The following is a 121,896-nucleotide window of genomic DNA, read 5'->3' on the forward strand; positions in this document are numbered from 1 at the left end:
GGAGTTCATTTGCAGTGGCTACAGGCCCTGGCATGCCCATTCTCCCTCCCTCTTTCTGTCTCTAATAAATAAATAAAAATAAAACCTTTTTTTTAAAAAAAAAAAAAGCTCCCATTTAAAATAAATATCAAGTAAAAAAAATAAAATAAAATATATATCAAGTAAAGCAAGTCACACAGAAATCATGGTTTTCTGTTGCATATAGAAGTCATTCCTACATTACAATATGCTATTAAATGCGCAAAAGCATTATGTCTTTAAAATCCAGTGCACAGGGGATAGGAGGATGGTTCAGTTGGCAAACTGCATAAACAAGAGGATCCAAGGTCCAATCCCCTGCGCCCATTCCACATGCATGTGTACGTGGTAGTGCTGGGAGATGACTCAGTGGTTAAAGGACTTGCCACACAGCTCGGTACCTAAGCTGAGATCCCTCGACGCAAGGTGAAAGCTGTGGTGGGCTTCTGTAATCCCAGCAGTGCACCTACAAAGAGAAGGAAGGTGGAGACAGAATTTCCTGGAAGCTCACTGAAAAAGTGGAGCACTTGGGAGGCAGGGGTAGGATGACCTCCGTGAGTTCGAGACCAACCTGGGACTACAGAGTGAATCCCAGGTCAGTTTGGGCTAGACTGAGATGGCTACCTTAGAAAATAAAAAATAAGGGCTGGAGAGATGGCTTAGTGGTTAAAGCGTTTGCCTGCAAAGCCAGAGGATCCCAGTTCGACTCTCCAGGAGCCATGTAAGCCAGATGCACAAGGGGGGGAATGCATCTGGAGTTTGTTTACAGTGGCTGGAGGCCCTGATGTGCCCATTCTCTCTCTCTCTTTCTTTCTCAAATAAATAAATAAAATATTTTTTAAAAATTAAAAATTATAAATAAATAATAAACTGGGCATGGTAGCACATGCCTTTAATTCCAGTGCTCAGGAGGTTAGAGATAGGAGGATCGCCATGAGTTCAAGGCCACCCTGAGAATTCCAGGTCATGCTGGGCTAGAGAGAGACCATACCTCGAAAAACAAAAATATAAAAATAAATAAATAATGAGGTAGAGGGTCAGGACCAACCGAACAGTTGTCCTTTGGTCTCCACACGTGGACCATGACATGCAGTGCCCACACTCACATACACACGAACTATATATGACTTAATGATGCATTATTGCCAAAGATCAGATTAGACCTTCTCATGCAGGGATGCCACATACTCTCAGTGTCTAAACAATACCTGCAATACACAATTAAGTGGAGTGTGACAAAATAAAACATGTTTGCCTGTGCGTGTGTTTCCTTATGTTGTGGGAGGGAAGAGTCTCGCTGTTTCAGTTTGCTAGACATATTTTTCACATGTTAGTTGGCATTTGCCTTTCTCCCTTTGTGGCCTGGGCACTCCTACCTTGTGGGATCTGTTTCAAGGGAAACGAGTATTGAGAAATAGGAAGACATGGTGCCTCCCTCGACACCACGGAGGGCACGCTTGCCCACAGAATGAGGGGCTCTGAAATAGTTCCTTGAGCAGAGGGCTTCCAGGAGATTTTATCCTTTCCATTCGTAAATCTTTGAGATAATTGGTGCCAGAAAGCTTCTTGGGGGCTTTCCAGCCCCTACATCTAAAATAACAAAAAGAAGGCAAGGTATTTGGCAGTGGAAACACAAATTTGCATTCCCACAGGCAACTGAAGTAAAAGTTAGCATCACATTGTCCCCAGCACCAAGCGAACTGTGTGCAGACTGGAGGTCACCAAGATCCCTGGGACAGACTTCTTTTTCTTCCACTCTTGAGTCCCTGTGCTTCAACAAAGAAAGCCAGGAGTGGACCATCCCCTGTACACAATGAGCCTCAGAAGCGTTCATCCCCCAAAGGTCATTTGATCATTTAAGTGACACTTAGAAAGTAAAGTGTTCCTTCATTTCCTTGGGGGTTTTTGTTGTTGTTTCTATGACTAAAGAGGAGAAATAATCCCATTTGCCTTCATTTTGTTGATGTTTTTGGTTTTTCAAGGTAGGGTCTTTCTCTAGCCCAGGCTGACCTGGAATTCACTCTGTAGTCTCAGAGTGGCCTTGAACTCATGGCGTTCCTCCTACCTCTCCATTCCAAGTTGCTGGAACTAAAGGCATGCGCCACCACTCCTGGCCCATTTGCCTTCATATTATCAGCTCTTGCTGCCCCTAATCCCCCAAAAGAAAACATGTTCATGGAAGACGAGGGATTTGAGCATCAGAACATTATGGACTGCAAGTAACAGAAACTCAACAGAACATGGCTGCAGGACCCAGGACTGGTTAGTGTACACACAAAGGTTCAAACAGGAACACCCTGTGACTTGGTTGCAACATGGTGTGGTTTGGGTCCCTCATCCCAGCCTTTCTTTGGGCGAAACATCTCCAATCGCGTGGCAGAAAACATGGCACTCACCACCACCTCCATCTTCCTCTCCCAGCACCTACACACCAGCTGCCCAAATTCCAAATTCTATGATTGGCCTAGCCCAGCCTGGAGGTTTTCTGTGTGGGTCAGGGATTCAACTTTGATTAAGGACTTGAGTGTCTGACAACCTTGAAGCCTGTGAATCGGCATCAAATAGAAGCCATTCTTAGATGCCCTTGTAGAATGTCCAGTAACTTTGGAGGTAGTTACATGTTGACTAATAAAACTAGACACTAAGCTGGATGTGGTGGTTCATGACTTTAATCCCAGCAATTGAGAGGCAGAGGTAGGAGGATCACTGACTACAAAAATTGTTGGTGGGAAACAGGCAGCTGGTAAGAAATGAGGTGTTGAAATCAGTGGAACATGCGTGTCAGGATGTCTTCCTGGACTCCACAATGGTCTATTGGTCTATTTATCTCATCACCGTATCATGTTGTTTTGATCAAAAATATCCCTCTCAGGCTGGAGAGATGGCTTAGCAGTTAAGACACTTGCCTGCAAAGAAAAAAGGACCCAGGTTCACCTCCCCAGGACCCACATAAGCCAAATGAACAAGGTAGCCCAGGTGTCTGGAGTTTGTTTGCAGTGGCTGGAGGCCTTGGTGTGCCCATTCTCTTTGTCTCTGCTTCTCTCTCTCAAATAAATAAATTAAATAGTTAAAATATCCCACTCTTTTTTAGATGGGTTTTGTTATGTATCCAGGCTGACCTCAATTTTTTCTTAGCCTTTTTATTTAGTGTGCCTATTTTGTTTGTGTGTGTGTTTGTGTGTGTATGTGTGTGTGTGTGTATGTGTGTGTGTGGTCACCCATGCATCTGTGAGCACATGTATCAGGGCCTCTTGCCACTGAAAACAGATGCCAGATGCTTGCACTACCTTTTGCATCTGGCTTTCCATGGGCATTGGGGAATTAAAAACCAGGCTGGCAGGCTTTACAAGCAAACACCTAAAACCTCTGAGTCCTCTCTCCAGCCCTGGCCTCAATTTTTATCTTCCTGCCACAGCCCTGGACTGCTGGGATTGTAGACATGTACCAGAAAGCCAGCTTATGATCCATTTTTTGTGGTATAAACCCATAATTGACTGATTCTTTTCAGAATTGTTTTGTTTATTCTAAGGTCCTCTGCACTGACACACACAGCATTTGTGCTCAGCCTTACTTGTGAACAGCCTAGATCTAAACTTTACCCCTGATGTGTGTGTGTGTGTGCGTGTGTGTATACAAATCTACACATAAGTTTGATTGTTGAATATTTCAAACATACAAAAAGGTTATTAAATAATGAATACTTCATTATTCTGTTATTGACTGCTACAAAAAAAATTACCTAAAGCTATCGATTTATGGCAAGGTTCATTTAGCTCACAGGTTGGGAAGCCGGAAGCCCCAAATGGGTTGCCGCCATTGATTCAGCCTTTGTTGGGGTTTTGGGGCACATGGTATCATGACAGTAGGGGTGCATGCAGAGGAGGGTGCCAGGGGGCATGGAAAGAGGGGAAGCCAGAGACATGGAGGAGCTGGGCTCATTAAAGACTCGCTCTTGCAGGAACTACCACGGTGCTCAAGACCAGTGAGAAACCTTTCAAGGGCAGCACCTCCTGTGATGTGACCCCCTCAAGGCCCCCGTGCATTGAAGCTCAGATGTAGTAGCCACCTTCGCATTGCTGGGACAAAGCACCCAGTCAAAAGCAGCTGGGTGTGGTGGTGCACATCTTTAATCCCTGAGGTAGGAGGCTCTCTGTGAGACTGAGGCCACCCTGAGACTACATAGTGAATTCCAGTCAGCCTGGGCTAGAGCCAGACTCTACTTCAAAAGAACATCAACAGGGGCTGGAGAGATGGCTTAGCAGTTAAGGCACTTGCCTGAAAAGCCAAAGGATCCCAGTTCGACCCTTCAGGACCCACATAAGCCAGATGTTCAAGGGGGCGCATGCATCTGGCGTTTGCAGTGGTTGGAGGCCCTGGCACGCCCATTCTCTCTCTGTCTCTCTCCCTCTTTCTCTCAAATAAATAAATAAATAAATAAAATTATATATTTTTAAAAAATCAACAAAAAAGCAGCTGATGGAAATACTTTTAATTTTGGTTTACAGCCTCGAGAGGAAGCAGGGGAAAGCATGGCACGAGCAGAGAGCAGGCCTCACTTCTGCCACAGCAGGTAGAAAACAGCAGCAGGAGAGCGAGTTCAACTCTGGAGAGGGGGAGCTGGCTGTGACACCCCAAAGCCTGCCCCCAGCAATACACTAGAAAGGCCACACCTGCCAAACTGCCACCGGCTGGGGACCATGCATTCAAAACCCACGCATTTATGCAGGTCATCTGATTCAAACCACCACCCCAAGTTTCCGGGAGACACTATGACCAAACGACCGCAAACACCAGGACCTTGAAAACATGATCAGAGTTTCTTGAATAATCTTCCCCCACCCATCCTGCAAGCCTCCCCGAACTTAGCCTTCATTGTCCCCACATGTCCCTTCATGATGCGTGGAAGCAGTTCTAGACAGCAGGCACTCGCGCTGCACGTTTTTGGACAACGTGTAAATTGCGTCCTGCGTGCATCCTTCCACCAGGCACTTGTACCGTTCGGTGAAGTTTGGGGTGAAATTTGTCCATGTCAACTACATTGTTTATTTATGGGAGCTGGTATAGAGAGCCGGGCATGGCAGCATATGCCTTTCATCCCAGGGATGCTGAGATAAGAGGATCACTGTGAGTTCGAGGCCAGCCTGGGACTATAGATCCAGGTGGGTCTGGGCTAGAGTGAGATCCTGGAACCAAAAAAAATAAAAAGAGTAAACGTGTGTGAAGTATTCCATTGTATGAATGGACCAATGTTTATTTACTTTTGTTCTGACTGTATCTGATGTTTAAAATTTTATCCTTGCTTACATTTGTTACTTATTTCTGGACGTGCGCACGTGTTTGCGTACACATGTCAGGGTCTCTTGCTCTTGCCCAAAAAAATGTCAGATACTTGTGCCACTTTTGGTATCTGATTTACATAGGAGCTGAGGAATTGAACCGCAGGCTGGCAGGACCTGCAAGCAAGTGCCTGGAACCCTGAGCCATGTGCCCAGCCCAGTGTCTGGCCTGCTTTTTGTTTGTTCATTTTTGTTTTTCGAGGGAGGGTCTCACTCTAGCCCCGACTGTCCTGGAATTCACTATGTAGTCTCAGGGTGGCCTCAAACTCACGGCAATCCTCCTACCTCTGCCTCCCAAGTGCTGAAATAAAAGGCGTGCGCTGCCATGCCCGGCCCCAAGGTCTGACTTTGGATGGTCCAGATCACGCTGCTGAAAATGCACATCACTTCCCTCTTTGTGGGCTTGGGATGCTCGGCCAGGGTCACTGTGCCTGGGCAACCCTGCCCAACCACTGCCTCTGCCAGTGGTGGGAAGAATTCACACAACACCCAGCAGGGCATAAGACTGATTGCTCACCAGCGCCTGGCATGGAGGCTGAGGCAGGAAGGCAGAGAGCTCCAGGGCCGCCTGGGCTACAGAGCTACGACTTGTCTCACAAAGGAATGAAGTAGGAGCTGGAGAGATGGCTCGGCTGCTGGAGGTGCTTGCTTGCAAAGCTTGTTAGGCTGGGTTCAATTCCCTAGTCCCCACATAGCACATAAGACAGCACATGCAAATGGAGTTCATTTGCAGGAGGTAGAATCCATGCTGTGCCCACTCCCTCTCTCTCTGCTTGCAAATAAATAAAAATAGTGTTCAAGGGGCTGGAGAGATTGCTTAGTGGTTAAGGTGCTTGCCTGCCAACCCCAAGGACCCAGGCTCGATTCTCCAGTACCCACATAAGCCAGATGCACAAGGGGGCGCATGCATCTGGAGTACATTTACAGTGACTGGAGGCTCTGGCACACCCATTCTCCCCCCCCCTTCAAATAAATAAATAAATAAAATATTTTAAAAATACATTGTTCAAGCCGGGTGTGGTGACATTTATATATTGTTCAAAAAATAGAAAAATCCTTATTAAATATAATCTCTTTTTTTTGCTTCAGATTATCACCAATACTTAGTCCAACAGCCTCCATCATCTTAAGAATAAGAAATAGGGACTGAAGAAATGGCTTAGTAGTTAAGGTGCTAAGCCTAAGGGCCATGGTTCAATTCCCTAGGACCCACCTAAGCCAGATGCACAAGAGGGTGATGCGTCTGGAGTTTTTTTGCAGTGGCTAGAGGCCCTGGCATGCCTATTCTCTTTCTCTATCTGCCTCTTCCCCTCTCTCTCTAACAAATAAATAAAATATTTTTTAAAATAATAAATGGGGGCTGGAGAGATTGCTTAGTGGTTAAGGCGCATGCCTGCTCAGCCTAAAGACCCCAGTTCAATTCTCCAGGTCCCATGTAAGCCAGATGCACATGGTAGTGCATGCGTCTGGAGTTGGTTTGCAGTAGCTAGAGGTCCTGGAGTGTCCATTCTCACCCTCTCTCTCCCCATCTGTCTCTAATATATAAATAAATAAAAATAAAATAAAATCTTTTAAAAAATAAGAAATGTTATCTCATTGTGGTTGTATTTACTGCTTCCAAGTACTAGTGATGTAGAGCATATTCTCATTTATGTATTGGGCCTTTCACATGTTTGTGAGTGACATGTTCCTATGATTCATATACTTTTATTGGTTTCTTCAAGAAATTCTTCCCTAGTGAATGACATAGATATTTTCTTCCATACATTTTAAAATTGTGATTTGTACAGTTAGCATTTTAATTTACCTATATTTGAGTTTCCAGGATATGACATGAAGTTGAGATATAATCACTGGGCCCACTGCTGAAAGATTTGCAAAAAGAGATCTCAAAAGCACAGTTAAGCTGTGCGTGGGTGGTAATGCACGCCTTTAATCCTAGCACTTGGGAGGCTGAGGCTTAAAAACAGTAAGTTCAAAGCTAGATCCTGTCCCAAAACACATACAATTAAAAAGAAACAGGGGGCTGGAGAGATGGTTTAGCGGTTAAGCGCTTGCCTGTGGAGCCTAAGGACCCCGGTTCGAGGCTCGGTTCCCCAGGTCCCACGTTAGCCAGATGCACAAGGGGGCGCATGCGTCTGGAGTTCGTTTGCAGAGGCTGGAAGCCCTGGCGCGCCCATTCTCTCTCTCCCTCTATCTGTCTTTCTCTCTGTGTCTGTCACTCTCAAATAAATAAATAAAAAATTAAAAAAAAAAAAAAAAAAAAAAAAAAAAAAAAAGAAACAGGAAGGGCTGGAGAGATGGCTTAGCGGTTAAGCGCTTGTCTGTGAAGCCTAAAGACCCCGGTTCAAGGCTCAATTCCCCAGGACCCACATTAGCCAGATCCGCAAGAGGGCATATGCATCTGGGGTCCATTTGCAGTGGCTGGAGACCCTGGCGTCCATTCTCTCTCTCTCTGCCTCTTTCTTTCTCTATCTGTCGCTCTCAAATAAATAAATAAAAATGAACAAAAAAAAAAAAGAAAGGAAACACCAAGAACAGTACACATAACCCAAATGAAGGCAGGAAAAAAAAAAAAGAAATTTGAGAAACCAAAAACAGCTGGCATATACAGGAAATAATAAAAGGTGGGCCTAAATCCAATTGTATTTATAAATTACATTACATGCAAGTGGTCCAAGCACCATTAACAAAAGACAGATTCCCAAAACGTTTCCTTTTTGTTATTTTAAGACAAAGTCTCACTGGGTGTGGTGGCGCATGCCTTTAATTCCAACACTCCCGTAGGCAGAGGTAGGAGGATGGCTGTCAGCTGGAGGCCAGCCTGAGACTACACAGTGAATCCGGGGTCAGCCTGGGCTAGAGGGAGACCCTGCCTAGAAAAACCTCAGGCACTTTCTGCAGCACATCAGGCCGTCTGTTGAGTTTTGATTTACGTGAAACCCCAGGAACTTTCCTTAAAACTCCACAGCCTGATGCACTTAGCTGCTTCTTGTACAGCCTGCCGGATGTGGACATGTGCTCACCTATGGAGACATCACAGCCCAAAGGACAAGCATCTCCATCACAGCCCATCATCCCAGCATGCCCCATTTCTCCCTCTCTCATCCCTCCGCCCTCAGGCAAGTTTCTTTTATCAGTACAGATTTGTTTTCTATCAGTGAGATTGTGGTGGTTCATATAGTCAACTGGACCTAGAATCCCTGTGAGGGATTATAGATTAGGTTAGCCTCTGGGGGAGGGATTAATTAAGGTGGAAAGACACTTTGGGGCTGCAGCAGCAGCCATCATCACTCTCTGCTTCCTCACTGTGGACTGAGGGTGACCAGCTGGCTATGCTTTCCCTGCCCTGAAATTAATCTTTCCTCCCTTAAACTGAGTTTTTTTTAAAAGATTTTATTTTTACTTATTAGAGACAGTGAGAGGGAGAGAGAGTGTATGTGTGAGAGAGAGCGAGAGAGAAATTTATTGCAAATTTGCCACTGCAATTGAACCCTAGACACATGCACCACCATGTGCATTTGGCTTATGTGGGACCTGGAGAATGGAACCAGGGTGCTTAGGTTTCACAGACAAGTGCCTTAACCTCTAGGCTATTTATCCAGCTCTAATCGTCCCCCCCACCCCAAATTAGGGTCTCACTCTAGTCCAGGCCGACCTGGAATTCACTCTGCAGTGCCAGGCCTCCTACCTCTGCCTTCTGCGTGCTGGGATTAAAGGTGGGCGCCACCACTAACAGCTCTTTAAAGACATTTTGTCCCATTCCATGACAGTGTGACTAATACAGGGATCATACAGTGAGTACGCTTCCTTTTTGGGCTTTTACATAATTATTTTGAGATTTCGCTATGTCTTTTTTATTACTTAGTCCTCTGATATTTTGTTGTTGCTTTTTGTAATTTATTTCTGTTTGATTTCCTTAATATATATATTTGAGAAAGACAGGGGAAGAGGCAGAGAGAAAGAGGGCATGGGCAAGCCTGGGTCTCCACCCACTGCAAATGAACTCCAGACGCATGCACCCCCTTGTGGGTCTTACGTGGGTCCTGGGGAATTGAACTAAGGTCCTTAGACTTTGCAGACAAACGCCTTAACCACTAAGCCATTTCCCCAGCCCTTCTTTTGTTGCCCCAAGGGCCATACTCTTTTTTTTTTTAATTTATTTGAAAGCGACAGACACAGAGAGAAAGACATATAGAGGGAGAGAGAGAGAATGGGCGCGCCAGGGCTTCCAGCCTCTGCAAACGAACTCCAGACACGTGCGCCCCCTTGTGCATCTGGCTAACGTGGGACATGGGGAACCGAGCCTCGAACCGGGGTCCTTAGGCTTCACAGGCAAGCGCTTAACCGCTAAGCCATCTCTCCAGCTCTCTTTTTGTTTTTTTAATAATGGCTTGTTTAATAACTGGTAGGAAAATTTTCTGACATTATATAATAATCAGCACTTTCAAAAAAAAAAATTAATCCTACAGCCTGTCCCAACCCCCAAAGCCTTGACTGAATTTGAGTTAGAGTAGATCCCCATGGATCTGTGGGATCCCAGCAATTAACATACACAGCCAGGCCTTGCAGTTTCCGTCTCACCCTAGGGCTTTGAGTGACATTTGATCCAACCGCAGTTCTCATGCATTCTGCAAACGGATGGTCACTGCGGTCGGATTCGAACCTGCGGCCTTCTCCTTTGGGTCGCGCTTGACGTGGCCAAGTCGGCCTCCAGTGCGCAGAGCGCTGGTACCCATTGCGTGGTGGAAACAGTCGGTCCTTTGGAAAGCTTGGCGAAGCTAAGAGACTCGCCACGCGTGGGAGACTCGACAGGCCGAGGTGAGAGAGGGGGACCCACGAGCTGAGAGCAGCACTGACGACACGCGTCCGACGCACGCGCGCTCCTGGCTCCGCCCCGCCCCAGCCGCGGCTAAAATGCCTTCTCGGGGGGGGGGCTCATCCTCACACCCCCAAAGACCGGAACGGGGTCAGCTGCAGAGCAAAAGCAAGCAGAGACGAAAACGGAAAGAGCCACAGACGCTCGGTTGAGGCACCGCTGGGATTCGAACCCAGGATCTCCTGTTTACTAGACAGGCGCTTTAACCAACTAAGCCACGGCGCCGCCCGCACGAGTGCGGCGAGAAACCCGTCCCCATCTCTAGCCGCCTCGCGAGCCGCGCGCGTGCGCACATCCTCCCCGCGCCCGCCGCGGGCGCATGCGCGCTGCCGGCCCTCGCTCGGGCGTGCCCCCGGCGTGGGCGGGATGTGGGCCCGGGCGGTCGCGCCCCCGCGAGCCCGTGACTTCCAGAGGCCTTCGGAATCGCGGGGCGCCCCGGCGCGGCCCGGCTGCACCCCGGAGATCGCGAGCGCCGCCCGGTTTCTGCGTCCTGAGCCCGGCAGCCCTCTCCGGCGGGCTCCCCCGGTCGCTCTGGGGCGCTCACTGCGGCTGCGTCGACGGAGCGCATCGGGGGTTCTAGCCCCCCGACCCTGTTCCCGTGGGAGACCCAGGCTGTGCAAAACTATCTACGCGGGAGCCGGGCGTGGTGGCGCGCGCCTTTAATCCCATCACTGCGGAGGCAGAGGTAGGAGGGTCGCCACGAGTTCGAGGCCACCCTGAGATCGCCACGAGTTCGAGGCCACCCTGAGACTACCAGGTCAGCCTGGGCCATAGAGTGATGCCGTCTAGCCGTCTTCCAAAGCTGTGGGGATGAGGCCTCAAAACCACCTGGTGGTGGGGTTTTGATAAAATAGAGCAGCCCGCTTGAATCCCAGCAGTTATCTGAGCTGGTGACTGACAGGGACAACTTAGGCATGCCCACTGGTTACCCCAAGTTATGGTGCTCGTCTTCCCCTAATGTGGCCAGGTGGTTGTGTGTTGCTATAAACAAAATACCAGAGACTGGGTACTTTATTGAGGAAAAAAAAAAAGAAAAAAGCAGAAGGGTTATTAAGCTCCTAGCTCTGTGGGCAGGCAAATGCAGTATCAGATGGCCACATACTGCATCTCACCATGGCAGATGTCACTGCGTGTTGGAGACACAGGTGACACAGAAGAAACCCGGGTGGCCTAACATTTTTAGAACAATCCCCTTGAAGTAGCTAATCTGGCCCCTGGCACCTCCAGAGTCGGCCATTACTGCTGCCCATGACATTTATCTTCCACTGGGCTCCACTTCCGCTCAGTGTGGCTTCCTTCCACACGTGAACTGTTAGGGGACAATGCACAGCCAGGCCATAGCAATCACAATGCCTTGCCACCCTCGCCCACAGAGTGGGCCCCGCGCTTGAAAACCCTGTTCTCAACAAGGGAAGGCACCAGCCCCTGAGGGCCACGGTCCTGGGACAATCCAGAATATGAACCTGTGGTGTGTTCCAAACATACGACAGACGAGGTAGCAATACTGCTCTAATTTGCACGCACACTTGTTTTCCAAAGGACTCTAGATTTATTCTGCATGGAAACTAAGTGCTCCCCCGACCAAAGGGTGCTGAGGCTGAAGGGGCTGCCTGTGCCGACAGCCCAGCCAGGCCTGGCCCCTGCCTCAGTCTGATGGCTCCACGCAGCTGGGGAAGCAACCTGGAGAAGGGTCTGCAGGACCCGCGAGCCTGCGTGATGTGGCCCGTGCTTGCCACTCACACGCCCGCGGCCATCAGCCCTCTGAGGACGATGAGCCGTCTTCTGGAATGTCCTTGCCTTCTCTCCGGCAGAACACGCACCGGGTGAAGATTTCAGACGGGCTGTCGCTACCAAAGCTGGAGAAAGGCCGGTCACACCCCTTACACTGACGTGAACCGGTTTCAAAGAACGGAAAGGCAGTGCTGGTTAGAGGGGATCGGGCATGGAGCTCCACACAACCACATCAAGCTATCTAAGCTATCAAGACAAGGCTCCCCTCTCTGGAGTCGCTAACCCCACAGAATGCATATGGCAGGCTCAGAGAACAAGACTGGGCTCAGGCTTCTTCTCCCTCCCTCTTCCTCCCCAGGGGTAAGTGGGTCCTGAGGGCTGGACGTGGAGCAGCCGCGTGTTGCGGACAAGGACGGGTGGGAGGGCCCCGGTTCCTTGATATGCTGGGGACACCTGACTTCTAGAACCAAGGGAGGCAAATAGTACCTCATAAAAACTCTACCATTGGGCTACATCACCAACTTTTCTGTATGCAGGGTTTTTGTTTGTTTGTTTGTTTGTTTGTTTTTAGGTAGGATCTCCCTCTAGCCAAGTGTAGTCTCAGGCTAGCCTCAAACTCACCGAGATCCTCCTATCTCTGCCTCCCCGAGTGTGGGGATTAAAGCTAATTTTTTCCCCTTTGCTTTTCCTTTTTTTTTTTGGTTTTTCAAGATAGGGTCTCACTCTAGCTCAGGCTGACTTGGGATTCACTGTGGAGTCTCAGGGTGGCCTTGAACTCACGGCGATCCTCCTACCATGCCTGGCTTTTCTTTTCCTTATTTTTTTAAATTTTATTTATTTGAGAGAGAGAAAAAAAAATGAGAAAATAGATGCACCAGGGCATCCAGACAGAGGCATGTGCCACCATGTGCACCTGTCATACCTGGGCCCTGAGGAATTGAACCTGGGTCCTTAACCTGAGCAGGCAAGCACTTTAGCTGTTCAACCACCTCTCCAGCCCCACTGTATGAGTTTTTATTTTGGGACAGGGTCTCACTATGTAACTATGTAAAAGTCTTGAATTTACAGTCCTCCTGCATAAGTTTCCCAGTAGCTGTGATGAGCAGTGTACACCACCACACCTGACTAGCCCACAGATTTCTGAACCAAAAAGGAATTTTATTTACTTTTCAGATTTTGGACACAGATTGGCACCATTAACCTAGGCTAGCATCTAATTCACAATCATGCAGTTCTAGCCTCCTGGAGGAGCAACCATGTCTCCTCACCAACAGGGCTTTCAAATAGACTCTGAGCATCAGGAGACTCTGTGCTGACCTCTGATCACCTCCTCATGCTGACCTCTGACCACCTCCTCATGCTGACCTCTGATCACCTCTTCACGCTGACTTCTGAGCATCTCTTCATCTGACCTCTGATCACCTCCTCATGCTGACCTCTGATCACCTCCTCATGCTGACCTCTGACCACTTCCTCATGCTGACCTCTGATCACCTCTTCACGCTGACTTCTGAGCATCTCTTCATCTGACCTCTGATCACCTCCTCATGCTGACCTCTGATCACCTCCTCATGCTGACCTCTGACCACTTCCTCATGCTGACCTCTGATCACCTCTTCACGCTGACTTCTGAGCATCTCTTCATCTGACCTCTGATCACCTCCTCATGCTGACCTCTGATCACCTCCTCACGCTGACCTCTGAGCATCTCCTCATGCTGACCTCTGGGCATCTCTTCATCTGACCTCTGATCATCTCCTCATGCTGACCTCTGATCACCTCCTCATGCTGACCTCTGGGCATCTCTTCATCTGACCTCTGACCACCTCCTCATGCTGACCTCTGAGCATCTCTTCATCTGACCTCTGACCACCTCCTCATGCTGACCTCTGATCATCTCCTCATGCTGACCTCTGAGCATCTCCTCATGCTGACCTCTGATCACCTCCTCATGCTGACCTCTGACCACCTCCTCATGCTGACCTCTGAGCATCTCTTCATCTGACCTCTGATCACCTCCTCATGCTGACCTCTGATCACCTCCTCACGCTGACCTCAGAGCAGCTCCTCATGCTGACCTCTGATCACCTCCTCATGCTGACCTCTGATCACCTCCTCACGCTGACCTCTGATCACCTCCTCATGCTGACCTCTGATCACCTCTTCACGCTGACCTCTGATCACCTCCTCATGCTGACCTCTGACCACCTCCTCATGCTGACCTCTGATCACCTCCTCATGCTGACCTCTGATCACCTCCTCATGCTGACCTCTGATCACCTCCTCATGCTGACCTCTGACCACCTCCTCATGCTGAGCTCTGATCACCTCCTCATGCAGACCTCTGGGCATCTCTTCATCTGACCTCTGATCACCTCCTCATGCTGACCTCTGATCACCTCCTCACGCTGACCTCTGATCACCTCCTCATGCTGACCTCTGATCACCTCCTCACGCTGACCTCTGATCACCTCCTCATGCTGACCTCAGAGCAGCTCCTCATGCTGACCTCTGATCACCTCCTCATGCTGACCTCTGAGCATCTCCTCATGCTGACCTCTGATCACCTCCTCATGCTGAGCTCTGATCACCTCCTCATGCTGACCTCTGGGCATCTCTTCATCTGACCTCTGATCACCTCCTCATGCTGACCTCTGACCACCTCCTCATGCTGACTTCTGAGCATCTCTTCATCTGACCTCTGATCACCTCCTCATGCTGACCTCTGATCACCTCCTCATGCTGACCTCAGAGCAGCTCCTCATGCTGACCTCTGACCACCTCCTCATCCTGACCTCTGGGCATCTCTTCATCTGACCTCTGATCACCTCCTCATGCTGACCTCTGTGTGTCTCCTCCATGGAAAGTTTGTTTCTGGCTGAAACCCATAGCACAGTAGATATGGATGGCACAGCTCACCTCCTTCCTCTGCCAGCCAGTATCAAGCCAGTCTCTCCAGAGGGAACATTTAGACCATTACAGAGTCCTCTCATGGGATCCCACTGAGATGTACCCTCAAGGTAACAAGACCTGTCCTGGCACCCAGTGTCCCTTGCTTTGCTCCCACATGAGCGCAGGACACTCCAGCCTGGTATAAGAAAACACAGCTCCTTTACCTGCTGTCTTCTGTAGCCTGTTTCCCATGGCCTAACTCCAGGGCAAGAGGACTCACAGTGGAGGCAGCGCCCAGGCCTGTCTTGGTCACTGCTCTATAGCAGCTGGCTTCCAGGGTCTATAGACTAACATGGCCACAAGAGCCATAAGGACCAGCAGGCCATAAACACAAGGTCTTGGGCTAGAGGGATGCCTCAGTGGTTAAGGCACTTGCCTGCAGAGCCTAAGGACCCAGGTTTGATTCCCTAGTACTCATGTAAGCTAGATGCACGCTTCGAGGTCTTAGTGGGGCCTACCCTTCCCTGCCCTCACATCAGTCTTTCCCAGAAGCAGCAATTTCCAGCCAGAGCTCCTGAGACCTTGTGAGGAGAGGGAGTACACCTTTTCCTGAGTCCAGCAAGAGTGGAACTGACCGTGTCCCCCCTCCCAGGCGCAGGACGTGGCTGTTCCTCTACTCATCACTGCTTGCTCAGGTCTTATCCCGCCACAGGCCTCCTCATGAGCCCCACTGCTCAGACACAGCAGGCTTGCTGCTGCCCCAGGGCCCTGCACTGGCAGTTTCCGATACTGGCAAGTTCCTCCCCTAAGTATCTGTACAACTCAGCCCCTCACTAACTTCATGTTTAGGTACCTGTCAACTTACCAATAAGGCCTGTCCAGACCCTTTTACAATATTACAGAGTCTGGTAGAGAGTTTGCCTAGCATGCACAAGGCCTTTAAACAATCTAATAAAGCAGGTGCAAACCTGTGATTCTAGCATTTGGGAGGCCAAAGTGGGGGACTGAGTGTTCTAGGCCAGCCTGATGAGACTGGAGAGATGGCTCAGCAGTTAAAGTGCTTGCTTGCAATTCTGACATCCCAGGTTGGATTCCCAACTACACACATAAAGCCAGATACACAAAGTGATGCATACATCTGAAGTTCATTTGCAGAAGGAAGAGGCCTTGGCCTGCTATATGCTCTCTTTTTCAAGGCTGGGGTATAACTCAGTGATAGAGCACTTGACTTACATGTACAAAGCCCTATGTCCCATCCCTTAGCACTGAAAAAATTATAAATAAGTAAGCAAGTTGGGTGTACATCTCTAATGCCAGCATTTGGGAGGTCAGTGCAGAAGAATCAAGAGTTTAAGACAGCCTGGACTCCATTGTAAGACCCTGTTTCAAAAAGAAGTAAGTAGGGGCTGGAGAGATGGCTTAGCGGTTAAGCGCTTGCTTGTGAAGCCTAAGGACCTTGGTTCAAGGCTCGATTCCCCAGGACCCACGTTAGCCAGATGCACAAGGGAACACACGCCGTTTGCAGTGGATGGAGGCCCTGGCGCGCCCATTTTTTTTTTTCTCTCTCTCTCCATATATATACCTCTTTCCCTCTGTCATAGGGCTGGAGAGATGGCTTAGCAGTTAAAGCACTTGCCTACAAAGCCTAAGAACCCATGTTCAACTCTCCAGATTCCACATTAGCCAGGCACACAAAAGTGAGGCAAGCACAAGGTTGCACATGCCCACTAGGTGGCACAAGCATCTGGAATTGATTGCAGTGGCTGAGACCCTGGCATGCCAATTCGCATACCAATTCATTCTCCCTCCCTCCCTCTCTCTCTCTCTCTCTCTCTCTCTCTCTCAAATTAAAAATAAAAGTAAAAGTTTTTAAATAAAAGTAAATAAGGCTGGAGAGATGGCTTAGTGGTTAAGGCACTTGCCTGAGAAGCCTGAGGACCCAGGTTCAATTCCCCAGAACCCACATAAGCCAGATGCACAAGGTACTGCATGCGTCTGGAGTTGTGTTTGCAGTGGCTGGAGGCTCTGGTGTGCCTATTCTGTGTGTGTCGCATGTGTGCACACAAACATTCATGCACGCATGTGTCTCTGCCTCTTTCTCAAATAAATAAATTAAATTAAAAATTTAAAGTAAATAAATATAACAACCTCTAGTACACTTCTCTCCCTTGTTATTTTTCTTCAAATTGTTGGTAACCATGTAACTCACCATGTATATTTTTATGTTTTTTTTATGAGAGAGAATTGGCACACCACTGCAAATGAACTCCAGATGTGTGCATCACCTGTGGGCATGTGTCACCTTGAGCATCTGGCTTATGTGGGTTCTGGAGAGTCAAGCCTGGGTCCTCACACTTGGCAGACAAGAGCCTTGACTCCTAAGCCGTCTCTCCAGCCCTGTCATGTGCTAAATACCTTATTTGCTTCACCTCTTAGAATTCAAACTCCCACAAGGCAGTGATTTCACTGTTCGTAGTTGTATTTACAATGGCCCAACAAATGTTTTCTCAAGGAATAATAAATCAGTGAGTCTTTTACCCAATACCAACCTGCTTCACCTTTAAACCCATGGACTTTTTGTACTCGATTACCAAAGGAATTTTGTCGATTTGCTCAATATTCCACAGTCTCATCGTCTTGTCCTAAAACAAGTTAAAAAGGAAGCCAGCGGTCAAAAACAGGGGGTAAATGTCCCCCCACAGGTTCACGTGTTTGAGCACTTGGTTCCCAGAGGGTGGCGCTGTTTGGGAAGGTGGTGGAACCTTTAGGAAGTGGAGCCTCAGTGGGGGAAAGTAAGTCACTGTAGGAGGGCCGTGGAGTTTTATAGCCCTGCCTGACTTCCTGTTGTCTTTCTCTGACTCCTGACTATGGATGCAGTGAGGCCAGCTGCCTCTTGCTCCTGCCACCATGCCTTCCTTGCCATGATGGACACTGTAAGCCCCCTAGAACTGTGAGCCAAAATAAACTCATCCTTCTGCCATCCCGTTTGTTTGTTTGTTTTGGTTTAGGTTTTGGAGGCAGGGTGTCACTTTGGCCCAGGCTGACCTGGAATTAACTAGGTAGTCTCAGGGTGGCCTTGAACTCATGGTGATCCTCCTACCTCTGCCTCCCAAGTGCTGGGATTAAAGGTGGGTGCCACCATGCCCAGCTGATTTCTTAAGTTCCTTCTTATCAGGCACTTGCTTACAGCGACAATGAGAAAAACAGGGGTAACCAACATAGCCATGTACAGCAAGAGCAGGACAGCATTCCACTGCAGAAGAAATGAGCTGTCCAGCCACAAAAAGACGTGGGGAAACCATAAATGTACATTTTTCAGGTGAACGAGGCAGGTCTAAAAATGTATAGTTCCAATTATAAGACATTTTGGTTCTGCCAACCCTTTAGAGACAGCAAAAAAAGATCATTCAGTGGGGGTTCTGGGGAAGAGGAGGAAGGATGACCAAACAGAGAACAAGGAGTTTTCCAGACAGTGACATTATTCCGTTGGATGCTGTCATGGTGAATGCATGGCACACTTGGCCAAGCTCACAGGGCACACAATATGAAGAACAGAACAATGGCCACTCTGTGGTGGCTGCCTGGGAGCGAGCAAACTGGGGGGAGATAAGCAAAGGCAGAGAACACAGGAGAACCATGGTCCATCGATGAGACACACGCACACAAAAACACCCGACTGCTCACCACAAGACGAGCCAGCTCTACCACGCTGCTGCGAAAAGCGCCCCTCCAGAAATCAACCCCAAACTGGGTTGAAAAGAGGATATCTCCTGAAAGTCTCCGGTCCGGAGTGCTGTGTGTCCTTCCAGTTTATAGTTTCAGTAACAAGTGGAGCCAAGCAAGCAAGTGGGCATTGCAGAAGCAGATACATGATGGTTAGCGGCTGTAACTCGCTCAAGGAGATGGGGAGAGGGTGTACAAGGGAGAAAATTCCAAAACTGAATATGTGCAGTTCTTATCTTCAGCAAGCGGGACTGGCCAGTCTCGTGTCCTTGGGCAAGAATGGGGTTTCCATAACAGCCTCGGGCCTTCTTTCCTAGCAACTCTGTAACGTGCCCTCGTTCTGCGCAACATCTGCCAGGGCCCAAGAGAAACTGCAGAGGAAGCAGCACCGTGAACACTGCTCTTACTGCTAGCCTGACAACCAGCTCCAGGGTGATGGTGACAGACACGCTGATCAATCAAAGCAGAAATCCAGAGGCTCCAGAGAAGTTGACACTAAATCAGACTGCCAGCAGGACTGCCATGGCTCAGGAAACATTGCAAAAGACAGGGCGAAAAGATTGTAAGAGCCACAGAGTGGGTAAAAGTACCCTGAGGCACAGGCCCCCTCCGTTACCCCACAGGGACTGACTGAGTTCCTCATGATCCACAGTGAACACCACAGCCCCCCCCCCAAGGAGACCCCTAGGGAGATGGGAGCAGAGGAACGGGGATAAAAAGAGTATAACCTGTTATAAAATACATAAAATTGAATTTAAAATAAATGCCGGATGTAATGGTGCACGCCTTTAATTTCAGCACTTGGGAGTCAGAGGTAGGAGGATCACTGTGAGTTCAAGGCCACCCTGAGACTACATAGTGAATTCCAGGTCAGCCTGAGCTAGAGTGAGGCCCTACTTCAAAAAACAAAAACAAAAACAAAAACAAAAACAAAAACAAAAACAAAAAAAAAAAAAAAACAGGACTGGAGGTATAGCTTAGAGGTTAAGGTATTTGCCTGCAAAGCCAAAAGACCCAGGTTCAATTCCCCAGGACACCCACGTAAACCAGATGCACAAGGGGGTGAACATGTCTGGAGTTCATTTGCAGTGGCTGGAGGCCCTGGTACATCCATTCTCTCCTTTCCTCTCTCTTTCTCTCTCCCTCCCTCCCTCCCTCCCTCTTTCCCTGTCAAATAAATAAATAAATAAAATATTTAAAAAAAAAAACAGTTACGGTGGCATGCATCTATAATCCCAGCACACAAGAAGTTAAATAGGAAGGCTCACTATGTAGGAAGATGGGCAGGAGGTAAGGACAGAGGACAGAAGAAGGACAAGGGAAGGGAAGATGAATCTAAGCCAAAGATTTTCCATAATGCCTCCATAAAGAAATGCACATACACACTTTAATCCCATCATTTGGGACACAGAGGTAGGAGGATCTCTGTGAGTTCGAGGCCAGTCTGGAACTACAGAGTAAGTTTCAGGTCAGCTTGGGCTAGAATGAGACCCTACCTCAAAAAAATAAATAAATAAAAATAATTTTTTAAATGATGTTTTCTTGTCATCTTGCTTGTAAACCAGTGAGACTATTGGTTTTCCATTCTATGGGATTGTAAGATATTAAATTTGTGTTGTTTGGTGTTTAAACAGTACAGTCTGTAATAATTACAGCAGCAATAAAAAAAAAAAATCTCATGCACTGAGTCATGTTCCATTTCCTAATTCTTAGCAGTTGCAACAAATATCTTGTGGAGAGACAAAAGCAGAAATGTGTGATCAGATTACTGGCCCCTGCAGGTTAAAAACGGGCCAGATGCACAAAGTGGCTCATGTATCTGGAGTTTGTCTGAGATGGCAATTGGCCCTACTGCACCCACTCTCATTCACTCTGTCTGTCATAAATAAATAAAATATTTAATAAATAATACATATTAACTAACAAACAGAGAGCGTGTTGGGTGACATCAGGTAGAAGCTTGTCCCGGACGCAGTGGTGTGGAGAGGGAGGGAAGGTCCACCTGGGACCTCAGGTAGTCTCTGCTGCTTGCTGGCCACTTACCTGTCAGCAGGTCATCTCTCCAGCAGAGCACACGTGTCAATGGTGCTGGACAAACACCCAGCCGTCCCCACGCTCACAGAGGGAAGGCCTGCTTTCCACACTCCAGGAAGCTCCCGGGTGTAGATATCAAACTGAGCCTACTTGGGAATTTACAGCTTTGTTTTTTGTTTTATGAGACAGGGTCTCAATATATCGCGCAGGCTGGCCTCAGACTCCCAATCCTAACTGTCACAGCCTCCCAACGCTGCGTCTGCACACTTGCTCCACCACACCTGGCCAGGATTTTCATACCCAGATATGGGATTGACACTTCCACCGTCATCGATCCTGACAAGTATGACAGACACTTTAAGTCTCTCGCCACTTGGCCCCTTTTACCTTGGAAGCCGAGAGGATCCATTTCTTGTTGTTGCTAACAGCAACATTCATCACCCAATCATCATGTCCCTGAAGAAAAACAAGTTAACAAGGACCTGATGTTGCTTGCTAATTGCACCCCCCATTCTATCAACATGTAATGTGGAATATAAATGACGAAAATGGGTGGTGTGTGTGGCACGGTGCCGCACCATGGGGCTGGGCGGGGTGTTTCCACCTGGCCTAGGTCTTCACTCGTATGCTTGTCTCCTAGGAAACCCCCTCCCAGAGGCCCTACCAAGGCTTTTGGCTTCAAGTAACCGGTTTTTTTTGGGGGGTGGGGGTGAGGTGAGGTAGGGTCTCACTCTAGTCCAGGCTGACCTGGAATTCACTATGGAGTCTCAGGGTGGCCTCGAACTCAGGCGATCCTCCTACCTCTGCCTCCCAAGTGCTGGGATTAAAGGCATGCACCACCACGCCCAGCTAAGTAACTGGTTTTTTAAAAATATTTTTTATATATTTATTTGCAAGCAGAGAGAGAAGAGAGACAAATAGAGAGAATGGTCACATCAGGGCATCTAGCCACTGCAAACAAATTCCAGATGCATGTGCCACCTTGTGCATCTGGCTTACATGGATACTGGGGAATCGAGCCTCGAACTGGGGTCCTTAGGCTTCACAGGCTAGGGCTTAACCACTAAGCCATCTCTCCAGCCCTGTCCTTTTACTTATGGAAAGTGAGGCAACACCATGGGCTAGGAAGACTGGGAGCAAAAGGAGCTAGATTGCTATATATAGCAAAAGGACAGAAATTCGAGGGTGTGGGACTGGGAAGATGGCTCAGCAGTTAAAGGTGCTTGCTTGTAAAGTCTGCCTGCTCAGGTTCAATTTCCAAGCCACCTACATAAGCCGGATACAAAAAGTGGTGCGAGAACTGGAGAGATGGCTTAGTGGTTAAGGCTTTTGCCTGTGAAGCCTGAGGACCCGTGTTCAACTCTCCAGACCCCACATAAGTCAGACACACAGGGTGACAAGCACACAAGGTCACACATGTGCCATGTGTCTGGAATTTGATTACAATGGCTGGAGGCCCTGGCACACCAATTCTCCCTCTCTCTCTCTCTTCACAGTAACTCCAGATGCATGTTCCACTTTGTGCACCTGGCCCTCTACAGGTGCTGGGGAATTGAATCCAGGCCACTCAGCTTGTGAGCAAGCACCTTAACCCCCAGTCACCTCCCCGGCCTTAGCGTCCCTTTTAAATCACATCACCCTGTGTTTTTTCCCTTCTACTAATCCCTGTTGTGACTTATGTGGGTGTCTTTCCAGTCCTTCTGCATGGAATGACAGCACCCTTGGGAGGTATCTTGGGGGGGGTCTATCCCATTGCCTGTGACTCAGTACGGCGCCCTGCATACACAGAAGCCCGGCCAGCAGTGGTGGGGCACACCAGTCATGCCAGCACTCGGGTGGCTTGAGACAGAAGGATCACAAGCACGAGGTCAACCTGAACTACATAATATAACCTCATCGAAAGAAAGAAAGAAAGAAAGAGCCGGGCATGGTGGCACTTGCCTTTAATCCCAGCTCTTGGGAAGCAGAGGTAGGAGGACTGCCAAGAGTTCAAGGCCACCCTGAGACTACATAGTGAAGTCCAGGTCAGCCTGAGATAGAGTGAGACCCTAACTCAAAAAAAAAAAAAAAAAAAGAGTTCTGGAGAGATCGCTTAGTGGTTAAGGCACTTGCCTGCAAAGCCAAAGCCAAAGGACCCAGGTTTGATTCCTCAGGACCCACATAAACCAGATGCAAAAGATGGTACATGTATCTGGAGTTTGTTTGCAGTGGCTGGAGGCCCAGTCATGCCCATTCTCCCTCCCTCCCTCCCCCTCCCTCCCTCCCTCCCTCCCTTCCTCTCTTTCTCAACCTCTTTCAAATAAATAAATAAAAATTAATTATTTTTTTTAAAAAAGTAAAGAAAGGGAAGGGAAGGGAAGGAAAGGAAAGGAAGAACCTCTTAAGTTCTCTATGCGATGTTGGCACTTGTACCTTCAGGGACAGCTTCCGGTATCCTTCTCCTACGTCCCAGATGGCCACTGTCTTGTCATACCCTCCAGAGATTAGAAAAGAGCCTGCAACACATGAAGGGTCTGGGTGGGGAGACGTCTTCCCCGCTCTGGCGAGGGAGCGGCTTGACGCACCACTGTCGCTGTTGTAGGTAGGCAGGCATCAGCCAGCTTGGAGGTCCCGAAACAAGGGACCCCACTGCTGTCTCCCTGGTACGAAAGGGAGCGATGTGAATGCATCAGAGCTATGGTCCCTCCCTTAAGAGTTAATCCAACAAAGCCTGTCAGCCAGTCACCTGCTCAAGAGACCACTCCTCACCTAAAGACATGCTGAAGCGGAGGGCAGAATAGTCACCCACTAATGAAATAATGTGCTGTATACCCAGGAGTCCCTTCCCCTTCCCCAGGCGGTTGCCCTGAGGACCTCAGTGCTGAGCCTCCATGCTAGAGTTCTCTTTTTTCCTGTGGAGATAAACCACACACACACACACTTCTAATTTTATTTTCATTAGTTATAGATATACTCAGTATGGAAACAACACACGTTGGTAGTACCATCCTTTCCCTCATCCCTGCCCCTTTTCCAAAGGGGTCCTCCCCGTTGGGGACACAGGTCATCCCCATGGGGATTGTGGGTTGTGGGTTGTGGGGGCAGCAGTCAGTTATTGGGGGAGGCAGTGCCTCTGGGCATGACGTCTCAACTTGTGTCTCGAACAATCTTTCCACCCCCTCTTCCCCAGAATTCCCTGAGCTGCGGAGGGTTTGTCTTAAGTCTCCTTCAGTGATGGGCTCCCAGGAGCCTCTGGGCCTCTGCTTCGGTGGGTGTTGAGTGTCTTCCACGTCCATCTCCTTCACCCTGCTGCTGACATCAGGGTCTCCAAGAAAGCGGCACTTTTGCTCATCCCCCAATCCCTGTGGAGTTCTGACTCTTTCCTACCTTCTTGTCTGCCCTCGCACTCAGGGGCTGGCTTGTCTTTTTCTCATGGAATCTCCTTGGCACTACCCACTCCTCATTACCCATGCGCCTAACTTTATTCATGGTTGTGAGATAAAGGCCTCGGCAGCATGAAAATCTGCAGCAGCCCTGTGGCTCTGAGCACGCGGAAGCCCTTGTCTGTGCCACTCAATGACCAGTCACTGGATTCGTGGTGTTCAAGGTAGCGATGGGCCAGACGTTGTGGAAGACAGCTTGTCAGCAACTGCTGAACTAACTGTTGCTCCTAGGAGAAATGGTTCTTGCGAGTCTCCGGTCGCATCAGGCTTGATGATTGTAATTCGAGCACTAGGGAGCCAGAGGCAGCAGGATTGAAAAATTGAGGTCACAGGCTGGAGAGATGGCTTAGTGGTTAAAGTACTTGCCTGCGAAGTCTAAGGACCCAGGTTCAATTCCCCAGTACCCACATAAGCCAGATCGATGCACAAGATAGCGCAAGTATCTGGAACTCATTTGCAGTGGCTGGCCCATTCTCTCTCTCTATCTGCTCCTCTCTCAAATAAACACATTTTTTAAAATTTTTTATTTATTTATTTATTTGAGAGTGACAGACATAGAGAGAAAGACAGATAGAGGGAGAGAGAGAGAATGGGCGCGCCAGGGCTTCCAGCCTCTGCAAATGAACTCCAGACGCGTGCACCCCCTTGTGCATCTGGCTAACGTGGGACCTGGGGAACCAAGCCTTGAACCGGGGTCCTTAGGCTTCACAGGCAAGCGCTTAACCGCTAAGCCATCTCTCCAGCCCTAAACACATTTTTTAAAAAATTTTATTTTTTGTTGTTTTTTGAGATAGGGTCTGACTGTACCCCAGGATGACCTGGAATTCACTCTGTAGTTTCAAAGTGGCCTTGAACTCACAGTGACCCTCTTACCTCTGCCTCCCAAGTGCTGGGATTAAAGTCATGAGCCACCAAACTTGGCTGTAAATACATTTTTAAAAAAGAAAATTTGAGGTCAGGGCTAGAGAGCAAGACTGTTTAAAATGAAAATAATAAGAAGAAGAGTGGGAGAGATGGCTCAGCGGTTAAGGGCTGCAAAACCCTGATGGCCCAGGTGTGATTCCCCAGTACCCACATGAAGGCAGATGCACAAGGTGGCACATGCATCTGGAGTTCCTTTGCAGCATAAGCAGGCACTGGTGTGCCATGCTCTGTTGTGTCTCTCCTTCTCAAATAAACACATAAAATATTTTTTAAAAAGCCCTGGAGAGCTGGTTTAGCAGTCAAGGCACTTGCCTGCAAAGCCTAAAGACACAGGTTTGATTGCCCAGTACCCACATAATCCAGATGCACAAAGAGGCACATGCATCTGCATTTGCAGTGTCTGGAAGCCCTGGTATGCCCATTCTTTCTCTCTATCTGCCTCTTTCTCTCTCACTCCTCTCTCAAATAATAAAAATATTAAAAAAAACAAAGGCCCTTAAATCTCTGGTGGCAACAGTTTCATAAATCAAGATATTCATTTGTATTTAAAGACATTTGTATTCAATATGTATGGGTGACTGACCAGCACTGAACTTGGCCAGCAGCCGTGAAACTCATGGTTAAATGAAGCACGCTGCACAAGTATTTCCACCCTAAGACATATGGCAGTGTTCTTATTGTGAGAAACATTAGCCAGGGGTCTGCGACCATGACTCAGTGGCTAAAGGTGTTTGCTTGCAAATCCTGCCGGCCAGCGTTCAAATCCCCAGCAACCCTGTAAAGTCAGATGTAAAAAGTGACATAAGGGCTGGAGGGATGGCTTAGTGGTTAAGGCGTTTGCCTGCAAAGCTAAAGGACCCAGGTTCGATTGCCCAGGACCCACGTTAGCCAGATGCACAAGGAGGCACATGCGTCTGGAATCCGTTTGCAGTGGCTGGAGGCCCTGGTGTGCCCATTCTCTTCCTCTCTCTCTCCCTCTCCCTCTCTCCCTCTTTCTCTGTTAAATAAATAAATAAATAAAAACAAAAAAAGTGACATAAGCATTTGGTGTTCGTTTGCAGTGACAAGAGACCCTGGCGCACCCATTCTCTCCCTCCCTCTCGCTCTCCCCCTCCCTCTTCTTCACACACATGCAAAATGACTAAAACTTGACATTAAAGTTTTAACCGGACAAACAGCCATGCAGTTGGGGACGATTTTAAACAGCAAGAGTACCAACAAAGGCACCGCGCACACGAGCGACACTAAACGGATCACCGTCGGGACTTCCTGCGAACTGAGACCAGAGGCCAAGGGACACGGTGTCCGCCCTCGGCAGAGAGGTGACGGCTCAGTTTGCCACGCTCTGCACGTGTGACCTTTAGATGGCCATGAATTTTGATCTTAGGGCTGCAGATAAACTTTTGGCAAGGAGGTGAATTTGCCGGCACACCATCTGGAAAGAAATGGTTGATGGTATGAGATCCTGAGCCCCCAAAAGGCCCAGGACAGGACTCGACGGGGCGCCCCTGGTGGTGTCTGACCGACGCAGGCCGTGTCTGCGCTGGCTTCCGCAGGCAGCGCCCATTCTAGCGTCCTAACAGGTACAAAGGAAATCAGCACGTCCCGGTACAAGGGAGACATACAAATTGGCCAAGTATCTCATATTTTTAAAAAACTTTTAAAATAGCGCAGAATGCTTCTAAAGAGGAAAAGATGCTCAGGGAGGCCCAACTGCCCACTTCTCACCAGACCTGGGCTGCACGCTTCGCCCTCAGGCCCTAGAACGGCCACTTAGCTGCACCTTCCTGGCCCGGGACAGCCTCCTGCCCCTGCCCCATGCGCCTGACAGCGCACCGGCTTCCTGCAGGGAAGCCCTCCTCCCTTGCCTGGTCAGTCCTGGCCCATGGGCCGCTCAGGTCTGCTCTGTGATTGGCTCAGAGAAGGCAAGGGTCCCAATCCCCAGGATTTGTGTGGGCACCGGGAGACAGCGGTCACTCTTCCCAGCACTGCCGGTGGCCAGCGCCAGGTTAGGCGCAGGAGGCACCTGCTGGAGAGGCCGCAGAGGGCTGGGTGTGGCCCCGCGGCGCCCCACGTGCCTAGCTGCCCAAGACCGCAGGAATGCAGGAGCCCACGTAAGCAGCCTTTCTGTTAAGGGCATTTGGTGTCCAGGATCACAAACTTACACAATTGCAAAGCTGGAGACGTGTTTCCTTTAAGATAGTGACCCTTAAGTTGTTGGGGCTGTTTGGTTTTGTTTTTTTCCCAAGTTCGGGTCTCACTTTAGGCCCTAGAACTCATTCTGTAGAACAACCAGGCTGGTCTTGAACTCATGGTGATCCTCCTACCTTAGCTTCCAGAGCCCTGGGATTAAAGCTGTGCGCCAATAAGTTTATGTCAGGTTGTTTGATATATATCCGGGAAGTTACTAAAATGCAGAATACTCAGCCCTTCCTACACAGAATCTGATGCCAAGGTCTTACGTGAGATTCATAAAACTATTTTTAACAAGACCACACTGTGAGAAATATCATCCCAAATAAAATTTCATACAAACTCAAAAAAAAAAAAAAAGTTTTCCTTACTTAAGCCACCAGCTGAATTTCTGCCACTAGTAAGCCTGTGCCCATGAATTCCTTCTTGGCATCATCATCATCATCATCATCACTATTATTATTATTATTTGTCCTTGAGGGAGAAAAGAACAAAAAAAAAAATCCCATCTCACTGCTGAAAAGCCTGGAAGTGGCGTCTTGGTCTGCACTTAGGAAGGACCATGAGGAAGCGTGTCTAGCAATCGTCTGAAAACTCAGTCTGGGGCAAGGGAGATGGCTTGTGTGTAAAGTGCTCAAAACACAAGCATGAGGACCTGAATGCCGAGCCCCAGCACCCACATAAATGCTGGGTGTGGCCGTGAGCACCTGGAATTCCAGCCCTGGAGAGGTGGAGACAGGGAATTCTTGACACTCATGGCTCACTGGTCAGATCTAGCTAGGTTCAGCAAAAGACGCTGCTTCAGGGAATGAGGAGGAAAATAACAGAGTAAGACACTCAGTCCCCCTTTGGCCTCCACATTCACACACACACATGTGCACATATGCCTGCACACACATGCATTTTTTTTCACTTATATATGTGGTGTACATGCAGGCATGTTTGCATGTGTGTGCAGGCATTCATTGAAGCAGTGTCTCTTGCTGAACCTAGCTAGGTCTTACCAGGGGTCTGGGGTTTAGCTCACTGGCAGAGCAGTTTCCTGTCACCAGAGTGCAGAAGGAACGTGGGAAGGAAGAGGCCGTCTCCACTTTGTTGCTCTGCATCTGTAGCCCCAGCAGCACTCAAGAAGCTGAGGGAGGAGGATTTCAAGTTCGAAGCCAGCCTAGGCTAGACAGCCACATGGGAAGGAAAGGGGCAGCAGAAGGGGAGAGGAGAGGCCCGCGCACACGTGAGTTACTCACTGTCTCTGGCAAAGGAGCAGGAGCTCACACAGCCTTCGTGACCCCGCATCAGAGTCACGCAGGCCCCACGGTTCCGAAATTCTCCTGTGTGGACGTTCCATATTTTCAGGGTTTTATCCCAGGAGCTGGTGCACAGGAAGTGGCCGCTGAAGGTGAAGCAGCAGTCTGAGATGGCATTGGAGTGTGCCCTGAAACACACACAGGGGGTCACACAGTGGCACGGTGTCCTGGGCAGACCTGAGAGCACGCCTGAGCGGCCCAGGTGTGGGCAGGGTCGGAGCCCTCCCCTGCACCCCTGCTTGCCGTGGTCCAGATGGGAGCTGCTCACACTGCGCATGTTACCGTGGCATTCCCACCTCGCTCACGTCAACACGCGTGCTGCGTGGCTTTCTGTGGTCCAGGCCCAGCTTACGAAGTACAGGACGTTCAGCAGGACCCTTGGCTTCTGCCCCATAAATGCCAGCAGCTCCTATGCCCACTTGAAACAACCACGAGTGTCTCCAAATACTGCCAATTGTGCATTGGGGAGAAAACTCTCTCCCAGCTAAGAAGCACAGGATTATCACCACCGGCTTGGGAGCCAGCCGTGGTGGCACATGCCTGTAATGCCAGGGCTTGGGAGGTCGAGACAAGAGGATTAGGAGTCCCATGCCAGCATGGGCTACATAATGAAACCTTATGGAAGAGATGGAGAAAGAGGGAAGGGAAGGAGGGAATAAGAAGAACCAAACAGAAATTTTAGAACTGAAAAATACAATAACTGAAATAAAAATTCACATAGCTTCACAATTGAATGGAAAAGACAGGGGAAAGAATTAGTGAATATGAGGACAGAACAATAAAAATCTGAACAAGAGAGAAGAACAAACTGAAGAAAGTTCAAGGCCACCCTGAGATTACATAGTAAATTCCAGGCCAGCCTATGCTAGAGTGAGACCCTACCTCAAAAAAAAAAAAAAAAGAAAAGAAAAGAAAAGAAAAGATACCCACAGGACTACGACAAAAGAGCTAACATTTGTGTCATTAAAGTACCACAAGGGGGCCAGACATGGTGGCGCACGCCTTTAGTCCCAGCACTCGGGAGGCAGAGGTAGGAGGATCTCCATGAGTTTGAGGCCACCCTGAGACTACATAGTGAATTCCAGATCAGCCTGGGCTAGAGTGAGACCCTATCTTGAAAAAAAAGAAAAAAAAGTGGGGGATGGGGGGAGAAGAATGAAAAAGCACCACAAAGGGAAGAGAAAGAAGGCCACAGCTGATATGAACTTGAAGAAATAGGTTGAAAGTTTATCAAACTGGGCAAAAGATATAAGCCTCCATAGTCAAGATTCTGAGTAAATCACAACCAAACACAGCAGATTTAAAGAAGTGTATCCCGGGCTGGAGAGATGGCTTAGCGGTTAAGCTCTTGCCCGTGAAGCCTAAGGACCCCGGCTCAAGGCTCGGTTCCCCAGATCCCACCTTAGCCAGATGCACAAGGGGGCGCACGCGTTTGGAGTTCGTTTGCAGAGGCTGGAAGCCCTGGCGCGCCCATTCTCTCTCTCTCTCCCTCTATCTGTCTTTCTCTCTGTGTCTGTCGCTCTCAAATAAATAAACAAATAATTTTAAAAAAAAGAAGTGTATCCCCAGACACATCATAACAAAACTTCAGAAACAAAGAAAAGGATCTGGAAAACATCAAGAGAGAAATGATATCTAACCTACACAAGGATAACAATTTAGATGATAGTGGATTTTCTCATCAGTAATCCCCGAAGCCAGAACAAAGCGACTGGCCAGTGAAAGGCAGCTGGGGAGACACACGGCTGCAACCAGAGCACAGAGAGGCAGAGGCAGGAGGACAGCTGCAAGTGTGAGACCAGCATGGCCTGCGTAGTGAGGTTCTTGTCTCAAAAAGAAAGAGCACAGGGAAATAGAAGGGAAGGAGGGGATGGGGGCGGGGGATATGTGTTAGCCAAGGGTTTGATATCTGGAGCTGGAGAGATGGCTCAGAGGGAAAGGTGCTTGCTTGCAAAGCCTGTGGCCTAGGATTGATTCCCCAGGACCCACATACAGCCAGATGCAGAAAGTGGTGCATGCATCTGGAGTCTGTCAGCGCTGGCCTGAGGACTTGGAGCACCCATTTGCTCCCTCTTTCTAGATTTCTCTCCCTCTTACTAGCAAATAAGTAAATAAGAATATTTTTACAAAGAGTTCTAGCTGGGCCTGGTGGTTCATGTCTTTAATCCCAGCACTCGGGAGGCAGAGGTAGGAGGATCACCCTGAGACTACATAGTGAATTCCAAGTCAGCCAGGGCTAGAGTGAGGCCTTACCTTGAAAAAAAAGAAAGAAGATATCCTTCAGGAACTAAAGGGAAATGAAGACATTTTTCAGATGAACAAAAAATTGAAGAATTTGTTGTCCACAGAGCTACTAAAAGAGTGGCTTTTTCTAAACCAGAAAAGAATGATAAAGAAAGGGAATTTGACAAGAAACATATAAGTAGAATTTCCTTTTTGTTTTTTTTTTTTTTTTGTTGTTTTGTTTTTAATTTATTTATTTGAGAGCGACAGACACAGAGAGAAAGACAGATAGAGGGAGAGAGAGAGAATGGGCACGCCAGGGCTTCCAGCCTCTGCAAACGAACTCCAGACGCGTGCGCCCCCTTGTGCATCTGGCTAATGTGGGATCTGGGGTCCTTAGGCTTCACAGGCAAGCGCTTAACTGCTAAGCTATCTCTCCAGCCCCCTTTTTGTTTTTTTAAAGATATTTCCTTGCTGGGTTTTCTATCTAAATTATGTTTAATAGTTTGGACAAAAAATTATGGAAGGTTCTTATGTTTACTCTTTTCAAGCTTTAAAATAGTCGAAGGGGGGCTGGAGTTCGTTTGCAGAGGCTGGAAGCCCTGGCGCGCCCATTCTCTCTCTCTCCATCTATCTGTCTTTCTCTCTGTGTCTGTCGCTCTCAAATAAATAAATAAATAATTTTTAAAAATATATAAAAAATAAAAAATAGTCGAAGGGGTTGGGAAAATGGTTTAGCAGTCCTTTATCTTTGCTTTCAAACCCTGATGACCTGAGTTCTCAGTACCCACATAAGCGCCATATATATATGCAAATAAATAAACAAATGTCTAAAAGATGCTTGCAAAAAATTTTTCTCAGGGCTGGAGCCATAACTTAACAGTTGAGGCACTTGCCTGCAAAGCCTAAGGGCCCAGGTTCGATTCCCCAGGACCCACATAGGCCAAATGCACACAGTAGCTCACACTTCTTCATCTGTGCTGGCCAGAGGCCTGGTGCACCCATTCTCTCCCTCTCATCCTCACTCTAGCTCACAAATAAATAAATAAAAATAAAATATTAAAAAATAAGGAATATTGTTGAACTGCACATAAAAATTTGACAGATAACAATTTTTTTTTAAATTGTCTGCAAGCAAGACAAGCTAGGCTCAGGGAAAAATTAAAATGCAGGGTCTCAATTCTTCAAAAAGCTAACTATAGTATTAGTGTATGATGTAACATTTCAACTGTTAAGAATATGCCAGAATTGAATGCAGGACTCATTGCTTGTAAGAATAACTCAAGTGCCCACCAAGAGATGAATAAACAAAATATTGTGTATATGTGTGTGTGAGTATGTGGTGTGTGTGTGTGTGTGTGTGTGTTCTGTTCACTTATAAAAAGGAAGGGAGTACCGATGCTGTAGGCTACAACATGAGTGGGCCTTGGCGAAGTCATCTATAGAGAAGCACGTCTGTCACCAGAGGACAAGGCTTGTGTGATCCCACTTACGTAAAATCTCTGGAACAGGCAGAAAGTGGAATCAGGCTCCCAAGGGTCGGGGGTGGGAAATTACTGCTTCCCGGATGCAGATTTCTATTCAGGGTGATGAAATGGTTTTGGAAACAGGGGTGGTGGTTGCACAATATTGAAAATGTAATTCACCCAGTGAACTGTGCACTGAAAAATGGTTAAAATGGAAAGTTGTTTTAATGGAAAGTTTTATGCCACATGTATTTCACCATAATTACTGAAAATGATATCTTCCAAAGACTACTGAATTCATTTTTAAATGGGTGAATTGTATAGTATCTGTTAAAAATGAAAGGAAGTGGGCTGGAGAGATGGCTTAGTGGTTAAGGCATTTGCCTGCAAAACCAAAGGACCTCGGTTTGAGTCCCCAGTACCATGTAAGCCAGATGTACAAGGTGGCACATGTATCTGGAGTTCATTTGCAGGTGGTGCATGCATTTGGAGTTAGTTTGCAGTGGCTAGAGGTCCTGGTGCACCCATTCTCTCTATATATCTAGATAAAACATTTTTTTATTCATTTCTTTTTTCCTTGTTTTTTGTTTGTTTGTTTGTCAAGGTAAAGTCTCACTACTCACACTACTCCCTCTAGCCCAGGCTAGCCCAGAATTCACTATGTGGTCTCAGGGTGGTCTCAAACTCATGGTGATCCTCTTACCTCTGCCTCCCAAGTGCTGGGACTAAAAGTGTGTGTCACAATGCCCAGCTAGTTCTTATCTTTTAAATGTTTTTATTTTTATTTATAAGAGAGAGAGAGAATGGACACCCAAATAAATAAAACATTTTTAAAATAAAACATTTTTTTAAATGAAAGCTCAAATGCTGGAAAAATGGCTCAGCAGCTAAAGGTACTTGCTTGCAAAGCCTGATAGCTTGGGTTTGATCCCCCAGCACCCACGTAAAGTCAGATACACAAAATGGTGCATGCATCTGGAGTTTGTTTACACAGTAGGAGACCCTGGAATTCTCTTGTTCTCTTACTTTTTCTCAAATAAGAAATGAGGTGGGGGGCTGGAGGGATGGCTCGGCAGTTAAAGGTGCTTTCTTACAAAGCCTGACAGCCTGGGCTCAATTCCCCGGTATCCACATACAGCCAGATGCACAAAGTGGCGCATGCATCTGGAGTTCATCTGCAAAGGCAAGAAGGGCCTCCCTGGTGTGCCCGTTTTCTCTGTCTCTCCTTACAAATAAATGAAAAAGGAATGAAGAGGGAGGGAGAGGGTGAAAAAGTCGCTGTTCAGAGGGAAACTGAGTGGCTGCAAGACAGACATGCTAAAAATGCTGCCCTCCTTGTCCCTTTTGTGCTGTGTGACATGCTTTATATTCACCTGTTGTATTTTATCTAAATATTTTATTATGCTGAGCATGGTGCCGCATGCCTTTGATTCCAGCACTTGGGAGGCAGAGGTAGGAGGATCAGCATGAGTTCAAGGCCAGCCTGGGACTGCAGAGTGAGTTCCAAGTCAGCCTGGGCTAGGGCGAGACCCTACCTTGAAAAAAAACAAAACCAATAAATAAGAGGCAGATACAGTGGGTGCCCTAGGGCCTGTAGCTGCTGCAAACAAACTTCAGACACAGGTGCTACCTTGTGCATCTAGCTACATGGGTACTGGGGAATCGACCTTGACCGCTGAGCCATCTCTCCTATTTTTTTTTATTTATTTATTTGAGAGCGAAACACAGAGAGAAAGACAGATAGAGGGAGAGAGAGAGAGAGAATGGGCGCGCCAGGGCTTCCAGCCTCTGCAAACGAACTCCAGACGCGTGCGCCCCCTTGGGTACCTGGCTAACGTGGGACCTGGGGAACCGAGCCTCAAACCGGGGTCCTTAGGCTTCACAGGCAAGCGCTTAACCGCTAAGCCATCTCTCCAGCCCCTATTTTATTTTTATGAGTGTGTGTGTGCATGTTCCTGTGAGTGTGTAAATGTGGGCCATGCATGTGCCAGTGTCCAGGTGTGGAGGTCAGAGGACAACCTTAGGGTCAGCCCTCCCACGTCCGCCACACTTGAGCCAGGGTTTCTCCCTCTGTTTCTCTCTGCTGCGCTTGCTGTGGACTTGCAGGGGATTCTGTCTCTGCTCCTGTTTCCCTCAGCCTCAATGTGCTGGGATGCCAGAGGCCTGACACAGCCTCCAGGTTTTGTTTTTTTTTTTTTAAGTTCTATTTATTTAGTTATTTATTTCGGGAGGGAGGGAGGAGGAGGGCAGAGAATGGGTGTGTCAAGGCCTCCAGCCACCACAAACAAACTCCAGATGCATGCACCACCTTGTATATCTGGCTTACATGGGTCCTGGGGAATCAAACCTGTGTCCTTAAGCTTTGCAGGCAAGTGCTTTAACCACTAAGCCATCTCTCCAGCCCCAATTTCCAGCTTTTCACTTGGGGTCTGAACATTGAACTTGGTGCTCTGAGCCATCTCTCCAACCCCCTTCCACCTTTTTGTTTTTTGAGGTAGGGTCTCACTCTAGCCCAAGCTGACCTGGAATCCATGATGTAGTCTCAGGCTGGCCTTGAACTCACGGTGACCCTCATATCTCTGCCTCTCAAGCGCTGGGGTTAAAGGTGTGCACTAGCATGCCGAGCTTTTTTGTTTATTTTTTGAGATTGAGTCTTACTTACTTACATAAGCCTCCTGCCTCTGCCTCTCCTGTAGTGGAATTACAGGCATGTGCCATCAAGCCTGGCTACAACCCACTTCTTTCTGAGGACTCCGCAGGTTCTTAGAGTGTCGGCTCACGGCAACACAAGGGTACTTGAGGTCCTGTCCAACTCAAAGACATCAGGATACTCCCAGCGGCTTCTCTCTGGCCTGTCTTCAGCCTCCTTGGACCACCCCCACCATGACCACACTGAATAAGCCTCCAGGGGGACACTGGCTTGTATATGGGATCCAGGAGGGTCTGAAGGGAGGTGCCACACCCACCTCCCCGATGCAGGGTGCCGCCAGCCTCCAGGGACCCTTCTCACTTGGGGATGGTGAGCAGTGTGGCCTGGGATGTAATATCCCAGATCTTGATGGACTTGTCCAGGGAGACGGAAGCCACCCTCAGGCTGTCGGAGTCAAAGCAGCATGACGTGATGGACCTCTTGTGATGATCTGCAGGAGCGAAAGTGACTGGTTACCGCAGGGCCCACGTGTGGGGGCCACAGGGAGACGTCCAGGTCTCCACCAGCCAGTAGTGCCATGGCAACATCATTCCAATTTCCACAAGGGACCATTCACCTGCACAAACACTTCCTGAGTGTTTACCATGTGCCTGGCTCTGAAGCCAACCGACCTGAAAGACAGTGCAAGCACATGACCCCCTGGGGTACAGAAAGGACCCTAAAAGACATCAAGGGAAACAGGAAGGAGGAGTGCTTCAGGAAAAGGGAACAGCCCCTGGGGGGCTGGAGGCAGGACGGAGCATGGAGGGGGTGTGCAGTAGTTCCTGGGAGTGTGAGCAGAGGTGAAATGCTAATGGCCCGTTAAGGAAAGACGTGAGGTGCCAGGTGGTGCACACGTTGTGGTGTGGGCTGCGTGGGAAGCAGTCACACAAACACAGAGCCCCAAAGGCCACCTAGCAATAGAAACCCCACCCAGAAAAAACATTCAGCTATGCTCACCTAATTTTTTTTGTTTGTTTGTTTTTGTTTTTGTTTTTGTTTTTCAAGGTAGGGTCTCACTCTAGCCCAGGCTGACGTGGAATTCACTATGGAGTCTCAGGGTGGCCTTGAACTCACGGTGATCCTCCTACCTCTGCCTCCCGAGTGCTGGGATTAAAGGCGTGCACCACCACACCTGGCTGTTCACTTAATTTTTAAAAAAATATATTTTATTTATTTATTTATTTGAGAGTGTGAAAGAGGCAGATAGAGAAAGAGAGAGAGAGAATGGGCGCGCCAGGGCCTCCAGCCACTGCAAATGAACTCCAGTTGCATGCGCCCCCTTGTGCATCTGGATTACGTGGGTCCTGGAGAGTGGAACCAGGATCCTTTGGATTTGTAGGCAAACGCCTTAACCGCTAAGCCATCTCCCCAGCCCCAGTTTACCTAATTATTTTTATTTTTTTGGAAAAACGCGCACCAGAAAAAAAAGGCAGGGTAGTCAATAAATGGTGCTGGCAAAACAGGATATTCCTCCTGCACAAGAATGAAATATCTCTCACCACGCATAAAGATCAATTCACGATGAATCAACGGCTTTACTTAATTTAAACGCAGAAATGCTAAAACTACTAGAGGGAACCAAAAGGAATCTGCTGGCAGTTACAGGTACAGGTAAGCACTCTCTGAAGAGGGAGCCAGGAGCCCAGGACACAGTCCCAAGAGTCCAACAACTGGAACTACATGAGATTAAAGTTTCTGCCTAGAAAGGGAAACTGTTGGCAGAGAGGATAGCACTCCTACAGAATGGGGAGGAAATATCCAACAGCCATACCTCAGACGGGCTTGAGTTAAAACTATATAAAGAGGGGCTGGGTCGGTGGCTCAGCAGTTGAAGGTGCTCGCTTGAAAAGCCTGACAGCCCAGGTTTGATTCCCCAGGACCCACATGAAGCCAGATGCACAAATTGGCACATGTGTCTGAAGTTCGTTTGCAGTGGTAAGAAGCCCTGCCATGCCCATTCTCCTCCCCTCTCTCTCCCATTGCAAATAAAGAGAACATATTTTAAAAGAACATATAAAAGGGCTGGAGAGATGGCTTAGCGGTTAAGCGCTTGCCTGTGAAGCCTAAGCACCTCATTTCGAGGGTCCATTCCCCAAGACCCACGTTAGCCAGATGCACGAGGGGGTGCACGCGTCCGCAGTTTGCCTGCAGTGGCTGGAGGCCCTGGCACACCCATTCTCTCTCTCTCTTTCTGTCACTCTCAAATAAATAAATAAAAATGAACAAAAAAAAATTTTTTTAAGAATATATAAACAACTGGCCAGGCGTGGTGGCGCATGCCTTTAATCCCAGCACTTGGAAGGCAGAGGTAGGAGGATTGCATAAGTTCGAGGCCACCCTGAGACTACATAGTGAAGTCCAGGTCAGCCTGGGCTAGAGTGAGAGACTACCTCAAAAAAAAAAAAAAAAAAAATATAAAACACTGAAAAAATTAAACCTCAGACAAAAGCAAAATGGACAATCATCAGTAGGCTAATGAAATGGACAGTTCAAAAGAAGAAGCACAAACAGCCCACAGACTTTTATTTATTTATTTTTTATTTTTTGGGTTTTCGAGGTAGGGTCTTGCTCTAGCCCAGGCTGACCTGGAATTCACTATATAATCTCAGGCTGGCCCTGAACTCACAGTGATCCTCCTACCTCTGTCTCCCAAGTGCTGGGACTAAAGGCTTTCCCACACATTTTTAAAAATATATATTAAAGAAAGAGGCAGGGCTGGAGAGATGGCTTAGCGGTTAAGCGCTTGCCTATGAAGCCTAAGGACCCTGGTTCGAGGCTCGGTTCCCCAGGTCCCACGTTAGCCAGATGCACAAGGGGGCGCACGTCTGGAGTTCGTTTGCAGAGGCTGGAAGCCCTGGCGCGCCCATTCTCTCTCTCTCCCTCTATCTGTCTTTCTCTCTGTGTCTGTCGCTCTCAAATAAATAAATAAATAATTTTTTTAAAAAAAGAAAGAGGCAGAGAGGGAGGGAGAGAATGGGCGTGCCAGGGCCTCCAACCACTACAAATGAACTCTAGATACATGCGCCACCTTGTGCATCTGGCTTATGTGAGTCCTAGAGAATCAAACCGGGATACTTTGGCTTTGTAGGCAAATGCCTTAACCACTAAACCATCTCTCCAGACCCCCACAGATATTTTTAAAAAGTGTTCAACATCCTCAGCCAACAGGGAAATTCAAATTAAAACCACTTAAGCCAGGAGTGGTGGCGCACACCTTTAATCCCAGCACGTGGAAGGCAGAGGTAGGAGGATCACCATGAGTTCAAGGCCACCCTGAGATGACATAGTGAATTCCAGGTCAGCCTGGGCTAGAGTGAGACCCTACTTAAAACAAAACAAAACAGACAAAACTCACATGTTCTCATTCATACGTGGCTCCCAACTTTGGAGGCTTGTGCACATGTACATAAGGGGGGGAGAGAAAGGACGGGCTATGGAGCTGGAGAGGAGGCCATGCAGGAGAAGGGATGTGAGGACACAGGAAAGGAAAAACGGTATCTGTCATGAGAGGAGGAGATGAGAGGGAAGGTTCAAGGGACCGGAGAAGAAGGGGAGAAGGGAAACAAAAGAAATATCTGGAAAATGTCACAATGAGAGCTGTCTCCAGCTCAGTACTCAAAGGCACTTGCCTGTAAAGCAGAGCAACTTGGGGTTGACTCCCCAGTTCCCATGTTGCGCGCATCTGGAGTTCATCTGCCGTGGCTGGAGGCCCTGGTACACCCATGCGCTCGCTCACTCACTCGCTCTCTCTCTCTATCTCTATGCTTGCTAATAAATAACATACATTTTTTTAATGTTATAATGAAATTTTATCTGCATGTCTGTGTGCTGAAAAAAACTTTTTTGTTGTTTTTGTTTTTCGAGGTAGGGTCTCACTCTAGCTCAGGCTGACCTGAAACTCACTATATAGTCTCAGGGTGGCCTCAAACTCATGGTGATCCTCCTACCTCTGCCTGCCGAGTGCTGGGATTAAAGGCGTGCGCCACCACACCCAGCAAAAATAAATTAAAAGAAAAAGCTGGGCGTGGATGTCTACCTGAGGGAGGAGAACATTTGTTTCAAGCAAACACTGAAAGAAAAGACATTTGCCGACAAGGGTCAGCCTTTGCTTTAACCATCTGTGTTTTCCCAGCACGTCAGCTTCCGTGATAGTGTCACCCAATAAAGTGGTCAAAAGTCCTGACTGGCTCAGGGACAAGGTGCTGCGTGGTCACTCAGCGCAGAGGGGAGCTCCGACGGCCTCACCTTTGACCTGAATCACAGTGGTGATGTTTTCTGCATCCACTACGCAGAGTCCACGATCCACATCCAAGGCTGAGACCACGAATTTTCCATTGGGAGAAAACTTACAGGAGACTGCGAACGTGTCGTGCCTGATCTTCCACTGAAATGAGGTGACAATCAAAAGGTTTTTTCCAGCTGGGCATGGTGGCACACACCACCTTTCATTCTGGCACTTGGGAATCAGAGATGAGAAGATCCCTGTGAGTCTGAGGGCAGCCTGAGGCTACATGGTGAACTCCAGATCAACCTGGGCTGAAGCGAGACCCCACCTCAAAAAAACAAACAAAAAAAAAGGTTTGTTTTCCCGACTGGGTGTGAACTCCATGCATGCTTGTCACCCCAGCACTCAGAACCAGTGCGTCCAAAATCACCACAGCTTTGAGGCCAGCCTGGACTACATACCATCCAATCTGGTGACTGCTGGTCACATGTGGTCACTGTGAACTTGCAATATGTGAAAAAAAAAAAAGGAACTGACTGCTTAAATTAACTTAATGTAAATTAATTTAACTGATGTAATGAATTATCTGTGACCAGGACAACAGACAGAGCCCCAGTGACAAGGACCAAGCAGTGACCAACCTGAGTCCTTGTTCCTGAAGACACAAGTGCTAACGAATATTGGGCTTGTGCCAGGCACTGTGGACACGTCACAAGTGTCCCATCCCCTCAGAATCCCTGGGCACAAGAAGGGCACCGGGTACTGCTTGATAATCAACAGCTTAAAAGTATGTCCTCAAATTCTTTGACAGACCTGTCTTTGCCTTACCATGTGGCCAAGCTTAGTGACTTGCTTCTAATGGACATAATACAGGCCAAAGGGACAGTGCAGGACTGAGTCACAGAAGAAAACACAGACACCAAGTGTGGCGGCACACATGTGTAACGCTGACACTTGGGGTGCTGAGGCAGGAGGGTGGCACGTTCAAGACCATGCGAGGCTACACAGCAAGACCCCGTCCCAAAAACAAAAAGAGGAGGTTGGGGAAATGGGTTGGTGGTTAAAAGCACTTGTTGCAAAAACAAATAATAATAATAAAGGCTGGAGAGATGGCTTACTGGTCAAGGCATTTGTCTGCAAAGCCAAAGGATCCAGATTTGATTCCCCAGGACCCACGTAAGCCAGATGGACAAGGGGGCGCGTGTGTCTGGAGTTTGCAGTGGCTGAGGCCCTGGCGTGTCAGTTCTCTCTCTCCCACTGCCCTTTATCTCTTTCAAATAAATAAATGCGTTTTTAAAAAGCACTGCTGAGGGCTAGAGAGATGGCTTAGCAGTTAAGCGCTTGCCTGTGAAGTCTAAGGACCCTGGTTCAAGGCTTGATTCCCCAGGACCCATGTTAGCCAGATGCACAAGGGCGTGCATGCATCTGGAGTTTGTTTGCAGTGGCTGGAGGCCCTGGTGTGCCCATTCTCTCTCTCTCTCTGCCTCTTTCTCTCTCTGTCTGTCACTCTCAAATAAATAAAAAAATAAGCAAAAAATATTTTTTTTCTTTAAAAGCACTGCTGAATCAAGCTAGTGACCAGAGTTCAGATCCCCAGAGCCCACGTAAAGCCCAGATGTGAGCAGCAGCCACATCTGGTATCCCAACGCACCCGTGGCAATGGGAGGCAGCAGGAAGAACACCCTGGTGCCTGAGGGCCAGCTGGTTGGGCATGCACAGTGGCAAACAGCAAGAGAGACCCTGTGTCACACAGGTAGAAAGCAAGGAATGACCCCCAAGGGTGTCCCCTGACCTCCGCACATGTGCTGTGGCACACACACGCACCATGCATGTACACTATACACACACACACACGCATACACACACATACACAAAAGAGAAAGGCAGACTTAAAAAGAACACAGAGAATTAGAGGCATACTTTAAATCCCCAGCACTCAAAAGGAGAAAGAGTAAAGAAAAAAGAACAGCGCAGCTTGCTCCTTGTCCTTGCTTGGACCACACGCTCTGTGAGAGTTGACTGTCGTAGCCTGAGGACATCCATGCGGCCCTCTGCCTCCCCAAGGACACACATGGACATGAACGCAGGCCTCCAGCCAGCAGCCACGGAGCGAGCCATCTTGGAAGGGGGTCCTTTGCCCAAGTGGAGCCTCCACATGACTGAAGCCCCTGGTGACACGCTCACTGTGACCTCACCGGGGACCTGAGCCAGAACCGCCCCATTCTGCTGCTTCTACTTTCCAACTCCTGGGCTCTGCGGGAGATGAAAAGTGTCTGTTTGCAGCGGCTGAGTTTGGGACTCATTTGTCACGTGGCCCGAGACCAGTGTCAGCCCTATCGTGGGCAAAGGGCATGGGTAACTTGTGCAATGAAAATAAAGAAAAGCTTTTTCAAAAAGTACTTGAAATTGGAAAACTGGCTAGAGGCAATAAGGGGGAAATTACAATAGAAGAAATAAACATTTGGAATTGGTGCCAGTTTCACTTTTTACCGCATCTTTAAATCCTGGTACCCATCCAGCATGTGAGGGTGGGAGATGGCACATTCTCCTTGAATGCCTAGGCTATGAGTTGGCACAATTTTCTGCCAAGCTTTTGTAAAAGCTCTGTGTTTCCATACTGCTTATGTTAGCAATGAAACCTTGTTATGTGCCTTAGAAATACTGGAGGTCATTGACAGGAAATATACGCAAGCTTCCTATCACAGCTTCACTTACAGCAGACTAAAATGAAACTGGCCTCAATGGCCGCTGGCAGGGAGCAGGGAGCAGGGAGGACAGACCTAGTCTATCCACTGCATGAAATCACATTTAAGCAGATGACGCATATCAGACAGGGTGCCAAAACAGCTCTCAGGAGGCTGAGGCAGGAGGATCAGGAGTTCTAGGCCAGCCTGGCCTGCCTAGAACCCTATCTGGAGAAAAAAAAAAAAACAGCCTTTATTCATAAGCAAGCATGTCCAGGAAGAGACCACCGAGATGCGAACTATAATCTATGAAGAGCAAGTTTAAAGGCTTGCTTGCTTGCTTTAAACTTCTTCCTAAAAATGTTTACCATGCCGGGTGTGGTGGCACACGCCTTTAATCCCAGCACTCGGGGGGCAGAGGTAGGAGGATTAGCGTGAGTTCTAGGCCACCCTGAGACTACATAGTTAATTCCAGGTCAGCCTGGGCCAGAGTGAAACCCTACCTCCAAAAAACAAAACAAAACAAAAAAAGTTTACCATAAGTATAACTGGCTTTTGCACTAAGAAGAAAGGTTGGGGAATGGAGGGGGGTTGTTATTGTTTCTGTGGGTTTTCAGACAAGGCATCCTCCTTCTGGCAGCTGGGGTTCCACATGTGTGCCATGCACCTGGCTTAGGAGGGCTGCTCTTAGGAACAGAAAGGACAGGGGCAGAAAGAATACAGGGGAGATGAGGGAAGGAGAGCAAGAGAGAGGAGAGAGGAGGAAGGAGAGGGAAGAGGAGGAAGAAAAAGAGGAAGGAGAGGAGGAGGAGAGGAAAGAGGAGGAAGAAAAGAGAGGAGAGGAGGAAGAGGAGGAGAAGAGGAAGGAGAGGAGGAAGAGGAGGAAGAAAAAGAGGAAGGAGAGGAGGAAGGAGAGGAAAGAGGAGGAAGAAAAAGAGGAAGGAGAGGAGGAAGGAGAGTCTGGAGCGGCAGGGGAGAACCCAGCCTGTGTGAAGGGCGGTGTGTGGCCTCCTGCAAGCTGGACAGAGAACAGAATGGGAAAGGCCCAGATCTCAGGTTCTTTGCTTACTACCCTGTTCCATAGCCTTGGCCCACGTGCTTCCTCATCAAATCCAAGGGGCTCACAGGGGCGCCTGACGTGCCACGCCCACCCCCATCCCACCCCCGCTGCCTGTGACCACAAGCAGGCGTCCTCCGTGTGCCCACATTGGGGAGCCTGTGCCCGGTGCCCGCCCGCCGCCAGCCGCGCCCTCCAGACTCCACGGACAGCAGCCACTGTGGTCTGCTGTTCACAGCCACCATCGTGGCTCCGGAGGAAACTCCTCTTGCTGACGACTGGGACCGTATCGTTGCCCCCAACCCCGGGTCCAACCCAGAGCTGCCAAGGCGCAGTCCACACCCTGGGCGGGACGCCCTTCCTGGGACAGGGCATACATACCAGCATCTGGCCTGTCTCGAGGTCCCAAACCCTCACTGTCTTGTCATAGGACGACGCAACGACTCTGGAAATAAATTGACAAACACAGGTCTTAATGACAAAAATGCACAGGCCTGTGGTTTCTACGAGGACTTTCCCTTCTTTTTATGATTTAGGGCCACGATTGCAAATAATACAATACCTTAATCTTTCAGAAGGGGCTCTCTGTGCCCCATTGGGGAACATGTGTGTGCCCGTGGAACCCACTGACAGCGCCATTATCGTCCTTACCCCTTCAGACACTCAAAATATAGCCTATTCTGCAACTTACTGTCTTTTTCTATTTTTATATATTTATTTGAGAAAGAGAGAGAGAAATGAATGGGCATGCCACGGCCTCCTGCCACTGCAAACAAACTCCACTTTGTGAATCTTTTCATGGGTACTGAGGAATCAAGCCCTGGCTGTCAGACTTGGCAAGCAAGCGCCTTTAACCACTGAGCTATCTCTTCAGCTCTATAATCTTTTTTGTACTTTTTTTTTTTAAACGGGAGAGAGAGAGAGAGAGAGAATTGACATGCCAGGGCTCCAGCCACTGCCCTGGAACTCCAGACACATGTGCCACCTTGTGTGCACGTACATGACCTTGCGGCTTGCATCACCTTGTGCATCTGGCTTATGTGGGACCTAGAGAGTAAAATATGGATCCTTAGGTTCCCGGACAAGGGCCTTAACCACTGAGCCATCTCTCCAGCCCAGCCCTACTGTTATTTATTTATTTATTTATTTATTTATTTATTTATTTATTTTTAAGGTGATCATGAGTCTCTACAACTCACAGGATTGCTCGTTTCCCTGTCTGCTCATACAGCTTTCTTTTTTACGAGGAAAAAAAAATGCTTTCATAAATGGCTCATTTCGTTTGAAACAGTTTCTCATGCACTTATGCCTAAATGCATGCGATGGTTTGGCTCACGCGGCGCAGGCGCGGCCTGTCCCAGATGGCGGTGGGGGAGAGGTCTGGTCCAGGTCTGGCCCAGGCGCTGTTGGAGGTGGGAGCAGCCGCAGGCAGCCGGGAGAGGAGGCCTTGCCCCTTTCCTCTTCCTGTTTCTCTGCCCCTCCCTCTTTCTCTGTGGCAGCCGTGAGGTGAGCAGCTTTGGACCCCCGCGTCTTTCCAAGGTGGTGCTGAGCCGAGGCGGTGGGCCAACCATGGATGGGAACCGCGCAGGCGCGAGCCATCGCGCCTTCCTCCCTTGCGGGCTCCAGGACCCTGGTGCTGAGCAGCGCCTTAGGCGCATCGCACTTGGACCTCTGCATAAAATAAGCCCTGTGACGGCTGGAGAGATGGCTTAGCGGTTAAGCGCTTGCCTGTGAAACCGAGTGGAGCCTGGTTCAAGGCTCGGTTCCCCAGAACCCCCGTTAGCCAGATGCACAAGGGGGCGCACACGTCTGGAATTCGTCTGCAGTGCCTGGAAGCCCTGGCGCGCTCATTCTCTCTCCCTATCGCCCTATCTTTCTTGCTCTATTGTTCTCAAATAAATAATTAAAAAATAACCCCCCAAAAAAGTTTAAAAAATAAACCCAGTGAAACTTAAACCCCGCACTTTTTTTTTTTTTTTTTTTGGCTTTTTTGAGGTATGGTTTCAGTCTAGCTCAGGCTGACCTGGAATTCTCTCAGGGTTGCCTTCAACTCATGGAGATCCCCCTACCTCTGCCTTCCGAGAGCTGGGATCAAAGGCCTGCACCACCACGCCCGGCTCTCTCCTTTTTTCTTTTTTTTTTTTTTCCCACTTGTATTACTGCACTGGGTCAAAGAAAATGCATTTTAGAGCAAATTCCTTCATCCGCTGAAGGTCCGTCTCCCAGATGCGTGAGAAGAATTCAGCAAACGCATCCCAAAGGCCCTTCCCTTGCATGCTCTGCCGCAAAACCCCGGGCCTTCCCAGGAGGCACCTTGAGCACCCTCATGCTTCCCTGCGCCTCGGTTTCCTCTGGAAAATGAAGGCCCAGGCCACAGCCCCAAGGCCCCTGCAGCTGCTACAGACCTCATGTGACGACAAAGAAGACATTTCATGAAGTCTGAGCGACAGAGATGACTTAGGGGCTTAGCGGTTAAGCGCTTGCCTGCGAAGCCTAAGGACCCCGTTTGAGGCTCGATTCCCCAGGACCCACAAAGGGGCCCACGCATCTGGAGTTCGTTTGCAGTGGCTGGAGGCCCTGGTGCGTCCATTCTCTCTCTTTCTCTCTTTCTCCCCCTCTTTCTCTCTGTCTGTAGCTCTCAAATAAAGAAAAAGAAAATTCATGCCTTTATTCAAGCCTTTAATCCCAGTACTCTGGAGGCAAAGGTAGGAGGATCACCTTGAGTTCAAGGCCACAATGAGACTATACGGTGAATTCCAGGTCAGCCTAGGCTGGAGGGAGACCCTACCTCAGAAAAACAAAACAAAGAAAGAAAAAGAAAGAGAGGAAAGAAGAAAGGAAAATTCAAGCCAGGCGGATATGGTGGCTCACACCTGAAATTGGTGCAAGTTCTAAGCCAGTTGGGCTGCACAAAGTAAAAAGAAAAACAATTCAGACTGGCCAAATAATGTTCTTCTTGGAAGCACTTTAAGTTTTCAAATCTTTTTTGTTTGTTTGTTTATTTTTATTTATTTATTTGAGAATGACGGAGAGAAAGACACAGATAGATAGAGATAGAGAATGGGCTCACCAGGGCCTCCAGCCACTGCAAACAAACTCCAGATGCATGCGCTCCCTTGTGCATCTGGCTTATGTGGGTCCTGGAACCGGGGTCCTTAGGCTTCACAGGCAAGTGCTTAACCGCTAAGCCATCTCTCCAGCCCAAGTTTTCAAATCTCTGTTGAATCTCACGGCCAGTGGTAATGCTGGGGCCTACTGGGAGGAATATTTTGGCACACCTGCTAAAATTCTGTCCCTGCCATCCACGTACAGGCTGTGCCTGCTGACCTTCCCTTTCCCTCCCACCCAGTGTAAAATAGGAAATTCACCTTGTGCTGTCAGCCGTGACACTGCACCCCAAAACTGGAGCCTTGGGCCTTGGCTCAAATTCCCGAATCACAGTTCCATCGAAAACATCCTCAAATCAACAGGAGAGAGGGGAAAGAGAGCGGTCATGGCTACTTGCTGGTCAGGAGCAGAGTGTTGTGAGTTCGAGGCTCATCTGCGCCACACAGCAAGTCCTTGTCTCATAAAACCAAGGGCTGAGGATGTAGCTCAGTGGTAGTTTGCCTAGCATGTGCAAGTCCCTGGGTTCAGTTCCCAGCCCTCTCCCAAATTCATCCTGTATTTCAGGGGAGACATGATTTTTCTTTTTTGTTTATTTTTAGGTAGGGTTCCATTCTATCTCAGGCTGTCCTGGAATTCACTCTGTAGTCTCAGGGTGGCCTCGACTCGTGGTGATCCTCCTACCTCTGCCTCCCAAGTGCTGGGATCAAAAACGTGTGAAACGTGTGCCACCACACCCGGCTGGGAGACGTGATTAAAAAAAACAAAAAACAAAAAACAAAAAAACCACCAGCATCCATCTAGGCATGTATGAAGAGGAAAGGTTAAAACAAGTTGCAGCATCCTCATGGCCACCGCGCAAGTTAACATCAGATATGCTGAAAACAAACTGAGATGTCCAAGCAGAGGTTGTCCATGGCAGAAAAGACAAAATACTTTAAAAAATTGCTTTTCAGCAGCAGGGGAACGTCCCCTTGACATGAAAGTTACTGCTAAGACCTTGAAGACCTACTAGGAAGGTTCTGACATGGCTGTGTAACACAAGGTGCAGATGCAATGCTTTGGATGTGAAGTGTCTCCCAAATGGGAAAGGCTTTGCCTCCAGCTGGTGGATCTAATCATTAAGAGGAGATTGGGCCAGGCATGGTGGCGCACGCCTTTAATCCCAGCACTCGGGAAGCAGAGGTAGGAGGATCACCATGAGTTCAAGGCCACCCTGAGACTACAGAGTGAATTCCAGGTCAGCCTGAGCTAGAGCAAAACCCTATCTCCAAAACAAAAAAAAGAGAGAGAGAGAGAGAGGAGATTGGATCTCGAGAGCTCTGACCTAATCAGTAGATTATTAATTCTTTGGTGAATTCATCACTGAATGGACGACGGGGCTGGAAACTGTGAGGGTGGGAGCCGATCGCAGGAGAGGTTCCCGGAGGACAGGCTTGTAGCCCCCTCATCAGGGGGCCTGCCTGTAACTGCCTGCCACGAGGTGAGCTCACAGCTCCAGCCGTCTTTCCACCGCATCTCTGCTGTGCCCACATCTCAAAGCAATGGGGCCAGTCAGCCATGAACTCTGGGAAGCCATCAGCCTGTATACATCACCCTTCCTTTAAGCTGTTCTTCTCAGAAGGTTTGTCAGCAGGGCTGAGAACATGGGAAGGGTGAGGGAACTTTTCAGCCTGATTGAGGGCAAGTCTGTAACACCACCTCCTAGCAGTCAAGGAACCCAAGACCTTCTGGGAGACAAAGGACTCTGTCAGGAGTCCCCAAGTCAGCCCTCAGGTTTGGTGGCTCCCTGAGCTTGCCTGCAGGGGTAGCCACTGCTAAGAGCTACCACAAAGACAAACACAGGACAGGTGCTGCGGGGGTGGAGGGCCAAGTCCAGAGGAAGTCCTGGAGGAGCTGGGAACTGCGAAATTCCTCTACCACAACGGTGCTGTGTGTCTGAGCCTAGGAGCTGAGGGTTTTGGGGAGAGGGCACAGCCCGGTACACACCCATCTCCAGACTTGCAGAGGAAAGCAGTTAGCAGCCGCAGCAGCAGCAGCAGCGAGCCCCGCTCAGCACGCCAGGCTGGAGGGCTGGTCCCAAGCTCCGGAGAGCAGCAGCGCTTCCAATCCTGGCGGCCCTGGATCTGATCTGCGAATGCTGCTCTGCACAGACCAGCACCCTGTCCCTGTTCCATAAGACACGAGGCCACGTCCAGGAGATCCCTGAAGGCCCTCCTCACAGTAAAGACAGTAAAGACAGCCAGGGACCCCCAAGTGGAACTTGGCAGCGCAGGTCACACCCAGAACGGTGACTAATGCAGTCTAATGGCTTGGAGACACAGGATGGTGCTTGGGTTCCGGCGTACGTGGCTGGCGCGCTGCTCTAGGGGAAAACCATATGACTGTAAGCTCAACTGACCACCTTGGGGCCTAGAAATGGGGCCCAGGTCGTCTGGGTCCCACACCAGCTAAAGGCAGCGGTAGAGCGAGACAGTGAGGCGGGATGAGCAGATTCAGTATTCAAGAGCGACACCACATGGCCAAGAGTAGGAACAGCAGCCAAGGGCAAAGCAGCCAGCTCCCTCTGCTGGGCATGTGGAAGCAGTACCACACCTGTGCGCTCAGATTTTAAAGGGGAAAATACTGGTAAGGTTCCAACTAATATTTTATTATTTATTTATTTATGAGACAGTGAAAGAGGCAGAGAGAACTGGTGAGTTCCAGGGCCTCTAGCCACTGCAAACGAACTCTATAGACACATGTGACACCTGGTGCATCTGGCTTTACATGTGTACTGGGGAATCAAACCTGGGTACTTAGGCTTTGCAGGCAAATGCCTTAACCACTAAGTCATCACTCCAGCCCCTATTTTTCTGAAGAATCTCTTATTTTTAGGACTGTGTCTGGAACCTAGAACTTCACTCATTCTCGGCAAGCACTCTGCAATAATTACGTCATCAGCCTTGTTGCTCAGATTTTGAATGAGGAGTCAGGGGCTCTAATAAATAGTTATAAAACATCAAGGAAATTTGATAATAGATGAAGTCCAAATGTATCTTGGTTACATCTTCAGTACTTCTGTGTGGTCCTAATTTTGTAAACATAAATACATGTGCATGTTCAAGTATAAATCAAAAAACAAAAAAAGTCACTTCCACAATAGTTAGCTCTAGGGTAATGGAATCATAGTTTATTTATTTATCTAGGGTTTTTATTTTCCTTCTGGTTTTTCGGGTTAGGGTCTCATTCTGGTCCAAGCTGGCCTGGAATTCACTGTGTAGTTTCAGGCTGGCCTTGAACTCACAGCAATCCATCCTCCTACTTCTACCTCCTGAGTGCTGTGATTAAAGACATGAGCCACCATGCCCAGCTATTACCTAGATATTTTTGAGGCATAGTCTCACTTTAGCCAAGGCTTACCTCAAAGTCACTCTGTAGTTCCAGACTGCCCTTGAATTCACAGTGACCTTCCTGCCTCTGCCTCCCAAGTGCTGGGATTACCGGCATGCACCAACACACCCAGCTGGTTTTCTTTAATTATTTTTAGTTTGAGACAAAGAGAAAGAGACAGAGAGGGAAAGAATGGGTGTATCAGAACCTTCTGCCTGGGGCAAACAAACTCCAGGCACGTGTGACCCTCTTGCATATGTGCCACATTGTGAGCTTGTGTCGCTGTGTACCTGGCTTACGTGGGACCTGGAGAGTCAAACATGAGTCCTTAGGCTTCACAGGAAAGCACCTCAACCACTAAACCATCTCTCAGCCTTGGATTTTTTTTTTAATATTTTTTTATTTGTGTGTTTGAGAGAGTGGGGCAGAGGGCATTGTGGTAGTTTGAATGGATGTTCCACAAAGACTCAGATGTTTTATTAAAACTTGTAACTTGGGTCTCCAGCCACCTGACCAGAGGAGTTATCACTGGGGGCAGACCTGAATTCCAGCCCAAAGGTGTGGAGAGAGGTTTGAGCTTGTCAGGGGTCTGAAATAAACCCTTCCCTCCTACAAACTGTGCATGGTTTGGATGTTCATCCCAGCAATGTGAAACTGACTACAATGGAAATTTGGCACCAGAAGAGTGGGGTGTTGCTGAGATGAATTTGACCATGTGGATTTTGGTATTTGTGTTGGAAGCATGAAAAATGTGTGGAAGTGGGTCATGCAGTGCACATGGTTCTGTCGAGATGTGTCATATGGAGCAGGGTGTGATGTCCCTGGTAGAGAGTCCGAGGAGGCCATTGTAGGATAGACCGTGTAGACCCAAAGTGTTTTAGATATACCAGGACTGTGCAAGGGCTACAGTGAAGTGTCGTTGGCTTGGGACAGAAGTTTCCCTGACTACTCAGCCCAGCTGTAGGGATGGAAATTAGAAATCCAGAGACTGTCATCACTGTTTATGGATGATGGACTTGAACTACAGGTGTTTGATGTTTATCAGATGGTTATTGATTTTGCATTGGTCCAGTCTTTTCTTGCTAGGCCTCATTGCAATGGAAATGTTTACTCTGTGCCATTATAAGTTAGAAGTATGTAACTTGTTTTGATTTTACAGGACTCACAGTTAAGAGACAGTCTTAAATCTCAGATGAGACTTGGGACTTTGGAGCAATCCTAAAGTTTAGAAAGACTATGGGGATCTTTGGAGTTGGACTGAGTACAATGTGAGATGGTCATGAGTGTATTGGGGGCCATGGGCAGAATTTCATAATTTGAATGTATGCCCCCCCCATAGACTCAGATGTTTTATTAAAGCTTGAAATATAGGTCTCTAGACCCCTGGCTTGAGGAGGTGTCACTGGGGGCAGTGCACATAGTTCTGCTGAAATGTAGCATATGAGACAGGGTGTGATGTCCGTGGTAGAGAAACCAGTGAGGCCATTGTAAGAAAGTCCCTAACTTAACTTCACAACCAAAGTACAAGCAGGCACATATCCAAACCTGTGGAGACAGGCAGAGCCCGTAGGACTCCTGCTGAGTCCAAGGTGAAAAGAACAGAAGAAGCAGAGGACAGCAAAGCAAGATACACACATGGACAGTTGCCGCCCTGTCCCCTGGGAGATGATAAGGGCAGAGATCCCTTGCTTTGAAGGGTTTCTCAGTCACCCCAGAGGGTTAGGAAAGGTTCTTCTGTTCTCAGAGAAAGCAGCAGCTTTCTCAACGAGAGCCTGGGCTCAGGGGCGTGAGTACCTGAAGGAGAGGCAGCAAAGGGAGGGAGGGAATGGGAAGTCATTTGGAGGCTGGGGTAGGACAGGCAAACTTTGGGGATCACTGGCATACCAGAGGCTGACAGAAGCCCAGGATGTCATAGAACCACTCCAGGGTCTCAGGTAGGACCCAAATATGAGGACTGAACCAATATGGAGCATTCCCCAAATCCTCCTGCCTGGTTGGCCTGGCCTTGGCACACACTAATGACAGGTGTTGCCCTGAGGTCATCTTCAGGGTCAAGGGCTATACTCATCCCACTTACCCAAATCAGAACCAAGGAACCAGCCCTGACCGTCTTTACCCTGTCCACTTCCCACCTTTGCAGCCAGAGGACAGCAGAACTCTTGGCGGTCCTCCCCCATGGCCCAAAGTCCCAGCTGCACAGACTCTGTCATCTTCCACCCCTGCTCCCACCTCATCTTCTTTCATCAGCAACGACTCCAAACGGACCCACAGGACCTGCTGGCCATGTCCACAAAGCACTAGAAGGGTTCCAGTGGCCTTGTCTGAACATCATACCCCATTCCTGCTGCCCCTGTTTCCTGGACAAATCTGTACTCAGACCTTCCTCCCTCATTCATCCGTGATGGACAGGTTCCAAGCCTGGCCACCTCTCAGTTCCCTGAAATCACCCAGTCTCTATGGATGAAACTGAGTTTTCCAAATGGACAACAGACCCAGAGAAATATCAGCTCAGCTTTGGTGTAATGACTGTGCCTAGAACCCCAGTACTTGGGAACATGAAATAGCAGGATCACAAGTTCAAGAGAAGCCTAGGCTACATAGAGAATTCCATGGCAACCTGAACATTATCGACAAGACCATGTCTTTTTTTTTTAAGATTTATTTTATCTATTTATTTATTTATGACAGAGAAAGAGAAAAAGAGAGAGAGAGAATGGGTGCACCAGGGCCTCTAGTCACTTCAAACTAACTCCAGATGCATGTGCTACCATGTGTATCTGGCTTATGTGGGACCTGGAGAATTGAACATGGGTTCTTGGGCTTCACAACCAAGTGCCTTGACCACTAAGCCATCTTTCCAGCCCAAGACCCCGTCTTTTAAAAAAGTAAAATAAGCACTTGGGAGGCAGAGGTAGGAGGATCACTGTGAGTTCAAGACCAGCCTGATAGTACAGAGTAAATTCCAGGTCAGCCTGGGCTAAAGTAAAACCCTACCACAACTATCCCCCCCCATAAAAATAAAATAACAGCTCAGATACCTCCAGGTAGGGTCCAGAAAAACTAGGACTACCCCCCTAAAAGCTAGTGACTCTCAGTCTCGGGGTCTCCATCCCCAGCTACCACTGCTTCCAGATCCTCAGAATGACTGCTTCTACACTAACGTCTCTGTGGTAAATTGCACCTGGAGTGCTCTCCTGTTTCTAGTACTTTACAAACCTCTGGATCCTTGCGAGTCAGGGTGGGTCAGTGCTGGGGAAGTCCCCACAATTGATGCCTAAGCTCATGAGATGTTATAGTTTGCCGGGCATGGTGGCACACGCCTTTAATCCCAGCACTCGGGAGGCAGAGGTAGGAGGATCACCTTGAGTTCGAAGCCACCCTGAGACTCCATAGTGAATTCCAGGTCAGCCTGGGCTAGAGTGAGACCCTACCTAGAAAAACAACAAAACAACAACAACAAAAAGGTGTTCTCACTCCAGGGAAACCCATGGACAGGCCACCTACCCACAATCTCACAGTGCAGTCATAGGAGCCACTGAGGAGCTTGGCATCACTCACACAGAAGTGGCAGGAGGTGACACTCTGCTCATGCCCACTCAGAATTTTATATGGGATCTAAAAAAAAACAAAAAGAACAGACAAAACAAACTCAGGGTTGCAGAATACAAGAACAATACACAAAAATCAATTGTATTTTAAAGCCCTTGCCCTGAGTATCCTGGAAAAATTAAGAAAATCATTTCATTATGAAAAGATTATGCATGCCAGGCATGGTGACACACCCCTTTAATCCCAGCACCTGGGAGGCAGAGGTAGGAGGATGGCCGAGAGTTCAAAACCACCCTGAGACTACATAATGAATTCCAGGTCAGCCTGGGCCAGAGTGAGACCCTACCTCAAAACCCCCACCCGTTACACAAGGTAGCGCATGTGTCTGGAGTTCATTTGCAGTGGCTGCAGGCTCTGGCTCACCCATTCTCCCTCTCTCTATCTGCCTCTTTCTCAAATAAATAAATAAATATATTTATTAGAAAAAAAAACCCACCCCAAAAAAGACTATGTAGGAACTAATTGTATAAAACTTACATCGGGGCTGGAGAGATGGCTTAACAGTTAAGGCACTTGACTCAAGTTCAGCTCTCCAGGTCCCACGTAAGCCAGATGCACAAAGTGACACAAGTGTATAAGGTCGCACATGTGCGTTAGGGGGCGCACACGTCTGGAGTTCGAATGCAGAGGCTGGAGTCTCTGGAGTGCTAATTCTCGCTCTCTAACATTTAAAACAAACAAGCTTACATCCTCCCCCAGTGACTGACTGCTGTCCTCACAGCTTACGACTCATAACCCACAGCCCATGGTGAACACCAGCAATCCCACGGAGGAGGACCCTCACTGGAATGGGGGTAGGGAGGAGGAAAATGATGGTTCTAACATATGATGTGTCCGTACAAAGTTTCTACTTAAAAAAAAAAAGAAAAACCTAAAAACTAACATTTTAACCTAGGCATGGTGGCACACACCTTTAGTCCCAGCACTGGAGAGACTGAAGTAGGAGGATCAACATGAGTTCAAGGCCAGCCTGGAGCTACAGAGTGACTTCCAGGTCAATCTGGGCTACAATGAGACCCTGCCTTAAAAGTAATAAATAAATAAAACTTAAATTAAAAAAAAATTTTGAAAATTACAAAACATTGTTGAAAGAAATGAAAAAAAAAGACAACCCATGTTTATGGATGAGTGGGTGTAATATCGTTAAAACTGCAAAACTCTCCAAAATTATGTACAAATTCAACACCATCTTGTCAAATTCTAAGATGACTTCTTTGTGAAAATTGACAACCAATGTGGAAATTCAAGAAAAATCCAATTGCCAAAACATTCTTCAAAAAGATCAAAGGTAGCCAGGTATGGTGGCGCACTCCTTTAATCCCAGTACTAGGGAGGCAGAAGTAGCAGGATCACTGTGTATTGGAGGCCACCCTGAGACTCCATAGTGAATTCCAGGTCAGCCTAGGCTAGAGCAAGACCATATTTAAAAAAAAAAAAAAAAAAGGCCAGAAAGTTGGCTTAGCAGTTAAGGCATTTGCCTACAAAGCCAAAGAACCCAGGTTTGACGCCCTGGGACCTATGCAAGGCAGAAGAGTTTGCAGTGGCTGGAGGCCCTAGTGTGCCCATTCTTTCCCTCTCTCTTTCTCTCTCCCTGCCTACCTGCCTATTTCGCTCTCGCTCTCTCAGGTAAGTAAACAAATATATATATATATAGATAGATAGATAATTTTGTTTTTTTAAGGGCTGGGGCCAGGCATAGTGGCGCATGTCTTTAATCCCAGCACTCAGGAAGCAGAGGTAGAAAGGTCACTGTGAGTTTGAAGCCACCCTGAGACTACAGAGTGAATTCCAGGTCAGCCTGAGCTAGAGTGAGACCCTACCTTGAAAAACAAAAATAAAAAATAAAAAAATAAATGTAAAAACCTGCCCCCTTCGCCCTCCTCCCCATAGCCATGTGTCATGGGGTGGGGGAGTGGGCACATGTGCCAGGATGTGTGGAGGCTGAGTTGAGGGGCGCGAGGAATCATAGGGAGGGGAAGGAGCGTGTCTCAGCTTCCAGGAGCGAGGGGTGCACGGGCCTAGTCAGATGTGCAGGAGTGCAGGTTTGCGGGTGTCTCCGGGATAATATAGAGGTGCACGGGGCTGGGGAGTGTGGAAGGTAAGCCTCCGGCCCCTTTAGGCAAGTGAGGACCTGGTGACTCCCCCAAGGGCTCCACTGCCAGAGGGTGGAGGCAAAACCTGGTGACAGGTGAGGGCGCCTGGTGGTCCTGGACCTGGAGAGGAGTGGGGGCGAAGCGAGGACGGGGGAGCCTTAGCATCCTGGTGGAGCCACAGACTGGGAAGCCCGGGAGGGGCCCCCAGACTTGTCTGAGTGGCCAGCAGGCAGGGTGGACCCCAGCCACAAGCCCCTCCCCGCCCGCGTGGGGCGGCTCTGACCTTGGAGAGAGGCTCATGGTCGCCCCAGACCTTCACTTCTGGCGGCGAAATCGTGCTGTCGTACGGCTCTAGGTCCTTGTCCAGGGCCAGAGGGTCATAGGCGGCCAGCATCCTGTCCCGGCGGATTTCCGGGAGGGACGACTTGAACCCGCCCAAGGCTTTCACCAGGGTGGCCCAGGGCATCCTGTGGGGCCCGTGCACGCTGGCCTCGGTGGAGGAGCTGCTCTCTCTCCGGCTCTCTTGCAGGGACTTGATGGAGCCCTTCCTTCCGGCTGCATCGGAACCCCTCCTGGCATCGGTGGAGCCCCTCCTGGAATCGGTGGAGCCCCTCCTGGCATCGGTGGAGCCCCTCCTGGAATCGGTGGAGCCCCTCCTGGAATCGGTGGAGCCCCTCCTTATGTCGGTGGAGCCCCTCCTGACATCAACGGAGCCTTTCCTGGCATCAGTGGAGCCCTTCCTGGCATCAACGGAGCCCTTTCTGGCATCAACGGAGCCCTTCCTGGCATCCGCAGCGGAACCTCTGCGGGATCCACCAGAACCCCTCCTGGCCTCGCCCGAGGCCATCCGGGAGCCTGGCGGTGGCGGCGAGGCCATGTTGGGACCTGACCTACCAGAGGCCACCACAGGCCAGCCTGGGAACGGTGGCCCCGCGTGCCCACGTGGGCCCGCGCCTGGCCCTTCCAGTCCACGTGCCTCCACCCTCCTCCCGGACTGCTCATCTGAAAATGTTGCCTTTCTTCACGCCTGTAATGTCCACCCTGGGAGGAGTAATGGCTGAGGCAGGAAGATTCCCACTTTTGAGCTGGTCTGGACCACATAGTAAGACCCTGTCTGGGAAGAAGGGGGAAAAAAGGAGTGCCTCCCAAGGCAGAGTTGTATCCTTGAAAAATGGGCTCTTGGGCTGAAGAGATAGACCAGCGGTTAAAGGTGCTGGCTCACAAAGCCTGAAGGCTCGGATCGATTCCCCAGTAACCACCTAAAGCCAGGTGCACAAGTGGCATGTGCATCTGGAGTTCACTGGCAGCAGCAAGAGGCCGTGGCACACCCATTTTCCCTTTCCGTCCTTCATTCACTCGATTTCTTATTTTCTCTGCTTGCAAAAAAATTAAAATTAAAAAGAAAAAGAAAAAAGGGCTCTTGTATTTTGGACGCAAAGGGGAGGAAGACAGGCACAAAGCTAGCGGGCCTCCTCCGTATGTCCTCCTCTGGCTCTTCCGGGCTGCTTAGATTCTGTGTCTTTGCCTAGGTAGGAGCTCAAGGCACATCCACCTCAGTGGACAGATGGTCGCTAAGATAAGGGACCCTAGTGGAATATAATAAAGCCGGTACAGACCACGCCACACTGCTGACGAGAGCAGGACAAAGTGCCACTGTGCCTATCAGTTACAGAGCAAAAGTCTGGGTTGGCTTGGTTAGTTTAAAAGAACTGTTCTGAAACAGTGAGGGTCCTCACGTCTGGGTGGTGTGATGGAACACGGTGCTCTGTCTGTGGCTTGGGTGTCTCATGACGCCCTCTGTGCTTTGCACCCTCTCTGTCCCCTCCCCCACACTCCCCAGGCACCGGGATGAAATTCAGTCTTGCTCATGCCCAGCAGGCACTCTGCCTGAGCCCCAGTCCTGCGCTTGCTTTCAGGGACCCAGGCTGTGGGTGCCTGTCTCCCACTCAGACTGCCCACCAGGCCACCACTAAAGTCCTCATACCCAGCTCCAAAGAGTCCCAGCTACCCTTACTGGACTCAGCTTATAACAAAGCCAGGGGAATGCCTCACTTGGCAGTTCCTTTTCACATTTCCAGGAAATAAAATTAAAAAAAAAAAAAAAGACATACACAAGAAGAAAATAGAAAAATGTCACTTTAATTAAACTGTTCAGTGAAATTTTTTCCCTCTGACATGCGCTGAAGTTAAAAATAGAAATTAATTTCTGCACTTTTCAGGGCAGCCTTTGAAATGTCAAGTTTTAAAAATGATATTACAGAAGAAATTTACATATAAATACAATCTGCATACTGCATGAACTAAGCAATCAGTGGACATCCATCATGGGGGGGGGGGGGATTCGGTACCCAGACAGGCCAGGTTAGGATTCAATCACTACCTCCTTAGTGGGAGGCGTTTCAGCCTGCAAAGAAAAGAAAGAAGAGAAAGGAAGTTAGATACGAACTGCACACCCTCCCTAGCCCTTAATCCATGTCTCTTTTATGTTTGAAACATTTCACACTTTAGTCTAGATTGTTCTGCAACTCACTATGTAGCCCAGGCTAACCCAGAGCTCAACCAAATCCTCTTGCCTCGGCCTCTCAAATACTATTCTTATAGGTGTCAGCTACCACTCCTGGCTTTAATCCTTATTTTTTAATATTTTTATTTATTTATTTGTGAGCTGCGAGGGAGAAAGAGTCAGGCTGGACAAGCCAGTCCTCTTGCTGCTGCAAATGAACTGCAGGTATATGTAGCACTCTATGCATCTGGCTTACACGGCACTGAGGAGCCACACCCAGGCTGACAGGCTTTGTAAGCAAGTGCCTTTAGCCACTGAGCATCTCTCCAGCTCTTAATCCTTATTTTAAACTGTTTCTCCCTTTATCTTCAAGGTTAGACCTGCTAACTCACAACTCACATTAGATTCAATTTCTTTTCTTTTTGTTTTTTTCCTTTTATTTTTTCTTTTCTTTTGTTTTTTCAAGGTAAGGTTTCACTCTAGTCCAGGCTGACCTGGAATTCACTATGTAGTCTCAGGGTGGCCTTGAACTCACAGCAATCCTACCACTTCTGCCTCCTCAGTGCTGGGATTAAAGGCGTGAGCCACCACACCCTTTGTTTTTCGTTTTTCTTTTTTATTAATATTTCATTAACTTATTTGAGAGAGAGAAAAAAAATGAGAATGAATATGAGCACACCACTTTGCCACTGCAAAGAACTCCAAAGGATCGTGCCACTTCATGCGTCTGGTTTTACGTGGGCACTGGGGAATCAAACCTGGGCCATCAGACTTTGCAAGCAAGCGCCTTTAACCTCTGAGCCTTCTCTCAGCCCATTATGCTCAATTTCTTTATATTTATATATATATATATATAATTTATTTACTTATTTGAGAGAGGGAGAGGAAGAGGGAGAGGAAGAGGGAGAGGGAAAGGGGGAGGGGAGGGGAGGGGAGGGGAGGGAGAGAGAATGGGCAGATGCACACGTCGGTGTAGCATGATTCCATCAGGGCTAGGAATGTAACAGCAGGAAAGTAGGAGCACAGACGATGCCCTGGGTTTAATCCTCAGTATTGAAAAATCAACAAGAAAAAATAAAAACAAAAAATCAACTAAACAAAACACAATTCCTTTAATAAAATTAAAAATGTGTAGGAAGCCAGGTGTGGTGGCGCATGCCTTTAATCCCAGCACTTACGAGGCAGAGGTAGGAAGATCACCATGAGTTCGAGGCTACTCTGAGATTACATAGTGACTTCCAGGTCAGCCTGGGCTAGAGGGAGACCCTACCTGGAAAAACCAAAAGAAAAAAAGGTGGGGAGAGGGCTGGAAAGATGGCTTAGCAATCAAGGTGTGTGCCTGCAGAGCCAAAGGATGCAGAATCTACTCCCCAGGACCCATGTAAGCCAGAAGCACAAGGAGGTGCATGTGTCTGGAGCTCCTTTGCAGCAGCTGGAGGTCCTGGTGCACCCATTCTCTCTCAGTAAATAAGTACATAAATAAATAAAACATGTATGAGCTGAGCATGTGATCCACTTATAATCCCAGCATACAGGGCTGATGGGAAAGCACTGAGTTTGAGGTCAGCCTGTGAGACAGCGTCTCTAAGTGACGGACAGGTGAGGAGCGGGCTCAGCGGGAAGTGCTTGCAGCGTGAGCATGAGAGCCTGAGTTCCGGTCCCAGCAGCCCATAAAGCCAGGCACAGAGGTGCCTGTCTACAGCACCAGCCCCGGGCAGGCAGAGCCAGGAACCCTGGGGCTTGATCTGCCAGTCAGCCTAGCAGAACTGGCGAGTTCCAGTTCAGTAAGAGATCCTGTCTCAGGCCCTCACGCTTTTGTGGGAAGCACTTATAACCGCTGAGCCATCACCCTAGCCCTGACCCTGTCTCCAACACTAGGTGGAAAGTGATTAAGGAGCACACTCAGCATTGAGCTCTGGCCTCCACAGGTATTTGTGAGCACACACACATGCACACACAAACAGGTATATGCATGTATGACACACACACACAAAACTGGCAAGGGTGACCCAAGGTGCCAGGTGCCAGAGAAATGGTGACTCTGGGTCAGGTGGTGCCGGTGTGGCTGACTCCTGCGACAGTACTGTCTCCATGGCAGAGTCAGGCAGCGGAATGTATGGAGTCATGAAATTACCACCTCTGAGTGCTCTTGCACACACACCCAGCGAAGGCTGTGCAAGGGTGAGAGTATTTCCATGCATTCTGCACTGGCAAATGACGACAGGGGCAGACCAGTGCCTCCTGGACAGAGATGGCGGACGCGGCGCAGTGCCAGCCTGATCAGGTCGTGCTGCCACGGGAGAAAAGCAGCAGAGGTCACGCCCAGCAGGAGACCCCATGCTAGGGACCGGGGATGCAGGTGAGACCCATGAGGCAGTGACCCTAAGTACTTTTCCCTAGAGACAGGCACACGTGGGTGGCCTCCCTGGGGAGGCCCTGGAGACCTGGAACCCCACACATGCCAACACAGGGGTACACTTAAACACCTCACACTTCCGACCCTCCCTTCCGCCTACTCCAGGTCCCACCTTGATCTTCCTACACAAGGCAGCACAGGCTACTGGGAGTGTTGGCACACACCTGTAATCCTAGCGCTTGGGGGAGGAGGCCCGAGGAAAAGGAGTTCAAGGTCATTTTTAGCTATGCAGTGAGTTTAAGGCCAAGTCTGGGCCACATGATGCCCAGTCTCAAGATAACAGCAATAGGGCTGGAGAGATGGCTTAGCGGTTCAGGCGCTTTCCTGCAAAGACTAAGGACCCAGTTTTGAGTCTCCAGGACCCACATAAGCCACTAACGGTGAGGGAAGCACAAGGTCACACATGCCCACTAGGTGGCGCAAACATATGGCATTTGATTGCAATAGCTGAAGCCCTGGCATGCCAATTCTCTCTCTCTCTCTCTAATAAAAATAGCAACAAAAAAGGTACAGATCAGGTAAGTGTCCTCCAAGGCCCATAGAGCAGCTGTGACACAGGAGCACCTGTGATAGAAGGGGCAGCTGTGACAGAAGGGACAAGTGTGGCAGAGGAAACTGGCTAATGACGTCTCAAGCTGGCACCGACCCAGGCAGTGTTGTCCACAAGGTGCTGGTGATGCAGGCAGGCATAATATGAGGGTTGAGAGAGTGGTGGAGGCTTGCACCAAGCTCAGTGTGAGCCCCAGTCAAGGCGGCAGGGTCAGTCTCTCCCAGGAGACCCGGAGAGGCTACTGTTTGAAGCTGTGAAGGTGAGGCCCAAGTTGCAACAGAGAGGCCAGGATGCTGGAGAGGCCAGGACAACAGACATCTGTGGAGGAAAGCTGAGGCCACAGAGTGGAGCCGGCTCACCAGGCAGGTGACATGTGCTGTCGGTGGCTGGCCTGGGAAGCAGGGCTAACAGCCTCTGGAGCCCGGCTGACACCATCACACGCCCCCGAAGGCAGAGGTGGAGCTGCGGGTCTCGTGCCTGCCCTCCTGGGATTTGCCTGTCTTAGTGTCACGTGGCCTAGCTGTGGACCTATTCCTCCCTTTTGGGTGAGTGACCGCTGACCAGATGACTCATTTCTGACTTATGTCTCTAAGAAAACACACCAAGTATTCAACACGTCTCTGAGAGGTTCCCACGAAGCCTCCCTCTCCCAGGCCTACCGTCTCAGCAGCTCCTGGGGTGACAAGTCCAGCACGCCCTCGTCACTCTGGCTGTCACTGCTCTCCGTACTCTCAGAACTGCTACTTTTTTCAGATTTTTTACTCTTTTGCTTACTTTTGTGTGTGTGCTTCTTGTGTTTCTTTTTCTGGAGGGGGAAAAGGTGAGAACAGGGTTGGAGAGATGGTTCAGCAGTTAAGGTGCTTGCCTGCAAAACCTAACGCCCCCAGAAGGCGTTAAGTGTGTCTGCACTTCATTTGTTGAGTGGCTGGAGGCCCTGGTGCGCCCAGTCTCTCTATAGCTGCTTCCTTCTTTCTCAAGTAAATGCAGTATTTTTTAAAGGTGAAAACAAAAGGGTGTTTTCCTCCTTAATTCAGTGAGGAAAGCTAACCCATGTGCTGGCTGGCGGTGGGGAGGCAGAGGTCAGTAGCAGAGCCCTCTCCCAGAATCCACCAATGAGGGGCTGGGAACGTGGCCCAGCGGCAGAGCCCTCTCCCAGAATCCACCAATGAGGGGCTGGGAACGTGGCCCAGCGGCAGAGCCCTCTCCCAGAATCCACCAATGAGGGGCTGGGGGCGTGGCTCAGTGGCAGAGCCCTCTCCCAGAATCCACCAATGAGGGGCTGGGGGCATGGGTCAGGGGCACAGCCCTTGTTTGGCTTACCAAAGTTATTTAAAAACAAAATTTTAGGGGCTGGAGAGATAGCTTAACAGTTAAGGTATTTGCCTTTAAAGCCACATGTACCCAGGCTCTAGTCCCCAGGACCCACGTAAGCCAGCTGCACATGGTGGCGCATGCGTTTGGAGTTAATTTGCAGTGGCTGGAGGCCCTGGTGTGCCCATTCTCTCTCTCTACCTCTTTCTCCGCCACTCACAAATAAATAAAAACAATTTTTTAAATAAAAATTTAAAATTACAAATAAAAAATAAAAAACATTTAAAGAAAAATCAAAAACCCTTATTTTCGGGGGTAACCTTATTTGGGGGACTGGGGAGCTGGCTCAGCAGTTAAAGGCACTTCTTTGCAAAAGCCTGACTGCCTAAGTTCAGTTCCCCAGCCATCCGCATAAAACTAGATGGGCATTTGCAGAGGCAAGAGACCCTGGTGTGCATGTGCACACAGACATGCACACATGCATGCAAATAAGTAAATTAAAAAGAAAACCTTTATTTGGAGAAAGCTTTAGCCTAACCCACTCAGCAGTCAGCGGCTGTGCACACACCTTGTGCACATGACCTTATAGCTGCTCCCTAGTGACAGTCACAGCAAGAGCTACAGATGTAGGCAGGAAGGACCCTGTGACACTCAGTTCCCATCTTATTAGTGGTGACCTCTGCCACCTCCTGTGAGCCTGAGGGGTTGTCAAGGCACCTAAACTGCAAAGCAGGATGGTGAGCAGCTGGAAAGAGCTTAGGAGGTCGTCAGCGGGTCGGTCACAGGGTGCACTGAAAGACCACACAGGTTTGCTCTCCAATATGCCCGCATGGGCTTTTAATTTTCACTCCCTGAAAGACAGCTGCTGAGCTCAGACCTCTTTCCCGCCTGCAGCCGTCAGCGGAGGTGCTTGTCAGCTGTTCTGCTCCTGGACCAGGCCACTCTGGATGTCCAACACTAACCTTAGCCAGGTCACACACCTTAAAGAAGACAAGGGTGATGCCACAGGAGATGCCCATGGTTACATGGATGCTACTGCTCCTTCATGCAGAACGGCAAACTACAAATGATCTTAACTTACAACAGTAACGAAGCAGTTAAGCTGTGTGCAGCCCAGTGGGAGAGCGCTTGCCTAGTAAAGCCTACATTTAAGCCCCAGTGACATTGAAGAAAACAGTTGAGAAGTGTTCAAAGTAATACTTTCATCTAACATGGAATAATCAATAAATGAAGTTTTTAAAAATATTTTTAAAGCTGGGCTTGCTGGTACATACCTTTAATTCCAGCACTTGGGAGGCAGAGGTAGGAAGACAGCCGTGAGTTCGAGGCCACCCTGAGACTACATAGTGAATTCCAGGTCAGCGTGGGCTAGAGTGAGACCCTACCTCAAAAAAACAAAAACAAAAAACAAATTATTTGTAAGCAGAGAAAGAGAGGGAGAGAATGGGTGTACCAGGTCATATACTACCCTGTGAATCTGGCTTCACATGGACATGGGGGAATCTTACCTAAGGCTGGCAGGCTTTATACCAAGTACCTTCACCTGTTAAGCCATCTCCTCAGCTCAATAAAGTTTTATTTATTTTTATTTTTTTTTAATTTTTTTGGTTTATTTTTATTTATTTATTTGAGAGCGACAGAGAGAGAAAGAGGCAGAGAGAGAGAATGGGCACGCCAGGGCTTCCAACCGCTGCAGACGAATTCCAGATGCGTGCGCCCCCTTGTGCATCTGGCTAACGTGGGTCCTGGGGAATCAAGCCTCGAACCGGGGTCCTTAGGCTTCACAGGAAAGCGCTTAACCGCTAAGCCATCTCTCCAGCCCTAAAGTTTTATTTTTTAACAATCAACCTTCAAGGTGCATTAAATACCTTTCTTCATACTTTTTAAACCTTCACCAAAATTTTTATTTAATTTAATTAATTTATTTAAGAGAGAAAATGAGAGATGGAAAGAGAGTATGGGCATGCCAGGGCCTCCAGCCACTGGTAAACAAACTCTAGCTGCATGTGCCCCCTTGTGCATTTGGCTCATGTGGGTCCTGGGGAATTGAACCAAGGTACTTAGGCTTCTCAGGCAAACGCCTTAACCTCTAAGCCATCTCTCCAGCCTTGTTATTTTATTTTAGTTTTTGAGACAGACAGCATCTTGCTATGTAGCCCAGGCTAGCCTCAAAGTCTCCATCCTCTTGCCTCAGCCTCCTGAGTGTTAGGATTGCAGGCATATGTTACCCAACCTGGTTGAACACAAGTATCTTTTTTTAAGTACAAATATATATATATATATAGGCTTTATAAAAGAAAACAAAGTTTTGAAGGTAAAGGGAAGGGATTATGATCAAAATACATTTCATATACATGTATAAAACTTGTCAATAAAAATGCATTAAAAAAGAAAACAAAGTTTCTGAAAAAAATTACAAGCTCCACTGAAAGTTAACACTTCTCTTAACCACTGAGACTTGTGTCCCCACCCTGGCTAGAGAATTCCCTTTGACTGGCTTATCTGCGCACAGAAACAGACCCCCAGACCCCATGCTGACCGCAGAACACAGGCGGCCTCACCTTCTCTCTCTTTCGGCGGTGCTCTTTCTTGGTCTTGTGCTTCTCTTTGCTTTTTTTGTGTTTCTCCTTGTGAGGTGTCTCAAGCTTCTGACGAGCATCTGGAAAAAATGTAATCAACACATGAACTACAGGGGGAAATATAGACCATTATAACAGTAAGTCTATAAATGACTAATTTGGAGACCTGGGGAGACTGAATGTTTGCCACTGAGGCCACTTTGCTGATAAGCAAATAGATTAGCAGATAAACGTCAGAGCTGTACGTAAGGACTGGCAGACCCCTCAACCTAAGACCTGAAGAGTTCCAGCTGACCCTGACCATAGCCTCATCTGCCCTATGAAGACAGATGAAGTCTCGCCAGAGTGACCTCAAGCCTGCTGTCATCTGTCAAGATCAGAGACGGACAGAAGCCGACTCCTGGCTCCATGGCCAGCTCTGTGACCCCTGGCACACTGCTGACCTCTGCAAGCTCCACGTCCTCAACTACACTGGGTTAATAACCATCCTCGTGCTCCTGAGACACTGAGGATCAGCAAGGAGCAGGCACATGGCTCCCATAGGCCAGAACAGGAGCATCAACTCCAGCTCTTCATAGACCATGCTCTCTGCAAAGCACATTATACAAGAACTTGCTTGTGAACAAGAATATTAAAAAAAAAAAACTAAAATTAGCCAGACATGGTGGTGCACGCCTTTAATCCCAGCGCTCGGGAGGCAGAGGTAGGAGGATCACTGTGAGTTCGAAGCCACCCTGAGAATACAGAGTGAATTCCAGGTCAGCCTGGGCTAGAGCGAGACCCTACCTAGAAAAAAAAAAGTCACCACATTTATTTCAGGGGAGGCACATGGTGGCGCCTGGGCACGTGAACTAAGGGGGCTCTTGACTCACAGGGGCAGAAGACAGGAGGCAGCCGTGGACCGAACTCTTCTCGTTCGTCAATCTGCATCTTCTGAATGGGGAAGGGAGCCGCAGGCTCGGCAGGCGCAGGCTCGGCACCTGGAAAGCATCCGCATGACAAGTTCACCCCAGCAACAATGTGCCTCAGTCCTTAGCTGTGTCTTTGAACAGCAGCCACTGTGCTTTCTGCACTTTGCTGAAGTGGCTCAGTCAGTGCTGAGCACAGTGGGGAACATGGCAGAGTTGGGAGACTAAACAAGGCCACTTACTGCCAAGTGCATGAGCAGCAGCCACTCGGGAAGCAAGTCCTTACCACGGACACACTCCACATGGCCTCAGTGAGGGCTGACGGGCAGCCTGGGGGGAAGTCCATCTGAGAAGAGACGAACCTACCAAGGCTGGGGAGATGGCTCAGCGGCTAAAGGCTCTTGCTTGCAAAGGCCAGGGTTTGAGTCCTCAATACCCACATGAAGCCAGATGCACAAAGTACAGCACACATCTGGAGTTTGTTTATAGCAGCAAGAGGCCCTGATGCACCCATTCTCTCTTTCTCTCTCTCATAAAGAAGTAAAATAAAATAAAAAACTACCAAAGGGATAGGAGACTCTGTCCCATCCCAGACGCCTGGGGCATATTAATTTAACTCAGTGAGCTATCACCAGAAGAAAAAGTAAAAGTGAATGGTCATGGGGGCTGGGGAGATAGCTCAGTGGTTAAAGGTCCTAGCTTGCAAAGCCTGCCAGCCCAGGTTCAATTTCCCAGTCACCCATGTAAAGCCAGACTGGCATTTGTTTGCAGTGGCAGGAAACCCTGGAATACACACACACACCACACACTCAAATAACCAAATAAAAATATTTCTAAAGATTAAGAAATGATCTTGTCCATGTTGCTAATCACCCTGTTCAAGCACGTTAGCCGCTGGGCGGCGGCGGCTCAGTGGCCGAGTGCTTGCACCCCTAGGTTTCCTTCCCAACACCACAAACAAACAAGTAGGTTACTATATTCTCTGGTGGAAGAATATAAAAACGGAAGATGTGAGTTTCTAGGAAGTGGATTACAAGAGAGTTGCTACATTTCTACACTTTTTGAGGGTGGGGTCTTGAGATTTTTGAAACACGGACTTGCTGGCATGGAACGCAGTGTGTGGGCCAGACTGGCCTGGAACTCAGGAGCTTGCTTCTGTCTCCCAGGTGCTGGGAAAACAGGTGTGGGCCACCACAATGCCTTCTGTTTAACAGCTGTGTCTTCAGACAGTGTCTCGTGCATCCCAGGCTGGCCTCAAACTTTCTGTGTAGCTGAGGATGACCTTGAATTTCTAACCCTCCTGCCACTGTGCCCAGTGTATGAGGTGTCAGTACTGTACCCAAGGCCCTGTGCACGATAGGCGGGCACTGTACCACTGCGTTATATCCCCAGCCACTGTACTTTTAAAATTCAGGTATATATGACCTTGTAATTTAAAACATGAGCCAGGTGTGGTAGCACACGCCTTTAATCCCAGTACTCAGGAGGCAGAGGTAGGAGGAGTTTGAGTTTGAGGCGACTCTAAGACTACATAGTGAATCAGGATCAGGAATTCAATGCCAACCCAGGCTTCATGAGACCCTATCTCAAAGCAAACAGACTGAAAACTAAACACCATTGTTTCTCCTTTGATTCCCACATCTGGGAAGTTAATTTACCCTGGGTCACAGAGGCCTCCCCCAGGGCAGCCTCCTGGGCACTTTTGGGGCTGGCCTCCTCCGTCTCCTCCCGATCACTCTCGCTTGCATCATGCTCATCTTCTGAGGACGAGGACTGCTCATCGGAGGAGTTGGCGAAGATGGCCTTGAATAAGTCCATGGATGGGCGGCTAGCTTCTCCCTCAGTCTGTGAATCCACACCTTGGCTTACTGTCTGCATTACAGAGAAATGAGTCAGGAATGAAGGTGTAAGGCGAGGGGCTTTAGAGCACACTTAGGATAATATCTAGGGTAGGCACAGCCACATTCTGCCCAGCTAGGCAACGACATCCAGCACTTAGGATCGCAGGTGTCTGAGAACATGCAGGCAAGGCGGGAACAGCTGAGGACATCCTGAAGACCACTCACTGCGGGAACTGCAGAGGAACGAAGCAGGGTACAGGGTCTATGTCCTCTTTCAAATCTACCCAGGCCTTCAGGCTCCAAGAGTCAATAATGAAGACGGCAGGTTTGGGCTGAGAGCTGGCTTAGCTGATAAGGCACTAGCTTGTGAAGCCTAAGGACCCAGGTTCGATTCCCAAGTACCCATGTGAAGCCGGTGGTATATATGCCTGGAGTTCATTCATAGTGGCTGGAGCCCTGGTGTGTGTCCATTCTTTATCTAACCCTTTCTTTCTCTCAAATAAATAAATTAAAAAAAAAAAAAAAGAGACCACCCTGAGACTACATAGTGAATTCCAGGTCAGCTTGAGCTAGTGTGAGACCCTACCTCCAAAAACCAAATAAATAAATATATATATATAAATACACACACACACATGTTTTTGTTTGTTTGTTTGTTTGTTTTGTTTTGTTTTGGTTTGGTTTTTCATGGTAGGGTCTCACTCTGGTCCAGGCTGACCTGGAATTAACTCTGTCATCTCAGGGTGACCTTGAACTCATGGCAATCCTCCTACCTCTGCCTCCCGAGTGCTGGGATTAAAGGACACACACGTTTTTTTAAGGCTATGCAGGTCATACATTTAGATACCACCACATAGTGAATTCCAGGTCAGCCTGAGCTAGTGTGAGACCCTACCTCAGAAAACCAAAAAAAAAAAAGATGTCAGTCAGGCTCACCAGGCGTGGTGGCACACACCTTTAACCCCAGCACGCGGGAGGCAGAGGATTATCATGAGTTCAAGTCCACCCTGAGACTACATAGTGGATTCCAGGTCAGCCTGGACTAGAGTGAGACCCCACCTTGGAAAAAGTAAACATACAAAGGTGTCCGGCTAGAGGGGCCAGGCTGCAATGTCAGCCCTTGGGAGACAGACAAAAGGCTCATGGTCTGAGACCAGCCTAGGCCACAGAGTGGGACACTGTTTCAGAGAAAAGCACACAAGCAACAGCGAAAGGAAGGGTGCCCGCAGGAAGTGACGGGGAGAAAGTTGTGCACCCTGGACACAGTGGGACAGAGCCAGGAGCAACAAGCGCTTGCCAGGGACTTCCTTGGCACTAGCAGGCTATTCTTCCTAAGATAGTGGTGGATGTCCAGATGGACAAAAGAGAAGGCAGGAACTTCATACAAACCAAGTTCAGTAAACAAAGAGCAAACACACAAAGGAGACGCACCGCCAAGCAGCTTCCACCCGCCAGGGCTCCTGGGGTGACCCGAGAGCCAGCAGAGCAGTGGAGATGGGGACCAGGCCCAGGACCTGCCTCCAGCTGGGCTGGGGGATCTGCTCTAGCTCTTCCAGCCCTCAGCCAGTAGCCACCCCCATGCCACACCACCCTGACTGCTGGAGCAGAGACAAACGCACACCCAAGGAAAATGACACAAGACAGTGGAATTTGTTGTTTCAAGGTAAACTCTTTTTCATAGAAAAAAATTTAGAAAAGCCAGGTGTGATGACACATATCTATAACCCTAGCATGTGGAAGGCTGAGGCAGGAAAATTGCAACTTTGAGGCCAGCCTGGACTACACAGTCATAGGCTGCAGCCTATCTCAAAGATGAATGAATGGGAGCTGGAGAGATGGCCCAGTGGCTAGGTGTGTTTCCCGTACAAGCACGAAAACCTGAGAGGTCCTGAGACTACCTGAGTTCAAATCTCCAGATCCCATGTAAAATACCTGGGCATGGCCACACATGCTTGTAACCCCCATTCTACAGGGAAGCAGAGACCCACACATGCTTATAACCCCAGTTTTACAGGGGAATACAGACCCAAGAATTGACTGAGCCTGGCAAGCTCCAGCAACAGTGTAAGACAGAGAGAGAGAGAGAAAGAGAGAGAGAGACTCCAGCTCACAGAGCAGGCCATGCAATGCTCCACAGGCTCGTGGCCCCTGGCACAGGTAAGCATAAGCAGTACAGCAAGGGCACACGCATGTGCACATGCCTACACCCCGACACACATATACACAAGCAAAAACCAAACAGTAGTAATAAGACTAAAATGAAAGAGAAAAGTAATGACAAAACCTTCAAGAGTTCGCCCAGATCTTGTTGTTTATATACTATTCCTCACCAGAGTTCTCCAGGACACTGAGTAATATGGGCTGATTCTCCAGTTGGCCCTGGGAAAGGAGAAGCTCTTCCTGTGCCAACAGCAAGCCTATGCTCTGAGACTAGCTGGATTAGATTAAGGACACAAGCTAGTCTACAGGGACCAACTAGTGTGAGCCTTGAAAGTAATGATGGCTCTAGACCCATCTTTCAGATAAAACAGGAATATGCACCCCTAGTGGGGTAAATTTGTGACAGGGCATTTATGTCATCTTTTTGTTTTTAATTTAATTTCAAAGAGAGAGAATTGGTGTGCCAGAGCCTCAGCCACTGAAATCGAACTCCAGAAACTTGTACCACCTAGTGGGAATGTGAAACCTTGCGCTTGCCTTACCTTTGTGTGTCTGGCTTACGTGGGATCTAGAGAGTCGAACATGGGTCCTTGGGCTTCGGGGCAAGCACCTTAACCACTAAGCCATCTCTCTAGTCCCCTTTTATATATCTTAATGTTCCTAAATTCTCATTTAAATAATTAGGTAAAAAATTAGGGGTTGGAGAGATGGCTTAGCAGTTAAGGTGTCTGCCCACAAAGCCAAAGGATCCCAGTTCAATTCTCCAGGACCAAGTAAGCCAGATGTACAAGAAGGCACATGCATCTGGAGTTCATTTACAGTGGCTGGAGGCCCTCGTGTGCCCATCTCTCTTTCTCTCTCTCTCTCTCTCAAATAAACATATATGTTTAGGGCTGGAGGGATGGCTTAGCGGTTAAGGTGTTTTCTGCAAAGCCAAAGGACCTCGGTTTGATTCCCCAGGACCCACATTAGCCAGATGCACAAGGGGGCATACACATTGGAGTTTGTTTGCAGTGGCTGGGGGCCCTCGTGTGCCCATTCTCTCATTCTCTCTCCCTTTCTCTGTCAAATAAATAAAATTAATAAAAATAAAATATTTTAATATATATATGTGTTTAAATAATAATAATAATAATTAGGTAAAAATTAAAATAGAGATGGGAAGATGGCTCAGCAGTTAACGATGCTTGCTTGCAAAATCTGCCAGCCCAAGTTAAATTCCCCAGCATCCATGAAAAGCCAGACACAAAAAGTGGCACGTGTCTGCCAACAGGAAAACCCTTTCACAAACCCCCACACACACCCACAAATGCACACTGAAAAAGTTTTAAGTGAAAAAGAGAAGGGAGAACCTGAAGAGAAGGTTCTGTGGTTAACAATGCTTGCTGGCAAAGCCTGCTGGCCAAGGTTCAGTTCCCCGGCCACCCACATAAGCTGGATGTAAAAAGTGACACACAAGTGTCTGGTGTTCATTCGCAGTGGTGAAAAAGGTTCTAATGCCCACCCATGTACACATTTAAACAAATAAATGGACAGTAAAATAACAGTTGAGGGTATAGTTCAATGCATGAGGCCCTAATTTAATCCCCAAGAGCACACATGAATAAATACGCACATAGACACATGTATACTCCCATGCACCTGTATGTACATGCAAGAAAATAGTCTCACGACCGTGGAAGTCAAGGGAAGACAAAGGATTGCTCCTGGGCTAAGGATCCTGAGGAGACACATGAAAGCAACAGCCACAAGTGAAGCTGAGCTGTCTCCTTGCTACAGGAAAGGACAGTACGCAGACAGCAGCTGCAACCTGCATGCCGCTGAGAATGGACAGCAAATATGTAACGTGGCGGCACTGCGTTCCCCATCCCGATGGGTGAACTGTGGTTACAGAGAACATCCTTCCTTGGAGGAAGCACAGGGGAGATGGGACAGCTACTCTGCAACTGATACTCAAGTGGCTCAGGAGCAAAGTTATCTGCTGCAATCTTTCCCAAAGTTTTAAAAAGTACACAAAAAATCAGGAGAGCTGGCCATGAAGTACACACAATGATTTTAACAGCTCCCAATTAAAGTAACAACTCTAATGCCTCCATGGCAAGCCACAAGCACCATGTCTACGCCACATGCAAGGTCAGAAATGGCATGCTACCTAGCTCCCGCCTACGTTCAGACACTTCCAGCCTCTGATGATGTCCATAACAGTAAATGTGCAGCGGAACGTTACGGTGTTCCTGTGATAGTCAAGTCTCAGACAGCTCCAGGAGCTGACTTCCCCTCTGGGAAATAAAAGAGCTGTAGTAACAAGTGACAACAATGTCTACTTGTAAATCTTCCTCATACAGCCCAGGATGGTTCAACAAGCAACCACTATAACCATAATTGTAAGAATAAAGAAAAAAGACAATTGTAAAAATGAGGCAAATAAACAGAACTTTTGTAATCTCAGCAAAGAAATAAGATATTAAGAAAAGCCAAGGGGCTGAAACTGGTAAAATGGCTCAATGGTTGTAGGCACTTGCTTGCAAAGCCTGCTGGCCTGTGTTTGGTTCCCCAGTACCCATGTAAAGCCAGGTGCAAAGTGGTGTATCAGTCTGGGATTTAGGTGCAACAGCAAGAAACCCTGGTGTGCCCAGATGTGTATACACACACACAAAAAAAAAAAAACAATAAGAAAAAACAGATGGGTATTTTAGAAGTGAAAAATATGGTAATCATTTTTTAATTCACTGCTAAGGCTGGGCGCAGTGGTGTGTCCTACAGTCCCATCGACTCTGGAAGATGAGGCTGGTGAAGCCCACAGGAGCCCAGGAGCTGAAAAACAGCCGGGACAGAAAACAGGACCCTAAGATCCTAAAACAAGCAAGGAAAGAAAGAAAAAAAAAACCCTTCATTGCCTGGATGAATGAGCAGAGTGGAAAGGATACTGGACAAAGTCTGTAAAGTTGAAAATGGAAAACAGATCAATAGAAATTAACTGCTTTGAACAAAAGAAGAAACTGACTAAGATGAACAGAACTTGTCAGAGGCTATCAAGGGGTCTACTGATGACATCACGAGTCTCCCAGCGCCTGGGTAGAGAATGCTGCACAGGTGTTAAGTGGGTGGGAGGCGTAGAAACTTCAGGAGGTGGGGCCTAGGTGGAGGAAGTAGATCCCAGGAGATTATATGTGGTTCTGGTCCATCTCTCTTTCTGCTTCCTGGCTACTGTGAGATGAGGTGAGCAGCCTCTGCCACCAGCTCTCACTGTCGCCATGTTAATTCCAGACACCCGGTGCCAGGTGAACGTGACCTGAAACTGAACCAGAACAAACAGTTCCTCCCCTACTCGGGTCTCTCAAGTATTTTGTCACTTCAATGCAGAGATAATTAGAGATGGGAATATGAGTGTGAAGTGGAAAAGGAATCAGAAAAAAAGTAGTCATGACGTGGTGGCACACTCCTTTAATCCCAGTACTTGGGAGGCAGTGGTAGGAGGACTGCCAAGAGTTCAAGGCAGCCTGGGACTGAGTGAACTCCTGGTCAGCCTAAGTTAGAGCAAGACTTCACCTCGAAAAACTAAAAATAAATAAATAAATAAATAAATGAAAATGTCTCATGTTTGGTTAAAAAAGAAAAAAACTCAAGAGATACAAACAGTCCCACAAACCCCAAACTCAAAACAAAAATACCTGCCTGCACTGAGGCACATCATAATCAAACTACTAAAAAATAAATTAAGAAACTACAGATCTCTCATCAAAATCATGAAGGCCAGAATGAAGTGGGAAAAAACCTGGGAAAGGTCAAGATAAATTCTGTGTCTGGGGACACAGGTCAGGGGTAGAATGCATGTTTGGCATGAAATCCCCAACTCTGCAAAATTAGCAGGTGGAAGCCACAACCTCATCCTCCCAAGCTTTTTCATTAAAAATAAATGTCCAGAATTCTGTATTTAGCAAAAGCATCCTCAGGAATACAGACAAAACATAAGCCATGCTCAGATGAAGGAAATGTAATCACTGAGACTGTTCTAAAAGAAATGCACAAGCAAGTTCCTGAGAAGGAAGCGAGGGAGGCGACAGACGTGGAACTTCAGGAATGAAGAAAGAACCACACAAACAGCAAACAGCTGAGTAAACAGAGCTGACGGTCACCTCCACATCAGCTCTTTTAAAATCTGCATGATGTCAACAGCAAAAATATCATCACTGGTTACAGTTTTCATTGTATGGACATAAAAAACACCATACACATAAACTGGGCGTGGTGGCGCATGCCTTTAATCCCAGCACTCGGGAGGCAGAAGTAGGAGGATCTCCAAGAGTTTGAGGCCACCCTGAGACTAGTCAATTCCAGGTCAGCCTGGGCTACAGTGTGACCCTACCTCGAAATCCCCCCCACAAGAAAAGAATACCATACACATAAAAGGGGACTGGGGACTAGAGAGTATAATGTTCCCACACCTACCTAAGTGACAAGGAGTAATTCTTTTTTATTGTTTACCTTTTTAATTATTATTTTATTTTTGAAAGAGAGACAGAGAGAAGGCATGCCAGGGCTTTTTAGCTGCTGTGAGCAAACTCTAGATGTGTGTACCTCCTTGTGCGCATGTGCAAAATTACATGATTGCGTCACTGTGTGTCTGGCTAGGTGAGACCTGGAGATTCAAACAAGTGTTCTTAAGCTTTACAGGCAAGCATCTTAACTGCTAAGCTATCTCTCCAGCCTGAGTAATTCTTTTTTTTTTAATATATATTTTTATTTGTTTAAGAGAGTGAAAAAGAGGCAGAGAAAAGAAAGGAAGGAAGGAAGGAAAGAAAGAAGGACAGTATGGGTGTACCAGAGCCTCTAGCCACTGCAAACAAACTCCTGACATGTGCCACGTTATGCATCTGGCTTTACATGGGTCCTGGGAAATTGAACCTGGGTCTTTTGGTCTTTTGGTCTTTTGTAGGCGAGTGCCTTAACCACTAAGCCATCTCTCCACCCAATAAAAAGTAATTCTAAGCAAGACTGAAAAGGTAAGTACGTACATGGTATTCCCTAGAGCAACTGCTAAGACATATACTGAGATCCAGTAAAAATAAATAATAAATTCAAGTAAAATGCTAAAAAAAAATAAACAAATAAGTTAAAAGAACACAGGAGAGGAGGAATAAAGGAACAAAATGAGTGAAGACCAGCCAGGTGTGGGAGCACACACCAGTAATCCCAGCATTTGAGAAGTGGAGGCAAGTGAGCCGGGCGTGGTGGCGCACGCCTTTAATCCCAGCCCATCGGGAGGCAGAAATAGGAGGATCGTCGTGAGTTCGAGGCCACCCTGAGACTACACAGTGAATTCCAGGTCAGCCTGAGCTACAGTGAGACCCTACCTCAGAAAAAAAAAGAAAAAAGAGAAGTGGAGGCAAGAGAGTCAACTGTTTAAGGCCAGCCTCGTGGAAAGTTCAAGACCAGCCTGGGCTATATCTGTAACAAGACTCTGTGTCAATGGAAAAAAAGAAAGAAAAGAAAAGCCAAAGCGCCCCAATGCATATTTTCTCTATTCTCTCCACAAAAATTACATTTATTATTTGGAAAATTAAATCTAATATGGGGCTGGAGAAATGACTCAGTGGTTAAGGTGCTTGCTTGCGGAGCCTAAGAACCCAGGTTTGATTCCCCAGTACCCACATAAAGCAGATGCACATGGTGGTGCATGCATCTGGAGTTCGTTCATAGTGTCTAGAGTTCATAGTGTCTGGTGAACACACTCTCTCTCTCCCTCTCAAATAAATAAATAAAGATAAACTACATTGGAAATCTAATATGAATACACTGAGTTTTGCTTCAGTGACTTATGCTAAGTGAAAGCCAATCTAAACAGGAGTCTATGACCTTTCCTCCGTAACGGAAGCCAGGCCTTCATTTCTGGATCCAGTTACTTCCACTGAAATGATGGATGCCGACAGGCATCGGCCTACAGCCTGCAGGCCGAATCCACCTGCATTCTGTTCCCAGAAGTAAGTCCTTACTGGAGCACAGGCATACTCACTCACTCACACGTTGCCTAGGAGTTCCTTCATACGCAGCAGCAGAACTCAGCAGCCACACAGACTGCAGGAGGAATGCGGAGCCCAAGGCTGCACATGGGGAACATTTGCAGCATGGTGACTGAGCAGGGAGACACATCACCACAGAGAATGGCCAACAGGGAGACAACCTACACCCCATACCTTGTCTGAGAGCGCAGCCGGGCCCTGCTCATCCTCTTTGTTTCCTGAAGGACTGGAGTCTGGTTTTGGTGGGCCAACTTTTGACCTAGCCAAACTTAAAAATTCACTAATGGAATCTTCCTTCTTCTCTTGGTCGGATGTATCCCATCGGGATGGCTTCCTGGATTCTAAGAGGCAGATCGAGGACATAACAATGGAGTCAGAAAAGCAAATTCTTCATGACTGGTCTTTCAACCAGTATACCTGTGTGGGCCAGCAAGGCACTGGGGAACAGCAGGGGCAAAGTCCCAGCCCCAGAGTCGTTCTCTTAATCAGGAAGGCACTTAGCCCCAGACCACCCTCTCTGTCTGTCACCCAGCAGATGAGGGGTTGAGACCCTGCTCAGCACCCAGACCCCAAGACGCCTACTCACTGTCTGCCCCTTGGAGCTGCGGTGCTTTTGCCCTTGGTGCTGGAGCTGAGGGCACAGAGGTTGTCTCTGGGACTGTCAGAAAGTTGAAGACTGAATATTTATCTCGCTTTACTCGTGGCAAGCCAACTAAAGTTGAGCTGCGAGTAGAAAAGAAGAGATATTTAGTAACAGCCGTTATGATAAAGTCCACTTGGTATGAAGCCTGCTTTCTCACACTTTCCATCCACTCTCCTAGTAGAGTAACAGATCCCTGAGGTGTTTCCACCTCTCAGAGCAGCTCAGGAAGTATGAGTGCCTGACGTTTTTGAGACAGGGTCTCCTGTATTACAGACTATTAAAGGCTGGACTCAAACTTGCCATGGAGTCAAGGACATCCTGGACTTTTGATTCCCCTCCTCTGTTCCACCGCTCCTGACACATGTGGTACTAAGGACTGCTAGGCAAGCCTGTCTCGGAGCGCTGTCCCCAGCCCAGAGTGCCTGATTTTAGGCCCTGGGACTTTTTCTCACAAGAGTTAGGGCCAGAAGTGGTTTCGGTGGCTGTTGTTATGTTCTTTTTGTTTGTTTTGTGGGTCTTTTTTTTTTTTTTTTTTGAGTTAGGGTCTCATTCTAGCCCAGGCTGACCTGGAATTCACTATGTAGTCTCAGGCTAGCCTCGAACTCATGGTGATCCTCCTACCTCTGCCTCCCGAGTGCAGGGATTAAAGGCATGGGCCACCACGCATGGCTCAGGACCAGAAATTTTTGTTTGTTTGTTTTGGGTTTTTGAGGTAAGGTCTCACTAGCTCAGGCTGACCTGGAATTCACTATGTAGTCTCAGGGTGGCCTCGAACTCATGGTGATCCTCCTACCTCTGCCTCCTAAGTGCTGGGATTAAAGGTGTGTACCACCACACCTGGCAGGACCAGAAGTTTTAACTTCAAAAATAGATTTGCAGGCTGGGGAGATGGCTCAGCAGTTAAGGTGCTTTCCTACAAAGCCTAAGACCTGGGTTCAATTCTCCAGTACCCACATAAAGCCAGATGCACAAAGTGGTGCATGTATCTGGAGTTTGTTTGCAGTAGCTGGAGGTCCTGGTGCACTTTTGATGCACAAAGTGGTGCATGTATCTGGAGTTTGTTTGCAGTAGCTGGAGGTCCTGGTGCACTCATTCATTCTCTCTCTCTCTCTCTGCCTCTCTCTCTCTCTCTCTGATTGTAAATTTTAAAACATTAAAAACTTACAGATTTAGGGCTGGAGAGATGGCTTAGCAGTTAAGGCCCTTGCTTGCAAAGCCCAAGGAGCCAGGTTCAATTCTCCAGTACCTGTGTAAAGCCAGATGCACAAGGTGGCGCACGCATCTGGAGTTCATTTGCATGGCTAAGGGGCCTGGTGCGCCCATATTCTTTCTCTATGTGCCTCCTTCTCTTTCTCTCTCTCACACACACAAATTAATTAAACATTTAAAAAAGAAAAAAATAGATGTTTCCCTGAAAAAAACATACTTACATTTTCAGACAAAGGGTAATTCAATCATTTATGTTTTCTGGTAGTATTTTAATCAAAAAGATGTTGAACTTTTATGAAAAGAATTAGAAAATATAAAGATCCAGGCTGAGGATACAGTTCAGAGATAGGAAGCTTGCTAGCTTGTACATGGCCTAGGAGTTAATCCTAACATGTACACAAACACACACACACACACACACACACACACACACACACACAAATGAAAAAATGCAAGTAACTTTTATTTTTGTCTTTTGAGGTAGGGTTTTACTCTAGTCCAGGCTGACCTGGCATTCACTCTGTACTCTTAGGGTAGCCTTGAACACATGGCAATCCTCCTGCCTTTGTCTCCTGAGTGCTGGGATTAAAGGCATGCGCCACCATGCCCTGCAACAAGTAACATTTTAAATGTAAGCTATATGTGCAGCCTGGCTTTGGTTTGATGTTTTTGGCAGGTTTTTGTTTGTGTTTTGAGGTAGGGTCTCGCTCTAGCCCAGGCTGACCCTCGAATTCACAGTAATCCTTCTACCTCTACCTCCCAAGTGCTAGGATTAAAAGCATGTGTGCTATGCAGGGTTGGTTTGGTTTTTAAGGGAGGGACTCACTCTAGCCCAGGCTAACCTGGAACTCACCCTAACTCCAGACTGCAGCCACTTAAATTCGCAGTCATCCTCCTCCCTCAGCCTCTCAAGTGCTGGGAGTGAAGGTGTGTGCTATCACCCAGCTCATTAAGTTTTTGTAAGCAGACATCACTGAGTTTCACATCTTAAATATGGAATAGATATCTGGACAAGTGTTGCTTTTTTTTAAGTATTGGATTAATACAAGGTAAAATAAATGTGTAAAATTTGTAACTTCAAAGGTTTACAAGTAAATCCTAAATCCTCTAGCAAAAGGAAATGTATGACAGTGTGTAAGAGGGGAAGTGCGCTTTAGTGGAGGGTGCACCTTTCAATGGTGTAGACAGGTGCATCTTACTCACCCTGGGTAAGGGTCAGGCACGTTAAACCTCCTACACAGAAGCTTGTCAGGGTGCCACTCAAACGTGTCTCGGGTGAGCTTCCCAAACATCTTCATCTTCACGGCAGACTGTTTGTCATTGACATCATTCTAGGGAGAGACGTGCATCTGTTTCAAGTGCTCACAGAACTGACCTCACTAGTCTTCCATTTTAAAAATGTCAAGCTTGCCGAGTGTGGTGGCACAAGCCTTTAATCCCAGCACTCGGGAGGCAGAGGTAGGAGGATGGCCGTGAGTTCAAGGCCGCCCTGAGAACACATGGTGAAATCCAGGTCAGCCTGAGCTAGAGTGAGACCCTACCTTGAAAAAACAAAACAAAACAAAAAAGTCAAGCTTCATTCCCTGGCACTTCCACCAAAAATAAATAAATTCAACAATAAAAATGTCAAATTGGGCTGAAGAGATGGCTTAGTGGTTAAGGCACTTGCTTGGAAAGCCTAAGGACTCAGGTCCAATTCCCTAGTATCCACGTAAGCCAGATGCACAAGGTGGTACATGCATCTGGAGTCCATTTGCAGTGGCTAGAGGTGCCCATTCTCTCTCTATCTGCCTCTTTATTTCTCTCTCTCTCTCAAATAAATAAATAAATATTTTTTAAATGTCAAATAATGGTCTGGAATAATCTAAGAGCTCATACTGTAATGCTGTAACATTTCTGCTGAAGTATCTTGAAAGTGAAAGCATCAAATTGCTTCTTACTCTATATGCCATGTGTATTCTGACCACTTTACTGACTGGTTTTAAATGAAGGACACCCGTGAGTTTGAGGCTAGCCTGGACTACATAGTGACATAGTGAGTTTCTGATCAATCCTGGCTACAATGAGACCCTGCCTAAAACAATCTAAAAATATGCAGGACTGTGTATGTGTATATATATATGTACATGTATGGGTGTGTGTGTATGTAAATGTATATAAATATTTAGCTGCATGGTATTTTGATTTTAAACTTCAGTAGGGGCTTGGGAGTATATCCTAGTGGTTAAAGCTATGCACAGCATGTGCTAGACCTTGAGTTCAACTCCTAATGCTGCAAAAAGTAAAATAAAATTCACAGACCTCTTGATCTCTTGGAACCTCAACCTGATCCGAATCGTCTTCCTCCTTGGCGTGAGTGAACCTGGAGGACAAGGTCGCGCTGGAAGACACATACAGCTGGGCTGCCCGCGCAAACTCCTCCCGCTCACGGCCTCGCTCCCACTCGGTCATGCTGGGGTCCAAGCATTGTTCCAGTGCATCTATGGTACAGGAAACAACAAAGCTTCACTTTCAGGAAACGCACAGGCAAGGGGAAGGGAGACCATCTGGTGGACACCATATCACCCTGTGTGTTTCCTCAGTGGAAACAACTCTGCCCTAGTCATTGTGGGCACAGGTGTGCTAGATGCAACTTCTGGGGGACACTGCTCTTTTCTTCAACAAGATGCTTTCATTGAATTCTACCTAAAGAGGCCCTCAAGACTGGGCCTTCTCCATAGAAAACCATGGGAGAAGCCAGGAGTGGTGGTGCACACCTTGAATCCCACCACTCAGGAGGCAGAGGCACAAGGTCGCTGTAAATTCGCAGTCGCCCTAAGACTACCCAGTGAATTCCAGGTCAGCCCAGGCTAGAGTGAAACCCTACTTCAAAATAACAGAAATCAGATAGAATAAAAAAACACGGGACAGCCCGGCGTGGTGACGCATACCTTTAGTCCCAGCACTGGGGAAAGCAAAGGTAGGAGGATCAACATGAGTTCAAGGCCACCCAGAGACTACAGTATTCCAGGTCAGCCTGGGCTAGAGCGAGACCCTACCTTGAAGAACAACAACAACAAAAAACAACCCGTGGAAAAGTCACCACAAGCTCAGCTGAGGCCTTGCTGCCCACTGTGCCAGCTGTGAGCAATGGCACTCGGTGCTTGGCCTCGGGGAGACAGTATGCGGAGGATGGCAGATCAAGGGGCAGCGCTCGGGCCACGCAGCTGCGGCCTCCACCCACGCTGGGATGCGGCCTCCGGTGCTCCCGCTGCCTCGGGGTTGTGCTCCTGAAAGTCACCCTCCCCCATGCGCTGTGAGGAAACTCGAAACCTCACTGCTTCGCCAGGCTGAACTTCAGTGGCATTGTCCTGCAGTCTGTCATCGGTGTCCTGCCTGCGGAGGGACAAGCGCCCATGGGCTTCTGTACAGAAAACAGCTAATGCTACAAGCAAATACCTTGTCACTACTCACTATGATGAGTCCATCCCAACTACAGCCCCATGTTTAGGCAGAAAACACTCTCTAACCTTTCTCCTTGTGTGTGTGCACATGTGCTTATGTATAAGCGTGCGTGTGCTGATGTATGTATGTGCATTGTTTCTGAGACAAGGTCTTAGCTCACCAGTCAGACTAGACTGGACCAAACCGTCCCAGCGAGCCAGAGAGCAGGAGTCTCAGCGGCCCTAACGCTGGTACTATAAGAGCACACCACCACATGTGGCTCCTTTTCTTGTTTCTTTTTTGGTTTTCGAGGTAGGGTCTCACTCTCTAGCCCAGATTGACCTGGAATTTCTTATGTAGTCTCAGGGTGGCCTCAACGTCACAGTGATCCACCTACCTCTGCCTCCCAAGTGCTGGGATTAAAGGCTCTCTAGGAGCAAGAGCATGGGTCTGGGACGTCTGCTTCAGATGAGCAAACCGCCGGCAGAATGGGACACACCCACGTTAGCTCTGCAGTAGGAAGAGGACAGCAGAGGACAGCCAGGCCACAGACTCACCGTTCTGACCCTTTTGCATGTGTGCTAAGAACTTTTCGTATCGCTTTTGCTTTTCTGGATCTTTAGCAAAAGGCTTGAAGTTGCTGGCTCTTGTGGCTGCTCCTCTGCCCAAGGTCATGTGCCAAGAGCAATGTCCAAGATCTGACGTGGAGGGCTGCGTTCTGCTGCTTGCAGCACTCTGGGCCAGACTCCTGGCCTTGGCTTGAGCTGCTTTCAGGTCAGATGCCTGCTTCATTTCTTTGATTCTCTCTCTGTCTTTTTGAGACAGAAACTCTAACACTGAAGTAGCCGAACCTAAATAAAAACAACAATAATAGAAAATATCATAAGTATACTTAAATTTTACCACATATATTCGGTGTTACATATTCACGTAATTACAGATGAGGTTTATGTTGTTTCTCCACCATAAGCTGCTTCTGCTCAGGTGCTGTGTCCCAGCAAAGAGAAGACAAGCACTACAGCCCCGCAGTTCTCCAAACTCCTAATACAGTCACTCCTTTCAGACCTTCAGGAGGCAGCCACAGAGCCCATCCCACAGAGGGAAAAGCTACGTAAGTTACAGACAAGGTGAAGGTGCCCATGTTTATGGTCCTAACTGTATTCCTTCATAATCATTAAAAGCCCAAAAGCAAAGCTGGGCGTAGTGGTACACACCTTTAACCCCAGCACTCGGGAGGCAGAGGTAGGAGGATGGCCGTGAGTTCAAGGCTACCCTGAGATGACATAGTGAATTCCAAGTCAGCCTGGGCTACAGCGAGGCCCTACCTCAAAAAGCCAAAAAACTCTCTCTCTCTTTCTCTCTGCCTCTTTCTTTCTCTCTCTCTGTCACTCTCAAATAAATAAACAAAAATGAACAACAAAAAAAAGCCAAAACAGCTGAGCTTAAGGGAAGGAGTGTGATTTTAGGTAGGAAACAACCCAAAGTGAGGCTGGAAAAGCAGGAGTAAGGAAGTAAAGAAAGGGGCTGTTGAGCTGGAGAAAAGGCTTAGCAGTTAAGGTGTTTGCCTGCAAAGCCAAAGGACCTTGGTCCAATTTCCCGGGACCAACATAAGCCAGATGCACAAGGTGGCACATGCATCTGGAGTTCATCTACAGTGGCTAGAGGCCCTGATGAGCCCATTCTCTCTGTCTCTGTCTCTTTCTCTCTCTGCCTCTTTCTCTCAAGTAAATAAATAATGGGGGAGGGGCTATTAAAGGTACTTGCTTGCAAAGCCTGCCAGCCCAGGCTTCAATTCCTCAACACTCATATAAATATAGGCAGGCATATGATTGCAGTAGCAAGAAACCCTGGCGTGTGTACGCACACAGACACACCCACAAACAAGAATTTAAGAAAAAGAAGACATGATGGGCTGGGGAGATGGCTCAGCCACCAAAGGTATTTGTTGCTTGCATGCTTGCCAACCTCCCCCACATAGATCCTGATGCAAAGTGGCACATGCTTCTGCGATGCCAGTGCACCTGCTAGGCAAGTCTCAGCCTCCTTGATGCTGGGATGACAGGCTAGCACAGGCCACCACCCTCACCGTGCCCCCGCTCTCTAGGAGCAAGAGCACGGGCACAGCTAGGCAAGCCCGCGGGCCACGGCCAGGCTGATGAGCAAAAGCAGCGCCAGGGAACCTGCTTTCCTGTGGGGCAGCCTCCTCGTGGCCGAACACAGCACCAGCCAAAAGCAGCTGACAGGAGGAAAGGACTGATCTTGGCTTACAGTCCTGAGAGGCCTCTGTGGGGGCAGGGAGAGGTGTGGAATGCACAGAGGCTGGACATCACCTCCACTACGGCAGGTGGAAAAAGGCAGCAGGAAAGTGAGCCGGGTTCTGGCAAGGGGAAGCAGACAAAACCACCCCTAAGCTGGACCCCAACAACACACCTCCTCCAGCAAGGTTCTACCTCCAAGTGTGCCACCTGGGAACCAAGCATTCAGAACATATGAATTATGGGGGACCCTAAATTCAAACCACCAGTTACTAAAAAGGCAGAAAGAGAGGGCAGACACCGTGAGGTTGTCCTCTGGCCTCCATATGCACAACACTGCACATGCATGCCCATGTGCACACATACATGGCCCTCAACACCCACACGTATGAGTTAAAAAATACAGACCCAGCTGGGTGTGGTTGCACATACCTTTAATCCCATTACTCAGGGAGGTAGAGGCAGGAGAATCACTATGAGTTCAAAGTCAGCCTGGCACTACAGAGTGAGATCCAGGTCAGCCTGGGCTAGAGTGAGACCCAACCTCCAACACACAAAAACAACAACATAAAAAAAGGAGAAAAAGAAAAAGAAAAAAAAAACCTTCAGGCCTGCAATCTCAGCATTGAGGAGACTAACACAGAACATAGTAGGTCTGAGGCCGACGCGTGCTACGTAGTGAAGCCCTATCTCAATAAGAAAAATAGCTGGCGTGGTGGCACACACTTTTAATCCCAGCTCTTGGGAGGCAGGGGCAGGAGGATCACCATGAGTTCATGGCCACCCTGAGACTCCATAGTGAATTCCAGGTCAGTCTGGGCTAGAGTGAGACCCTACCTCGAAAAACTAAAACAAAGAAAACAGGAAGGCTGGGAGATGGCTCAGCAGTTAAGAGCACTTGCTGCTTAGGCATAAGGACCTCTCATGGCACTAAACTCCCCAGAACCCACAGAAAAAGTGGGGCGTGGCCATGCAAATCTGTAACCCTAGTCCACAGGGCAGGAGAGAGAGACCAGAGAACAGCTGGGATTGCTGACAGACAGCAGCTCCATGTTGAGGGAGAGACCACATCTCAGGGAAGTAAGCAAATAACCTTCTCCGCTGACCCACACTCCACACACACACATCACACACACATACATCACACACACCACACACACCACACAGATACTCCCCACACATGTGAAAAATGGGAAGGAGCGCACATTCTTACATAAGCCCATGGCTTGTGAGACAGTACAAAAAGCATGTAAAGAAGTTGGGTGGGAGGAAACAACTTCCCCATAAAGCAGATTACTTTAAGCATAATGACTTCAGTCATTATGGCACATACCTTGAATGGGGGTCTCTCCAAGCAACTCCCCTCTCTTGGAGGCATTGAGCAGGTGCCTACTCTGTGTCCCTGGGTCTTGTCCTGCCTTTCCAGATGACTCGGATAACACTTGAAGTAAGTGAGAGTTCTCAGAGGTTGCAGCCACCATAGGTCGAAAATAATGCACCGGCCGATAGTCCTTTGGCAACTGAGGAGGTGGATATAGCTAAACAGAGCAACAGAAAACTCAGGAAATGCAGGCTGCAAAGTCGCATTGGATTGAACCAGGAAAACCCATAGCCTGTGCGTTACTAGCCCCAGCCAGCAGGTGTCCAGCACTGGCACAGCCCCTCCACGTGTCCAGCGGGCATCCATTTGACCCTGGAGGCCACCAGAACCACACTGTCCGACGGGCACACATTTTGGACATCACCTCTGCTCTCTTCTACACAGACGCTCATATGTGTGTGTTATATGACGGCAGCAATAAAGATGTAAGAGAACATGGTGCTGTGACCCACGCGTAGACCAGGACACTTGAAAGCAGAAAATCAACAACCGCATGGTTCAAGGTTTTGAAAACAATCCCTTCACTGGGCTGGGGAGGTGACACAAGGGACGAAGCACTTGTCATTCAAGACTGAGAACCTGAATAGGGGTCCCCAGCACTCTGGGGGGGGGGGTGGCAGAGACAGGGACAGCCAGGGCAAGCTGGCCAGTGGAATCAGCAAACCCTGGGCTCAAGTGAGAGCCCTTGCCTCAGTCAATAAATGGAAAGCCAGGCTGGAAAGATGGCTTAGCAGTTAAGGCATTTACCTGCAAAGCCAAAGGACCCCAGGTCGATTCCCAAGGACCCACGTAAGCGAGATGCACAAGGGGGCACATGCATCTGGAATTTGTTTGCAGTGGCTGGAGGCCTTGGCATGCCCATTCTCTCTCTCTCTCTCTCTCTCTCCCTCCCTTCCCTCCCTTCCTCCCTCTGTCTCTTTATCCCTCTGACTCTTTCTCTTTCTCTCTCAAATAAATAAACAAATAAAAGTTTAAAAATAAATAAATGGAAAGCCATTGAGGAAGACACCCAATGTCAATCTCTGGTCTCCACCTCTGCATATACATGTGCCCAGACACATGAGAACATGCATTCACACATGCACACACAGCACACAATCATAAACATGTAAAAAAAAAAATAACCTTGAAATTAGGTACTTTCAAAATGCAGAACGGTGGGCTGGAGAGATTGCTTTAGTGGTTAAGGTATTTGCCTGCAAAGCCAAAGGATACAGGTTCAATTCCCCAGGACCCATGTTAGCCAGATGCACAATGGGGGCCATGCATCTGGAGTTCATTTTCAGAGGCTGGAGGCCCTGGCATGCCCATTCTCTCTCTCTTTCTCTTTTCTCTGTCAAATAAATAAATAAAAATTGAAAAATTATTTAAAATTCAGAACAGGGGGCTGGAGGATGGCTTAGAGGTTAAGGCATTTGCCTGCAAAGCCAAAGGACCCAAGTTCGATTCCCTAGGACCCATGTTAGCCAGATGGGGCACACAACAGGGCATATGCGTCTGGAGTTCATTTGCAGTACTGGAGGCCCTGGCATGTGCCCATTCTGTTTCTCTCTCTCCCTTTTTCTCTGTCAAATAAATATTAAAAAACAAATTCAGAACAGAAGCCAAGTGTGGTGATACACACCTTTAATCCCAGCACTCAAGAGGCCAAGTTTGAGGTCAGCTTGGGGCTACAGAGTGGTTCCAAGTCAGTGTGGGCTAGATGATACCCTGCCTCGGTTAAATAAATAAATAAATTTTATGGCTCCATTTACGTCCAGATTGAATTGTTAGACCTTGCTTTTTGATTGAAAATACTTTTTAATTCAGAAGCTGACTAGAGCTGGGGATGTAGTTCGACTGCAGAGTCCCTGGCTAGTAGGTATGAGGCCCAGGTTCTAATCCTCAGTAGCCCCCCAGGAGAACAGTCTAGGGTGATGAGGAGCTCAGAGGTCAAGTGCTTACCCAGCACAAATAAGGCCTTGGGTTCAATCCCCAGCACTGAAAATGCAAAAGCTGAACAAACTGAAATTTGCATATATTTGGAGTATTTGAGAGTTTGTTATTCTGAAGACACTGATAATGGCAGGATAGCTGTTACAGGGCTGGAGAGGTGGCTTACTGGTTAAGGCACTTGCCTGCAAAGCCTAAGGAGCCAGGTTCGATTCCCACATAAACCAGATGCACAAGGAGGCACATGCATTTGGAGTTCGTCTGTGGTGGCTGGAGGCCCTGGCACACCCATTCTCTCCCTCTCTCTCTCTCTCTCCCTCTCCCTCCCTCTCTTTCTCTCTCTCTCTCTCAAATACATAAATAAAAATACTTAAAATAAATAAACAAAGAGAAGAACATCTGTTAAAGGAAGGGGCTTGTTTGGTGGGTGCTGGGGTCACTCCCAGGGCCGAGGTGGTAGGCAAGCGGTCCACCGCTGCGCCGCCTCCCCGGACATCTGCACTACCTGTCTCCCTTGCTCTTGGAACATCAGCATATGTTAACAGTTCCACTTAGGTTGATTTCTAGATTTTAAAGCTTCCTATAAGTGGGGATCAAGTCAACTCTGGGCTCTGAGCAGGTGATAGCCTATCCCTCTGTTGCAGCACCTGGTCCCAAGTGCACTGGCCTGAGGGAGGCATTGACCCTGTGCAGATGCCTGCATGCCAGCTCTCTGATATGATGAGGAAGGACTGGAATCACCCCTGCCAGGAAGCCTTTTATTTTGGTACTGAGGATTGAAGCTACGGGCCTCGTAAAATCTAGGCAAGCGCTCTACCCTGAACTGACTCCCCAGAAAGGCATGCTCACCTGCAATTAGCTGCACTGGCTCTGACACACTGGAGACTTTGCTCTGTTTTGTGGTGCTAGGGGACAGAACCCCGTGTATGCCCGACAACAGCGCTAACCACTGAGCAGATCCCCAGAAGTCACTTGGTATCATATGGACCTGATGGCCTCAGATTCCCCACCAGCCAGCAAACATTCTCACGTTCGCCCACACAAGGGCCCAGAGAGCACCGCACGTGCAGCTCAGGACTGCCCCGTGAAGAGGGAGAAGGCACGGATGGAGGCAGGAGGAAGGGAGGGCTTGGCAGAAAGGAAGGGTGTGCTCATGACTTTTTTTATGAGACAGAGAAAGAGAACTGACGTGTCATGGCCTCCAGCCACTGCAACAGAACTCCAGATCCATGCACTGCATGCACCAGCTTGTGTGCATGTGCAAGCTTGCACATGGATCACCTTTGTGCGTCTCGCTTAGGTGGGATCTGGGGAGTCAATCCTGGGTCCTTAGGCTTTGCAGGCAAGCGCCTTAACCACTAAGCCATCTCTCCAGCCTCCATAACTCTTCTTTACATCCTACACGAAATTCAAAGTATTTCTCTCCTTCTGCAAGTCATTGCTCTGTCTGGCCTATGGACCCTTTCGACCACACAGAAAGGAAAACTTGCCCATCTGTGAAAGGCTGGGAAAGCAGCCCTCTGAGTTGACCCTGCCCAAAACCCTCACCAGCAGGGAGCCACTAACAAACCCATATTTGGCCGTTTAAGGTACTTCACCTACTGAATTGCACTGCACTGCACAGTGAGGGTGTCTGGGCCCTCACAGGACAGCTACTTGGGCCTAAGTTATGTGAGTGTGCGTGTGTGCGCACACGTGAGTGTGTTCCATCTGGGTGTGGAGACACCGTCACTTGGCTTCTCCTGGGCATGCAGCCTTTCCCCTGAGGACCCCACACGGGGCTTGCTTGTCCTTGAGCACTAACACCGCGCCGTCTTAGGCTGTGCTTCCTCACATCCGTGTAAAACCTCTACATCTGCCCCTAACGTGGCTTGGTGTTTCTGATGACGCCAGCAGCAGCTTATGAGGTGTGCCACGCTTACATTCTGCTCACTGTCTCAGCGCTGTCACCAACAACTACAAACCACAGCTGATGAAATGAAAAACCACAGGCCACATCTTCCAGGCACTTACCAAATATTTGCTGAATAAAAAGCAAAAGGCTGATAAAGTCTGGAACAATCTGAATAAGGAGCGCCAGCAAGGAACTGCCAGGCACCCTTCTGAGCTGGCTGGCACCCACACCTGCCGAGCACAGGCCTTCAGGGAAGCAGACGGAGAAACCTGCTTGCCCTGAGCACGTTTTCACATGTGACCGTAACAAAATCTCACAAAACAAGACCGCAGGGAGAGAGGCAGACTTCCCCTGGGAACCGACCCACTTGCCCATGGCTTCTCTCCTTTCTGTCCAGCCCCTGCTAAGAAGCCCAGGGAAGCCAGTCTCACTACTGAGGGGCGTTCTAGAGCACCCAGGACTGGGCTCCGATGGCTCTTTCGAAGCTTGTACCTTTCGTTACATCAAGTTCACTCTCCCACCGGTTTCTAATGTATGGCCCTCTCGTTCCTTGTTATCATCTAGGTAAGGGCTCTGCTACTGAAATGTATCCCAGCCCTGCTTTTAAAGGAAGCAGTGTCTTTTTTATGGAAGTAGACACTCACTTGTAATTTGGATTTAAAATTAACAATTCCATGTTTTCAACACAAGTTTCTAAAGCAGAACATGCTCATTCATCCTCTATCATCTCTCTCACTCTCCCCCTCCCCCCCCCCCTCACCAGGCAAACATGACCTCATGTAGTCCAGGCTAGTCTGGAACTCATTACATGGCAGAGGATGACCGTGAACTCCTCATCCTCTTGCTTCCACCTCCAAAGTGCTGGAATTGCAGCCTTGTGTCACCACACCACCCCTTCCTCCTCTTCTTTTTCTTCAAGGTAGGCTCTCACTGTAGCTCAGGCTGACCTGGAACTCACTCTGTAGTCCCAGGCTGGTCTTGCACTCACAGCGATCCTCCTACCTCTGCCTCCCAAGTGCTGGGATTAAAGGTGTGCACCACCATGCCTGGCTTCTTTTTTTTTTTTTTAATTTAAGACAATGTCTCACTATTTAGCCCAGGCTACCTGCAAACTCTCAATCCACCTGCCTTAGTCTCCCAAGTGCTGGAATAAAAGGTGTGTACCTGGCTTTTTGAAAACAGAATTTCCGCTGGGTGTGGTGGCACACACCTTTTAATTCCAGCATTTGGGAGGCAGACACAGGAGGACCACCATCACGTTGAGGCAACCCTGAGACTACATAATGAATTCTAAGTCAGCCTAAGCTAGAGCGAGACCCTACCTTGAAAAAAATTTTTCCTGCTTTTCAATTAATATGTGATAATAACTCGCAGAACAGCAAATTAATTAATTTATTTATTTATTTATCTAACACAGGGTGACAATAAACTACCCAGACTGGTTCCAAACTCATGCTTCTCTTGCCTTAGCCCCTCAAGTGCAGATTTGCACCAATACACCCAGCTTTCTTTAGAAGAATTTTGAAGAAATAAAAAATGTTCATAAAGATACATCCATAAGGCCGGGCATGGTGGCACACGCCTTTAATCCCAGCACTTGGGAGGCAGAGGTAGGAGGATCACCATGAGACTACAGAGTGAATTCCAGGTCAGCCTGGGCCAGAGTGAGATCCTACCTTAGAAAACCAAAAAAAGATACATCCATAAGAACATTCATACAGCCTAAATTATCAATGAAAAATAAATGTAAATACATAAATAGAAAAATAAATATTACAAGCATCAGATCAGTAATATAAGGGTTTTCTTACTTTTTTTGAAGATAAAGGTTTAGAAGCCAAGGAAAATCCATCCAAAATTTTGCCAACATATCGAAGATCTCTCTCAGGTTCTACAAAATGATATCACTGATTAAATGTGCAAGTAGAGGCAATTAGAGTAAGACAAAAAGATATGAACTTCCTATGTCCAAGAACATAAACAGTGCGTGTCACTGGTGAGATCACTGGCTATAAGGGGAGACAGAATGACATTTAAGCCCTCACACCTCTGTTGACACAGTGACTGGCAGCCAGGCCTAAACCGCCCTGAGCTGATTAGCTGCTTCAATCTCCCAAGACAAGCTCCCGACACTGATTGCCCTTAGAAAAAGACGTCTGAAGCCGGGCGTGGTAGCACACGCCTTTAATCCCAGCACTTGGGAGGCAGAGGTAGGAGGATCGCAATGAGTTTGAGGCCACCCTGAGACTACATAGTGAGTTCCAGGTCAGTCTGGGCTAGAGTGAGACCCTACCTCAAAAAAGAAAAAAAAAAAAACAAAACAGAAAAAGACGTCCGGTCCTGTGCCTACAGACACTCTATGGAGTAAGAGGCCTCAAGTAAAACCATGCAAAGGGCCTTCCCAGGCCCAGGGAGAAATCCTACCCACACAGTCCTTTCTTAGACGGCCCGAGGAACCCAGGGTCACTGCCCAATTTCCTTAGCAACAATCCAAATAAAGCTCAGGACAACAGCCAGCTTAGCTCAGCCTGTGATCTAACCCTGGGACAACTATTGTCTTTCACAGATGAAATGCTAACAGCAGATAAAGAGATGGAAGACAACGCCCTCTGACTGCTCAGAGAAGGTGATGGTCCACTGGTCACAGAGATAAAGGCAATGCACAAGATTTCCTGCGCAGTGAGTATATATGCCATAAGACTTATTACAGCCCTATTAATAATTGCTAAAAAAAAAATTAAAGTCAACCACAGATATTGGACAAGATCTATTCTCTCATGCACACACACACACACACACACAAAATCCAATTACAATGTGCTCATATTAAAAAGCGTGGGGAAAACAAGCCCATGCCGTGGAACTGCAGCGGCCCAGGGAGCGGGAGGAGGAGCCTGGGAGGACGAGGCGCAGGCGGAAGGGCTGGGGAGGCTGCACATTTCAGGCGGTGCTCCTCAGGCTTCACGGGGGACAGAGGGGACTCTGTCAGCATGGACGAAGGTATTATATTAGAGAAAAGTGAAAGATTTGCCGGGCGTGGTGGTGCACGCCTTTAATCCCAGCACTCAGGAGGCAGAGGCAAGAGGATCGCTGTGAGTTCAAGGCCACCCTGAGACTCCACAGTGAATTCCAGGTCAGCCTGGGCTACAGTGAGACACTACCTTGAAAAACCAAAAATAGAAAAAAGAAAAGTGAAAGATTTGCCTCAGAAATCAGACCTAAATGCATGTTATCATATACTACTTAATACTATAGGAGAGATAGATTAAGGTTACTAATTTAGTTAATTGATATACTGGCTATGGGATATAATCAATGTATAGATATTATCAATTCATTCACCCATCAGTTTCTAAACTATGCTCAATTAATAATTAGTATATTCTATTATTAATTAACACACAGTTATTAACATATTAATAACTAAGGCATAATGATAAACATAAACTACATATTAATTATAATACAATGCAGTATTTATAATACATGAATGTTTTATATCTTTGGGGAAGACTGGGGGGCATGGAGATGAAACACAGGGCGCTTTCCTTGCAAAGAAAGCACTATATAACTGAGCTATTCCAAGCGCTAGCTATCTGAAGTTATAAAACCAATTCTTGGTAGAAAACTCACTCGGAAACTGCAGGCAAGAAAAGGTAGCCTGACTGCCACTCCCGCAGGGCCTGCTCACACGGACCTGCGTACTCTGCTGGCGTCATGTGTGGAAGCCTGGGCTCTTCATGTGGATGACCAGAGACCAGTCACACTTAGAGTCCCTGCTAACTGTCCTGCTGTGTGCCAAATCTCACAGGCTAGCTTTGAACTGTGATCCTTCTGCCTCAGCCTCCCAAAGACCTGGGATTACAGGTCCTGCCACCAGGCCCAGTCAATGAGAAGATTTTTATTTATTTATTTTTCAATCAGTGAGAGACTAAGACAGAGAGAGGGAGGTAAGAGATTTGATATGTCAGGGCCTCCAGTCACTGTAATTGAACTCCACACCACATGTGCCATCTTGTGCACATGTGCAATCTTATGCACTTGCATCACATTGTGTGTTTGGCTTATGGGGGACCTGGAGAGCCGAACATGAGTCCTTAGGCTTCACAGGCAAGCGCCTTAACTGCTAAGTCACCTCTCCAGCCCCGATTTTTTTTTATCTCCCTCTAGCTCAGGATGACCCAGAACTCACTATGTAGTCTCAGGGTAGCCTCAAACTCACAGCAATCCTCCTACCTCTGCCTCTCAAGTGCTGGGATCACAGGCGTGTGCTGCCTTGCCCTGTTGATGACCAAACAAAGGCTTTGTGCATGCTAGGCAAGCGCTCCACTGACTACACCCCAGCCCTGGATGTTACTTACTCAGTCTGTGGATCTACATGCCAAACACCAAGTTATGCCCTTTACTCCTCACAAGCTCTGAGGCAAATTTAACCTCCTTTACAGAGAAAGGCCCTCATGTCCAGAGAGGTTAGGAGCCTTGCCCAACATCATCCAGTTGGGCAGTGCAGGACCGGCATCCAAATCCAGCCTGACTGACTCCAGACTCCATGCTACCATACTCCACTCTAGCCACGCCCGGCACCATTTCTAGAAAATGAAACTGAAAAGCCAGAGGCTTTGAATCACCACAGACTTAAATCTTGAAGTGCTGAAAAAGCCAGACAATCCCTGACACTGAAGACTATAGCTTTGGGGCCAGCTTAGGCTACATAGCATGACTTTACCTCAAACAAACAAAAAAGATGTGTTGAGAGATGGCCAAGTCTGATGGCAACAAGAACCCCTTGGAGCCTTAAGGGAAGACATTCTGGGCACTGAGCTCCACCATACCTGCCATTGTCGGTGCTCTGGCCACCTGGTCCACAAGCCTGGCCTTCCAACCTGCTGTTTGAGTTGGCTTATTTTAGATATCCACCAGTTCCTAGGACTTGGAGTCCTTCCTGCTGGCCCACTGCCAGCTCTGACAAGCAACGTGGCACCTGTCCACACAGTCACCCTCCTCTGGTCCCAGACTCTGCCATGTTCCTTGGTATGGCCTACCTTTGCTGCGGGATTTGGTCTTAGCCAGCCTAAACTCAACTTCTCTCTACGTCCCATACGCTGTAGGCCAGGTTAGCCTAGAACTCACTCTGTGACCCAGGCTGGCCTCAAAACCCTCCTGTTTCGGCTTCCTCAGTGCTGGGATTAGGGACGTGAGTCATCACAGCCCAGCTCGACTGCGTGTCCCTCTAGTCGATGGAAGCCAGCACTGCAGCAGGACCTCGCAATCCCTTCTTCCTCAGATCCCGACTACTGGTCCTCCATGAGGTGCTGGCCTGAATTACCTTTCTGATTTCGGTACTGCCTGGGTGCCGTCCAGCCATAGAGGCCATCTCCAGGCTCCTCGTCCTTCAACACAGTGTCATACTTGGACAGGGTTTCTGTGGCATAGATGTCATCATCTTCCTCCTCCAGAGCACCTACACCAAAAGCCTGCAAAACACCAGGTTTCGAACGGAGAGAGCACAGCATCAGCATCTGCCTTCACTGAGATGTCACCACGTTACCACCTCAGAGTCACTGCCCAAGAGGCAGGTGGGCACCCACGACAGCAGACCACCGAGGCTAGAGCACCAGGGGAGGGGGTGTGTTGCTGGCTCCACCAGGTGGGACAGCGTCCTCCCCCAGGGAGCACACTCCCCACCAAGAGCACAGAACAGGCCCTCACCACCCATTATTCGAATCCGGGAGGGATGTTTGACACGTCAAGTATTCAGAAGTGAACCTCAGAAAATAGAGCTGGGGCTGAGGGCACACTCAGTGGTCAGTGCTTGCCTAGCAAGTCCATGGCCCCCTGTTCAATCCCTCACACTGCCAAGAAAAAAGAGAAAAGGAAAGTATTGCCACTCCAAAGTCCTGCTTCACTCAGTGACAGTGAGGGCCTGTGACAGGCACATCTGACGTGGAAGGCACCCCCACTGACTGTGGTTCTTCAAAAACAGAAATACTAGGCCGGGCATGGGGGCCCACGCCTTTAATCAGCACTCAGAGCAGAGGTGGGAGGACTGCCGTGAGTTCAAGGCCACCCCGAGAATACACAGTGAATTCCAGGCCAGCCTGGGCTAGAGCGAGACCCTACCTTAGAAAGAAAAAAAAAAAAACAGAAACACTTTTACCTGGCCTGAAATTCCCAGTTTTCTTCCTTTACTCAATCCAACATCTCCAAGAAGATTGCTGGGCCCCTCAGACCCTCCACCAAAAAGATTAAAATGTTCTCCTGAAGTTCCAAACAGTGCTTGGCGGGGATCCAGGCCCTTGTAAGCCAGTCCATGGACATTGTCTTTCAGTGTAAAATCCACAGGTGTGACATCCTTAGGCGCGAAGGTCACGTGGTCAGGCAAGTAGTCACCATCTTCATCCTGGTATAAACATGCACATTGGGACGGAGGCGAGCCGCTGCGGGGTGCCACATGGCCTATGGGGAGCAGCTGTATGGCGCAGACATGAACTGCAAGGAGCACCGTCACTGAACTGCACTTACCGCTGCTACAGTGACTGAGCCACATCCCTCAGCCAATGCCAAGCAGAGCAGAGGCTGAGCTCAAAGACACAGGGCATGCTGGGCATGTGCAGGGCACTAGGACAATCTATAAATAAGACATGGAGCTGGGCATGGAGGTGCACGCCTTTAATCCCAGCATCAGAGGCAGAGGTAGGAGGATTGCTGTGAGTTCGAGGCTACCATGAGACCACAGAGTAAATTCTTGGTCAGCCTGAGCTAGAGCGAGCCCCTACCTCGAAAATCAAAAGAAACAGAAAAGACTATCATGCTGGCATGTTGCTGAACATGCTTTCTGATGTAGCAGAGATAACTAGGGCACAAAATATCACATGACGTGATCTGACTTCTAAAATTTACTTTTATCTTTTGAGGTAGAGTCTCACCGTAGCACAGACTAAGAATTCACTACATAGTTCAGCTGGCCTTGAACTCACAGTGATCCTCCTCCATCTGCCTCCCAAGCACTGGGATTAAAGGCATGCACCACCATGCCTATTGGTTTGGGTTTTTGTCTTCCTGGCTTTTTTGTTTTGTCGGTTGGCTGGTTTTGGGTTTTTTGTTTGTTTGTTTGAGGTAGGGCCTTACTTTGGCCCAGGCTGACCTGGAATTTACAATGTAGTCTCAGACAGGCCTCAAACTTACAGCAATCCTCCTACTTCAGCCTCCCAAGTGCTGGGATTAAAGGCATGTACCCCACACTTGGCACAGAGAGAATGGGCACTCCAGGGCCTTCAGACACTGCAAACAACACCAGATACATGCACCTCTTTGTGCATCTGGCTTTACGTGGGTACTGGGGAATCAGACGCTGGTCATTAGGCTTTATGGGCAAGCACCTTAAGTGCTGAGCCATCTCACCAGCCCTCAACTGCCTGTTTTTTGAGATAGAGTCTCACTATGTAGCTCAGGCTGGCCTAGAATTTGAGATCCTCCTGCCTCAGCCTGCACCGATATGCCTGGTATTATTGTATCTTGTACAGTGCTGAGGACCAAGCCAAAGGCCTTATGCCTGCTAGGAAAGGGCTCCGCTACTGAGCCGACCCTGCCCATGACCCTAAAACCTCACAATCAGAAGGTGACACGTTCTACTTAGCACAAATACCTCGGATCCTTCAGAGCCTCCAGGTGGCAGTGCACAGCCATAGATCTTCACTCCAGGATCTATAAAAATAATGGCAAAGGCATTAGTTTAGGAGCAACAGAAAATAAAAACCAGTCACTGCTACTGTCCTGGGGCACGTGGCTGCACTTGTTCAGGTGCTGCAGCCTTAGGGCACAGGCAGGTCAGGAGGGACCCGTTTCCCCAACCCTACTCAACCAACAACATGCTCAATGGGTGCCCTTGCTGCTCCAGCGCCATGCAGAACCCCTAAGAGCTCACTCACTCTGACTAGGGAAACAGAATAAAAAATAGTCATGTTAAGCTGATGATGTAGCTCAAAGGCACAGCAGCTGCCTGTCATGTGCAGGGGAGGCGAGGAAGGAAATAATAATATTGCACCGTGGCACAGTTTGGATATGATTAAAACATGAACTTTTGGGCTGGAGAGATGGCTTAGTGGTTAAGTTACTCTCCTGTGAAGCCTAAGGACCCAGGTTCAATTCCCCAGGACCCACATAAGAAGCCAGATGCATATGGTAGCATACACATCTAGAGTTTGCAATGGCTAGAGACCCTGGCGCAACCCCGGCCCCCCCCCCCCAAATAAACAAAATAAAAAGAAATGAACTTTTCCATACTTCTGGTGCAAATGTGAATCAGCATCATTCTTCCAATACTGTTGCGCATCACACGTATAAGGCCTTAACACACACAGCACCAGAACCAGCACCTCTGCCCCCGGAACACGAAGCCGTTCACAGTACACTGTGTCCAGGTGGGCACACACCTGCACTCCAACAACTCAGAATGCTGAGGCAGGAAGATCACACGAGAGGCCAGCCTCGATGACAGAGAGCTCCGGGCAGCCTGGGCCACGCGCAAGGCCCTGTCTCACAGAACTAAGCAGACATCAGTTTGCTGTGGGTTAGCAACCATCACTAGGCTTACCAGGCTTCTGTCGGCGTGGCCTTCTCTTTACCCGAGGGCCAACTCCTTGGCCTTCCTTCCAACCCATTTTTCTTAGCAATTCCACACCAATGGATAACCTAGGGTATCAGAGCATCATCAGCAGACCACAGTGAACTTCCTACAGAACAGCAGAAAACAAGCAGCTCCGGGCCCCAGGCCCCCACCTACCCGCCCGTGCTTATCTGTCACCCGCTAAACGGGACAACCTGCAGGCCTGCTTCCAGCCACCACCCCAGGGCTGGGGCAAGCTGAGCTGGGGAAGGTAGTAGTCACACGTCCACCGTCCCAGGCCTTCTAGATGGGCTGTAGGGACCCACGGGGCCATGTACCCAGGAGAGAGTAGAATGAGGCAGGGAGGCCAGAGCCCACAAGACCTGGGAGGGGGCAGGAGAGGGAAACAACCTCAGTCCCTGTCAAGCCTCCAGGCCCTGAACCTCACAGCTAGTCAGGAGCTTGAGCTCTGGGGCACTGCATGAAGCAACACTGTGAGGCCCTTCTTCAGGCAGACATCTAATCTGAGGACATCTTATCCTTGTGAACAACCTATCCCCAAATAAGAGAGCCGTGTGGGTGCTGGGCACCCATGCCATGCGCAGAACAGTGGGGCTCACTCTTCTCACTTTGCTGGTGTGATGAGGTCATCAAGTAGAATGGCTCCAGGAATAGGGGCCGTGGCAGCTGCCAACTGCCTGGCCTTTTCTCGTATTCTGTCTTTGGTTTTAGAAGCAAAATCATCTGTAGTCACAATCGCTTTGGGTGCTATCCCAAATTCACTAAGATCCTTTAAAGAAGAAAATGCAAACAGAATCAGGGCAATTGGAAAGGTTAAACATTAAACATGATTCATCACAAAGCTTTGTTTGTTTGTTTGTTTGTTTGTTTCAAGGTAGGGTCTCACTTTAGCCCCAGGCTGACCTAGAATTCATTATGTAGTCTCAGGGGGGGCCTTGAAATCAAGGTGATCCTCCTACCATTGCCTCCCGAGTGCTGGGATTAAAGGTGTGCGCCACCATGCCGGGCTCACATAGCATTATTTTTTAAAATAAAAAATACATATTAAAACTATAAAATTTGGCACAAGATCAGTAGAATAGCAGAATTTGCACATGGAATGTACAATCTCATCTTCAAATAAGAAATGCTTGAGCAGGGCATGATGGCGCAGCCTTTAATCCCAGCAGTTGGGAGGCAGAGGTAGGAGGATCAAGGCCATCATGAGACTTCATAGCGAATTCCAGGTCAGCCTGAATTACAGTGAGACCCTACTTCGAAAAAATAAATAAGTTCATGCTGTGGCCAAGGACAGCATCAACAACTATCAAACAGCTGGGCGTGGTGGCAACCCCTTTAATCCCAGCACTTACTCAGCACAGGTAGGAAGATCACTGTGAGTTTGAGACCAGCCTGAGACTACATAATGAATTCCAGGTCAGCATGGGCTAGAGCGAGACCCTACCTCAACAAAACAGGAAGCAAAGGCTGCGCTGTACTGGACAGTGTTTGACGAGGATGATAAAAAGGACAAAGCTCTTGTAAGTGGTCTTCAGTCATGTCTTTGCGTTTTCTTTCCTCTTTTATTTTTACTTATTTGGGGTGTGGGCATGTGTGTTTTTGCAGGTGTACACAAGCCACAGCATGTGCTCGCATGCAGGTCAGAGGACAACTTTTGGGTGGTCCTTGCTCCACCTCATTTTGAGGAGGGCCTCTCATTCACTGCTCCTTTCAGGAGCTTCTGGGAAAGTTCTGTCTCCATCCCCCTTCTCATCACTGGCACACCGGGGTTACAACACCAAGCACAGCCTCTGGCTCTTATGTGGAGGTTTGGGGCTCTGAACTCAGCAAGCGCTTTATCCACACAGCCATCTCCCCAGGGCGTGCTTCTGTGTTTCCTTAAGCAGACGCCATGACTGCCTGCCCAGGCTCACAACATAGAGGGCCTTCCGGGGACAGGTGTCACAGCTGAGGACACGTGGCCCCACCAACATGGCGCATGAAGTCTGCATGCCTACCTCCTCATCCATAAAATCCTCAGGCCCAAGAACAGATTTGTCTGCTCTGTGCTGCCGTGACGACACGAAGGTAGAAGGTGTCCATCCTAGAAAAGATTTCAGAGTAGAATGGTGTCACAGCATTTAGTTTGTTGTACATTTATTGACACAGTCTCACTATGAAGCTCTGGCTGGTGTGGAACTCACTAAGTAGGCCAGGCTGACCTTGAACTTGAAGTTATCCTCCTACAAGAAACAATATGGAGCCATGCAAACAAACTCCAGATGCATGTGCCACCTTGTGCATCAGGCTTACATGTGTACTGGGGAATCAAACCTGGGTCCTTTGGCTTTACAGGCAAACGCCTTAACTGCTAAGCCGTCTCTCCAGCCCTTGTGAAATTTTAATTGCTTTTTCTCCAGGTCAAGACCAAGCAGTGGGCTGGAGAGACGGCTTAGCAGTTAAGGTGCTTGCCTACAAAGCCTAAGGATTCATGTTTGATTCTCTAAGTCCCACATAAGCCAGACACACAGTGACACAAGTGTACAAAGTCACACATGTACACAACGGGGTGCACACATCTGGAGTTCAATTTCAGTGGCTGGAGGCCCTGATACACCAATTCTCTCCCCATTCCCATAAAAAAATAAAGACAGTCTGTTAGGCTTGGCTCAAAAAAAAAAAAAAAAAAAGCAGTAAGCTGTGATGCTATGGTCCAGTGTCAGGAGAGAAGTTGATGATTCCTGTCAGCTCAGAGGCTGTGCTGGCTCGCTGACCTCTCTGACCCGTGGTTACCTCATGTGAAAAATGCCTCTGGCTCCTGTCTGTTCTCCTCAGACTGAGTCACCTGAGGCAGTCAGGGATCAATGGATAGAATCTGCACAGGAGAGCGCAGTGTACTGCAAAGGGACATGGAGGTCACCTTCCTACTTTGTCACCTGGCTAGAACATGTCCATTCTCTACAAAGTGGAAGAAACCCTTCCGCCTTCAGGATGCAAAGAGCAGCAATAAGTTTACGCTGGAAATAGCGAAGCATTCAAAGAACACGTTTGTGTCTCCAGTGCATAAACTGAAATGTTGAAGGAATTACAAAAAAAAAAAAAAAAATGTCCGGGCATGGTGGTATACACCTTTAATCCCAGCACTCAGGAGGCAGAGGTAGGAGGATCACTGTGAGTTTGAGGCCATCCTGAGACTACATAGTGAATTCTAGGTCAGCCTGGGCTAGAGTGAGACCCTACCTTGTCGTGTGGGGGCGGGGAGAAGAAGGCCAGTCGTGATGGTGCATACCTTTAATCCCAGAACTCAGGAGCCAGAGGTAGGAAGATTTCTGGTAGCCTGAGACTACATAGTGAATTCCAGGTCAGCCTAGGTTACAGCAAAACCCTACCTTGAAAAAAAAAAAAAGCAAGAGGGGAGCTGAACATGGTGGCTCACACCTATAATCCCAGCACTTGGGACATCAAGGCAGAAGAAACTCCAGTTCTGAACCAGCCTAAGCTGCATGGGGAGACCTTGTCATAAACCAACCAAGCAAACTAACCACCAGCAGGAGGAGACAATCTTAGCTCTTCCAGTGATGCGCCTGAGCAGTGGGAAGCATCATACCTTCCTTGGAGCCAACAGTGTTGAAGAACCCCGCAGAGAACCCTCCGCTGAAGGCGCCATGAAACCGCTTATACCGCCCCTTCTCATCCCTGACAGTCTGCTCCTGAAGAGGAATGGGTTTCTTTGGTCTTTCACCTAAAAAACAAACCCAAAAACTTTAATGAAAAAAGGATGAGGATAATGAATTAAAGAATTCAGAGAAAATGTCATTTCTTAAACATACTGAATTGTTCATTATAATTCCACATGGATTAGTTTAAATGATGTCACAACCTCTTCACTTTACTAGCTCATAGTTCAGCAAATACTAAATTCACCAACTTTACTTAAAAACATGTTGTAGAGCCAGGCGTGGTGGTGCACGCCTTTAATCCCAGGACTTGGGAGGCAGAGATAGGAGAACTGCCATGAGTTAGAGACCACCCTGAGATTACATAGTGAACTGCAGTTTAGTCTGGGCTAGAATAAGACCCTACCTGGAAAAAGTGAAAATTCCTGCTTTTCCCACTAAAGTATTACTAGTAGGTAGCTAATAATAACATTGGGAGGAGGGGTCGGAGATGGACCAGAAGCTTCCAGGCAATAAAGAAGGCCAGCTGCTGGGAGGCACAAGGCAACAGTGGGAACACTGTTTTGCTTTTGGTGATGGGATCTTAACTCGGGGCCTTCTGCATGCCAAGTATGTGCGTTACCCCAAGCAACACAGTCTGAAAAGGACCTTGTGTGTGTAACGTGCTGTGTGATGCAAGCACATGCGCGTGCCCTCACAGCACATGTTCTTGCCTACTGAAGGGCGCTAGTCTCCAGGCTGGGGTGGGTCACCAGTGATCCGCTCTATCATTTTGTAAGTATATATATAACTTACCATGAGCACAGAGAGAGGTTATGGGCTCACCAGGGCCTCTTGCTGCTACAAATGCACACCACATGAATGCACCACTCCGTGCATCTGTTTTCCGCCAGTCTTGTTGGAGCTGAAGTCTCGAGCTTGCTCTTTTTGGCAAGCCTGGGTGATTCCCTGGTCTCACTGCTCCCCTCTTCAGGACTGGGGTTACAGATGCACATGGCCACACCCAGTTGTTTAATGTGGGTTCTTGGGCAGTCTCAGGCCCCCATACTGGCACAAGAAGGGCACTTCACCACCGAGCCATCTCTCCCGCCCCTGCCTCTTCTAGAATAGCACCCCTGGCTAGAGCACTTCCTTTGGGTATTACCTTTTCCCCTAAAATCTTACAAATTTCCTTAATCTGTATAATAAATCTCCTTTTCTACAGTTAATGTTATTTAAATTAATTCCTTTTCATACTTTTTTTAAAAGGGGATGGATTTGGTATATCACACAAGCAAAGGGCATTTTATACATCTGAGCCTAGTACACATTCACTAGGCTTGTTTCAGATATGACAACAAATTACTCAATAATTTTATCAACTCCAAGATTCTGAATTTGTTGAAAATGTAAAAAAAGAAATAGAAAACCAAGTTATCTGTGAATGTTAAGAACAGGAAGTGGGTTTTGTGGTTAGTTAAGCCATGGGGTTGATTGAGTCACTGTGCTCTGGACCGTAAGGCCAACTCCACCTTCACCAGCACTAGACTTTGGTCAGCTTACGTTTCCTCAGCTCTAAAATGGGAATGATGGTAATAGTAACAGCTGCTGACTGGGCTCAGTGGTACCTGCCTATGATATCGCCCTTCGAAGGACAGAGCAAAAGGACTGTGAGTTTGAGACTGCCTGGGCTATGCTAAGTGATACTTTGTCTCTAACAAAAATAATAAATACAATAGTAATAGCTAGTTCACAGAGCTGTCAAACAAATAATGTCTGCAAAGCACTTATCAAGAAGAATACAACAAACATTTTTCAGGTATTATTATTGCTATATTATTGTCATTATATATAATGGTTAAAATGTTTTCAAAGGCCATGTATGCCAAGTATGGTGGCACACGTCTTTAATCCCAGCACTCAGAAGGCAGAGGTAGGAGGATTGTTGTGAGTTTGAGGCCAGCCTGAGACTACCTGGTGAATTCCAGGTCAGCCTGGGCTGGAGAGAGACCCTACCTCAAAAAAATAAAAATAAATATAAAGGGTCATGTACAACTAGGACTTAGCTAATTAATTCAGACCTTACTTTGAAGCGCACAGAACACTGTGTCTCCAGCACTCAGGATACTGAGGTAGGAGGATAGCTGTGAGTTTGAGGCCAGCCTGCGCTGCAGGGTGACACCCTGTCTCAAAAGGCTCTACCTGAAGAAAGCTATGCTTAGAAACGAGGCAAACCGAGTTCAGACTTCTCTCTCTACTACTTGTTAGTTTTGTGAAAAAGATTTCATCTCACCAAAAACCAGCTTCTAAAACTAAAAAAAGTCCATCTTTGTGTGGTGGTCTCGAAAATCCCGCATAGTATGTTCGGTGGGCCTTAGCTCATGGGCACAGCGACCTGCCCGGGATGCACGAAGCCCTCACCACAGCTCCCACACCACAGAAACCAGCACCTGGTATGACGGCTCACAGCTATGATGCAGCACCAAGGCCAGCCTGAGCTACAATGAAAGCCTGCCTCAGAAAAAAAAGAAAAAAAAGTTGGGTCTGAGGAGATGGTTCCATAGTTTAAAACGCTTGCCTGCAAAACCTGCCAACCCAAGTTCAATTCCCCAACATCCACATAAAGCCAGATGCAGAAAACGGCACTTGTACCTGACATTCATTTACAATGGCAAGAGAAAACACACACAAACACACGTGCAAAAAAAAAATATTTTTAGGAGCTGGGAAGATGGCTCAAGGGCTAAAGGCACTTGCTTGCAAAGCCTATCTGTCCAGATTCAGTTTCCAAGCCACCTGCCTAAGCTGGGAACAAAAGTGGCGCAAGCACATGGTGCTGGTCCAGGGCAGCAAGTGTGCTCCCTCACACACATACACAGGCAAATAAATTATTGTTGTTGTTGTTGTTGTTTTCTGAGGTAGGGTCTCCTCCTAGCTCAGGCTGACCTGGAATTCACTATGTAGTCTCAGGGTGGCCTTGAACTCTCGGTGATCCTCCTACTTCTGCCTCCCAAATGCTGGGATTAAAGGCATGAGCCCCCACACCCAGCAAATAAATTATTTTTTAAAAAATTTTTGTTTATTTTTATTTATTTATGTGAGAGTGGCAGACAGAGAGAAAAAGAGGCAGAAAGAGAAAGAATAGGCATGCCAGGGCCTCCAGCCCCTGCAAACAAACTCCAGATGCAAGCACCACCTTGTGCATCTGACTAAGTGGGTACTGGGGAATCAAGCCTCGAACTGAGGTCCTTAGGTTTCACAGGCAAGCACTTAACCACTAAGCCATCTCTCCAGCCATAAATAAGTTATTTTTAATTAAAAAAAAAAGTTGGGCTGGAGGGATGGCTTAACGGCTAAGGCATTTGCCTGCAAAGCCAAAGGACCCAGGTCCAATTCCCCAAGATCCACATTAGCCAAATGCAAAAGGGGGCACATGTGTCTGGAGTTCATTGCATTGGCTGGAGGCCCTGGTGTGCCCATTCCCTCTCTCTCTCCCTTTCTCTCCCTCTTTCTCTGTTAAATAAATAAAAATAAAATATATTTTTTAAGTTGTTTGAAGTCTACAATGCCTGGCATGATGAGACTTAATACCATTTATAATGACTTTTTTTTTTACTTTAAAAATCTGAATTACAACTTGAGTCCCATAATGTAATATTTCTCTCATTTCTTAGAAATACAGTACTTAGTACTTGCCTCATGCAGCACATATACTCTAAAAGAAAAGGAATGATATGCAGAAAAAATTAGCATGGCCCCTGAGCAAGGATGACATGCAAGTCTGTGATGTATCCCATATAAGAAAAGAAAGAAAGAAGGGAGCAGTGGAGAAGGGGAAGGAGGGGGAAGGAATGAGGAAAGAAGGAAGAATGAGGGAAGGGGGGCTGGACGGATGGCTTAGCAGTTACAGCGTCTGCCTGTGAAGCCTAAGGACCCAGGTTCAATTCCCCAGGACCCACATTAGCCAGATGCACAAGGTGGTGCATGCATCTGGAGTTTTTTTGCAGTGGCTGGAGGCCCTGGTGTACCCATTCTCTCTCTCTCTCTCTCTCTCTCTCTCTCTCCCTTTTCTTTCTGTCAAATGAATAAATAAAAGTTAAGTTTTAAAAAAGGAAGGAAAGGAGGGAGGGAAGAAAGGAGGGAGGGGGAGCAGCAGCACACTCCATCTGCACTTGACTGACTCCTGACTAGGTCAGGATTTCTCAACCTCAGCGCCACTGGCAGTCTGTTCTGGATCTTTTCTTTCTTTCTTTCTTTCTTTCTTTCTTTCTTTCTTTCCGTTTCGTTTTGTTTTGTTTTGTTTTGTTTTGTTTTGTTTTGTTTTGTTTTGTTTTGTCTTGTTTTTTGGTTTTCAAGGTAGGGTATCGCTCCAGCTCAGGCTGACCTGGAATGCACTATGTAATGTCAGGATGGCCTTGAACTCACGATGATCCTCCTACCCCTGCCTCCCGAGTGCTGGGATTAAAGGTGCGTGCCACCACGCCCTGCTTCTGGATAATTCGCTGTGGTCCTGGCTGCTCGGACACTTCAGCAGCATCCCTGGCCTTCAGCACTAGCCGGCTGCAGCACCTCCCCTCTCCCCCACACATACACTCACTTCTCCCATAAGTCTGGCAAACTGACATTGCAGCTGTTGCCAGCTAGGATCCACTGTACTAAGAAGAGGGCTGGTTCAGCCTGAGCCATGGGCAGCTCTTACAGTGCTCCTGACCGGGCAGGGCAGATAACATCTGCAGACAGCCAAGTGGGACCAGGGCTGACAGGTGATGAGGACCAGCAAGGCTCCAGAGGAGATGGCGCCGTCTCTAAGCAGGGCGACAGGAAACTCCGGGAGAAGGTGGCATTTTCGCCAGCCCCTGTTGCAGTCGCAGCTGCTAGTAACAGCTAATTCCTTCCTTATCAGGGTCTGATAAAATTGCTTCGTAGAGCACACCTGCATAGGGTACTTATTAAGCAACTGCCCTGAGCTCCACAGTTAATAAGCACAAAGCTGAGCCAGATCTAGACTGTCTCCAAGCCAGGGGTTCCACTCACCTTGTCCCTTACTTACTCCTGGGCCAGAAACTCAAGAAGCCTCACCACTGGCAGGAGCTTGGCTCTAGACCTTGGTGCTGGAAACTACAGAGTCCGGCAGGGGTGGCCTGTCTATAAAGCGCATGCTCCTGACAGTGGGCATGCAGGACCCGGCATGAGCCGCCCGGAGCAACGACCAGAATCCTGCCACCAGTCGTGAAATCAGGGGGAAATTGAGCTGGAAGCCTCCTCCCTGCCTACAATCTGACATAGTGCTAGAAAGTGCCGTGCAGGCTACTGGGGGAAGAAAGCGATCTGGCTCAGAGGTATAGCACACGAGACCCTAGACTGAATCCTTAGCACCAAAAACAAACAAACAAACAAAAATTCAAGAACATGGAGATAGCCCAGCAGTTGAGCTAGGCTGAAGTGTAAGATGAGAAGTGCAGACAGTACAAGACCTTTGAAAGCGCAAGGCCTAAGGTGCGTTCTAAGCAGACGGAAGCCTAGGTGGGTTTTGGTATGAGAGGTACAGCCTCAAACACATCTGGGTACAGGATGAGTGGCGAGGTCTAAGGGAAGAGCAGGTAAGCGCAGGTGACCTCTTCCATCCAGGTCAGTCACTGTCACTAAGCTCACTGGCTAACACTCAATTCTGTCAGGACTAGCAACTTTCATTAAGGGTTAACTGGGCAGAGGGTTAGTCCTCCAGCAAAGCTTGTCTAACCGTCACTGAAACTTCAAAGCAGGGGTAAGGGCTATTGTTGGTGCAGTAAGTTACACTGTACAATGCAGTCAGAGCGGGCAATCTTCACCGAGCCTAAAGAACAAGGGGTGGGAGCGGGACGTAGCTCGGCAGTAGAGTGCTCGGCATGTGGGAGGCCCTGGGTCACCCTCAGACGGAAGGAAGGAAAGGAGAGCTCCAGCGGGTTCCGCAAAGACTGCCAATACTGCAAAAATAATGTTTCTCAATCCAGGCTACTGTCAAGGCTCTGGGCTGCCCACGAGAACTAGAGGGTAAGGCCCGTGGCTAAGACACCACATGCTTCGGTTGCAGATCTCTGAGAAATCAGGGCAGCACTGAGCTGGAAGCCTCTGCCCCTCCTACTACTATCACGTGCTAGAAAGGGATATGCAGGCTGCTGGGGCAGAAGAGCCACCAACATGTCAGCCAGTGGCCCTGCGAGCTACACAACTGACCAGGGAGACAAGCTGTGCCCACTGGCGCAACAGCGGCCTGTCTGTTTTGGCGCTGAGGCCATCTTCACAGACGGGAACCCACGCCTAACACTACTGGACTGCTGTTTGACTAAATGGACACATTATGCCCACCAAATTGCCCTCTAAACATTTATGTTCATGCCCGAATATTAATTCTGCTCTCACTTTTGGTTAGAGAGGTTCTCTTCAGGTGGCAGTGACCACTGGGGTGACTCAAAATTCATCAAAGTGCTAAGAAGTGACATCACTAAGGAAGGCATCTTTATCACACCTTCCAAAGCATAGGCACCATGGGGAAGAAGTGGCAGAAAGAAAGTAAAGCAAAAGACTGGGAGGAGTGATCTGGAATGCTGTCTTCCAGACACAATGTGCAGCTGCATCCATAACTCACAGCTGCTGCGCGACCTGCACAAGACCTGCCTGGTACTGACTCGATGACATGCTGGAGCCGGGCGTGGTGGCGCACGCCTTTAATCCCAGCACTCGGGAGGCAGAGGTAGGAGGATTGCCGTGAGTTCAAGGCCACCCTGAGACTCCATAGTGAATTCCAGGTCAGCCTGAGCTACAGTGACAGCCTACCTCGAAAAACCAATAAAATAAAATAAATAATAACATGTTGTCATGAATGCTGGAAGAGAGCACAAAAGCACTATCAAAATAGAAGTACTACTTGGGAAGAAGAGCGGGTTCAGTACGGGGGGGGGGTGGATGGGGAGGTAGTAGGAGGGGATTATGATCATGTATATGTTGGAGATTGAGAAAAAGTTACCAAAAAAGAAGTTAACATTTCTCTGCATGCCATATGGAAGTAGTGGGGAAGATACTGGGGATATAATAGTTTAAGTGGGGATGAGGGAGAGGAGATGGGGAAGAGGAGGTGGTGTATTAAAAACTATATGGAAACATAACACTTTATAGAGTAATTAAAATACATACGTTTTACATAAAAAGAGGGGCTGGGGAGATGGCTCAGCGGGTAAAGTATTTGCCATGCAAGCATGAAGACCTGAGTTCAGATCTCCAGTACCCATGTAAAAATGCTGAGCACGATGCATAGGGCTTGCTGGCTAGCTAATGACCTGTAGGCTCAGTGCGAGACTGTGCCTCAAAAAAACAAAGTGAAGCAGACTGGGGAAATGGCTTAGCGGTTACAGCATTTGTCTGTAAAGCATAAGGACCCAGGTTCAATTCCCCAAGAACCATGTAAGCAAGATGCACACGGCAGCACATGTGTCTGGAGTTCATATGCAGTGGCTAGAGGCCCTGGCATGCCCATTCTTTTTTGCTCTCTTATAAATAAATAAATAAAATATTAAAAAAAATAAAGTGGAGAGGAGTGAATGAAGAAGACTCCTAATGTGGACACACACATGCACACACACACAGTCTGAACACAGGGATCCTACACAGGTGAATAATACTGCCCCTCTCACCTAACCATAAGTTATTAAACAAACATCTCCATACTGAGCCGGACATGGTAGAGCACTCGGGAAGCAGAGGTAGGAAGATTGCCATGAGTTTGAGGCCATCCTGAGACTACACAGTGAAGTCCAGGTCAGCCTGGGCTAGAGCAAGACCCTACCTTGAACCCCACCCCCACCCCCAAAAAATCTCAATATAGGGGTGAGATAACTGCCTGTGAGTTATTGGTCAGAGAGGTCCCTGAGAACCCACAACATTACAGGCTATTGCCAACGCTCTTAGTTTCCCACCAAAACTACATGGAAGACCCTATTACTGAAGACACCACTTGCTTTGGTTGCAGGGCACAGAGACATGGAACTGGAAGAATCCTTTCTGCTGATTAGCTTCCATAGTGCTGGTAGGTGCTACACAGGCCTAGGGGAGAAGTGTCAACAGTCTCGTAGGGATGGACCCTGCATGCTATCCAACTGACCTGCCACACAAGATGGACTTGCTGAGCAACAGTGACAAGGCTGCTATGACTGTAACCAACCCCCTTCTGATTGGATCTGAGGCCTGCTGCACAGGAGGGAATTCACACACAGTGTAAACCTGTCAGAAGGCTATGGCGAGCAAGGTCATAAGCCTTGAGTGATGGGGGCAGGGGCTACTACTATTGTTTTACTAATTGACATGTGCCCACAAAACTGCTCCTAAACATTTACATTTACGTCCATAGACTAATGCTGCTCTCTGCCTTGGTCAAGGATGCTTGCTTGTTCAGTGGGCAGCAATTACTGCAGAGGGTCATAACTGGGCAAAGTGCTGAGGATGAGTCACTGGTAAGTGCTCAGCTGTACATGGGATCTATATCAACCCTTCTAATGCTCAAGGAGCACTGCAGAAGAGGAGAAGGAAAGAATGAGTGAGCCAGAAGATGAGAAGGAGTGTTGAGGGGTGTCGTCTTCCACACATGACGTGGTCACTGCGGTCATCACACTCAGCGGCTGTGTGGAAGACCTGCACAAGACTGAACCTGTCAATGGCCACCATGAGTGGGGGAGGGGCTGATGAGGCCCCACTCTTCACAGAGCAGCTATTGGTTGCTGACAGTAAATAAACCATCCACTTATACTTATGAAAGTAACCCTAACTAAACTAGTGGGTCTCTCTCACTCAAACACAAACATATACAAACATCAAAAAATAGAAATAAAAATATCACCAGGGCTAGATAGAGACCCTACCGTGAAAAAAAAAAAAGAAAAGAAAAGAAATCAAAGTAGGGTGGGGGGCTGGAGAGATGGCTTAGTGGCTAAGGTGCTTGCCTGCAAAGCTAAAGGACCCAGGCTTGACTCCTCAGGACCCAAGCAAGTCAGATGCACAAGGGGGGTGCAAGCATCTAGAGTTCATTTGCAGTGGCTGGAGGCCCTGGTATGCCCAGTCTTTCTTTCTCTCTCTCTCTCCTTCTGCCTGCCTATTTCTGTATATACCTCTCTCTCAAATAAATAAATAAAAATATTTTTTAAAAGTTTTTAAAAATCAAAATAGATGGTCTACTTGGGAAGAAGAAAGGATTCAGCAGGAAGGAGAGGGAACAGGAGAATGTAATGGGGGTGAATATGATCAAAATTCATTACATAAGTCTGGGCATGGTGGCACATGCCTTTAATCAATCCCAGCACTCGGAAGACTGAGGTAGGAGGATTGCTGTGAGCTCAAGGCCACCCTGAGACTATATAGTGAATTATGGGTCAACCTGGGCTAGAGTGAGACCCTACACTGAAAAAGATATGTACTATATAAATGTATGAAATTATCAAAAAAATAATTTTTAAAATACTTCTAGGTCAGAAAAAGAAAAATACAGGTCTATAAATCAATGTCTTTTCTTTCTGCTTCATAAACACGGCTTAGACCAGTTTTCTTTATTTAAGATTTGTTGTGCACCATCAAAACAGGAAGAATTTAAAAAGTAAAGGTCAAATAGTTGATGACTTGACAACATATCTCTTCACAAGGAAATAACTGGGAGACCAGAAATGAACAAATGCTCTAAGTAACCCATTCAGCTTGCTTGACCCCTGTCCTTGCATAGCTACATTTTAACCAGTCTCCATTGTAAGACCCTATCTTGCCTCTTCTGGCTTCCCTGCTGGCTTGTGTAAGATACTTCCTATCTATATCACATATTTTAGCCCTGGCCAACCTTGTAATTTTGCTCCCTACTAGATGTTAAGCTCCTATAATAAAAGATTTTTATCAACTAGTTCTTTGAGCTCACAGGGTGATGTGCTTGGCCAATAAGCGTAATATGATCCTTGCTGTGAGTTTGAGGCCTGAGACTACATAGTGAATTCCAGGTCCACCTGGGCTACAGTGAGACCCTACCTCGAAAAACCAAAAAAGCAAAAAATTCCTCACCAATAGGAAGTCTGCAAGTTAACTTGTTGCCCAAGGAGCCCACCATGATTCCTTGTGGTAGTTTGAATAGATGGCCCCTAGAACTCAGTGTTTTATTAATTTGTAGCTTGGACTGCAGCCACCTGGCTGGAGGAAATGTCACTGGGCAGAACATAGGGTCCAGCCCTAAGGTGTGGGGTTAAGTTTGAAATTCCAATCTAAAGATATGAAAAATGTTTAGTTCCTGGAGCTCCTGAAGTGTGCTGTGCGGCTTCTGGCTTGTTTCTCACTCGCACACGTTCCCCCCGCCCCTTTCTATCCCTCTCTCTCTGCCTGGTCCTTTAAGAGGGGACCAACTTCTTCTATCATTATGGAACTTCCCCTGGATCTTGAAGCTTCAATAAATATCTCTTCCTCCATAACTGCACCTAGTCTGGAAGTCCATCTCAGCAAACTTGAAGCTGTCTACTACAGAAATTGGTACCAGGAGTGGGGTGAGATGAACCTGCCCATGTGGATTTTGTCTTTTGGAACTTTTGTTTTGGAGCAATGGGCACAGACTTGGTGCTTGCAACTGAAGATGCCTTCTGAAGCAGTAAGCCAATTACCATGGACTATTCTTGTGAGAGTTTGAAAATGCTAAGTGCAGAGAGTATTGAACTTCAAGATTTGGCTTATGAGTTTTCTAAGGGGAAAGAAAGACTGCAGAGGATTTTGTTGGAACTGGGCTACGGGCATAAGGGCTGGCTGCAACGTGCTACCCATGCCCAGTGAGTTTGATCAAGGTTAAGTTTCTAATGGACTGATGTGCTTTGTTAAAGATACTGGACTGAAAGATTTAAGATTTTAAGTTGGAAAACCTCAAGCAAGTTAAAATTACAGGCATTGAAACTGTTTTTAGGTTACTGAAGCTGCTAATGTCAAATACATTAGCATTCTTTTTTGTGGGGGAGGGGGATTTCAAGGTAGAATCTTGCTCTAGCCCAGGCTGACCTGAAATTCACTATGTAGTCTCAGGGTGGCTTTGAACTTATGGTCACCATGGACAGGCTTACATTAGCATTCTTAAGGAAGATGGCCCAACTGCTTTACATTAAAATAGTGTAAAGGATGCCTGATGAAAGAATATGATAGAAATGCAATCTCTTTTTGAAGTTAACTGAATTAAGAATATGGTTATGTCCTGCACACCTGGTTTTAGTTTTGGAAGCAAGAAAAAATGCGTAGAGTGGTCATGAAGTGCACATGGTTCCAGGAGCCGCTGCTAAGATGTGGAATGAGGCAGGGCGGGATGACCCTGATAGGCTGACAAAGCCACTGGAAGATTGATCATGGTTTGCATGGAGACCTGAAGATGTTCTGGATATACCAGGATTGTGCAAGGGCTACCACAGAGTACACTGTTGGTCTGGGATGGAAGTTTTCCCTGGCTACTCTGCCCAGCTGGAGGGGTGGAATTGGAAAATCTGGAGACTGTCAGTCTCTGGTTATATTGGACTTGAACTGCAGAAGTTTGATGTTTGCTTGGTGGTGGATGAATTTGCATTGTTCTAGTGTCTCCTTGCTATGCCTTATACCAGTTGAAAATGTTTACTCTGTGCCTTTATATGTTGAAAGTATATAACTTGTTTGATTTTACAGGACTCACAGCTAAGAGACAATCTTAAATCTCAGAGGAGACTTGGGACTCTGGAACTGTCTTAAGTTGGTAAAGACTGTGGAGACCTTTGAAACTGGACTGAATACAGTTTATGTTGTGTGATAGTTTTAAATCTGTTGGGGGCCAGGGGCGGAATGTGGCAGTTTGAATAGATGGCCCCCAATATATTCAGCATTGTATTAGTTTGTAGCTTGGATCTGCATCCACCTGGCTGGTTGGAGGTGTCAGCTGAACTTAGGGTCCTGCCCTACAGTGTGGGGGTGTATTTGAAATTCTAGCCTAAAGATATGCTAAGTACCTAATTCCTGGAGTTCTTTTATTTTATTTTTTTAATTTTTTATTTATTTATTTGAGAGCAACAGACACAGACAGAAAGACAGGTAGAAGGAGAGAGAGAGAATGGGCACGCCAGGGCTTCCAGCCTCTGCAAACGAACTCCAGACGCGTGCGCCCCCTTGTGCATCTGGCTAACGTGGGACCTGGGGAACCGAGCCTCGAACCGGGGTCCTTAGGCTTCACAGGCAAGCGCTTAACCGCTAAGCCATCTCTCCAGCCCGTTCCTGGAGTTCTTGAAGTGTGCTGTGTATCTTTTGGCTTTCTCTCTCTCTCTGTCTCTCTCTCCCTGCCTGGTCTTTTAAGAGGGGGCCAACTTCTTTGCCATTATGAAACTTCCCCGGGATCTGTAAGCTTCAACAAATATCCCTTCCCCCATAACTGTGCCTGGTCTGGAAGTCCATCTCAACAAACCCAAAACTGTCTACTACATTCCTCTATCTTCTCCATACAGCTAACACTGCCATCAAACCCAATACAAACATTGCTGAACAAATCATTAGGTAGAACAGACCAGAAACATGGGGAGAACCTTGATTTACCTTGCTATTTCCCCTGCATTCCACTAAGTATCATCAACCCTGCTTTCCAGGTATTATCTCATCCAGACCATTCCTAACTCTGCCACTGTCTCCAGAACTTATTGCTAACTCCCTGCTTCACTCTGGCCCGGCCCCAACCAGACTGTTCCCCAAACTGAAGCTAAGGTAGTACTAAAATGAGCATCCATCCCGGGCATGGTGGTGCACGCCTTTAATCCCAGCGCTCGGGAGGCAGAGATGGGAGGATCACCACGAGTTCGAGGCCACCTTGAGGCTACATGGTGAATTTCAGGTCAGCCTGACCTAGAGTGAGACCCAACCTCGAAAAACCAAAAAATAAAATAAGCATCCATCCTTGCGTAATTCCTGTCCTTAGTATAAAAGCCAAACCCCTGAAGTAATCCCAGAACTTGGAAGGCTGAGAGTTCGAGGCCAGCTAACACAGGAGGGTCGCTGCGAATTCGAGGCCAGCCTGAGCTTACAAAGTGAGATCCTGTCTCAGAAACAAAAGTCCAGCCGGGAGACTGGCGCACACCTTTAATCCCAGGGAGGCAGAGGTAGGAGGATCGCTGTGAGTTGGAGGCTACCCTGGGGACTACATAGTGATTTCCAGGTCAGCCTGGGATAGAGTGAGACCCCCACCTTAAAAAAAAAAAAAAAGTACGGTCCAAAATCTGGGACTGCGGACAGCGATGGAGCATTTGCGTAGCTTGCGCTAGGCCTTCAGACCCACCATCAGGACCCCCAATAAAGAAAACTGTGGCAAACAGCCCAGGTCTGTTCCCTCCACCCAGGCCTCCTGTCCCCGCCCCCGATCGGCTAAATCAGCTCCCACTTGACTGCTTCCGGGCAGTGTCCCCGGGTCGCCCTGGGGAGACGCCCCCGACCACCCCCGCGCCGACCCGCGCCCCTGCTCCGGGTCCCCCAGGCCGCAGCGCAAGCTCCCGAGCCGTTCCCGACACCGAGTTGTTCTTCGCTGGCGTCCCGAACCCCCCAACCCGCACGCTGTGCGGCCAGTTCCACCCGCACCTTCTTCCAGAGGCTCCAGGCCCGTCCCATAGCTGACCAGGTCCTCGTCGCTGTCACTGTCCAGCGCCGCCATCCCGATCCCTTCCGGGCTCCGCCCCCTCGCTACGGCGGCCTAGACGGGCCAAAAGCCCTCGCGTTTTCCAAAGTTAAACCCACTGACTGGAGGGGGCAAAAAAGTGCCACTTCTACCTAGTGCCTCTTCTTCCGCTCCTATGAGACGAGGACCCGGGCTGGAGTGAAGATGTGGTAGCCTAACATATCCCACCTAAGCGCTGTAATTTGTCTGTCTATCAGGAGTAGGCTGCAAGAAACGGGGTCCAGCTGCCAGACAGGTTCTATGTAACGGACATCCCATACCTGTAGGTTTCAGGTCCTTCGCCCCTGCCTCCCTTCCCTGCGAGCAATCAGTACCCGGGTCTGTCTCCTTTTCCCCTTCCACCCACCCCAGCCCACCGCCGGGAGAGTGCCAGTGCCCACGGGCGTGGAGGTGGGAGGGGAGGCAACAGGCAGAACGGTGTGCATTAAAAACCACTGGAATCCGCGCGCGCACACAGACACACACACACACACACACAACTTATCGCTCTTATGTTTGCAAAAGCACACCCCCTTTCCAGAAGTTTGGAAAGATCCTGGGAACATCAGAACCCATGTAGGCAGCTGGGATCAAGGAGTTTGGTCAAAAGAAGCAAAGACAGCCGGGCGTGGTAGCGCACGCCTTGAATCCCAGCAGTCACTCAGGAGGCAGAGGTGGGAGGATCGCCACGAGTTCAAGACCACCCTGAGACTGCAGAGCAAATTCCAGGTCAGCCTGGGCTAGAGTGAGACCCTACCTCGGAAAACCAAAAAAGGGGCTGGAGAGATGGCTTAGCGGTTAAGGCCTTGCCTGCAAAGCCAAAGGACCTCGGTTCAATTCCCCAGGACCCACCTAAGCCAGATGCTCAAGATGGTGCATGCATCTTGAGTTCATTTGTAGTGGCTGGAGAAGGTGCTGGGGAGATGGCCAGGTGGGTAAAGTGCTTGTGTGAAGACCCGAGTTGAGATCTCTTCAAACCCACAAAAAGCCAGTGGAAGTAGCAAGCATCTGTAGTCCCAGCGTGCCTGTGGTGAGATGGGAGGCGTAGACAGGACCCCCGGGGAGCTGTCTGGCCAGTAGTCTGGAATATACACTCTGCCTCAAACAAGGTCACCAGAGGTTGTCCTCTGCCCTCAGCACAGCTGCTTGTGCGTGAACAAGTACACACACTGAAGACTGAAAGGAGGAGGAAGAGAAGCTGGGCCGGGAAGACGACTCGGGAGACAGACGCTTGCCACCCAACGGTGAGTGCCTGAGTTCAGGTGCCCAGAACCCACAGAAGCCAGGTTCAGTAGCACACTGGGAGGCAAAGAGGAGACTCCCCCCGAGGAGCAGCCAGCCTGGCAAACACAGCAGTGAGCAAGGAGAGAGCCTGCCTAGCCAAAGTGGAAGGTGAAGATCGACACCCAATATTGGCCTCTAACCGCCATGGGCATGACATGGCATGTGCAGGCACACACTCACACATGAAGACTCTCTCTCACACACACACATATATGCAAACATGAAAGGCACTTGAGGAACAACACATGTTCCAAGATCATCCTCTGGCCTCCACACACACATACGCGTACATGAACACATAGGAAAAAAAAAAAACATGAGTGCGTAAATATTTATTTTTTGTTGCTGTTGGTTTTGTTTGTTTGTTTTTTTCTTGAGGTAGGGTTTCACGGTACCCCAGGCTGACCTGGAATTCCCTATGTGGCCTCGAACTCATGGCAATCCTCCTACCTCTGCCTCCTGAGTGCTGAGATTAAAGGCGTGCACACAAGACCTGAAATACTTTGTTTTGTTTTGTTTTGTTTTTTGAGGTAGGTTCTGGGCTTAAGTGAAACTCACTCTGTAGCTCCAGGCTGGCCTTCAACTCACAACAATTCCACTACCTCAGCCTCCAGATTTCTGAGATCAAAGGCATGTGCCATCACTCCTGGATTCTTTTTCTCTTTCTTTCTTCCTGTCTTTCTCTCTCTCTCTCTCTTTCTTTCTTTCTTTCTTGTTGTTGAAACAGAGTATTATGTAACTAAATCTAGCCTTGAACACCTGTCTTATCTTTCTTTCTTTCTTTCTTTTTTCTAAAAGCTGGTCTGGAGCAGTGACACACATCTTTAATTCCAGAACTCTTTTTTTTTTAACAACTTCCATGATTGTAAACAATATCCCATGGTAATGCCCTCCCTCCCCCCACTTTCTGCTTTGAAACTCCATTCTCCATCATATCGCCTCCCTCTCTCAATCAGTCTCTCTTTTACTTTGATGTCATGATCTTTCCTCCTATTATGATGGTCTTGTGTAGGTAGTGTCAGGCACCGTGAGGTCATGGATATCCAGGCCATTTTGTATCTGGAGGAGAATGTTATAAGGAGTCCTACCCTTCCTTTGGCTCTTATATTCTTTCTGCCACCTCTTCCACTATGGACCCTGAGCCTTGAAAGGTGTGAGACATATTACAGGGCTGAGCACTCCTCTGTCACTTCTTCCCAGCACCATGATGCCTTCTAAGTCACCCCAAGGTCAGTGCCATCTGAAAAGAGAAGATTCTCTACCAAAAGTTAGAGTAGCATTAATATATGGGTCTGAACATTAAGACAAGTGCTTACTGGGCAGTTTGATGGGCATAGTATATACATTTAGCCAGACAGCAGCAGATGTTACACACCTAGGGCTCATGACTACCCCTGTTTTAAGTTTTCCATATCAGGGATGTGTTTCCCCCCATGGAGCAGGCCTCCAGTCCACCATGAAAGATGTGCCACTATTGTACCCATTGGCTCATTTGGCCTGGCTGGCCAAATATAAGGCTTGCAGTGTCCACTGTTGAATATTTTCACTGGTAACTTCTCTTTATCCCATTGAACTGCACGCAGAATGGCTTCTTCCAGCTTTCTGTCAGCTGGTCTACATGGAGGATGTTATCAGCTCATTTCCAGCAGGATTTCTAGTGGCCTTGCAGCTTGAGTATGTGGAGTCTTCAGCAATAGGGTCTTACCATCTATTCCTGGTGGGGAACCGAGGGCCTCAGCAATGGCCTGTAATGTCTTGGGGCCATCAGGGACCTCCCTGGCCAACAACTCACTGGAAGGTATCCCATCCCTGGCACTGAAAATTTTCTAGTAACAATCTGCGGCTCCTGAGTATTCCATTGTCCAAAAAAGTAGATTTCCATATGATTTATTTATATCCTCTTAGAATTTGATAAACCCTCCCTCCACCTTTCCTTTACTCAATCTCTTTAAACTTTTTTAACTTTAACTTATTTTTTCATTTGAGAGAGACATAGAAAAAGGAAGATACATGGAGAGAGAGAGAATGGGCATACCAGGCCACTCTAAACAAGCTCCAGACACATGCACCACCAGTGCACGTGGCTTACATGGGTCCTGGGGAATTGAACCTGGGTCCTTTGGCTTTACAGGCAAACACCTTAAGCCCTTACCATTTCTTTTAATTAATTAATTATTTTTCTTGCAAGCCGAGAGAGAGAGAGAGAGAGAGAGAGAGAGAGAGAGGAACACAGAGGAGAAAAGATGGGTATGCCAGGGCCTGTAGCCACTGCAAACAAACTGTAGTTGCATGGGCCACTTTCTGTATTTGGCTTTACATGGGACTGAGGAATCAAACCTGGGTTGTTAGGCTTTATAGGCAAGTGCCTTAACTGCTGAGCCATCTCCCCTGCCCCCTTTAAAATTTTTTTTTGGGGGTGGGGTTCAAGGTAGGGTTTCACTCTAGCCCAGGGTGACCTGGAATTCACTATGTAGTCTCAGGGTGGCCTCAAACTCATCCTCCTACCTCTGCCTCCTGAGGGATTAAAGATGTGCGCTACCATGCCTGGCTCCCTTTTAAAATTTTTATTTATTTTTTTATTTGCCAGCAAGGGGGGCGGGGGAGAAAGAGGAAGAGTGGCTTATTGTTTCTTGATGGTGAAATCCATCAAACTCTTGTAGCTTTAATCCCAGAATTCAGAGGTAGGAGGATTGCTGTGAGTTTGATACCAGCCTGGAATGACAGAGCAAGTTCCAGGTTAGCCTGGTTTAGAATGAGACTCCTACCTTGAAAAAAATAAAAGAAAAAGTTTTATTTATTTACTTTAGAGACATTGAAGGTGCTAGGGCCTCCTGTGGCTGCAAATGTACTCCAGATGCATGAGCCACTTTGTGCATCTGGCTTTATGTGGGTACTGGGCACTCCTCTCCACCTCCTGTCCTTTGGGGGTTTTGGAAATTTTTTGTGTGTGCGTGCGTGTGCAGGCATGTGTGTGATGGTCAGAGTAAAACTTCCAGGTCTGTTCTTGGCAGTCCTCCTTATCTGAGGTGGTCTTTCTTCCTCTGTGCTTGTTATTGCTGAGCTCCGAGGGAGCTTCTGGGAAATCGCCAAGACTTCTAGGGTTTCTGGCCACTGATTTGTCCTTTGAGCCATCTTCCCAATCCTTGGTCTTGGGTTTTTAAGACAGGGTCTCATCTGGTCTGGGCTGATCTCTAACTTGCTGTCTAGCTGAGGATGACCCTGAACTTCTGATCCTTCTGCCTCTGCTGGGATTACAGGTGTGTCACCATATGTCCAGCAAGATTTTATGATTTTGCTGGACTTGGTGGTGCATGCCTTTAAACCCAGCATTTGGGAGGCAGAGGTAGGAGGGTTGCCGTGAGTTCAAGGCCACCCTGAGAATACATAGTGAATTTCAGGTCAGCCTGGGCTAGAGTGAGACCCTACCTTGAAAAACCAAAAAAAAAAAAAAAAAGTGTGTGATATGTGATAGTGGATGTTCGAGAAAAGTCAGATGTTATAATTGTGAATGAAGGCTCTGCACAAATTCCTTTTAAAACAAGATTTCATTCTTTTTATGGCTGGACAGCATCCCCTTGTGTATGTGGAATACCAGCCATTGGTAAATGGACACTTCAGTGGCTGTCAATTTTTTTTTTTTTTTTTGGTCATTTTTTCAAGGTAGTGTCTTACTCTAGCACAGGCTGGCTTGGAACTCATGGAATAAAGACGTGCATCACCAAGCCCAGCTGCTCTCTCTCTCACGTGTGCATGTGCATGTACGTGTGCGTGGACACATGTGCGCCACCGTGCACCTGTGCAGATGTCGGTCCTTTCCTTCCACCTGGTTCACAACAATGTCTCCCTTGCTGTTATTTTGCCCCTGGGAAGCCCAGACTAGCTGGCCAGCAAGCTGCATGCCTCTCATGTAAGGGACCCAAAGTGCAGTCAGCAGCCCCAGCACGCTAACAAGCCTGGACTCTGTGACGTTCCCCTTGAATCGAGGCTCTGCCACTTGTTGACCAAAAGCAGCCAGGAGAAATGACAATATGGCATTTTCTGCAGACTGTTTTTTTTTTTTTTTAATTTATTTATTTGAGAACCACCGACAGAGAGAGAAAGTGGCAGAGAGAGAGAGAGAGAGAATGGGTACACCAGGGCCTCCAGCCACTGCAAACGAACTCCAGAGGTGTGTGCCCCCTTGTAGGTCTGGCTAACATGGGTCCTGGGGAATCGAGCCTCAAACCGAGTGCTTAACCACTAAGCCATCTCTGCAGCCCTGCAGACTTGTTTTAAGGTATCAGCAGCTTCATCCCCTGCTCCTTCCAGTGACCTGTCTGGATCTCAGCGTCCATCTGTGGGAACCCCGGGCCCCATGTGATGAGAGCAACAGCGAGCCGGACCTTGCTTGTCAGCCCATTCCACCCGCGCCTACACTTTTGTTTATTCTTCTACTTAGGTGTTTCTTTTTTGCTGTTGTTGTTGTTTTTTCAAGGCAGGGTCTCACTCTAGTCCAGGCTGATCTGGAATTCACTATGCAGTCTCAGGGTGACCTTGAACTCATGGCGAGCCTCCTACCTCTGCCTCCCAAGGACTGGGATTAACGGCCTGTGCCAACATGCCCGGCCCTCTACTTATTTTCACTATGCAGAGATTGAACCCAGAGCCTTGTAGGTGCTAAGTAAGTGCTTATTCCTCAACCCACAGGCAGAAAATAAACAGGATTAGAAAGAAAAATTTCAGGATGCCAGGAGCAACACTCTCAGAAAGGATTTATCTGTTTGTTTTGCTTTTTGTATAAAAAGGAATTGCGGGACGATTATGCCCTAATCCCAGCACTTGGGAGGCTAAGACAAGAGGACTGGAGGCCATTTTGGGCTACATAGCAAAACCCAGACCAGTTTGGGCTACAGAGTGAGAGCCTATATGAAACAAAGAAACAAAAAAGAAAATACTAGAGCTGGGGAAATGGTTCAGTGGTTAAAGGTGCTTGCTTCTTAAGCCGGCTGGCCTGGGTTCAATTCCCCAGCCACCCCATGTAACTCTGGACACAAAAAGTGACGCAAGTGTCCAGTGTTCATTTGTAGCAGCAAGAGCCCCTGATGGGCCCATCCACATGCACACATAAATAAAAAATACAAATTTTAAAAGAAAATACTAATAAAATTAGATAAATAAAAAGGGTTCAAAGAGTATTTTGTGTCAACATCTATTGCTCAGCAACACCAGAGTGAGATTCACTCATGATGCTGCGCAATAACAAGGTTATCATTTCCCGGTGCAAAGTGCTCCATCATAGGACTGCCACAACTGATTCGTCCATCCTACAGGAAGTTTCTGGCTAGCAGTCCTTGATAGGAAACTAGATCATTCCTATTTCAGATGATAGTTAGGAATATTCTTGTACATATGTTACAGTGCCTAGGTAGCATTTCTTTCTTTCTCTCTTTCCTTCCTTCCTTCCTTCCTTCTTTTATGAGAGTGAGAACAAGAGAGAGAGAGAGAATTAGCACGCCAGGGCCTCTAGCCACTGTAATCAAACTCCAGATGTTCATGGAAAATGTTAATAAAAATTAAAAAATTTAAAAAAAACTCCAGATGTGTGTGCCACCTTGTATACATGTACAACATCGTGCATCCATCACCTTGTGCATCTGGCTTCCATGGGGTCTGGGGAATCAAACATGGGTCCTTAGGCTCCACAGGCAAGCACCTTAACCACTAAACCATCTCTCCAGCCAATAACATGCATTTCTATTCGGTGTCTACCAAAAGTAGGAATTTGTACATCATTAGTCATGCATATATAATTATTTGCCAGGTGTGGAGGTGCATACCTCTAATCCCAGCACTCAGAAGGCAGAGATAGGAGGATCTCTATGAATTCAAGGCCAGCCTGAGAGTACAACAGTATAATTTTTTGATTGAGACAGGATGTCTCAGTGTAGTCCAGTCTGGACTCAAACCTGTGATCCTCCTGTCATAACCTCCCGAGTGCTGGGATTATAAACATGGGCCACCATGCCCAGCTTCACTGTGTGTTTGTACTTTGGTGGGAAATGCTAGAGGTAGAGCAAGATTTCTGCAGCAAGATGGCTAGCTAGACTGGCTGAATCCAACTCTGCTTCAAGGGAGAAAACCTTCCTCAGTGAACGAAAAGTGGGGAGTGCTGGAGAGACGCCCCACATCAACGTCTGGCTTCCACATGACACACATGTCCACCTGCACCTGCACACACGCATGCACACTTAAAAAGAAGTACCCACCGCATAGGATTGTGGGAGGAAGAACAGAGATCATGCACGCACACACAGCTTACTTCAGCGAGCATACCGTAATTATACACTAAATACTGTGCATGAGAGCACACACATCTCTTTCTTTTCTTTCTTTTTCTTGTTTTTTGTTTATTTGTTCAAGGTAGGATCTCACTCTGGCCTAGACTGGCCTGGAATTATGGGACTATGTAGTCTCAGGACGGACTTGAACTCACGGTGATCCTCCTACCTCTGCCTCCTGAGTGCTGGGATTAATGGCGTGCCTCCATGCCCGGCTCTTCTTCTTCTACTTCTCCTTCTTCTTCCTCTCCTCCTCCTCCTCCTCCTCCTCCTCCTCCTTCTTCTTCTTTTTTGAGACAGGTTCTCATGTAGCCCAAGCTGGCCTCAAACTTGCTATGTAGCC

General features: G+C 48.1%; 2 protein-coding genes and 2 non-coding genes across 4 annotated transcripts; 1 reads left to right on the plus strand and 3 right to left on the minus strand.

The window, feature by feature from the left end:
• Positions 1–10,384: 10,384 nt before the first annotated feature.
• Trnat-agu lies at positions 10,385–10,458 on the minus strand. Its single transcript has one exon. It is a non-coding gene; the product is annotated as a tRNA-Thr (tRNA).
• A 1,528-nt stretch (positions 10,459–11,986) lies between these two features.
• Positions 11,987–55,859, minus strand: Wdr88 (WD repeat domain 88). The gene is made up of 11 exons (XM_004659827.2): positions 55,266–55,859; positions 52,785–52,895; positions 46,172–46,260; positions 43,185–43,248; positions 39,083–39,221; positions 35,156–35,285; positions 28,397–28,584; positions 23,026–23,108; positions 21,001–21,069; positions 17,406–17,498; positions 11,987–12,118 (listed from the first exon to the last, which is right to left on the minus strand). The coding sequence occupies exons 1-11, from the start codon at positions 55,857–55,859 to the stop codon at positions 11,987–11,989; spliced, it is 1,692 nt and encodes a 563-aa protein (XP_004659884.2).
• A 1,241-nt stretch (positions 55,860–57,100) lies between these two features.
• On the minus strand, positions 57,101–113,967 carry Gpatch1 (G-patch domain containing 1). The gene is made up of 20 exons (XM_004659962.2): positions 113,877–113,967; positions 100,220–100,354; positions 98,631–98,716; positions 97,242–97,402; positions 96,601–96,698; positions 95,653–95,711; positions 94,165–94,407; positions 93,334–93,481; positions 89,819–89,898; positions 84,134–84,338; positions 81,103–81,396; positions 79,424–79,602; positions 78,326–78,453; positions 75,857–75,993; positions 75,445–75,611; positions 66,908–67,121; positions 65,214–65,321; positions 64,324–64,421; positions 61,111–61,256; positions 57,101–57,386 (listed from the first exon to the last, which is right to left on the minus strand). The coding sequence occupies exons 1-20, from the start codon at positions 113,947–113,949 to the stop codon at positions 57,359–57,361; spliced, it is 2,787 nt and encodes a 928-aa protein (XP_004660019.2). The 5' UTR covers positions 113,950–113,967; the 3' UTR covers positions 57,101–57,358.
• On the plus strand, positions 103,967–104,071 carry LOC123462556. The gene has a single exon (XR_006638359.1). It is a non-coding gene; the product is annotated as a U6 spliceosomal RNA (small nuclear RNA).
• Positions 113,968–121,896: the final 7,929 nt, after the last annotated feature.

This window comes from Jaculus jaculus, chromosome 7 (assembly GCF_020740685.1).
Source record: "Jaculus jaculus isolate mJacJac1 chromosome 7, mJacJac1.mat.Y.cur, whole genome shotgun sequence".
Taxonomy (NCBI): Eukaryota; Metazoa; Chordata; class Mammalia; order Rodentia; family Dipodidae; genus Jaculus; species Jaculus jaculus.

What these genes read in the sequence shown, in the direction of transcription:
- Wdr88 (XM_004659827.2), bottom strand. Translation starts at nt 55,859, where the DNA reads ATGGCCTCGCCGCCACCGCCAGGCTCCCGGATGGCCTCGGGCGAGGCC. An exon ending in ACTGCACTGTGAGATTGTGG is followed by an intron (nt 46,261 to 52,784) that starts GTAGGTGGCCTG and finishes TGTTGATTTGAG; the next exon opens with GATGTTTTCGATGGAACTGT. An exon ending in TGGGTTTAAAGGTGAAGCAG is followed by an intron (nt 12,119 to 17,405) that starts GTTGGTATTGGG and finishes GGTTCACGTCAG; the next exon opens with TGTAAGGGGTGTGACCGGCC.
- Gpatch1 (XM_004659962.2), bottom strand. Translation starts at nt 113,949, where the DNA reads ATGGCGGCGCTGGACAGTGACAGCGACGAGGACCTGGTCAGCTATGGG. An exon ending in GGAGGCCTCTGTGACCCAGG is followed by an intron (nt 65,322 to 66,907) that starts GTAAATTAACTT and finishes GATGCTTTCCAG; the next exon opens with GTGCCGAGCCTGCGCCTGCC. An exon ending in ACCGCCGAAAGAGAGAGAAG is followed by an intron (nt 61,257 to 64,323) that starts GTGAGGCCGCCT and finishes TTCCCCCTCCAG; the next exon opens with AAAAAGAAACACAAGAAGCA.